Source organism: Entelurus aequoreus, linkage group LG14 (genome assembly GCF_033978785.1).
Source record: "Entelurus aequoreus isolate RoL-2023_Sb linkage group LG14, RoL_Eaeq_v1.1, whole genome shotgun sequence".
Classification (NCBI taxonomy): domain Eukaryota; kingdom Metazoa; phylum Chordata; class Actinopteri; order Syngnathiformes; family Syngnathidae; genus Entelurus; species Entelurus aequoreus.
The window spans coordinates 35,035,916-35,173,624 of NC_084744.1; the positions used below are offsets into that span (position 1 = coordinate 35,035,916).

Genomic DNA, 137,709 nt, shown 5'->3' on the forward strand with positions numbered 1-137,709 from the left:
CTAAGTATTCATTAAGTACCACCATCATGACAACATTAAATACAGTAGTGTAGTAGACCTAAGTATTCATTAAGTACCACCATCATGACAACATTAAATACAGTAGTGTAGTAGACCTAAGTATTCATTAAGTACCACCATCATGACAACATTAAATACAGTAGTGTAGTAGACCTAAGTATTCATTAAGTACCACCATCATGACAACATTAAATACAGTAGTGTAGTAGACCTAAGTATTCATTAAGTACCACCATCATGACAACATTAAATACAGTAGTGTAGTAGACCTAAGTATTCATTAAGTACCATCATGACAACATTAAATACAGTAGTGTAGTAGACCTAAGTATTCATTAAGTACCACCATCATGACAACATTAAATACAGTAGTGTAGTAGACCTAAGTATTCATTAAGTACCAACATGATGACAACATTAAATACAGTAGTGTAGTAGACCTAAGTATTCATTAAGTACCACCATCATGACAACATTAAATACAGTAGTGTAGTAGACCTAAGTATTCATTAAGTACCACCATCATGACAACATTAAATACAGTAATGTAGTAGACCTAAGTATTCATTAAGTACCACCATAATGGCATTAAATACAGTAGTGTAGTAGACCTAAGTATTCATTAAGTACCACCATGACAACATTAAATACAGTAGTGTAGTAGACCTAAGTATTCATTAAGTACCATCATGACAACATTAAATACAGTAGTGTAGTAGACCTAAGTATTCATTAAGTACCACCATGACAACATTAAATACAGTAGTGTAGTAGACCTAAGTATTCATTAAGTACCACCATAATGACCACATTAAATACAGTAGTGTAGTAGACCTAAGTATTCATTAAGTACCACCATGACAACATTAAATACAGTAGTGTAGTAGACCTAAGTATGCATTAAGTACCACCATGACAACATTAAATACAGTAGTGTAGTAGACCTAAGTATTCATTAAGTACCACCATAATGACAACATTAAATACAGTAGTGTAGTAGACCTAAGTATTCATTAAGTACCACCATAATGACAACATTAAATACAGTAGTGTAGTAGACCTAAGTATTCATTAAGTACCACCATCATGACCACATTAAATACAGTAGTGTAGTAGACCTAAGTATTCATTAAGTACCACCATAATGACCACATTAAATACAGTAGTGTAGTAGACCTAAGTATTCATTAAGTACCACCATAATGACCACATTAAATACAGTAGTGTAGTAGACCTAAGTATTCATTAAGTACCACCATAATGACATGAAATACAGTAGTGTAGTAGACCTAAGTATTCATTAAGTACCACCATGACAACATTAAATACAGTAGTGTAGTAGACCTAAGTATTCATTAAGTACCACCATGACAACATTAAATACAGTAGTGTAGTAGACCTAAGTATGCATTAAGTACCACCATGACAACATTAAATACAGTAGTGTAGTAGACCTAAGTATTCATTAAGTACCACCATAATGACAACATTAAATACAGTAGTGTAGTAGACCTAAGTATTCATTAAGTACCACCATGACAACATTAAATACAGTAGTGTAGTAGACCTAAGTATTCATTAAGTACCACCATGACAACATTAAATACAGTAGTGTAGTAGACCTAAGTATTCATTAAGTACCACCATAATGACATGAAATACAGTAGTGTAGTAGACCTAAGTATTCATTAAGTACCACCATGACAACATTAAATACAGTAGTGTAGTAGACCTAAGTATTCATTAAGTACCACCATAATGACAACATTAAATACAGTAGTGTAGTAGACCTAAGTATTCATTAAGTACCACCATAATGACAACATTAAATACAGTAGTGTAGTAGACCTAAGTATTCATTAAGTACCACCATCATGACCACATTAAATACAGTAGTGTAGTAGACCTAAGTATTCATTAAGTACCACCATAATGACCACATTAAATACAGTAGTGTAGTAGACCTAAGTATTCATTAAGTACCACCATAATGACCACATTAAATACAGTAGTGTAGTAGACCTAAGTATTCATTAAGTACCACCATAATGACATGAAATACAGTAGTGTAGTAGACCTAAGTATTCATTAAGTACCACCATGACAACATTAAATACAGTAGTGTAGTAGACCTAAGTATTCATTAAGTACCACCATGACAACATTAAATACAGTAGTGTAGTAGACCTAAGTATGCATTAAGTACCACCATGACAACATTAAATACAGTAGTGTAGTAGACCTAAGTATTCATTAAGTACCACCATAATGACAACATTAAATACAGTAGTGTAGTAGACCTAAGTATTCATTAAGTACCACCATGACAACATTAAATACAGTAGTGTAGTAGACCTAAGTATTCATTAAGTACCACCATGACAACATTAAATACAGTAGTGTAGTAGACCTAAGTATTCATTAAGTACCACCATAATGACATGAAATACAGTAGTGTAGTAGACCTAAGTATTCATTAAGTACCACCATGACAACATTAAATACAGTAGTGTAGTAGACCTAAGTATTCATTAAGTACCACCATAATGACATGAAATACAGTAGTGTAGTAGACCTAAGTATTCATTAAGTACCACCATGACAACATTAAATACAGTAGTGTAGTAGACCTAAGTATTCATTAAGTACCACCATAATGACATTAAATACAATAGTGTAGTAGACCTAAGTATTCATTAAGTACCACCATAATGACAACATTAAAATACAGTAGTGTAGTAGACCTAAGTATTCATTAAGTACCACCATGACAACATTAAATACAGTAGTGCAGTAGACCTAAGTATTCATTAAGTACCACCATAATGACATTAAATACAATAGTGTAGTAGACCTAAGTATTCATTAAGTACCACCATAATGACAACATTAAATACAGTAGTGTAGTAGACCTAAGTATTCATTAAGTACCACCATAATGACATTAAATACAGTAGTGTAGTAGACCTAAGTATTCATTAAGTACCACCATCATGACAACATTAAATACAGTAGTGTAGTAGACCTAAGTATTCATTAAGTACCACCATGACAACATTAAATACAGTAGTGTAGTAGACTTAAGTATTCATTAAGTACCACCATAATGACAACATTAAATACAGTAGTGTAGTAGACCTAAGTATTCATTAAGTACCACCATGATGACATTAAATACAGTAGTGTAGTAGACCTAAGTATTCATTAAGTACCACCATCATGACAACATTAAATACAGTAGTGTAGTAGACCTAAGTATTCATTAAGTACCACCATGACAACATTAAATACAGTAGTGTAGTAGACTTAAGTATTCATTAAGTACCACCATAATGACAACATTAAATACAGTAGTGTAGTAGACCTAAGTATTCACTAAGTACCACCATGATGACATTAAATACAGTAGTGTAGTAGACCTAAGTATTCATTAAGTACCACCATGACAACATTAAATACAGTAGTGTAGTAGACCTAAGTATTCATTAAGTACCACCATAATGACATTAAATACAGTAGTGTAGTAGACCTAAGTATTCATTAAGTACCACCATAATGAAAACATTAAATACAGTAGTGTAGTAGACCTAAGTATTCATTAAGTACCACCATAATGACAACATTAAATACAGTAGTGTAGTAGACCTAAGTATTCATTAAGTACCACCATGATGACATTAAATACAGTAGTGTAGTAGACCTAAGTATTCATTAAGTACCACCATGACAACATTAAATACAGTAGTGTAGTAGACCTAAGTATTCATTAAGTACCACCATAATGACAACATTAAATACAGTAGTGTAGTAGACTTAAGTATTCATTAAGTACCACCATAATGACATTAAATACAGTAGTGTAGTAGACCTAAGTATTCATTAAGTACCACCATAATGACAACATTAAATACAGTAGTGTAGTAGACTTAAGTATTCATTAAGTACCACCATGACAACATTAAATACAGTAGTGTAGTAGACCTAAGTATTCATTAAGTACCACCATAATGACAACATTAAATACAGTAGCGTAGTAGACCTAAGTATTCATTAAGTACCACCATAATGACAACATTAAATACAGTAGTGTAGTAGACCTAAGTATTCATTAAGTACCACCATAATGACAACATTAAATACAGTAGCGTAGTAGACCTAAGTATTCATTAAGTACCACCATAATGACAACATTAAATACAGTAGTGTAGTGGACCTAAGTATTCATTAAGTACCACCATAATGACAACATTAAATACAGTAGTGTAGTAGACCTAAGTATTCATTAAGTACCACCATAATGACAACATTAAATACAGTAGTGTAGTAGACCTAAGTATTCATTAAGTACCACCATAATGACAACATTAAATACAGTAGTGTAGTAGACCTAAGTATTCATTAAGTACCACCATCATGACATTAAATACAGTAGTGTAGTAGACCTAAGTATTCATTAAGTACCACCATGACAACATTAAATACAGTAATGTAGTAGACCTAAGTATTCATTAAGTACCACCATAATGACAACATTAAATACAGTAGTGTAGTAGACCTAAGTATTCATTAAGTACCACCATAATGACATTAAATACAGTAGTGTAGTAGACCTAAGTATTCATTAAGTACCACCATGACAACATTAAATACAGTAATGTAGTAGACCTAAGTATTCATTAAGTACCACCATAATGACAACATTAAATACAGTAGTGTAGTAGACCTAAGTATTCATTAAGTACCACCATAATGACAACATTAAATACAGTAGTGTAGTAGACCTAAGTATTCATTAAGTACCACCATCATGACATTAAATACAGTAGTGTAGTAGACCTAAGTATTCATTAAGTACCACCATGACAACATTAAATACAGTAATGTAGTAGACCTAAGTATTCATTAAGTACCACCATAATGACAACATTAAATACAGTAGTGTAGTAGACCTAAGTATTCATTAAGTACCACCATAATGACAACATTAAATACAGTAGTGTAGTAGACCTAAGTATTCATTAAGTACCACCATAATGACATTAAATACAGTAGTGTAGTAGACCTAAGTATGCATTAAGTACCACCATAATGACATTAAATACAGTAGTGTAGTAGACCTAAGTATTCATTAAGTACCACCATGACAACATTAAATACAGTAGTGTAGTAGACCTAAGTATGCATTAAGTACCACCATGACAACATTAAATACAGTAATGTAGTAGACCTAAGTATTCATTAAGTACCACCATAATGACAACATTAAATACAGTAGTGTAGTAGACCTAAGTATTCATTAAGTACCACCATAATGACATTAAATACAGTAGTGTAGTAGACCTAAGTATTCATTAAGTACCACCATGACAACATTAAATACAGTAGTGTAGTAGACTTAAGTATTCATTAAGTACCACCATGACAACATTAAATACAGTAGTGTAGTAGACCTAAGTATTCATTAAGTACCACCATAATGACATTAAATACAGTAGTGTAGTAGACCTAAGTATTCATTAAGTACCACCATAATGACATTAAATACAGTAGTGTAGTAGACCTAAGTATTCATTAAGTACCACCATAATGACAACATTAAATACAGTAGTGTAGTAGACTTAAGTATTCATTAAGTACCACCATAATGACATTAAATACAGTAGTGTAGTAGACCTAAGTATTCATTAAGTACCACCATAATGACAACATTAAATACAGTAGTGTAGTAGACCTAAGTATTCATTAAGTACCACCATGACAACATTAAATACAGTAACGTAGTAGACCTAAGTATTCATTAAGTACCACCATAATGACAACATTAAATACAGTAGTGTAGTAGACCTAAGTATTCATTAAGTACCACCATAATGACAACATTAAATACAGTAGTGTAGTAGACCTAAGTATTCATTAAGTACCACCATAATGACATTAAATACAGTAGTGTAGTAGACCTAAGTATTCATTAAGTACCACCATGACAACATTAAATACAGTAGTGTAGTAGACCTAAGTATTCATTAAGTACCACCATAATGACATTAAATACAGTAGTGTAGTAGACCTAAGTATTCATTAAGTACCACCATAATGACAACATTAAATACAGTAGTGTAGTAGACCTAAGTATTCATTAAGTACCACCATGATGACAACATTAAATACAGTAGTGTAGTAGACCTAAGTATTCATTAAGTACCACCATAATGACATTAAATACAGTAGTGTAGTAGACCTAAGTATTCATTAAGTACCACCATAATGACAACATTAAATACAGTAGTGTAGTAGACCTAAGTATTCATTAAGTACCACCATCATGACAACATTAAATACAGTAGTGTAGTAGACCTAAGTATTCATTAAGTACCACCATCATGACAACATTAAATACAGTAGTGTAGTAGACCTAAGTATTCATTAAGTACCACCATAATGACAACATTAAATACAGTAGTGTAGTAAACCTAAGTATTCATTAAGTACCATCATGACAACATTAAATACAGTAGTGTAGTAGACCTAAGTATTCATTAAGTACCACCATCATGACATTTAATACAGTAGTGTAGTAGACCTAAGTATTCATTAAGTACCACCATAATGACATTAAATACAGTAGTGTAGTAGACCTAAGTATTCATTAAGTACCACCATAATGACATTAAATACAGTAGTGTAGTAGACCTAAGTATTCATTAAGTACCACCATCATGACAACATTAAATACAGTAGTGTAGTAGACCTAAGTATTCATTAAGTACCACCATAATGACAACATTAAATACAGTAGTGTAGTAAACCTAAGTATTCATTAAGTACCATCATGACAACATTAAATACAGTAGTGTAGTAGACCTAAGTATTCATTAAGTACCACCATCATGACATTTAATACAGTAGTGTAGTAGACCTAAGTATTCATTAAGTACCACCATAATGACATTAAATACAGTAGTGTAGTAGACCTAAGTATTCATTAAGTACCACCATAATGACATTAAATACAGTAGTGTAGTAGACCTAAGTATTCATTAAGTACCACCATGACAACATTAAATACAGTAGTGTAGTAGACCTAAGTTTTCATTAAGTACCACCATAATGACATTAAATACAGTAGTGTAGTAGACCTAAGTATTCATTAAGTACCACCATGACAACATTAAATACAGTAGTGTAGTAGACCTAAGTATTCATTAAGTACCACCATCATGACAACATTAAATACAGTAGTGTAGTAGACCTAAGTATTCATTAAGTACCATCATGACAACATTAAATACAGTAGTGTAGTAGACCTAAGTATTCATTAAGTACCACCATAACATTAAAATACAGTAGTGTAGTAGACCTAAGTATTCATTAAGTACCACCATAATGACAACATTAAATACAGTAGTGTAGTAGACCTAAGTATTCATTAAGTACCACCATAATGACATGAAATACAGTAGTGTAGTAGACCTAAGTATTCATTAAGTACCACCATAATGACAACATTAAATACAGTAGTGTAGTAGACCTAAGTATTCATTAAGTACCACCATAATGACATGAAATACAGTAGTGTAGTAGACCTAAGTATTCATTAAGTACCACCATGACAACATTAAATACAGTAGTGTAGTAGACCTAAGTATTCATTAAGTACCACCATGACAACATGAAATACAGTAGTGTAGTAGACCTAAGTATTCATTAAGTACCACCATAATGACAACATTAAATACAGTAGTGTAGTAGACCTAAGTATTCATTAAGTACCACCATCATGACAACATTAAATACAGTAGTGTAGTAGACCTAAGTATTCATTAAGTACCACTGTAACATTAAATACAGTAGTGTAGTAGACCTAAGTATTCATTAAGTACCACCATGATGACATTAAATACAATAGTGTAGTAGACCTAAGTATTCATTAAGTACCACCATAATGACAACATTAAATACAGTAGTGTAGTAGACCTAAGTATTCATTAAGTACCACCATCATGACAACATTAAATACAGTAGTGTAGTAGACCTAAGTATTCATTAAGTACCACCATCATGACAACATTAAATACAGTAGTGTAGTAGACCTAAGTATTCATTAAGTATCACCATAATGACATTAAATACAGTAGTGTAGTAGACCTAAGTATTCATTAAGTACCACCATAATGACATTAAATACAGTAGTGTAGTAGACCTAAGTATTCATTAAGTACCACCATAATGACATTAAATACAGTAGTGTAGTAGACCTAAGTATTCATTAAGTACCACCATCATGACAACATTAAATACAGTAGTGTAGTAAACCTAAGTATTCATTAAGTACCACCATAATGACATTAAATTCAGTAGTGTAGTAGACCTAAGTATTCATTAAGTACCACCATAATGACATTAAATACAGTAGTGTAGTAGACCTAAGTATTCATTAAGTACCACCATCATGACAACATTAAATACAGTAGTGTAGTAGACCTAAGTATTCATTAAGTACCACCATAATGACATTAAATACAGTAGTGTAGTAGACCTAAGTATTCATTAAGTACCATCATGACAACATTAAATACAGTAGTGTAGTAGACCTAAGTATTCATTAAGTACCACCATAACATTAAAATACAGTAGTGTAGTAGACCTAAGTATTCATTAAGTACCACCATAATGACAACATTAAATACAGTAGTGTAGTAGACCTAAGTATTCATTAAGTACCACTATAACATTAAATACAGTAGTGTAGTAGACCTAAGTATTCATTAAGTACCACCATGACAACATTAAATACAGTAGTGTAGTAGACCTAAGTATTCATTAAGTACCATCATGACAACATTAAATACAGTAGTGTAGTAGACCTAAGTATTTATTAAGTACCACCATGACAACATTAAATACAGTAGTGTAGTAGACCTAAGTATTCATTAAGTACCACCATAATGACAACATTAAATACAGTAGTGTAGTAGACCTAAGTATTCATTAAGTACCACCATGACAACATTAAATACAGTAGTGTAGTAGAACTAAGTATTCATTAAGTACCACCATAATGACAACATTAAATACAGTAGTGTAGTAGACCTAAGTATTCATTAAGTACCACCATAATGACAACATTAAATACAGTAGTGTAGTACACCTAAGTATTCATTAAAACAAGGTGTTATTGAACAGGTATATACAACACTACACACAGTTTGAACAGTAACACTGTGTTTGAATATTTAAGCAGGTGATTCTACGGCGCACCACTAGGTGGAGACCTTACTTCCCTGTGCTGTGATTGGTGTGCAGGTACCTGACTGCCATCTACCTGGGTGTGCGCAGCCGTCAGAGCGGTGAGACGCAGCGTTGGCGTTACCACTGGAGGATGATCTACCAGTTTGCTGACGTCAGCATGCTGCACCTGCTGGCCACCTTCCTGGAGAGTGCTCCGCAACTGGTGCTGCAGTTGTGCATCGTCATCCAGACCCAGGAGCTGCTGGCCGTGCAAGGTACTGCACGCACACCCCGCGCATGGGAAGACATTTGACACTAGTCTAAGACTAGATGTGACCAGTCTAAGACTAGATGTGACCAATCTAAGTCTAAGACAAGATGTGACCAATCTAAGTCTAAGACTAGATGTGACCAATCTAAGTCTAAGACTAGATGTGACCAATCTAAGTCTAAGACTAGATGTGACCAATCTAAGTCTGAGACTAGACGTGACCAATCTAAGTCTAAGACTAGATGTGACCAATCTAAGTCTAAGACTAGATGTGACCAATCTAAGTCTGAGACTAGATGTGACCGATCTAAGTCTAAGACTAGATGTGACCGATCTAAGTCGAAGACTAGATGTGACCGATCTAAGTCGAAGACTAGATGTGACAGATCTAAGTCGAAGACTAGATGTGACCGATCTAAGTCGAAGACTAGATGTGACCGATCTAAGTCGAAGACTAGATGTGACCGATCTAAGTCGAAGACTAGATGTGACCGATCTAAGTCGAAGACTAGATGTGACCGATCTAAGTCGAAGACTAGATGTGACCGATCTAAGTCGAAGACTAGATGTGACCGATCTAAGTCGAAGACTAGATGTGACCGATCTAAGTCGAAGACTAGATGTGACCGATCTAAGTCTAAGACTAGATGTGACCGATCTATGTCTAAGACTAGATGTGACCGATCTAAGTCGAAGACTAGATGTGACCGATCTAAGTCGAAGACTAGATGTGACCGATCTAAGTCGAAGACTAGATGTGACCGATCTAAGTCTAAGACTAGATGTGACCGATCTAAGTCTAACACTAGATGTGACCGATCTAAGTCTAAGACTAGATGTGACCGATCTAAGTCTAAGACTAGATGTGACCGATCTAAGTCTGAGACTAGATGTGACCGATCTAAGTCGAAGACTAGATGTGACCGATCTAAGTCGAAGACTAGATGTGACCGATCTAAGTCGAAGACTACATGTCACCAATCTAAGTCTAAGACTAGATGTGACCAATCTATGTCTGAGACTAGACGTGACCAATCTAAGTCTGAGACTAGACGTGACCAATCTAAGTCTGAGACTAGATGTGACCAATCTATGTCTGAGACTAGACGTGACCAATCTAAGTCTGAGACTAGACGTGACCAATCTAAGTCTGAGACTAGACGTGACCGATCTAAGTCTGAGACTAGACGTGACCGATCTAAGTCGTAGACTAGACGTGACCGATCTAAGTCTGAGACTAGATGTGACCGATCTAAGTCTGAGACTAGATGTGACCGATCTAAGTCTGAGACTAGATGTGACCGATCTAAGTCGAAGACTAGATGTGACCGATCTAAGTCGAAGACTAGATGTGACCGATCTAAGTCGAAGACTAGATGTGACCGATCTAAGTCGAAGACTATATGTGACCGATCTAAGTCTAAGACTAGATGTGACCGATCTAAGTCGAAGACTAGATGTGACCGATCTAAGTCGAAGACTAGATGTGACCAATCTAAGTCGAAGACTAGATGTGACCAATCTAAGTCGAAGACTAGATGTGACCGATCTAAGTCTAAGACTAGATGTGACCGATCTAAGTCTAAGACTAGATGTGACCGATCTAAGTCGAAGACTAGATGTGACCGATCTAAGTAGAAGACTAGATGTGACCGATCTATGTCTAAGACTAGATGTGACCGATCTAAGTCTAAGACTAGATGTGACCGATCTAAGTCTAAGACTAGATGTGACCGATCTAAGTCGAAGACTAGATGTGACCGATCTAAGTCTAAGCCTAGATGTGACCGATCTAAGTCTAAGCCTAGATGTGACCGATCTAAGTCGAAGACTAGATGTGACCGATCTAAGTCTAAGACTAGATGTGACCAATCTAAGTCTAAGACTAGATGTGACCGATCTAAGTCGAAGACTAGATGTGACCAATCTAAGTCTAACACTAGATGTGACCGATCTAAGTCTAAGACTAGATGTGACCAATCTAAGTCTGAGACTAGATGTGACCGATCTAAGTCTGAGACTAGATGTGACCGATCTAAGTCGAAGACTACATGTGACCGATCTAAGTCGAAGACTACATGTGACCAATCTAAGTCGAAGACTACATGTGACCAATCTAAGTCGAAGACTACATGTGACCAATCTAAGTCGAAGACTAGATGTGACCAATCTAAGTCGAAGACTAGATGTGACCAATCTAAGTCTAAGACTAGATGTGACCAATCTAAGTCTAAGACTAGATGTGACCAATCTAAGTCTAAGACTAGATGTGACCGATCTAAGTCTAAGACTAGATGTGACCAATCTAAGTCTAAGACTAGATGTGACCGATCTAAGTCGAACACTAGATGTGACCAATCTAAGTCTAAGACTAGATGTGACCGATCTAAGTCTAAGACTAGATGTGACCAATCTAAGTCTGAGACTAGATGTGACCAATCTAAGACTAATCTAAGTCTATATATGAGCTAAGTCTACAGTTGATCCAGTATCTATATGATTATATCATTGTGTGTTGCAGGCATGACGGCGGGCGCCTCCCTGGTGTCTCTGGCCTGGGCCCTGTCGTCGTACCAGAAGGCGCTGAGAGAGTCCCGCGACGACAAGAAGTCCATGGGCTACCTGGCCGTGGTGGTCCAGTTCTGCTGGCACTTCTTCACCATCGCGGCCAGAGTGGTGACCTTCGCCCTGTTTGCGTCCGTCTTCCAACTCTACTTTGGCATCTTCATCGTGCTGCACTGGTGCGTCATGACCTTCTGGATCGTGCACTGTGAGACCCACTTCTGTGTCAGCAAGTGGGAGGAGATCGTCTTCGACATGGTGGTGGGCATCATCTACATCTTCTCCTGGTTCAACGTCAAGGAGGGACGCACCAGGTAACTGGCCTTTTACACCTCAGTGTAGGGGGTAGGACCTAAATGCAGAGGGTAGACTCTCAATGCAGAGGGTAGACTCTCAATGCCGAGGGTAGACTCTCAATGCCGAGGGTAGACTCTCAATGCAGAGGGTAGACTCTCAATGCAGAGGGTAGACTCTCAATGCCGAGTGTAGACTCTCAATGCCGAGGGTAGACGCTCAATGCCGAGGGTAGACTCTCAATGCCGAGTGTAGACTCTCAATGCCGAGGGTAGACTCTCAATGCCGAGGGTAGACTCTCAATGCCGAGGGTAGACTCTCAATGCAGAGTGTAGACTCTCAATGCAGAGGGTAGACTCTCAATGCAGAGGGTAGACTCTCAATGCAGAGGGTAGACTCTCAATGCCGAGTGTAGACTCTCAATGCCGAGGGTAGACTCTCAATGCCGAGTGTAGACTCTCAATGCCGAGTGTAGACTCTCAATGCCGAGGGTAGACTCTCAATGCCGAGGGTAGACTCTCAATGCCGAGGGTAGACTCTCAATGCCGAGGGTAGACTCTCAATGCCGAGGGTAGACTCTCAATGCCGAGGGTAGACTCTCAATGCCGAGTGTAGACTCTCAATGCCGAGTGTAGACTCTCAATGCAGAGGGTAGACTCTCAATGCCGAGGGTGGACTCTCAATGCCGAGGGTGGACTCTCAATGCCGAGGGTGGACTCTCAATGCCGAGGGTGAACTCTCAATGCCGAGGGTGGTCTCTCAATGCCGAGGGTAGACTCTCAATGCCGAGGGTAGACTCTCAATGCCGAGTGTAGACTCTCAATGCAGAGGGTAGACTCTCAATGCAGAGGGTAGACTCTCAATGCAGAGGGTAGACTCTCAATGCCGAGGGTAGACTCTCAATGCCGAGGGTAGACTCTCAATGCCGAGGGTAGACTCTCAATGCAGAGTGTAGACTCTCAATGCCGAGGGTAGACTCTCAATGCAGAGTGTAGACTCTCAATGCCGAGGGTAGACTCTCAATGCCGAGGGTAGACTCTCAATGCCGAGGGTAGACTCTCAAAGCCGAGGGTAGACTCTCAATGCCGAGGGTAGACTCTCAATGCAGAGGTAAGACTCTCAATGCCGAGGGTAGACTCTCAATGCCGAGGGTAGACTCTCAATGCCGAGGGTAGACTCTCAATGCCGAGGGTAGACTCTCAATGCCGAGGGTAGACTCTCAATGCAGAGGGTAGGACCTAAATGCAGAGGGTAGACTCTCAATGCCGAGGGTAGACTCTCAATGCCAAGGGTAGACTCTCAATGCAGAGGGTAGACTCTCAATGCCGAGGGTAGACTCTCAATGCCGAGTGTAGACTCTCAATGCCGAGTGTAGACTCTCAATGCAGAGGGTAGACTCTCAATGCAGAGGGTAGGACCTAAATGCAGAGGGTAGGACCTAAATGCAGAGGGTAGACTCTCAATGCCGAGGGTAGACTCTCAATGCCGAGGGTAGACTCTCAATGCCGAGGGTAGACTCTCAATGCCGAGTGTAGACTCTCAATGCCGAGGGTAGACTCTCAATGCCGAGGGTAGACTCTCAATGCCGAGGGTAGACTCTCAATGCAGAGGGTAGACTCTCAATGCCGAGGGTAGACTCTCAATGCCGAGGGTAGACTCTCAATGCCGAGGGTAGACTCTCAATGCCGAGGGTAGACTCCCAATGCAGAGGGTAGACTCCCAATGCAGAGGGTAGACTCCCAATGCCGAGGGTAGACTCCCAATGCCGAGGGTAGACTCCCAATGCCGAGGGTAGACTCCCAATGCCGAGGGTAGACTCCCAATGCCGAGGGTAGACTCTCAATGCCGAGGGTAGACTCTCAATGCCGAGGGTAGACTCTCAATGCCGAGGGTAGACTCTCAATGCAGAGGGTAGAACCTTAATGTAGAAGGTACATTCCGGTGTCCGCTCCTTCCCCACCACAGAAACAGCTCTCATCAGAGTCACCAATGATCTGCTTTTGGCCTCTGACTCGGGGTCCTCCACCCTCATCCTTCTTCTCGACCTCTCTGCTGCGTTTGACACTATTGACCACAAGATCTTCCCCCACCGTCTCCAGTACTTCATCCGGCTCTCTGAGATTGCCCGTCACTGGTTCCACTCCTACCTCACTGACAGGATGCTAAGTCTCGCCCCCACACTGTCACCCGTGGGGTCCCCCGGGGCTCTGTGCTCAGTCCAACCCTCTTCACCATCTACAGAAACAGATGGGGTCGGTGAGGTCTTTCTTCGACAACGAGGACTCCTCTTGAGGGTTGGTTTTGTGGGATGTTCAGGAGATGAGACGGGGGAGTGAGGCATCTCCTATGGATGATTGCATGGCGAGTTGATCGATCGAGTTGGTTCCGATCCGGTAACCACCCTGCTCTCCGAAGGTGGCTTCATCTGACGGGAAAGGGTGAAGACGACAAGAATTTGCCGAAAACCTCTGGCGACGGTGCCCAGCGCTGATGTAAGAGCGATATCATCGGAACTTGGCAACTCTTTTGGTGAACTTCAGAACCTCCCAATAGCAATCTCATGCTTCTGAGGGTCATCCTGAGGCGACTCAGGTGACAAACAAACAAACACCATCTACATGCTTCCCCTCGGGTGTGTCGCCAGCAGACTATGCTGACGACACACAACTCCACCTTGGTCCCCCCCTCTGGGTCCACCTCTGCCACTGTTGCCCGTCTCAGCTCCTGCCAGGGGGAGATAAACGTATGGAGCCATCCAAACCGGTATCCCTCAACAACTCCGTTCTTCCCCACGTAACCTTGATTTCATTTTTTTGGCCTCAACTTTCCCGTCTCTCCCTCCGTTACCAACCTTGGGGTCAGGTTTGTGTCACCCACATCTTCAAAACTTCTCCAAACTCTGTCCCTTCCAGCTGCAGAGAAGCTCGTCCGTGCCTTTGTCTCCTCCAGGTTGGATTACTGTAACGCACTCCCCATCCGGATCCCTGGCAGGAGCCTCCGAAAGCAGCAGTATGTTCAGGACAGCGCTGCCAGGGTCCTGATGAGGGTGTGGAAATACGAGCCCATCACCCCCATCCACTGCACCATTCACCGGCTCACTATCTTCGCCCGCATTGAGTACAAGGTCTTCCGGCACACCTACCACTGTCTGTCCCCACTTACTTCACTGACCTCCTCACCCACCCAGGACACGGCTCAAGACCATGGGGGGACAGAGCTTTTGAAGCTGCCGCTCCCCGGTGGATGAAAAAAGGGGCTAAAAACATACCTTTTTAGAAAAGCTTAGTTCATTTTTATATTTTTGACTGTCTTGTTTTAATGCTTTTATTGTTTGTCTGTTGCAGGTGTCGTCTGTTCATTTACTACTCTGTGATCCTGGGGGAGAACGCCGCCCTCAGTGCATTGTGGTACGTTTACCGCGCTCCCGCCGCCACCGACTCCTTGGCGGTGCCGGCGCTGTGCGTCATCTTCAGCAGTTTCCTGACGGGGGTGCTGTTCCTGCTCATGTACTACGCCTTCTTTCACCCCAACGGCCCGCGCTTCCCGCACTCGCCCAGCCGCCAGCGCCTGGACCCGGACGCCGCCGCCCACTTCTCCGCGCTGCCGTCCGAGGGCGCCGCCGACTCCCTGCGCTCCAACCCGGGCACCGCCGCCACCACGCTGGAGCGTGACGCCAAGCACTCGGAAAGGGACGGCTGCGTGCCGGTGTTCCAGGTGCGACGCGCCGTGCCGTCCACGACGTTGTCTCGCGCTCCTCGCCTTGAGGAGACGGTCATCAAGATCGACCTGTGCAGGAACCGCTACCCGGCCTGGGAGCGCCACGTCCTGGACCGGGGCATACGCAAAGCCATCCTGGCCATCGACTGCTCCGTGACGCCGCGCCTGCAGTATAAGGATGACGCTCTGGTCCAGGAGAGGTTGGAGTACGAAACCACGTTGTAGTGAGCAGCAACGACGACTCTAGCAATAAAAGGTTCCTACTGGTCTGAAAGAAGATGGTGGACCTGCTCTCTGCTCTCAGGAGAGGAGAATATTTTTTTTTTTTACCGAGTCTCATCAGGGAAGTCCTGTGGGATACAAGCCAAAACCTGAGACCATGTGTTGATCCAGGTTGGTCGGGGTCAGCACATCCAGGATAAGTTGTTGGATTCAGACCCTGAGAGAACACTTTGACCTAGGTTGGTTGGGGTCAACACCTCCAGGATAAGTTGTTGTTGGATTCAGACCCTGAGTGGATATTTTGATTGAGGTTAGTCGACTCGGGATCAGCACATCCAGGATAAGTTGCTGTTGGATTCAGACCCTGAGAAGATATATTGATCCAGGTTGGTCGACTCGGGATCAGCACATCTAGGATAAGTTGCTTTTGGATTCAGACCCCATGCGGATATGTGGTTCCAGATTGGTTGACTCGGGATCAACACATCCAGGATAAGTTGCTGTTGGATTCAGACCCTGAGAAGATATATTGATCCAGGTTGGTCGACTCGGGATCAGCACATCTAGGATAAGTTGCTCTTGGATTCAGACCCTGAGAGGATATTTTGATCGAGGTTAGTCGACTCGGGATCAACACATCCAAGATAAGTTGCTGTTGGATTCAGACCCCGAGAGGATATGTTGATCCAGATTGGTCGACTCAGGGTCGACACATCCAGGATAAGTTGCTGTTGGATTCAGACTCTGAAAGGATATGTTGATCCAGGTTGGTTGGGATCACCACATCCAGGATAATTTGTTGGATTCTGTTCCTGCTCTCAGTGCCAAAAAACCTTCTGCTGGTTTTCCCACAAGTGTCGACTTTTTAAGATCCTGAACCAGAAGAAAAAACTCCAACATCTTGAAAGAACTACAGTATCTCATTTTAACTCATAAGAATCCACTTTACAGGTCTTCAACTGGAGGTGCGGGACCCGCGTTCGTGCTCATAGACTTAGATTGGTCACATCTAGTCTTAGACTTGGATTGGTCACATCTAGTCTTAGACTTAGATTGGTCACATCTAGTCTTAGACTTAGATTGGTCACATCTAGTCTTAGACTTAGATTGGTCACATCTAGTCTTAGACTTAGATTGGTCACATCTAGTCTTAGACTTAGATTGGTCACATCTAGTGTTAGACTTAGATCGGTCACATCTAGTCTTAGACTTAGATTGGTCACATCTAGTCTTAGACTTAGATCGGTCACATCTAGTCTTAGACTTAGATTGGTCACATCTAGTCTTTGACTTAGATTGGTTACATCAAGTCTTAGACTTAGATTGGTCACATCTAGTCTTAGACTTAGATTGTTACATCTAGTCTTAGACTTAGATTGGTCACATCTAGTCTTAGACTTAGATTGGTCACATCTAGTGTTAGACTTAGATCGGTCACATCTAGTCTTAGACTTAGATTGGTCACATCTAGTCTTAGACTTAGATCGGTCACATCTAGTCTTAGACTTAGATTGGTCACATCTAGTCTTTGACTTAGATTGGTTACATCAAGTCTTAGACTTAGATTGGTCACATCTAGTCTTAGACTTAGATTGTTACATCTAGTCTTAGACTTAGATTGGTCACATCTAGTCTTAGACTTAGATTTTTTCGCCATACACCTCAGTCATATAAGTTGGTACGTGACATATGCTAAGTGTTAGCATCCAAACGTTAGCGTGTTAGCATGCTATAAGTGACATATGCTAACTGTTAGCATCCAAACATTAGCCTGTTAGCATGCTATACGTGACATATGCTAACTCTTAGCATCCAAACATTAGCGTGTTAGCATGCTGTAAGTGACATATGCTAACTGTTAGCATCCAAACATTAGCCTGCTAGCATGCTATAAGTGACATATGCTAAGTGTTAGCATCCAAACATTAGTGTGTTAGCATGCTATAAGTGACATATATTAACTGTTAGCATCCAAACATTAGCGTGTTAGCATGCTGTAAGTGACATATGCTAACTGTTAGCATCCAAACATTAGCCTGTTAGCATGCTATAAGTGACATATGCTAACTGTTAGCATCCAAACATTAGCCTGTTAGCATGCTATACGTGACATATGCTAGCTGTTAGCATCCAAACATTAGCGTGTTAGCATGCTATATAAGTGACATATGTTAACTGTTAGCATCCAAACATTAGTGTGTTAGCATGCTATAAGTGACATACATTAACTGTTAGCATCCAAACATTAGCATGTTAGCATGCTGTAAGTGACATATGCTAACTTTTAGCATCCAAACATTAGCCTGTTAGCATGCTATAAGTGACATATGCTAACTGTTAGCATCCAAACATTAGTGTTAGCATGCTATAAGTGACATATGCTAACTGTTAGCATCCAAACATTGGCAAGTTAGCATGCTATAAGTGACATATGCTAACTGTTAGCATCCAAACATTAGCATGTTAGCATGCTAACTTTTTAAGACAATTTTGCCGCCGTACACCTGAGTCATATAAGTTGGTACGTGATATGCTAACTGTTAGCATGCTAACTTTTTTGCCAATTTTTCCACCATGCACCTCAGTCATATAAGTCTGTACGTGACATATGCTAACTGTTAGCATTTTAACGTTGCCATGCTAACTTTTTGGCCAATTTTGCTGCCGTACAGCTCAGTCATATAAGTTGGTGCGTGACGCATGCTAACCGTTAGCATGCTAACGTTAGCATTATTCGATTGACAGTACATTTGTGCGACACTAAAAGGTGTCATGAACACAAAAACATGGCTAATGTGTTCTGTGTCTTGAAAAAGTGGATTCTTATGGGCTAGAAGATGGAGAATAGGCTTGTGGAGGCGGACATGGATCTACTTGGTCCTGTCTTTCTACGGAGCGCCAAGCACAGAAAGTGAGGAGACTAGACTGGGAAGGAAAGAGGAAAGGAGTCAAGGAAGCGAGGAGGATGTACAGTACTGTGAACATGCTAACTTTTTCTAGTACTTTATCGGTACCGACCCAACGCCGACTCACCTAAAATCAAACGGTGCCACATTTTGATACCTTTTTGTTGTCATTTTCCATGCCTGATGGAATGAGGCGGTGCTAGCTCCATGCTAATTTACATGGGATACACCCTAGACATGCTACCGATTAGCATTAGCAATTTTACATGGCGATTTTTTTTTTTAAAATGATGAATGGAATTAGAATGAGGGTGAGTCAGAACGGACTGGTATGTGCAATACTTGCAGTACAAACACTTTGTGGGGCGCAACAAGAGGCAAGGTAATGGCAAAGACTACTTCCTGGAAGAAAACAAGTATGAAAGTAGCAAATATTGAAGTACTGTGACGGCTCCTATGAGGGGTGGGGGAGGGGCAGCTCCACCCCGCCAAAATAAGAGTGTGTGTGTGTGTGTGTGTGTGTGTGTGTGTGTGTGTGTGTGTGTGTGTGTGTGTGTGTGTGTGTGTGTGTGTGTGTGTGTGTGTGTGTGTGTGTGTGTGTGTGTGTGTGTGTGTGTGTGTGTGTGTGTGTGTGTGTGTGTGTCCTGTGCAACCATGGTTCCCTCCTGGACTTTGTTCCACCAAATAGTGTGTTTCCATTGGAATTGGACCAAATAGTTCCTGGAAGTACCATCACGACCACAAGCAAGTGTGATCCCCTTTGCGTTGCCATGGTAACTGCTACTCACCCCTTTGTGTTGCCGTGGTAACTGCTACTCACCCCTCTGTGTTGCCGTGGTAACTGCTACTCACCCCTTTGCGTTGCCGTGGTAACTGCTACTCACTCCTTTGCGTTGCCGTGGTAACTGCTACTCACCCCTCTGTGTTGCCGTGGTAACTGCTACTCACCCCTTTGCGTTGCCGTGGTAACTGCTACTCACCCCTTTGCGTTGCCATGGTAACTGCTACTCACCCCTTTGCGTTGCCGTGGTAACTGCTACTCACCCCTTTGTGTTGCCATGGTAACTGCTACTCACCCTAACGTCACCAACTTCCTGCTCGCATCGTTAAGTTGCAACTTTGTTAAGCAGAAAATTCTGACTTCTGAGGGCCCACGGTACAACCTTGGTACTACCCTGGTACCACCTTGGTACCAAGGTAGTACCAATGTGGTACCAAGGTAGTATCAAGGTGGTAGCAAGTTAATATCAAGGTAGTACCAAAGTAGTATCAAGGTAGTACCAAGGTAGTATCAAGATGGTACCAAGGTAGTATCAAGGTGGTACCAAGGTAGTACCAAGGTGGTATCAAGGAAGTACCAAGGTAGTACCAAGGTGTTACCAAGGTATTACCAATTTGGCACCAAGGTAGTATCAAGGTTGTACCAAGGTGGTACCAAGGTAGTATCAAGGTGTTACCAAGGTAGTACCAAGGTGGTACCAAGGTAGTATCAAGGTGGTAGCAAGTTAATATCAAGGTGGTAGCAAGTTGATATCAAGGTGGTACCAAGGTAGTACCAAGGTGGTACCAAGGTAGTACCAAGGTGGTACCAAGGTAGTATCAAGGTGGTAGCAAGTTAATATCAAGGTGGTACCAAGGTAGTATCAAGGTAGTACAAATGTGGTATCAAGGTAGTACACGTGGTATCAAGGTAGTATCAAGGTGGTACCAAGGTAGTATCAAGGTGGTACCAAGGTAGTACCAAGGTGGTACCAAGGTAGTACCAAGGTAGTATCAAGGTGGTAGCAAGTTAATATCAAGGTGGTACCAAGGTAGTATCAAGGTGGTACCAAGGTGGTACCAAGGTAGTATCAAGGTGGTACCAAGGTGGTATCAAGGAAGTACCAATGTGGTACCAAGGTAGTACCAAGGTGTTACCAAGGTATTACCAATTTGGTACCAAGGTAGTATGAAGGTTGTACCAAGGTAGTATCAAGGTGTTACCAAGGTAGTACCAATATGGTACCAAGGTAGTATCAAGGTGTTACCAAGGTAGTACCAAGGTAGTATCAAGGTGGTAGCAAGTTAATATCAAGGTCGTACCAAGGTAGTACCAAGGTGGTACCAAGGTAGTATCAAGGTGGTAGCAAGTTAATATCAAGGTGGTACCACCAAGGTAGTATCAAGGTAGTACAAATGTGGTATCAAGGTAGTACCAAGGTGGTATCAAGGTAGTATCAAGGTGGTACCAAGGTAGTATCAAGGTGGTACCAAGGTAGTACCAATGTGGTACCAAGGTAGTATCAAGGTGTTACCAAGGTGGTACCAAGGTAGTACCAATGTGGTACCAATGTAGTATCAAGGTGGTAGCAAGTTAATATCAAGGTGGTACCAAGGTAGTACCAAGGTAGTACAAATGTGGTATCAAGGTAGTACCAAGGTAGTATCAAGGTGGTACCAAGGTAGTATCAAGGTGGTACCAAGGTAGTATCAAGGTGGTACCAAGGTGGTAGCAAGGTAATATCAAGGTAGTACAAATGTGGTATCAAGGTAGTACCAAGGTGGTATCAAGGTAGTACCAAGGTAGTACAAATGTGGTATCAAGGTAGTACAAATCTGGTATCAAGGTAGTACCAAGGTAGTATCAAGATGGTACCAAGGTGGTATCAAGGTACTATCAAGGTGGTAGCAAGGTAATATCAAGGTAGTACCAAGGTAGTACAAATGTGGTATCAAGGTAGTATCAAGGTAGTACCAAGGTAGTATCAAGATGGTACCAAGGTAGTACCAAGGTACTATCAAGGTGGTAGCAAGGTAATATCAAGCTAGTACAAATGTGGTATCAAGGTAGTATCAAGGTAGTACCAAGGTAGTATCAAGATGGTACCAAGGTAGTACCAAGGTGGTATCAAGGTACTATCAAGGTGGTAGCAAGGTAATATCAAGCTAGTACAAATGTGGTATCAAGGTAGTACCAATGTGGTACCAAGGTAGTATCAAGGTAGTACCAAGGTAGTATCAAGGTGGTACCAATGTGGTACCAAGGTAGTATCAAGGTAGTACCAAGGTGGTCACACAAAATGTGGTGTCTCAAAAAGTAGTCCGTCTTTGGTATCCAGGTGGGCGCTTTGAAGTACCAAAGTGGTCCCTTAAAGGGTGCTCCCTTGGTGGTACCAAGTTAGGTACAAAGTTGGTCCCTCAAAGTGTGGTCCCTTGGTGGTACCAAGTTAGGTACAAAGTTGGTCCCTCAAAGTGTGGTCCCTTGGTGGTACCAAGTTAAGTACAAAGTTGGTCCCTCAAAGTGTGGTTCCTTGGTGGTACCAAGTTAGGTACAAAGTTGGTCCCTCAAAGTGTGGTCCCTTGGTGGTACCAAGTTAGGTACAAAGTTGGTCCGTCAAAGTGTGGTCCCTTGGTTGTACCAAGGTGGTCCCACAAGAGGTGGTCTGTTCTTGGTGCCAAGTTAGTCCCTTTTTGGAACAAAGATGGTCCCTCAAAGTGTGGCCCCTTGGTCGTTAAAAGGTGGTCCCTTTGTGGTACCAAGATTTATTCTTTTGGTACCAAGATGGACCCACAAAAGGTGGTGCTTTGGTGGTACCAGGCTAGTCCTTCTGTGGTATCAAGGTGGGCGCTTTGTAGTACCAGGATGGTCCCACAAAAGGTGGTTCCTTTGTGGTACAAAATTAGTCCCTTTTTGGTACCAAGGTGGCCTCTTTTGGGGTACTAAGTTGGTCCCTTTTGGGTGCCAAGGTAGTCTCAAAATAGATGGCCACTTTGTGGTACCAAGGTGGTCCCTCAAAGGGTGGTCTCTTTGTGGGACCAATATTTCTTCTTTTGGTACAAAGGTGGACCCACAAAAGATGGTCCCTTTTGTGGTACCAAGTCAGTCCCTTTTTGGTACAAAGATTTGTAGGACAAAGCTAGTCCCACTGGTATCAGGGTGGGTGCTTTGTAGTATCAAGGTGGTCCCACAAAATGAGCTTCGTGGTACACAATTAGTTCCTTTTGGGTACCAAAGTGGTCCCACAAAGGTGGTCTCTTTGTGGTACAAGATTAGTCCCTTTTGGGTACCAAAGTGGTCCCACAAAGGTGGTCTCTTTGTGGTACAAGATTAGTCCCTTTTGGGTACCAAAGTGGTCCCACAAAGGTGGTCTCTTTGTGGTACAAGATTAGTCCCTTTTGGGTACCAAAGTGGTCCCACAAAGGTGGTCTCTTTGTGGTACAAGATTAGTCCCTTTTGGGTACCAAAGTGGTCCCACAAAGGTGGTCTCTTTGTGGTACAAGATTAGTCCCTTTTGGGTACCAAGGTGGTCCCACAAAGGTGGTCTCTTTGTGGTACAAGATTAGTCCCTTTTGGGTACCAAAGTGGTCCCACAAAGGTGTTCTCTTTGTGGTATAAGATTAATCCCTTTTGGGTACCAAAGTGGTCCCACAAAGGTGTTCTCTTTGTGGTACAAGATTAGTCCCTTTTGGGTACCAAAGTGGTCCCACAAAGGTGGTCTCTTTGTGGTACAAGATTAGTCCCTTTTGGGTACCAAAGTGGTCCCACAAAGGTGTTCTCTTTGTGGTACAAGATTAGTCCCTTTTGGGTACCAAGGTGGTCCCACAAAGGTGGTCTCTTTGTGGTACAAGATTAGTCCCTTTTGGGTACCAAAGTGGTCCCACAAAGGTGTTCTCTTTGTGGTACAAGATTAGTCCCTTTTGGGTACCAAAGTGGTCCCACAAAGGTGGTCTCTTTGTGGTACAAGATTAGTCCCTTTTGGGTACCAAAGTGGTCCCACAAAGGTGTTCTCTTTGTGGTATAAGATTAGTCCCTTTTTGGTACCAAAGTGGTCCCACAAAGGTGTTCTCTTTGTGGTATAAGATTAGTCCCTTTTGGGTACCAAAGTGGTCCCACAAAGGTGTTCTCTTTGTGGTATAAGATTAGTCCCTTTTGGGTACCAAAGTGGTCCCACAAAGGTGGTCTCTTTGTGGTACAAGATTAGTCCCTTTTGGGTACCAAAGTGGTCCCACAAAAAGTGGTCTGTTCTTGGTACCAAGTAGGTCCCTTTTTGGTACAAAGATGGTCCCTCAAAGTGTGGCCCTTTGTAGTACCAATGTGGTCCCACAAAAGGTGGCCTCTTCGTCATACAAAATTAGTCCCTTTTGGTACCAAGGTGGTCCCACAAAAGGTGGCCTCTTTTGGGGTACCAAGTTGGTTCCTTTTGGGGTACCAAGGTGGTTTCAAAATAGATGGCCACTTTGTGGTACCAAGGTGGTCCCTCAAAAGATGGCCTTTTCGTGGTACCAAGTTAGTCCCTTTTTGGTACAAAGATGGTCCCTCAAAGTGTGTACCAAGATTAGTCCCTTTTGGGTACCAAAGTGGTGCCACAAAGGTGGTCTGTTCTTGGTACCAAGTCGGTCCCTTTTTGGTACAAAGATGGTCCCTCAAAGTGTGTACCAAGATTAGTCCCTTTTGGGTACCAAAGTGGTGCCACAAAGGTGGTCTCTTTGTTGTACAAAATTAGTCCATTTTGGGTACCAAAGTGGTCCCACAAAGGTGGTCTGTTCTTGGTACCAAGTCGGTCCCTTTTTGGTACAAAGATGGTCCCTCAAAGTGTGGCCCTTGGTCGTAACAAGGTGGTCCTACAAAGAGTGGTGTCTTTGTGGTACCAAAATTTCTTCTTTTGGTACCAAGGTGGTCCTTTTGTGGTACCAAGCTCATCCCTCTGGTTTCAAGGTGGGCGCTTTGTAGTACCATATGAGTCCCTTTTGGGTCCCACAAAAGGTGGTCCCTTTGTGGTACCAAGCTAGTCCCTCTGTGGTATCAAAGTGGCTGCTTTGTAGTACCAAGGTGGTCCCACAAAAGGTGGTCTGTACTTGGTACTAAGTTGGTTCCTTTTGGGGTACCAAGGCGGTTTCAAAATAGATGACCATTTGGTGGTACCAAGGTGGTCCCTTTGTGGTACGAAGCTGTAGTACCAAGGTGGTCCCACAAAGGGTGGTGTCTTCGTGGTACAAAATAAGTCCCGTTTGGGTAACAAAGTGGTCCCACAAAAAGTTGGTCCCTTTTAGGGTCCCAAGGTGGTCTTAAAATAGATGACCACTTTGTGGTACCAAGGTGGTCCCACATAAGGTGGTCTAAGTTGGTGCCTTTTGGGGTCCCAAGGTGGTCCCTCAAAAGATGGCCTTTTTGTGGTACCACGTTAGTCTCAGTTTGGTTTAAAAAAAAAAAAAGGTGGTCCCCCAAGGTGTGGTCCCTTTTGGGGTACCAAGGTGGTCTCAAAATAGTTGGCCACTTTTTGGTACCAAGGTGGTCCCTCAAGAGCTGGCCTTTTCGTGGTACCCTAACCCACTTTGGTTAAAAAAAAAAGGTGGTCCCACAAGGTGTGGTCCCTTGTTTGTAACATGGTGGTACCACAAAAGGTGGTCTCTTTGTGGTACGAGGTTGGTCCCTTTTGGGTACCAAGGTGGTCCCACAATAGGTGTTACCTTAGTGGTACCAAGGTCTACTCTTAATGGTATGAAGACCTGGTCCTGGTCCAGCGCACTTTGCATACATGAGACCATTATTACACAATCCTGTTTCCAGTTTATTTTGGGAAGAATTGATTCTTTCACTGGAACGACGCTTTGATATTAATTATGTTAATGAGGTGGTGTATCATTTTTATTGATTATGTTAATGAGGTGGTGGTGTATAATTTATGCAAATAATATGCGTGGATCTCGTTTGTGCCAAAATGACAACAAGAAGCCTTTGAGGAAATCCTTCAGGATGTGAAGAGACTAAATAGTTCATTCATGTGTGTACTTCCTGTTTGTGTGTACTTCCTGTTTGTGTGTACCTTGTCATCCTGTCTTTGGACTTGGAGTACTTTCAAGGTCTTTGTGAGAACACTCCTGGTTGGACCAAGGTCTTTGTAAGAACACTCCTGGTTTGGCTTTCTGTGTTGGTTTTTTTGCGCCATGAGTGGAAAGAGGTGGTCTGGATTGGGTCACATATAAAAATACTGCGCCGTGGTCATTGACTTGGTTTACTCACGTGGTCCACAAGATGGCGGCAGCTCTACTGTCAGATATTCAAATGAGGTTGGAGGCGGGGCTTAGGTTGTGTTACATTTTTATATGCCGGAGTAGAAACGTGTAAATAAGACGAACACACGGACAAATGTCCCAGTCATGTGCCATACCACTGGTTGTCTTACCGATCCGATACCAAGTCGAGTCCAGGCTGCTATTGGCGATACCGACGATACTTGGTGCAAATATTCAGTAACTAGAGTGTCCGCACACGTGTGAAAAGTGGTTTTCTATGTTCTCAAAACAGTCAAAATGGAAATTAATGATACAAAGCTGACATTTAAAAAGTAATAATAATAATAATAATAAAGTTAGTCAGTTATGTTTTTAAATGTTTATCATATTTCTTTATAGTTTTTTTTTTTAAATAGAAAAACATGAAAATCTTCCTGGTGGAAAAAGTTTAGTCGTGTAAAATATTAGAAGCTCTCAAAATAAAATATACTTCAAATGTTAACAAAGTTTGTTTAGTTCATGACAAAATAAAACATACTAACTTATGAATGAATGAAATAGTAAAATGACAACATAACATAATTATATTACTTCTTTTTTTTAAACAGATTTAGGGAAAAAAAAAAAGCTAATTTTTGTTGCATAAAGGGCGGCTTAAAAAAATTCATCCTAATAAAAATAAAAAATGTAACACATTTTTTTAAAATTATGAATCAAAAAAGAAGAGTCGGCAAGAATTGTTTAGTTCATGACAAAATAAAACATACTAACTTATGAATGAATGAAATAGTAAAATGACAACATAACATAACTTTTTTTTTTTAAACAGATTTTTTTTTTAAATGCACATTTTTGTTGCCTAAAGGGCGGCTTAAAAAAATGTATCTGTATAAAAAAATTTTTTTTTAAACATTTTTGAAAATGATGAATCAATGAAGAAGAGTGTTTAGTTCATTACAAAATAAAACATACTAACTTATGAATGAATGAATTAGTAAAATGACAACATCCATAAAAAAGTGTTAAATGTGTAATTTGAACATGAATATTTATATAAGGCAGAATTTATGTAACAGTGACACTATCTTATTATTATGATTATTATTATTATTGTTATTATTATTATTATCATTATTATTATTGCTACGATTATTGTTATTATCATTATTATTATCATTATTGTTATGATTATTATTATTGTTATTATTATTGGTATGATTATGATTATCATTATTATTGTTATGATTATTATTATCATTATTATTATTATTATCATTATTGTTATGATTATTATTATTGTTATTATTATTGGTATGATTATGATTATCATTATTATTGTTATGATTATTATTATCATTATTATTATTATTATCATTATTGTTATGATTATTATTATCATTATTATTATTGTTATTATTATTGGTATGATTATGATTATCATTATTATTGTTATGATTATTATTATTATTATGATTATTATTTTTGTTATGATTATGATTATTATGGGCTGCTTGCACGATGTCGACACCAACAAATTCTGCATTTTACTATTTCTTCTCACGCAGTCATGTGCTAGCTTCTTAACTGTTAGCGTGCTAGTTTAACTGTTAGCATGCTAACGTTAGCATTCAAGTGCTAACTTTTTTTTGTGCACATTTTACACTTTTTTCTCGAATTCCGCAGCCATGTTACTTGAAATGTGAGACATGCTAACTGTTAGCGTGCCATCGTTAGCACAAATGCTAAGCGTTGGCATTTTAATGTGCGCATGCTAATGTTTTAGGCTAGCTGTGTAGCTCATTTTGTAGCGTTACACCTAAAAGTCACGGCTTCGGAGACTCGGCACCATTAAAAAGCACAAAATATCAAAATGGCCGCCGCATGTTTTTGAATGTTTCCTGTCAGTATGGGGAGGAAAAAGTTTGGACACCCCTGAACTAAAGTATCAATACTTTGATTTGAGATCTGGTATCGGCGGTATCGCTAGTTCAGTATCGCCACGCATGTCGTCAAAACCGAAACAAAAAAAAACTCATTTTGATGAATTTGTTCCAGACAATAAGAGCACAATTTATTATCGAGGAGAAGGCACTGAAATAGAAACATCATCTGTAGATTTTATTCTGAAAAACTGCCAGCTGTCGCAAGAGTTAACAGTCAATAATGGTAGTACTTTTAGTTTGACAGTCAACTAATCGTAGTACTTTTAGTTTGACAGTCAACTAATCGTAGTACTTTTAGTTTAACAGTCAATAATGGTAGTACTTTTAGTTTGACAGTCAACTAATTGTAGTACTTTTAGTTTGACAGTCAACTAATCGTAGTACTTTTAGTTTGGCAGTCAACTAATTGTAGTACTTTTATTTTGACAGTCAATGAATGAGTGAGAAGGTGAGTGGAAGTGAGTGAAATGTTTGTAAGTTTGATGCTGCGTGTGAAATGTACATGATCAATGAAATATATCAATAAATATTTCAAATCACTCAACTTCTTTTTGGACTTTAATTATATGTGTATTTAGTTTTTTATTTAATTTTATTTGTCATTCATTTATTTTTTTATTTTATTCCTTTTTATTATTATTTTTTATTTATTAACTTTTTTATTTTCATTTTTTAATTATTTTATTTTTGGACTTTATTTTTTAAATTTCTTTATTTCTTATTTTCTTTTTGGACTTCAATAATTGTATTATTATTTAATTGTTTTCTTTTGTTTTTTATTCTTAAAAATATTGTATTGATGTTCTTTTTTAGACTTTATGATTTTGTTTTTTCCTTATTTTTAATGTATTTGATTTTATGTATTTTTATTTATTAACTTTATTATTATTTATTCGAACTTTTGGGCCTTTATTTAGTTTTTTCTTTTATTTTTAGACTTAAATTGTTTTATTTAGTTTTTTATTTGATTTTATTTGAATTTTTCATTCATTTCATTTTCTTTTTGGACTATTTTATTCATATTCGTAATTTATTTTATTGTATTTTTTTATTTTCATTTTTAAATTATTTTATTTTTGGACATTTAAAAAATGTTATTTCTTAATTTCTTTTTGTATGTCAATTATTTATTTTATCATTATTTGTTTTGTTATTCTTTAAATTGTATTTATGTTCTTTTTAGACTTTATTTGTTATTTAATTTGTTTTTCTTAGTTTTTATTATTATATTTTTTGACTTATTCATTTACCATAGTTATTTTAATTTTTTTTTCTTTTTGGACTTTATTTGTGCATTTAATTTTTTATTTGATTAGATTTTTTTATTCATTTTATTTTTGGACTTTACACATTTTTTTGGTTTGTTTTTTCTTTTCTTTTCTTTTATTTATTTTATTATTTTTTATTTTCATTTTTTTATTTTATTTTTGGACTTCAATTATTTTCTTTTTTCTTTTGTTTTTATTCTTAAATGTTGTATTTATGTTCTTTTTGGTTATTTAATTAGTTTTTTCCTATTTTTTATATATTAAATTTTTTTACTGTATTTATTTTAACTTTCTTTTTCGCGTTTTGGACTTAAACCCTGAAGAGGTTTAAAAAATAAAGTTCAAGATGTTTCATTAAGTGAACTTCCTGTAGATTGTCTTTACTATTTGACACTTCAAAATAAAGTTCTACTCAGACTATCCCTCCATCCATCCATTTTCTACCGCTTGTCAGTACTTTTCTGGGATCACAGTCCTCAGACTTCCCGGTTTGGTCTATCCAGGTGTACCGGAGAGGTGAGGTCTATTCAGGTGTACTGGAGAGGTGAGGTCTATTCAGGTGTACTGGAGTGGTGAGGTCTATTCAAGTGTACTGGAAAGGTAAGGTCTATTCAGGTGTACTGGAGAGGTGAGGTTTATTTAGGTGTACTGGAGAGGTAAGGTCTACTCAGGTGTACTGGAGAGGTGAGGTCTATTCAAGTGTACTGGAAAGGTAAGGTCTATTCAGGTGTACTGGAAAGGTAAGGTCTATTCAGGTGTACTGGAGAGGTAAGGTCTATTCAGGTGTACCGGAGAGGTAAGGTCTATTCAGGTGTACCGGAGAGGTAAGGTCTATTCAGGTGTACCGGAGAGGTAAGGTCTATTCAGGTGTACTGGAGAGGAGGCTACGCCGGATAGTCCAACCTCGGATTCAGGAGGAACAGTGTGGTTTTGGTCCTGGTCGTGGAACTGTGGACCAGCTCTATACTCTGGGCAGGGTCCTTGAGGGTGCATGGGAGTTTGCCCAACCAGTCTACATGTGCTTTGTGGACTTGGAGAAGGCATTGGACCGTGTCCCTCGGGAAGTCCTGTGGGGAGTGCTCAGAGAGTATGGGGTATCGGACTGTCTGATTGTGGCGGTCCACTCCCTGTATGATCAGTGTCAGAGCTTGGTCCGCATTGCCGGCAGTAAGTCGGACACGTTTCCAGTGAGGGTTGGACTCCGCCAAGGCTGCCCTTTGTCACCCATTCTGTTCTGAACTTTTATGGACAGAATTTCTAGGCGCATTCAAGGCGTTGAGGGGATCTGGTTTGGTGGTTGCAGGATTAGGTCTCTGCTTTTTGCAGATGATGTGGTCCTGATGGCTTCATCTGGCCAGGATCTTCAGCTCTCACTGGATCGGTTCGCAGCCGAGTGTGAAGCGACTGGGATGGGAATCAGCACCTCCAAGTCCGAGTCTATGGTTCTCGCCCGGAAAAGGGTGGCGTGCCATCTCCGGGTTTGGGAGGAGATCTTGCCCCAAGTGGAGGAGTTCAAGTACCTCGGAGTCTTGTTCACGAGTGAGGGAAGAGTGGATGGTGAGATCGACAGGCGGATGGATCGGTGCGGCGTCTTCAGTAATGCGGACGCTGTATCGATCCGTTGTGGTGAAGAAGGAGCTGAGCCGGAAGGCAAAGCTCTCAATTTACCGGTCGATCTACGTTCCCATCCTCACCTATGGTCATGAGCTTTGGGTTATGACTGAAAGGACAAGATCACGGGTACAAGCGGCCGAAATGAGTTTCCTCCGCCGGGTGGTGGGTCTCTCCCTTAGAGATAGGGGGAGAAGATCTGCCATCCGGGAGTAGATCAAAGTAAAGCCACTGTTCTTCCACATGGAGAGGAGCCAGATGAGGTGGTTCGGGCATCTGGTCAGGATGCCACCCGAACTAGGGAGGCGTTTAGGGCACGTCCGACCGGTAGGAGGCCACGGGGAAGACCCAGGACACGTTGGGGAGACTATGTCTCCCGGCTGGCCTGGGAACGCCTCGGGATCCCCCACATTGCTGCAAGTCCAGAGGCAGGGATTTGTTGTGTCCTGCCCTCGGATCTCGGAGTCATTCTCCCCATTCTCCTAGACTCCAGGGACAAACCGTGTCACCTGGTCCTCGGGGGCCAGGTTTCTGGAAACATATGGTTGTCTCAGGGCCTCCAGAGAGTCCACCTCTGGTCTCCGGTCGCCAATTTTGGATTTGTAGATCCAAGGTGTTTAAAGGTGGAGACAAGAACCGGGGTAACATGGAACTGGAAGGGTGGTGGGTCGGGACCGTCATCTATGTGCCAAAGTTCAGACTTCGCCCGGCTGACGTTAAGACTCCCTTGTCAAAGGTGCTGAGGGCGTCACCAGCAGGTGTGCAAGTGCCCAGTGGTACACCTAGGTCATCCTGGTCTTTAGGTGGTCAATGACGCAGTTGAATAGCTTGGAGGAAGGGGGGGGGGGGGGGGGGGCGATCCAACCTGACCAGACCTGACCCAGCCTTGTCTCACACCACTAATGCTGGGGAACTAGTCCGAGTCTCTTCGGTCCACACACAGTTCTCAGCACGATGATACAGCTGCCATAGAGGGGGGGGTTATTTTGGGAGGAGCTCCGGTTCCAGAGTGGTCCATGGTCCACCGTGTCAAAGGCAGCTTTAAGGTCGATGAATGCCACATAGAAGTACTTTTCCATGAGCCAGAGATGTGGTCTATGGTGGGTCTGTTAGGCATACAGGTTGTTCTCAGCAGCGCGGACTTATGGTGGCAGGCAGTACTGGAGAGTAGGGTGCGGGTATGGAGAGTCCTGTGGTTGCTACTGTAGTGGATTGTCCGAAGCTTAAGCAGGCAACAAAAGTAGTTTAGTACAACAAATTTATTTACCCATTATCAGAAGTGCAGGTTGAATTAAGTTGTCCGTGCAAGCAGACACAATGTACTCCAGAGCACACAAGACACACACCAGCCAAAATCACCCCCGAGTTCCGGTCTTCTGCCATTCATTTATATGTCTGTTGTGCGTCATCGTTCCTTATCAAATGCGTCAATGTCTTGTTTTGCTTTTCCTATCTGTTCCATAACAACTCGAATTCTGTAGACAGGTTGGCACGACTCAATATTCACTTTTGTCCCACAACTGGTCCATTCAACGGCACAAAATACAAGAGTATTGAAAATGAGCGGACATTCTTAAAAGACAAGAAACATAGGTCAAAAGGTCAGAAATTCTACTACATACCCGCCTTCCAGGGTCTTAAGACCCTGGACCAAAACAATTTCTGATATAGACCACTAACTTAAATCTCTACCGCAGATAGAGGCAAAAACCTCAATGTTTTTATACGAGGCAAAAATTCCGTCTATGACCCTCCTTCAGAGCGATCGCTGTTACCAGCCTGCAGTAAAACCATCTCACAGAACACAATTAGTGGCCTACCCTTTGATTTAGTAAAGGAAAAACAAATACTTTGATCATGAACATCATTGAACATAAATAGATGAATGTATATAGACTTATGACTGTAAGACATTTTCAAAAATATTTTTCCCGGCATTTGCAATGAATGTAGTTACCAATATTGTTAATTATCAATTGATTTTGAACACACAACTGAATTTCGTATGAGTCCATGTTCGATTAGTGCTCGTATAGATGGCTCGGTGGTGCCTCAGGCTGGTGGCCTGCCGACACCTCGTTGGGCTTTCGGCTGCCTTTGTGAAGAAAGAGATCCACTCCAACAGTCTGTCTCTCTTTGGGGTGTGGTTCAGTCCATTGGGCAGACTGTTCAGTGGCCGGTGCGTGCTGGCCGAAATTGGGGAAAACTCAGGTAGAGTTGGAGCTGTGGGGGCTTTGGGGAAGGCTGGGGCAGAGTATGGGGCGTGGGGCTTTGGTCCAGGCCCTCGGCTTGCTTCAGGCCTCCTCGCTGCTTCGGCACTCCCGACACTTCTTTCCACAGCTGCTGGAGTCCCGGTGGACATATTGGCTGGCAACCTTAGTTGTTCTCGTCATCGCTGGCAAGGTGTTGTCTCTCCTCTCGGTTCCTTCCAGTCAGGTATCGGGTGTTGGTCCTGGATCGGCTTTGACCGTGCCCCTCTTAGCGAGTGCAAGGGAATCTGGAGTGGCTGCTTTCATCCTCAAATCTGCACAGAGGAACTGGCACACAAATTCTACATTTTGCAAACTTACCATTTTGGTCTCATGGTCTTTCCACCTTCCTAGGAAGCTGCTGGTCCTGAGAAGTGCTGATCTTGTGACTGAAGAAGATTAACCTGTTTTCTTAAAATAGGTGCCGTTGTTTGACCTAATCTTTTTGGGGAAACCATGTCGGGATATTAGATCATTCACAAAACATTTAATTACTGAATTGGCACCCTCCTTTGAGGGTGGGGTTGCTTCTGCCAACCACTGCAATTGTCAATCTAAATCATTACGTTCCTTTATCCTTGTACCGGATTGATCATATCGATTAAATAAAACCTCAACACGCTCAAACTTGACCCAATCCAAACTCACCTCCCCCCTCTGTCCCTCTCACAGGGACAGTGTTAGTCGTAGTAATAGTAATAGTAGTAGTAGTATTAGTAGTTTCAGAAACATCCAAGAAAAAGAAAAGACAGCTGATAGTCAAGTGCAGCAAGAACAGAGGCGGAGGACAGGTCATGTTTGAGGTCACTGTTCGCTTTTGCAATAGTACTTTGATATTTCACAACACCTAGTGAATTATTGTGGCCTCAATAATTCACTAAATAGTTGTATTTAATTTAGTCTATCTATGATGGGACAATGCACAGAAACATTAAGTTCAGAAACAGATATGTTCTGTACCAGATTATATCTAAATAGCTACTTTCCATCTGTAGTCCCTGGCTACCTAAATTAAAGGGGATCCACAAATCAAGCAATAAAATTATGACACTAATTAATCATAATAAATATATACATTCATAATAATCAATAATTAATCAAAAATAATCATACTGTAGCATGTAATCAGATTAAGAGAAATCCTAAAATGCCCCTTCATGGACACATACTTAATATAAAATACAACCACACCTTATTGACATCATCACACAAAGACAATACATGCTCTTGTTCACATCTGTCATCATTCGTAACAACAACCAAGATTCTAACAGCCATACCTCACAATTTACAACAAAAATGCTCTCATGGATAAATATAATACTCATTAAATTGATGTGTCAACATAATGCCCCTCTTAGTGACCGTGTGAGCAGTCTTGATTACTCCAAAGCCACTTTTTTTTTAAATTTCAAATTTTCTATTCCTTTTGTTATAACGTGGAGAAGGCTAATTGGTCTGTACATGTTCTGGTCTTCTTTATTTCCTGCTTTATGGATTTAATCATAGTAGCAGTTTCTCCACGTGGTAGGGAAAGTGTTTTCCGTTATTGATTTATTTATCAATCGTTGTTATACGAGCAATAATACAATCCTTATATGTTTTTAGGAAGATAGTGTCCAACCCATATATATATCTCTAGATCGTGAGTCTGATAATGCAGTGAAGATTTTGTTTAACTTTGTTTCATTTGTTACTTCTAAAATGAGTCCATCCTGAATAAATGACAATTATTTGCACTGATTTTGAGGGATTTTTATTCAGGTTTGTACAGACTGGATGAAATGTTCATTAAAATTATTACTTATGTCCAGACTGTCTGCGATAGTAGCGCCATTGATATTTAATGTTATAGTGTTGTTTCTTGTTTGCTCTCTTTCCGTAAGTTTGTATCTGGTTTTCCATAACTTTCTAATGTTCCCTTTTGCAGCTTTGATTAATTCTAAATGAAAGTCAGCCTTAGACTTCCGCATAAACATTGTTACCTTGTTCTTCCAAACTTTTAAAACATACGATCTGTATTTAGACCTGTTATAATTGCTCTTTTGAGAGCTGAGTCCCGATGTCTTTATTAGAATCAAAATTGTTTTATTAATCCAATGGTATTTTTATTTTAGCACTCTTCTTTCTGATTTTGTATTAGTGTATTTACAGATGTTCTCTTTAATTTTTGTCATCCAATTGTAATTCTAGTAGGGCTGCTTATCCTTTGTATCATGTAGAAGCCGTTTATAATATCCTTAAGTTTCTTTCTACGCGTCTTATTTAACCAGTCCAGATTAACATCCCCCATGACGTTACTTCTTTCATACTATGCTGTTTGAGGATGTCTGAAAATGAATCAAGAAAAATGTCTTTAGCTGTGGTCGGTCGGTATACTACAATTACTTTGAAATACATTTCTGAGGAAAATGTGATTTTAATTTCAACATACTCAAATTGATCTACTTTTAATGTTTTCCCTTTCATAAATCATAATTCCTCCCCCCTTTGTCACTCGATCTGTCTTTTCTGTAATCTTGTACCCCGGGACATTAATTAGAACGTAAAGGTGTTGTGGGTTTTAACCATGTCTCTGATAGACAAGGTAATCCGGATTAGAGTCTGACAGTAACTGCTGTATTTGTTCAGTATGTTTCCTGTGGTAGAAAGTTTAATAATGCGGACACGTTTGTTACTGAATACTTTCTACAGACTTCTGTCTCTCTGCGACTTTGTGTATGTAATAAGCAACTATAATTTTTTGATATGCTTAAATTTTATTTTAGCTCAGCTGTTGTGTAGCTGCTAGCTCTTTGTAGCCTACAGCAGGAGTGTCCAAATTGCAGCCAATAGCTATGTTTTTAACAGACAACCGAAATAATTGAAAATGTGGTATTAGCGTATCGGTTCAATCAGCGGCAGCTACGCCCTGTTTTATCATTTAACCTACATTTTTGGTTTCGTAGGCAGGACAGAGGGAACAATGTGGGTCATTAGTTGTCCATCTTATACCATTCTAATTGTTGTAAGGATAGTTCACATGAGCGGCCATACCTTGAGTCCTACCATATATAAGAGTCAAAAGGCTCCTATTATGAGTCGTCTAATTGGTGATCATACACTTTGGCGGTTTGGTTGGCAGGGCACACGGACGCACCTCAGTCAGCCAGCGCTAGGACAGTTGGAGCAGTCCCCGTCTTCCATTCGTTCCTGGGAGGCGTCCCTATTAGTTGTCCGCTGATGTCGTGCTGTCAGGCAACATCAGGAAGTTCCTTCTGTGCAGTATTGAATTGTCAGGGCACAGTTCGTAAGTAGGTCATTACAAGGTGTGTGCAGGTTGACCACAAAGGAATGCTTCAAAGATTGTGTTGAACATTGTCCGTTGACACTTATGTCCAGCAGGGGTCTGTTTGTATCCTGCTGTTCGTCCTGCTGTCACACCTGTATTTTCTGTGAGCATGTTCTGGCTACAACTTTGGAGCTTGTCTTGTTCAGAGAAGTTGGCAGTCCCCCGGCTGCACATCCTTTCCACCCTCGCTTGACCTAGCACAACCGTGGCTACCACCCAAGTCCGTCTGAATGGTTTTACGTTTTGTTGAGGTTTTTTCCTCCAGAATTTGGAACTCAAAACATGTACACCCATCGTTTTCATATCCTCTCGGTTAGTTCAATTTTGCATATCACGTTTTTTTTTTTTTTAAATTACAGTCTTAACTATCCCATTAATTGCTAATCAATAACCTTAATTCAAAGATTATACGTACTACTTCATGTGTATTTAAGTACCCTTTTAATTCACTTAAAGATTATGTATAAGTTAATTTAAACTATCATTTGTCTATCAGTAGGCGCGAGCAAGCTGTCATGCTTGCACTCTGACCTCCCGCTGTGCGTGATACTCTCCAAAACAAAGGAATGTTTTTATTCACGTTTCTCCTTATCTTTCAGCTAAATCTTTTAATCTTTTAATCTTTTAACTTTTAACGTCCGCACTGTGTTTATTTTTATTGTCTGCATTTTAATTTTGCTTTTATTTTCTTTCATTTCACTTTGTTGCATGAAAAACGCCGCACAAACATATCCTTGCCTTGCCTGTCTCCGACTGGTTATCTAACCTATTCACAACAAACATACAAGGCCATGCTCTAGGCGCCAGCCCTAATCACACTTCTCCTCTTTTTTTTTTTTCTTTTTTTTTCTTTTTTTTTAACTTTACATATCGGCTCTTATTCTAATTATTAATGTAGGCTGTTATTTGTAATTATTATTCAACACTATTCACAGCAAACAGTTGTAAAGTTATAGTTATTCGCATTATACTCTCAAAATCTATAGCTAACTGAAAGCTGTTGAGATTTGGTTTGCCTCCTTCATCTCAGTGGCCTAGTGGTTAGACTGTCCGCCCTGAGATCGGCAGGTCGCAAGTTCAAAACCCCGGTCGAGTCACACCAAAGACTACAAAAAATTTGGGAGCCAAATCACCAAACATGATTCCCCCACCTCCCAGGGGCAATCACGGGGGATGGGCCAAATGCAGAGGACAAATTCCACCACACCCAGTGTGTGTGTGACAATCACTGGCACCCCAACTTTAATTCTAACTTTATTCTGTCATGCCATTATCCTCTTCTAGCTCAACATCCAGAAGTATGGTGTACTGTAATGTCTAAATAAAAATATAAATTACTCCAAACTAAAATGTCAGACTGCACTTCAAAGTTACTTTTATTAAATTAATTTCCAAACTAACCACCACCACAGCAGACATCTTCCTCAATCCTATCCCAATACTCCCATAAATTAGAAAGGTGTTTCACAACAGTGGTTAAGTAGTTATTTTAAGTAATAGATCTCAATATGTAGAAATTAATAAGACTAAATTTGCCCTAGTGTGTGAATGTTGTCTGTCTATCTATGTGTGTTGGCCCTGTGATGAGGTGGCGACCTGTCCAGGGTGCAAAGTCAAATTGTGAAACAAAAATTAAAGTTGAATCAAGTGGAAATTGACAGAGTATATGAACTACATTCTTGAGAATAATAATTGATCATTAATATGTTGGAAGCCACATATTGAACATATTAAAGAAAAATATCCAAATCCATTGCTATTCGGTATAAAGTAAAACACATGCTGAATAAGCAATGTCTGCACATGTTATTTTATTCATTTATTTTTCCATATGTAATATTGTTTTGAAGTTTGGGGAAATGTTTATAGAATAAATATAGACCCAATACTTAAACTTAAAAGGCTCATTTCAATATTACACAAAGCATTATTGTTATGATCATATCAATCCATTTTTTAAGTCATAATGTGTTAAATGTTCAGATAATTTAATTTTAAAACAATTGCAATTATGTTTCCGAGTAAAGAACAACAGCCTTCCAGTTTGTATTCTTAGCTTGTTTACATTATTAGGAGACACTGTCATTTACGGGGGGTATCGATTTTTGAAATAGGTCAAGTAAAATAAAATAAAAACACAAATGTATTTCAGTTTTAGGAGTTAAATGATGGACCATCCTCAGTGATGAGCTGAACACATGTAGTTTTTTGTTATGGTTTAAGAGACCCTTGAAAAGTAAAGTTTTTTAACATTATAAAATATAGTAACAATTACTTTCATCTTTTAACGTTGATCTTCCAGGTAATTTAATGTTCAGTAATTGTATATCATAGGCCAATATAAGCTTTGGCTTCCGCCTATTCTTTTTTCGGTCATTCTTTTTTCTTTTCTTTTCTGTGTGTAAATGTGTATGATTGTTAATATGTCTAATTTACTGTTAAACTGCTCACACAAATTGGTTGATGGTTGATTACATGACCAAAATAAACTTATTTCATCTATTCATTCATTATCTATCGCACTCATAGTTTTATTCCATTTTGCATGTAATTATTCCTATTGATTTCTTCCCATTTCACTCAAGCAACTAAACAAACAAATAAACAAACTTGCAGCTAACCACAATCAACAGCATACTATTTACGAATCCAAAATAATCAGTCTTATAAAATAATTTTAGCTTTAGATATGATTTAGGGCAGTGGTTTTTAACCTTTTTTTCCCAGTAAATTAAAGAAATAAAATACAGCATAATGTCATTATTTTCTGATTTATTAAATTGTATAACAGTGCACCATATTGCTCATTTGTTGTGGTCTTACTTGACTTATTTGGACAAACAAAAAATAAGAATAACTAAAACGTTTTAAAAATTAAATAGTGATTAAATTATAATAAAGATTTCTATACATATAATCAATCATCAACCTTCTTTGGATATTGCAATAGAGATCCATCTGGGCTCGTGAACTTAATTCTAAATATTTATTTTGTTGAAGAATTATTCTTCTATAATTATATTTATAAAGGATTTTGAATTGTCGCTATTTTAAAATATTTAAAATCTCAGGTACCCCTTGGCATACCTTCAAGTACCTCCCTTTTTTGTCCGAGCGGAAACACCATACCCTCCTTTGAGAACTACTGGTTTAGCCTATAAAAAATCCTTTGTCTCATACATCATTACACTGTACAATTCCTCTTTGGGGGGCTAGGATGACAGGGAATGCAAAACAATAACAGTGCAATACTTTTTTATATCATGGTCGTTAATGCCTAGTTTCTCTTTTAATAGAATCTATTTTGTTTCCATTTATACCCTTATTAGTTACTGTTTACTTTTTAGTTCTTCTTCCAAAGGGAACTCTCCTGAAGGAATCAATAACGTTTTATCTGTCTATCTATCTATCTATTACTAACCCGAGCACAATTCATGACGTCATGCTCATCTTGCAGACAGTTATTTCCATTTAGTTTTATTCTCTATTTGTAATTCTACATGCACCAATGTCACATAGAAATTTGCTTTCTTTGTTATTTATTTACATTATTATTTCTGGTTTACTTGCTGTCTGTTTACTTAAATTCTCATATTTTGGTCTGTCTTCCTTCTGATTAGAATTTGTTTAACGCTTCTCTACGTTTTGTTTTGACAATGGCGCTGAGTGGCTCTTATCTGTACTTCTTCAGACTCTATGTTTCACAGATGCCCTTAGATGTATTAGAATATACATTTACTTTTATTTTATTGTGTGTTTATTCCTAAAAAAAAATTAAAATGTCAATGTATAATCAATTTATCTTTCTCAAATTTAAATTCAATATTATTAATTTATTTGTTGTATAACTATTAATTCAAAGTTACAATGTGTTTGTGCGTGTGTGTTTGTCTCAACTTCCACACAGAAACTGGATGGATCAGATAAGCAACAAGGCTGTACCAAAAAAAAAATATACTAGACATATAAATGAATGATGAATTAAACAATGTTTCAATGTCCCACAATCCGTATTTATTGATTGATATTTAAACGTGTAATTTTCCATATATCTATTATTTTACTGGACTTAGCAAGCACCTACTACTAGCACACTCTACAGACCGAGAATAACTGTTCAACCACACTTAGTAATGCCAAGCTAGATGATAACTTAGCCTTACTATGCCTCAGTAAGCAAACTTTTGCTAACCTAGCCCAATGCTATGCTAACACAATGCTAACCTAGCTCAATGCTATCAGTGTCACTCCTCTTCGAACCAATGCCTCACGCAGCTGTCACTCACACAGCCTCGTCACACGCACACACTCTTATCTCAAAATGTCTCCCAGCTGAGACTATATGCGTCACACAGTCACTCACACACAGAGAATTTACCAGCACAGTTAAAAGTAAATGCAATAGACAACTACTTTTCTCATCCAGAAGCACAGCTGTATCATATCAGAACCTTAATAATAAGAACAACATTTATCATTCACTCTTAGATGGACAAATAGTCAAGTTTAAGGAGGGTATTCTGGGCTTCCCTGCTTAGGCTGCTGCCCCCGCGATCCAACCTCCGAGAGCGGAATAAGATAATTAAATGGATAGATCATACACTCATATGTTTTCTGTACATAAACTTTGTCTACTTTCTCACACGCACACACATTTTAGACAATTTCCAAACTTTTACAGATAGCGGGGCTGTGAGAAAAAGCGTGAAGGGGGGAGGTTGCGAGAGGGGGGGAGGAAAAGGAAGGGGGGGAATTAAACCAGATAAGAAACCAGGTGCTACACAAAAGTTATTAAAATACGCAGATATATATATATATAAATTTAAAAAACACACACATTTTTATCCCACAAACCACGCCCCCCTGGTCCGGACCAATATAAACAACTAATGCACGCGTGCTTTTGTGGAATCGGCCGTCTCATTAACAAACCCAGGTCCCATCATTACTCATACAACGGCGATTAACCCGTTCCAGCGGAGCAGCTCCTGGTTTTACTCCCTGACCAATACACGGCAACAGCATAAAAGCACCATAGAGTCACTGATAATCACCCAATGCTCTACAGTCATCATGTTTTGGTCAGTTCCATACAGTTTCACCAAAGCTTCACCAAAGCTCCACCAAAGCTCTACCATATGCAGCCCGATCAATATCCATCTATACTGCAGCCAATTAAACAGAACGTCGTGACAAATACAGCTCAGTTGATCTCCTTTACCGGAGTCACCAAACGGTCACCCAAAATGAGGCTTTTCCAACGCTGCAGTTTCCACATAGAGAGATATGTCGCACATTCATAGACTTCATAAATTTGTATGGGCCAAATGTGCCACCAGTTAGCAAAACCCTGCCTTAAATTTAGCTGTATCCAACTCTGGCTAATTCTGATGCACTTGCAGAAAGAAGCATCCTCTGCCAGCAACGACAGAGGATGAAGAGGTTAAGAGAAATTTTTCGTCTCACATAGTCTATGCTTCTACACTCCAAACCACCAAAATTCTATCAACAATCCCCTGATGTTAAAAACAAGAAATCACAAGTTTTCAACAAACACACAGACAAATGATCACATATAAAACAACTCAATCCAACCATAATTTACCCCAGTCCAGGTTGTTTTTGGAGAACCTGACTAAACCTATCTTTTATCAAAAATAGATTCAGCAATTAGTCTTATCGATCTGGCTCTCTCCAGGCAGAAAATGTTTACACTTTAAGCAAAACGCTTACCTTGTATTAGATGCGCGCGTGCAGCACACTGTCTGCCTGACAGAGAGAGCGAGAGCGGCTGTCGACCTGTAGCTTCTAAACCATCCCGTTCGTGACGCCAATTTGTGTAGTGGATTGTCCGAAGCTTAAGCAGGCAACAAAAGTAGTTTAGTACAACAAATTTATTTACCCATTATCAGAAGTGCAGGTTGAATTAAGTTGTCCGTGCAAGCAGACACAATGTACTCCAGAGCACACAAGACACACACCAGCCAAAATCACCCCCGAGTTCCGGTCTTCTGCCATTCATTTATATGTCTGTTGTGCGTCATCGTTCCTTATCAAATGCGTCAATGTCTTGTTTTGCTTTTCCTATCTGTTCCATAACAACTCGAATTCTGTAGACAGGTTGGCACGACTCAATATTCACTTTTGTCCCACAACTGGTCCATTCAACGGCACAAAATACAAGAGTATTGAAAATGAGCGGACATTCTTAAAAGACAAGAAACATAGGTCAAAAGGTCAGAAATTCTACTACACTACAAATAAGGTGGTCTTTTCCAGAAGGGCAGAATGATTCTCAGTCTTCAGAAGTCTCATGGACCCATACCTAAGTTATTTGTCTGGTGTTGTCCTCCCCGGACTTCGGCGTCCCAGCAGTGACCCCACATGTGCCAGGGTCTTTGCCGGTCTTCATCTTTGGAAGAGTGGCATTTTCCTCGGCTGGTTCCAGGGAGGTGGTGGGCGGTGGTTTTGAGTGTGGGGTCTTTAGGGTGCAAGGTTTAGAAGCCGGCTGAAGAGCTCCCTCCAGTGGTCAATGCGGTCTTTCTCATCTCAAAGGACTTAGTCTTTAACTACCAAACAGTGGTGCCTGGGACCAGACTTAGTTTGGCAAAGGACTTGCCGTAGATTGTTGTTCCAAGAAATCTTTGTCGGATCACTCCGGAATTTCTCTCGGTCACGTGGGATGGCCTGGTGACTTGTCCAGGGTGTACCCCGCCTTCCGCCCAGCGCCCCCCGCCACCCCAAAGGGAATAAGCGGTAGAAAATGGATGGATGGATGGACGTCGGATGGCCAGGTTAGGGCGGCAGTACTGGTCCATATCTGGGGGTGAAGATCTGATAAGAGTCTTTGGAGATCCAGGGCTTTGGACTCCCTGGACCACCTCAGTTTTCAAGAGATGCCAGTTGGTCAGAGACTCGTTAGCAAAGTGTGCTGAAGCGTTTAACGATGGCAGTTGTACGTCGCCCTTAAATCCCAGAGACGGCCCCGGCACCCGCTGGGCTTGGGACGTGTCCCCGGAACAAGCCCAGGACAGACCAGGCTGGAGGAGACAAGTCCACAAAGACGGGATCTTGGAGGTAAGCTAACTCTTCCTTCTCATGCTAACGGTTTATGCTAGCATTTTTGTGTACGTTTAAAACCTCCAAAATGATGGATTTCTTTACTTGGCACCATCTTGGAAGTGTTAGATTGTCTTGACTATTTGACCTTTCAAAATAAAGTTCTACTCAGACTAAAGTGAGTAAATAAGAGTCCGTACTTTCATAAATACTCCAGTTTTTTTTGGTCCGAGTCAATAAAAAAAGACTTTGTTCAAAAATAATAGTAAAATAACTCAAATGAGAAATAATTCCAAGGTTGAATAATTAAATCTTAAAATATTGAATCAAATTGTGAAATAATTAGAAATAAATCATGAACAAATTAAATGAGTAAAAAATTAAATTGTGAAATAATTCCTTTCATGGAGAAAAAGTAAATGATGAAGTACAAAATTAAGGAATAACAAAATAAATGAAGGAAAAACAATTAATTAAATGTCGAAATATTACAGCGAAACAATTATTTTAATTGTCAAATAAATTGTGAAATATTGACTAGAATTGTGAAATAATAATCAGGCTCAATCATGAACTCAGCAAATTGTTCAATAAAATACAAATTGTGGAATAAGGAATTCATTTGTCAAATAATTACATTGTGAAAAAGTTACTTTCAGTGTCAAATAATTCAATTGTCAAATAATATCTGGAAATATTGACTAGAATTGTGAAATAATCACATTCCATTAACTTTTTCATTTATTGTAGCATGTTAGCTTCCTTCTGGGACGCATGCTAACTGAGACACAAGGACTGATACTGTTGTCGATCAAACGATGCTGAAACACAAGGACTAATACTGTGTCGGTCAAACGATACTGAAACAAGGACTGATGCTGTTGTCGCTCAAACGATACTGAAACAAGGACTGATACGTTGGCAATCAAACGATACTGAAACACATGGACTGATACTGTGTCGACAAATGATACTGAAACACAAGGACTGATACAGTGTCGATCAAACGATACTGAAACACATGGACTGATACTGTGTCGATCAAACGATACTGAAACAAGGACTAATACTGTGTCGATCAAATGATACTGAAACACGTGGACTGATACGTTGGCAAACAAACGATACTGAAACACATGGACTGATACTGTGTCGATAAATCATATTGAAACAAGGACTGATACGGTTTCGATCAAACGATACTGAAACACATGGACTGATATTGTGTTGATCAAACGATACTGAAAAACAAGGATTGATACTATTGTCGATCAAACGATACTAAAACACATGGACTGATCTGTGTCGATCAAACGATACTGAAACACATGGACTGATACTGTTGTCGATCAAACGATACTGAAACACATGGACTGATACTGTGTCGATCAAACGATACTGAAACACATGGACTGATACGTGTCGATCAAACGATACTGAAATACAAGGACTGATACTGTGTCGATCAAACGATACTGAAACACGTGGACAGATACTGTGTCGATCAAACAATACTGAAACACATGGACTGATACTGTGTCGATCAAACGATACTGAAACACATGGACTGATACTGTGTCGATCAAACGATACTGAAACAAGGACTAATACTGTGTCGATCAAATGATACTAAAACACGTGGACTGATACTGTACCAATCAAACCATACTGAAACACATGGACTGATACTGTGTCGATAAATGATACTGAAACACAAGGACTATTACGGTGTCGATCAAACGATACTGAAACACATGGACTGATACTGTGTCGATCAAACGATACTGAAAAACAAGGATTGATACTATTGTCGATCAAACGATACTGAAACACATGGACTGATACTGTGTCGATCAAACGATCCTGAAACACGTGGACTGATACTGTAGCGATCAAACGATACTGAAACACATGGACTGATATTGTGTCGATCAAACGATACTGAAACACATGGACCGATACGTGTCCATCAAACGATATTGAAAGTCAAGGACTGATACTGTATCAATCAAACGATACTGAAACACATGTACTGATACTGTGTCGATCAAACGATACTGAAACACATGGAATGATACGTGTCGATCAAACGATACTGACACACATGGACTGATACGCTGTCGATTAAACGATACTGAAACACATGGACTGATACTGTTGTCGATCAAAGGATACTGAAACACAAGGACTGATACTGTTGTCGACAAAGGATACTGAAACACAAGGACGGATACTGTTGTCGATTAGACGATACTGAAACACAAAGACTGATACTGTGTTGGTCAATCTATACTGATTGATACTGTGTCGATCAAATGATACTGACTGATACTGTGTGGATCCACGGTACAAAAGAAGGAAGTCCAATGAAAGATGTTAAAAAAATAGTTTTATTCAAATCCCATTTGAGTGCAATATAAAGGCATGTGATAAAAAGTCACATGAAAAAAATATATATATAAATATAAATACACTAAAACTGCACTCAGTACTTCAACATTGATTTGAAAATCACTTTTATACAAAACCTTTAATAAGCTAACTTGATGCTAACTTGATGCTAACTGAGACTGATTGTTCTGCACCTTTAAGGAAGTACTACTTCATTATGTCTAGCAAACACACATGGGCAAGACTGTAGACCTGCACAAGACTGGGACACACCTGCACAAGACTGGAATAGACCTGCACAAGACTGGAATAGACCTGCACAGGACTGGAATAGACCTGCACAAGTCTATTTCAGACATGCACAGGACTGGGACAGATCTGCCCAGGACTGGAATAGACCTGCACAAGACTGGAATAAACCTGCACAAGACTGGAATAGACCCGCACAGGACTGGAATAGACCATGTTTGGCAAGCAACACCTCAATGATTCACACGGGATTACTACAACTACAAGAAACTATAATACAGTACTACTACTACTACAACAAACTACGGTAGACTACAACTACAAGAAACTGATACACTACTACAACTACCAAAACATGACAATACACTACAACTACAAAAAACTACAATATACTACAAAAATTACAATATACTACAACCATAATATATTACTACAACTACCAAAAGCTACAATACACTACTACAACTACAAAAACTACAATATACTACAACCACAAAACAATACTACAACTACAAAATATCAAAACTATATAACACAACTACAACTATTACAATTACAAGTGCACTACTAGTACAACTAAAAATACAATACTCTAAGTACCACAACTACAAAAAACTACAAGTAGTACAAATGTAATTCAACTACAAGTACACTACAACAACTAGAAGTACAAGAAACATGTGATGTAGTACTTGCCAACAATAAGTACTACATCACATGCTGTACTGGGAACAAATGAAGTACAAAGTACTTGCTAACAATTAGTCTCTGTTAGAATCAAGCTAGCATAAAAATGTATGAAGTTACACAATGATCAGGGTAATAAGTGCAGTACTACCAACTTACACAATGATCAGGGTAGTAAGTGCAGTACTACCAAGTTACACAATGATCAGGGTAGTAAGTGCAGTACTACCAAGTTACACAATGATCAGGGTAGTAGGTGCAGTACTACCAAGTTACACAATGATCAGGGTAATAAGTGCAGTACTACCAAGTTACACAATGATCAGGGTAGTAGGTGCAGTACTACCAAGTTACACAATGATCAGGGTAGTAAGCGCAGTACTACCAAGTTACACAATGATCAGGGTAGTAAGTGCAGTACTACCAAGTTACACAATGATCAGGGTAGTAAGTGCAGTACCACCAAGTTACACAATGATCAGGGTAGTAAGTGCAGTACTACCAACTTACACAATGATCAGGGTAGTAAGTGCAGTACTACCAAATTACACAATGATCAGGGTAGTAAGTGCAGTACTACCAAGTGACACAATGATCAGGGTAGTAAGTGCAGTACTACCAAGTTACACAATGATCAGGGTAGTAAGTGCAGTACTATCAAGTGACACAATGATCAGGGTAGTAAGTGCAGTACTACCAAGTTACACAATGATCAGGGTAGTAAGTGCAGTACTACCAAGTTACACAATGATCAGGGTAGTAAGTGCAGTACTACCAAGTTACACAATGATCAGGGTAGTAAGTGCAGTACTACCAAGTTACACAATGATCAGGGTAGTAAGTGCAGTACTATCAAGTGACACAATGATCAGGGTAGTAAGTGCAGTACTACCAAGTTACACAATTATCAGGGTAGTAAGTGCAGTACTACCAAGTTACACAATGATCAGGGTAGTAAGTGCAGTACTACCGAGTTATACAATGATCAGGGTAATACGTGTAGTACTACCGAGTTACACAATGATCAGGGTAATAAGTGCAGTACTACCAAGTTACACAATGATCAGGGTAGTAAGTGCAGTACTACCAACTTACACAATGATCAGGGTAGTAAGTGCAGTACTACCAAGTTACACAATGATCAGGGTAGTAAGTGCAGTACTACCAAGTTGCACAATGATCAGGGTAGTAAGTGCAGTACTACCAAGTTACACAATGATCAGGGTAGTAAGTGCAGTAGTACCTCAGTTTACATGTTTTTTGGATAGTGAAGCAGAAAGAGTAGGCTAAGGAGGTTCAAATATTATCCATGCATTTATCCATGAAAATTTTGGAGAAGTTGCTGATGGTGAAGCAACTTTAGAAATCCCCTCTCCAAGATAGATAGTGTGTAATACTACTATTGTAGTTTTATACAATATTGTATGTAAAAGATAGATAGTACTACTAATATTACTATTGTAGTTTTATACAATATTGGATGTAAATTAAATGGACTTTAATTGGTTCCAGTGCTGCTTTGAGATAAGAGTGTTTTGAGTTACAAGCTCCATTGAAGTGATGAGTTGAGGTACTACTGCAGTACTATGTCTCATCAAGTACAATGGGACTCCTTCACAATAAAAGCACTTCCACATGAGGGGAGTATTCAAGTGGCCTGGTTCTGGTTCTGGTTCCCCCGTGTCAGCAGAACTCAAGTCCAACTTCAACAACACCAACTAAACACACTGGATTCTTATTCATCGCAGTTATGGCTGCCCTCACAAGGCCACTTTAAATGATGTGGCAGACCACCTTAAATGATGTGGCATACCACTTTAAATGACGTGGCAGGCCATATTAAATGATGTGGCAGACTACATTAAATGATGTGACGGGCCATATTAAATGTTGTGGCAGACCACATTAATTGAAGCGGAAGACCACTAATTGAAGTGGCAGGCCACCACGTTAAATGAAGTGGCAGACCACATTAAATGTCACTTTAAATGATGTGGCGGGCCACTTTAAAGGAAGTGTCAGGCCACCTCACTAAATGATGTGACAGACCACTTTAAATGAAGTGGCAGGCCTCGTTAAATGATGTGGCAGGCCACCACGTTTAATGGTGTGACAGACCACACTAAATGATGTGACAGACCACCACCTTAAATGATGTGGCAGGCCACTTTAACGGAAGTGTCAGGCCACCACACTAAATGATGTGGCAGACCACACTAAATGATGTGACAGACCACACTAAATGAAGTGGCAGGCCTCATTAAATGATGTGGCAGGCCATATTCATTAAATAATGTGGCAGGACATGTTAAATGATGTGGCACGCCACTTTAAATGAAGTGGCAGGCCAATTTCAATGACATGGAAGACCACATTGAATGATGTGGCAGACCACACTAAATGAAGTGACAGACCACATTAAATGAAGTGGCAGGCCTCATAAAATGATGTGGCAGGCCATCTTCATTAAATAATGTGGCAGGACATGTTAAATGATGTGGCAGGCCACTTTAAATGATGTGGCAGGCCACTTTAAATGACATGGAAGACCACATTGCATGATGTGGCAGACCACATTAAATGATGTGGCAGACCACACTAAATGATGTGACAGACCACATTAAATGAAGTGGCAGGCCTGATTAAATAATGTGGCAGGCCACCACATTAAATGACTTGGCAGACAACACTAAATGATGCGGCAGACCACATTAAATGATGTGACAGACCACACTAAATGACATGGCAGGCCTCATTAAATGATGTGGCAGGCCATTTTCATTAAATAATGTGGCAGGACATGTTAAATGATGTGGCAGGCCACTTTAAATGACGTGGAAGACCACATTGAATGATGTGGCAGACCACATTAAATGATGTGGCAGACCACACTAAATGATGTGACAGACCACATTAAATGAAGTGGCAGGCCTGATTAAATAATGTGGCAGGCCACCACATTAAATGACTTGGCAGACAACACTAAATGATGTGACAGACCACATTAAATGATGTGACAGACCACATTAAATGATGTGGCAGACCACATTCATTAAATGATGTGGCAGGACATGTTAAATGATGTGGCAGGCCACATTAAATTATGTGGCAGGCCACTTTAAATGATGTGGCAGACCACATTACATGAGGTGGCAGGCCATTTTAAATGAGTGGCAGACTTGATGTGACAGACCACATTAAATTAAGTGGCAGGCCTCATTAAATGATGTGGCAGACCACATTCATTAAATTATGTGGCAGGACATATTAAATGATGTGGCAGGCTAACTTAAATAATGTGACGGGCCACGTTAAATGAGGTGGCAGGTCATTTTAAATGAGTTGCAGATCACATTAAATGAGTGGCAGACCACATTAAATGAAGTGGCAGACCACATTAAATGAGGTGGCAGGCCACATTAAATGACGTGGCAGGCCATTTTAAATGAGTGGCAGACCACATTAAATGAAGTGGCAGACCACATTAAATGAGGTGGCAGGCCATTTTAAATGAGTGGCAGACCACATTAAATGATGTGACTGGCCTTGAGTTTGACACGGGTGCTTTAAATGGAGGACTTCCAAGTCCACAGCAGGTCCCGTGCCTGAACAGTTCTTCTCTATTGACCTCAGACCTGCTGTGTGCTGCTCCTTCATTTCCCACCAAGACTGGGAAGGAGTTACTTGTCTTTGTACTTGCTGTGGAACCTCTCCAGAAGAGCTCTCAGGATGTTGCCTGGGATCTGCTGGTGCTTGTCTATCAGACCCTGGACAGACTGTTTCACCTGCACGACAAACACACCTGCAGTAAGTCCCCAGACTTGGACCAGGGATCATTGACCTGGAAAGGTTCTACAGCACCTGACTCAAGTCAACACAAGAACACATGTTCATCAATCTTAGCCGAATAAATGTAGACTTAGGGCTTCAGAACTCAACCCACGTCCGGGCAGGGAAGAACTCCAAAAGGCCCAGAAGAACCCTAGAAAAGGGACCACAGATGTAGGGACGCCCCCGTCCAAGATCGTCCAGATAGTCCCAGGGGATCTTCATCCAGGTAGCCACACAGAGAGGTCCACAGCTGTGCATGGAGGAGCGATCCATCCGGGGGGACAATTCCGGTCAGCTAGCACCTCATCTAGACTGGTACCTTTACAGCTCTCACTGGATCGGTTCGCAGCCGAGTGTGAAGTGACTGGGAAGAAAATCCGGAACCTCCCTGTCCGAGTCCATGGTTCTCGCCCGGAAAAGGGTGGAGTGCCATCTCTGGGTTGCAGACAAGATCCTGACCCAAGTGAAGGAGTACCTCGGCGTCTTGTTCACGAGTGAGGGAAGAAGATCGACAGGTGGATCGGTGCGGGGTCTTCAGTCATGCGGACCCTGTGTCGATCCGTTGTGGTGAAGAAGGAGCTGAGCCGTAAGGCAAAGCTCTCAATTTACCGGTTGATCTACGTTCCCATCCTCACCTATCATGACTTTTGGATTATGACGGAAAGGACGAGATCTACGTTCCCATCCTCACTATGGTCATGATCTTTGGTTCTGACTAATGGACAAGACCCCGGGTACAAGATCTATGTTCCCATCCTCACCTATGGTCATGATCTTTGGTTCTGACTAAAGGACAAAATCACGGGTACAAGATCTATGTTCCCATCCTCACTATGGTCATGATCTTTGGTTCTGACTAACGGATAAGATCACGGGTACAAGATCTATGTTCCCATTCTCACCTATGGTCATGGTCTTTGGTTCTGACTAAAGGACAAGATCACGGGTACAAGATCTATGTTCCCATCCTCACCTATGGTCATGGTCTTTGGTTCTGACTAACGGACAAGATCCCGGGTACAAGATCTATGTCCCCATCCTCACCTATGGTCATGGTCTTTGGTTCTGACTAAAGGACAAGATCACGGGTACAAGATCTATGTTCCCATCCTCACCTATGGTCATGGTCTTTGGTTCTGACTAATGGACAAGATCCCGGGTACAAGATCTATGTTCCCATCCTCACCTATGGTCATGATCTTTGGTTCTGACTAAAGGACAAGATCACGGGTACAAGATCTATGTTCCCATCCTCACCTATGGTCATGATCTTTGGTTCTGACTAAAGGACAAGATCACGGATACAAGATCTATGTTCCCATCCTCACCTATGGTCATGGCCTTTGGGTTATGACCTAAAAGACAAGATCACGGGTACAAGATCTCACCTATGGTCATGGTTTTTGGATTATGATGGAAAGGACAAGATCACGGGTCCAAGCAAATAAATGTTTTCTGTCGGGTGGCGGAGTTCTCCCTTAGAGATAGGGTGAGAAGTTCTGTCATCCAGGAGGAGATCAAAGTCAATCCGCTGCTCCTCCACATGGAGAGGAGCCAGATGAGGGGGTTCAGGCATCTGGTCAGGATTCCACACGGATGCCTCCCTGGGGAGGTGTTTACGGCACATCCGACCGGTTGGAGGCCACGGGAAAGACCCAGGACACATTGGGGGAAGCTGGCCTGGGAACATCTCAGGATCCTTCAGAGTGGCTGGGATTAAGCAAATCTGGGTTTCTCTGCTTCGGCTGCTGCTTTCGTGATCCGACCTCGGATAAGTGGAAGAAGACGGATGGATGAGAGTGTCTAGTCCACGATACGTTATAAAAAGAAAAAAACATTAGGTCCCATGCCTTGTTTCTTGCTATCCTGAGAGCCCCAATGGCTTCTTCTTGGAGCACAGGCTTGGTCTGAGCTGTACAGGTCTTGGCCCTTTCTTTGACAAAGAAAGGTGTATGATGGACGGTGTTGCCGATATGGTGTTCCCTCTAGAAGGTCCTCTTTGTGAACTGAGCCACCATGTTCAGAGACGTGTCAATACGGGTGGTTTGGCTCCTTCTACCTTCTTGGGTTGGACGCAACAGAATGGTCCGCATCACAGGAGCGTGTCATGAGGACGTTCTTCAATCAGGTGAAGATCAGGTCCAACAGGTCTCACCAGGAAACCTTGTGTGGAAGTATGGTCTTTATGATGGCACAGGTTGGTCAGTGTCTAGTCCACGATAAGTTATAAAAAGAAAAAACTATTAGGTCCCATGCCTTGTTTCTTGCTATCCTGAGAGCCCCAATGGCTTCTTCTTGGAGCACAGGCTTGGTCTGAGCTGTACAGGTCTTGGCTCTTTCTTTGACAAAGAAAGGTGTATGGTGGACGGTGTTGCCGATATGATGTTCCCTCTAGAAGGTCCTCTTTGTGAACTGAGCCACCATGTTCAGAGACTTGGTCACGGACGTGTCAATACGGGTGGTTTGGCTCCTTCCACCTTCTTGGGCTGGACGCAACAGAATGGTCCGCATCACAGGAGCGTGTCATGAGGACGTTCTTCAATCAGGTGAAGATCAGGTCTAACAGGTCTCACCAGGAAACCTTGTGTGGAAGTATGGTCTTTAGGATGGCACAGGTTGGTCAGTAAGCACTACTTTTAAAGTTCTAAGACTGCAAGTCCAGGAGACATGACTAGCATCAACTCATCATGATGAGTTTGGACCGTGAAGGATGGTTCGCCTCTGTACCCAACCTAGATCTGCTACACCTACCATTACAACATGTGCTAGAACGGAGCTTACTTTTTCTGCCAGCTCATTTGCAGTTATGTCCGGGTCATACGGGATCGGATCGCCAAGGAATGTCCGGAACTTCACTGGAAATCCACCATAGACGGGAGCGACAGGAAGACGAAACCTCTCGTACAACCAGCGGAAGAATCCTGTCCAAAAAGGTCAAACAGATCATAGAAAACCGAATAAGTATCTTTGGAACACATGTTCTCGTGGTGGTTCAGCTTTGGCAGAAACTGCTGAGCTTGCATGTCCAATAAGAGATGTACAAAGTTGAGGTACAAGGATCTAGTCATCAACACTTACTGAGTGTGCCCAGAGACCTAAAGCCTTCTCGCAGGTTTTGAGTAAACATGGGAATGATGGTCTGGAAGGGAGAAACAAAGAATGAGCCAAAATGCTAAAGTATATCTGGACCTAGGACGGTATACCAGGTCCAGAAAGACATTGATGGGTCGCCTCAGCAGGTTTTATTGATCAAGCGATTTCCAGTCATGGCTTTGCAGGGACTACACCAGGGGGTCCAACTCTCAAGACCTGCAAGAGCCTTCTTTTATGGCCTTTGTCCACGTGGGGAAAGTATTTTATACCCTTTGAACTTTTAAAGAATTTGGGGAAGGTTGGAGAGCTTTCTAAAAATCTATCTTCATCAACTATTGTGACCACGAGGTGTCACAAAAAAACAATAACTACTCCACTTCAACCTAAAGACAGCATAAGTCCATTCCAGACAGTTGATAAGAAAATTCCGGACTATAAGCCGCTGCTATTTTCCTACGCTTTGAACCCTTTGGCTTATAAAACGGTGCGGCTAATTTGTGTTTTGTTATTGTTTGTGCTGTGGTGCCATCTTCTGGACACGTTTGCTCACTGCAGGTGCTGCTGTGCTGCACTGCCTTCTGTTAGACTGAGCCTTCAACCGGAAGTAGAAGTCCTGTTCCGCCTCCTTACCGTCCATAGCGTTTCTACTTGAATGGATGCTTCATTCATCGCTCCAAGCAAGTTTGGTTAAAAGAAAGAAAAATGAGCAAAAAGCCAAAATTCCTGGTAATCAGGGACATTTTTTAACCTGCAAACATTTTCGGCTTGAATGTCCAAGGTGAGTGGACATTGCGGACGGTGGAACAGTTCGAATCAGATGAGAAATGCGGGATATGCAGGACTTTGTATATGTCCCATTCATTTTCAATGGGGAGAAATTCCTGGAATTCCTGGTAAAATTGAAAATTTTGGAAAAAACTTGCCATCAATGCTAGGCCAAGATGAACATTTAGATACTTGAACAGTCGAGTTTGGATGAAAACTGGGAGAAAAGAAGTCAATAGAAAAGTATATTGACCAAATTGTGGAGATATTCCTGGATTTCCTGGTAATCAGGGACATTTTTGCATCCAAGATAAGTGGAGTGTTTGGATGTTGGAACGGTACAAATCAAATGAATAATGTGGGATATGGAAACGTTTGTATATTGGCCAAATTGTGGAGATTTTCCTGGAATACCTGGATTTCCTGGTAATCAGGGAAATATTAGCATCCAGGATAAGTAGGGTGTGTGGATGTTGGAACGGTTGGAATTGGTTGAGAAATGTGGGATATCGAAAGGTTTATATACTTCCCAAATTGTGGAGATATTCCTGGATTTCCTGGTAATCAGGGAAATGTTTTCATCCAGTATAAGTGGAGTGTGTGGATGTTGGAACAGTTCGAATCGGTTGAGAAATGTGGAATATGGAAAGGTTTGTATATTGGTCAAATTGTGGAGATATTCCTGGATTTCCTGGTAATCAGGGAAATGTTTGCATCCAGGATAAGTGGAGTGTGTGAATGTTGGAACGGTTCGAATCGGTTGAGAAATGTGGGATATGGAAAGGTTTGCATATTGGCCAAATTGTGGAGATATTCCTGGATTTCCTGGTAATCAGGGACATTTTTACATCCATGATAAGTGGAGTGTGTGAATGTTGGAACAGTTTGAATCGGTTGAGTAATGTGGGATATGGAAAGGTTTGTAAATTGGCCAAATTGTGGTGATTTTCCTGGAATACCTGAATTTCCTGGTAATCTGGGACACTTTTGCATCCAAGATAAGTGGAGTGTGTGGATGTTGGAACAGTTCGAATCGGTTGAGTAATGTGGGATATGGAAATGTTTGTATATTGGCTAAATTGTGGAGATATTCCTGGATTTCCTGGTAATCAGGGAATGTTTGCATCCAGGATAAGTGGAGTGTGTGGATGTTGGAACGGTACAAATCAGACGAGAAATGTGGGATATGGAAAGGTTTGTATATTGGCCAAATTGTGGAGATTTTCCTGGAATTCCTGGATTTCCTGGTAATCAGGGACATTTTTGCATCCAAGATAAGTGGAGTGTGTGGATGTTGGAATGGTACGAATCGGTTGAGTAATGTGGGATATGGAAAGGTTTGTAAATTGGCCAAATTGTGGATATTTTCCTGGAATACCTGCATTTCCTGCTAATCTGGGACATTTTTGCATTCAGGATAAGTAGGGTGTGTGGATGTTGGAACGGTTGGAATTGGTTGAGAAATATGGGATATGAAAAGGTTTATATACTGCCCAAATTGTGGAGATATTCCTGGATTTCCTGGTAATCAGGGACATTTTTGCATCCAGGATAAGTGGAGTGTGTGGATGTTGGAAGAGTTCGAATCGGTTGAGTAATGTGGGATATGGAAAGGTTTGTATATTGGCCAAATTGTGGTGATATTCCTGGATTTCCTGGTAATCAGGGAATGTTTGCATCCAGGATAAGTGGAGTGTGTGGATGTTGGAACGGTTGGAATTGGTTGAGAAATGTGGGATATGAAAAGGTTTATATACTGCCCAAATTGTTGAGATATTCCTGGATTTCCTGGTAATCAGGGACATTTTTGCATCCAGGATAAGTGGAGTGTGTGGATGTTGGAACGGTTTGAATCGGTTGAGTAATGTGGGATATGTAAAGGTTTGTAAATTGGCCAAATTGTGGAGATATTCCTGGATTTCCTGGTAATCAGGGAATGTTTGCATTCAGGATAAGTGTAGTGTGTGGATGTTGGAACGGTACAAATCAGACGAGAAATGTGGGATATGGAAAGGTTTGTATATTGGCCAAATTGTGGAGATATTCTTGGAATACCTGCATTTCCTGGTAATCAGGGACATTTTTGCATCCAGGATAAGTGGAGTGTGTGGATGTTAGAACGGTTCGAATTGGTTGAGAAATGTGGGATATGGAAAGGTTTGTAAATTGGCCAAATTGTGGAGATTTTCCTGGAATACCTGGATTTCCTGGTAATCAGGGAAATATTAGCATCCAGGATAAGTAGGGTGTGTGGCTGTTGGAACGGTTGGAATTGGTTGAGAAATGTGAAATATGGAAAGGTTTGTATACTGTTCAAATTCTGGAGATATTCCTGGATTTCCTGGTAATCAGGGACATTTTTGCATCCAGGATAAGTGGAGTGTGTGGATGTTGGAACAGTTTGAATTGGTTGAGTAATGTGGGATATGGAAAGGTTTGTATATTGGCCAAATTGTGGAGATATTCCTGGATTTCCTGGTAATCAGGGAATGTTTGCATCCAGGATAAGTGGAGTGTGTGGATGTTGGAACGGTACAAATCAGACGAGAAATGTGGGATATGGAAAGGTTTGTATATTGGCCAAATTGTGGAGATATTCCTGGAATACCTGCATTTCCTGGTAATCAGGGAAATTTTTGCATCCAGGATAAGTGGAGTGTGTGGATGTTGGAACGGTTCGAATCGGTTGAGAAATGTGGGATATGGAAAGGTTTGTATATTGGCCAAATTGTGGAGATTTTCCTGGAATACCTAAATGTCCTGGTAATCAGGGAAATATTAGCATCCAGGATAAGTAGGGTGTGTGGATGTTGGAACGGTTGGAATTGGTGGAGAAATGTGGGATATGAAAAGGTTTATATACTGCCCAAATTGTGGAGATATTCCTGGATTTCCTGGTAATCAGGGACATTTTTGCATCCAGGATAAGTGGAGTGTGTGGATGTTGGAACAGTTCGAATCGGTTGAGTAATGTGGGATATGGAAAGGTTTGTATATTGGCCAAATTGTGGAGATATTCCTGGATTTCCTGGTAATCAGGGAATGTTTGCATCCAGGATAAGTGGAGTGTGTGGATGTTGGAACGGTACAAATCAGACGAGAAATGTGGGATATGGAAAGGTTTGTATATTGGCCAAATTGTGGAGATTTTCCTGGATTTCCTGGTAATCAGGGACATTTTTGCATGCAAGATAAGTGGAGTGTGTGGATGTTGGAATGGTACGAATCGGTTGAGAAATGTGGGATATGGAAAGGTTTGTATATTGCCCAAATTGTGGAGATATACCTGGATTTCCTGGTAATCAGAGAAATGTTTGCATCCAGGATAAGTGGAGTGTGTGGATGTTGGAACGGTTGGAATCGGTTGAGTAATGTGGGATATGGAAAGGTTTGTATATTGGCCAAATTGTGGAGCTATTCCTGGAATACGTGGATCTCCTGGTAATGTGGTATATTTGTAAAGGTGAAAGTTAGATGGGTGCTGTAACAAAAAGGTGACTCACCACCTGGGAGTCGATGGCCACCTGGGCAAAGCCCCTGCGTTTGCCCCAGAGAAGAGGGTAAGTCTCGTCACTGAACAGAGCCTCCCTCACACCTCCTGGTGAGATGCCCAGCAGGTGGCCATTCCTCAGGGCCTGCACGCACTCCTCCTGGGGGCCGTGCATCACACTGAACACCTCCAGCAGCAGCTTGAAACCTGCACCAGACACACCTTCTGGAACCTTCCATGTCAACATTCTTTCAGCACATTTTACTGAACATTTTCAAACTACATTTTAAAACTGAATTTGTGTTAAAAAAAAGCAGAATTTTAGAAGTGTGAAGTTCTCCACCAGGAGTGATGTTTCCCTCACCTCGCTGTCCACCCACCTGGTATTTTGAAGAGGAAGTGGTCGGCCACAGAGTGACAGGTGCGTCCTTTCTGGATGATGACATTGGCCAGGAAGTAGTAGTAGTCTATGGGGATGGCTCCATGGTAGTACACGATCAGTGCCGCTCCTTGGGCCGGGATCTTCTCCATGCCGTGGATCTCATAGCCTGTGGGAGTACAGTCTCTGGATGGTTATAGCCTGTGGGAGCACAGTCTCTCTCTGGATGGTTACGGTGCCAAGGAGAAGCCAGAGCTGGAAGACCCTCTTCCTCTACCGTGCCATATCGCTCCATGTCCGTCCCACAGCGTGGCCAGAGTCTTCCGAGCTCCGTCCCACAGGTTGTTGCAGTAGGCCTCCCGCAGCTGGTTCTTCCTCTGTTGCAACACGGCACACATCACTTTACAGCAACTAAAAATCACTTTACAGCAACTAACAATCACTTTACAGCAACTAGCAATCACTTTACAGCAACCAACAATCACTTTACAGCAACTAACAATCACTTTACAGCAACCAACAATCACTTTACAGCAACCAACAATCACTTTACAGCAACTAACAATCACTTTACAGCAACTAACAATCACTTTACAGCAACTAACAATCACTTTACAGAAACTAACAATCACTTTACAGCAACTAACAATCACTTTACAGAAACTAACAATCACTTTACAGAAACTAACAATCACTTTACAGCAACTAACAATCACTTTACAGCAACTAACAATCACTGTACAGCAACTAACAATCACTTTACAGCAACAAACAATCACATTACAGCAACTAACAATCACTTTACAGCAACTTACAATCACTTTACAGCAACAAACAATCACTTTACAGCAACTAACAATCACTTTACAGCAACTTACAATCACTTTACAGCAACACACAATCACTTTACAGCAACTAACAATCACTTTACAGCAACTAGCAATCACTTTACAGCAACAAACAACACTTTACAGCAACTAGCAATCACTTTACAGCAACTAACAATCACTTTACAGCAACTAGCAATCACTTCACAGCAACAAACAATCACTTTACAGCAACTAACAATCACTTTACAGCAACAAACAATCACATTACAGCAACTAACAATCACTTTACAGCAACTTACAATCACTTTACAGCAACAAACAATCACTTTACAGCAACTAACAATCACTTTACAGCAACTAACAATCACTTTACAGCAACTTACAATCACTTTACAGCAACACACAATCACTTTACAGCAACTAACAATCACTTTACAGCAACTAGCAATCACTTTACAGCAACAAACAACACTTTACAGCAACTAGCAATCACTTTACAGCAACTAACAATCACTTTACAGCAACTAGCAATCACTTTACAGCAACAAACAATCACTTTACAGCAACTAACAATCACTTTACAGCAACAAACAATCACTTTACAGCAACAATCACTTTACAGCAACAAACAATCACTTTACAGCAACTAACAATCACTTTACAGCAACAAACAATCACTTTACAGGAACTAGCAATCACTTTACAGCAACTAGCAATCACTTTACAGCAACTAGCAATCACTTTACAGCAACTAACAATCACTTTACAGCAACAAACAATCACTTTACAGCAACTAACAATCACTTTACAGCAACTAGCAATCACTTTACAGCAACAAACAATCACTTTACAGCGACTAACAATCACTTTACAGCGACTAACAATCACTTTACAGCAACAATCACTTTACAGCAACAAACAATCACTTTACAGCAACTAACAATCACTTTACAGCAACAAACAATCACTTTACAGCAACGAACAATCACTTTACAGCAACGAACAATCACTTTACAGCAACTAACAATCACTTTACAGCAACTTACAATCACTTTATAGCAACTAACAATCACTTTACAGCAACAGACAATCACTTTATAGCAACTGACAATCACTTTACAGCAACTTACAATGACTTTACAGCAACTAACAATCACTTTACAGCAACTAACAATCACTTTACAGCAACTTACAATTACTTTACAGCAACTTGCAATCACTTTACAGCAACTAGCAATCACTTTACAGCAACTAGCAATCACTTTACAGCAACTAGCAATCACTTTACAGCAACTAGCAATCACTTTACAGCAACTTAAAATCACTTTACAGCAACTAACAATCACTTTACAGCAACTTACAATCACTTTACAGCAACTAACAATCACTTTACAGCAACTAACAATCACTTTACAGCAACTAACAATCACTTTACAGCAACAATCACTTTACAGCAACAAACAATCACTTTACAGCAACTAACAATCACTTTACAGCAACAAACAATCACTTTACAGCAACTAACAATCACTTTACAGCAACTAACAATCACTTTACAGCAACTAACAATCACTTTAAACTAACAATCACTTTACAGCAACTAACAATCACTTTACAGCAACTAACAATCACTTTACAGCAACTAACAACCACTTTACAGCAACTAGCAATCACTTTACAGCAACAAACATTCACTTTACAGCAACTAACAATCACTTTACAGCGACTAACAATCACTTTACAGCAACAATCACTTTACAGCAACAAACAATCACTTTACAGCAACTAACAATCACTTTACAGCAACAAACAATCACTTTACAGCAACGAACAATCACTTTACAGCAACTAACAATCACTTTACAGCAACTTACAATCACTTTATAGCAACTAACAATCACTTTACAGCAACAGACAATCACTTTATAGCAACTGACAATCACTTTACAGCAACTTACAATGACTTTACAGCAACTAACAATCACTTTACAGCAACTAACAATCACTTTACAGCAACTTACAATTACTTTACAGCAACTTGCAATCACTTTACAGCAACTAGCAATCACTTTACAGCAACTAGCAATCACTTTACAGCAACTAGCAATCACTTTACAGCAACTAGCAATCACTTTACAGCAACTTAAAATCACTTTACAGCAACTAACAATCACTTTACAGCAACTTACAATCACTTTACAGCAACTAACAATCACTTTACAGCAACTAAAAATCACTTTACAGCAACTAACAATCACTTTACAGCAACTAACAATCACTTTACAGCAACTAACAATCACTTTACAGCAACAAACAATCACTTTACAGCAACTAGCTTTCACTTTACAGCAACAAACAATCACTTTACAGCAACTAACAATCACTTTACAGCAACTAACAATCACTTTACAGCAACTAACAATCACTTTACAGCAACTAACAATCACTTTACAGCAACAAACAATCACTTTACAGCAACTAACAATCACTTTACAGCAACTAACAATCACTTTACAGCAACTTACAGTCACTTTACAGCAACTAGCAATCACTTTACAGCAACTAGCAATCACTTTACAGCAACTAGCAATCACTTTACAGCAACGAACAATCACTTTACAGCAACTTACAATCACTTTACAGCAACTGACAATCACTTTACAGCAACTGACAATCACTTTACAGCAACTGACAATCACTTTACAGCAACTTACAATCACTTTACAGCAACTAACAATCACTTTACAGCAACTTACAATCACTTTACAGCAACTTGCAATCACTTTACAGCAACTAGCAATCACTTTACAGCAACTTACAATCACTTTACAGCAACTAGCAATCACTTTACAGCAACTAGCAATCACTTTACAGCAACTAGCAATCACTTTACAGCAACTAACAATCACTTTACAGCAACTAACAATCACTTTACAGCAACTAGCAATCACTTTACAGCAAATAACAATCACTTTACAGCAACTAACAATCACTTTACAGCAGGGGTGGGCAATTAATTTTCACCGGGGGCCGCATAAGCAACCCGAGCACTGCTGGAGGGCCACACGACAATATTTCAATTAAATTTTGCTCAATATTATTTTTGATATACTGTAAGATAAATAATAATGATGATAATAATAATAATAATGTAATTTAACCTAACTTTATACAAAAGCAGATTGCTTTTTAAGGTCACTTTATCCTGCATTATCCAACATTTTTCCCCATCAGATTTGGACAACCATCTGTTGTTAAAAATAGTTTTTAATCATATTTATTTTATATTGTTTTTTATATTTATTTTATATGTAATTGTTTTTTCTTTTTATTCAGTCATTGGTGGAGCTAAGGATAATATTTGAATACTGTTTTTAATATTGTTGTGCAGCACTTTGGAAACATTTTGTTGTTTAAATGTGCTATATAAATAAAGTGGATTGGATTGTCACACCTGCCAGCGTGTCCCAACACGCATTTACCTCTGTGAACAAGTCATTACCTGTGGTTGTCTCTTCAATTGACTGCATCAGAGCTCTCATCCAAAGTTAGCGAAAAACAGTCCATGTCTCCGGGCATTATCAGCGCAACAAAGTCCAATAAGCACTCCTTAATAAACTCTCCGTCAGAAAACGCCTTACTTTTTCTGGCGCTTTTGTGAGAAATGACGAAACTTGTCCTGACGACTGCATCTCTGGGGGTGTGAAATATGGCACAAAGTCCTTATTGGGTTTGCAGTTTTACCATCAACGCATCAGCCTCCCTTGCGCGCGCTTCATCAGACACATTCCGGTATTTTCCCTCGTGTTTCTTCGTGTAGTGGCGATTAAAATGATATTTAAACACAGCAACCTGTGTACCACACATTAAGCACACGGCTTTACCATTAATTTATGTAAAGAAATACTTGGCAGTCCATCTCTTGTTGGAAACACGCCATTCCTCATCAACTTTTCTTTTTTTAGCGTCTCATCACTTGTCTCTATGCACCTTCACTCACAGGTTCCCCCCGGACATACGGCATAAATAACACATCTCAAAATAAAAGCAGCACAGTTGTATTGCGGGCACGACATAGATGTTTTTTAAAGTTTATTTTGTAATTTGTAATTGCGCCGTTCAATTCACTCACAATCGCACACGCGCATACGTCCACACGGAAGTTATACAAATAACGCGTTTCAAAACAAAAGCAGCACCGTTGTATTGCACACTCGACATAGATACTTTTTGAAATTTATTTTGTAATTTATGATTGGCCTCACGCGGGCCGGACAGGGATGCGCAAAGGGCCGGATGCGGCCCGCGGGCCGTACAATGCCCAGGTCTGCTTTACAGCAACTTACAATCACTTTACAGCAACTAACAATCACTTTACAGCAACTTACAATCACTTTACAGCAACTAACAATCACTTTACAGCAACTAACAATCACTTTACAGCAACAAACAGCAACTAACAATCACTTTACAGCAACTAACAATCACGTTACAGCAACAAACAATCACTTTACAGCAACTAACAATCACTTTACAGCAACAAACAATCACTTTACAGCAACTAACAATCACTTTACAGCAACTAACAATCACTTTACAGCAACTAACAATCACTTTACAGCAACTAACAATCACTTTAAACTAACAATCACTTTACAGCAACTAACAATCACTTTACAGCAACTAACAATCACTTTACAGCAACTAACAACCACTTTACAGCAACTAACAATCACTTTACAGCAACTAACAATCACTTTACAGCAACAAACAATCACTTTACAGCAACAATCACTTTACAGCAACAAACAATCACTTTACAGCAACTAACAATCACTTTACAAAAACAAACAATCACTTTACAGCAACTAACAATCACTTTACAGCAACAAACAATCACTTTACAGCAACTAACAATCACTTTACAGCAACTAACAATCACTTTAAACTAACAATCACTTTACAGCAACAAACAATCACTTTACAGCAACTAACAATCACTTTACAGCAACTAACAATCACTTTACAGCAACTAACAATCACTTTACAGCAACAAACAATCACTTTACAGCAACTAACAATCACTTTACAGCACCAAACAATCACTTTACAGCAACTAACAATCACTTTACAGCAACTAACAATCACTTTACAGCAACTAACAATCACTTTACAGCAACTAACAATCACTTTAAACTAACAATCACTTTACAGCAACTAACAATCACTTTACAGCAACTAACAATCACTTTACAGCAACTGACAATCACTTTACAGCAACTTACAATGACTTTACAGCAACTAACAATCACTTTACAGCAACTAACAATCACTTTACAGCAACTTACAATCACTTTACAGCAACTTGCGATCACTTTACAGCAACTAGCAATCACTTTACAGCAACTAGCAATCACTTTACAGCAACTAGCAATCACTTTACAGCAAATAGCAATCACTTTACAGCAAATAGCAATCACTTTACAGCAACTAGCAATCACTTTACAGCAACTAGCAATCACTTTACAGCAACTAGCAATCACTTTACAGCAACTAACAATCACTTTACAGCAACTTACAATCACTTTACAGCAACTTACAATCACTTTACAGCAACTGACAATCACTTTACAGCAACTGACAATCACTCTACAGCAACTGACAATCACTTTACAGCAACTGACAATCACTTTACAGCAACTAGCAATCACTTTACAGCAACTAACAATCACTTTACAGCAACTAACAATCACTTTACAGCAACTTACAATCACTTTACAGCAACTAACAATCACTTTACAGCAAATAGCAATCACTTTACAGCAACTTGCAATCACTTTACAGAAACTAGCAATCACTTTACAGCAACTAGCAATCACTTTACAGCAACTAACAATCACTTTACAGCAACTAACAATCACTTCACAGCAACTAACAATCACTTTACAGCAACTTACAATCACTTTACAGCAACTAACAATCACGTTACAGCAACTTACAATCACTTTACAGCAACTAACAATCACTTTACAGCGACTAACAATCACTTTACAGCGACTAGCAATCACTTTACAGCGACTTGCAATCACTTTACAGCAACTTGCAATCACTTTACAGCAACTAGCAATCACTTTACAGCAACTAACAATCACTTTACAGCAACTTACAATCACTTTACAGCAACTAACAATCACTTTACAGCAAATAGCAATCACTTTACAGCAACTTGCAATCACTTTACAGAAACTTGCAATCACTTTACAGCAACTAACAATCACTTTACAGCAACTAGCAATCACTTTACAGCAACTAACAATCACTTTACAGCAACTAACAATCACTTCACAGCAACTAACAATCACTTCACAGCAACTAACAATCACTTTACAGCAACTTACAATCACTTTACAGCAACTAACAATCACTTTACAGCAACTTACAATCACTTTACAGCAACTAACAATCACTTCACAGCAACTAACAATCACTTTACAGCAACTTACAATCACTTTACAGCAACTAACAATCACTTTACAGCAACTAACAATCACTTTACAGCAACTAACAATCACTTTACAGCAACTAACAATCACTTTACAGCAACTTACAATCACTTTACAGCAACTAACAATCACTTTACAGCAACTTACAATCACTTTACAGCAACTAACAATCACTTTACAGCAACTTACAATCACTTTACAGTAACTTACAATCACTTTACAGTAACTAACAATCACTTTACAGCAACTAACAATCACTTTACACAAATGACATGATGTATATGACTATGTACATGATGATGTATATGACGATATACGTGATGATATACGATGATATGATGTATATGATGATGTACGGGATGATATACATAATGTATATGACGATGTATGTGATGATGTATATGACAATGTACGTGATGATATACATGATGTATATGACGATGTATGTGATGATATACATGATGTATATGAGGATGTACATGATGATATACATGATGATGTACGTGATGATATACATGATGTATATGACGATGTACGTGATGATATACATGAAGTATATGACAATGTACGTGATGATGTACATGATGATGTATATGACAATGTATGTGATGATATACATTATGTATATGACGATGTACGTGATGATGTACATGATGATGTATGTGATTATATACATGATGTATATGACGATGTATGTGATGATATACATGATGTATATGACGATGTAAGTGATGATGTACATAATGATGTATATGACGATATACGTGATGATATACATGATGTATATGACGATGTACGGGATGATATACATAATGTATATGACGATGTATGTGATGATGTACATAATGATGTATATGACGATGTATGTGATGATGTACATGATGTATATGACGATGTACGTGATGATATACATGATGTATATGACGATGTACGTAATGATATACATAATGTATATGACGATGTACGTGATGATGTACATGATGTATATGACGACGTATGTGATGATATACATAATGTATATGACGATGTACGTGATGATGTACATGATGTATATGACGATGTATGTGATGATGTACATGATGATGTATGTGATGATATACATGATGTATATGACGATGTACGTGGTGATATACATGATGTATATGACGATGTACGTGATGATATACATGATGTATATGACGATGTACGTGGTGATATACATGATGTATATGACGATGCACGTGATGATATACATGATGTATATGACGATGTACGTGGTGATATACATGATGTATATGACGATGTACGTGATGATATACATGATGTATATGACGATGTACGTGATTATGTACATGATGATGTATATGACGATGATGTACATGATGATGTACATGACGATGTACGTGATGATATACATGATGTATATGACGATGTACGTGATGATATACATGATGATGTATATGACGATGTACGTGATGATATACATGATGTATATGACGATGTACGGGATGATATACATAATGATGTATATGACTATGTACGTGATGATGTACATAATGATGTATGTGACGATGTACATGATGATGTACATGATGTATATGACGATGTACGTGATGATATACATGATGATGTATATGACGATGTACGTGATGATATACATAATGTATATGACGATGTACGTGATGATGTACATGATGTATATGACGATGTATGTGATGATATACATAATGTATATGACGATGTATGTGATGATGTACATGATGTATATGACGATGTACGTGATGATGTACATGATGATGTATGTGATGATATACATGATGTATATGACGATGTACATGGTGATATACATGATGTATATGACGATGTACGTGATGATATACATGATGTATATGACGATGTACGTGGTGATATACATGATGTATATGACGATGTAAATGATGATATACATGATGTATATGACGATGTACGTGATGATGTGCATGATGTATATGACGATGTAAATGATGATATACATGATGTATATGACGATGTACGTGGTGATATACATGATGTATATGACGATGTATGTGATGATATACATGATGTATATGACGATGTACGTGATGATATACATGATGTATATGACGATGTACGTGGTGATATACATGATGTATATGACGATGCACGTGATGATATACATGACGTATATGACGATGTATGTGATGATGTACATGATGATGTATATGACGATGTACGTGATGATATACATGATGTATATGATGATGTACGTGATGATATACATGATGTATATGACGATGTAAGGGGATTATATACATAATGATGTATATGACTATGTACGTGATGATGTACATAATGATGTATGTGACGATGTACGTGATGATGTACATGATGTATATGACGATGTACGTGATGATATACATGATGATGTATATGACGATGTACGTGATGATATACATAATGTATATGACGATGTACGTTATGATGTACATGATGTATATGACGATGTATGTGATGATATACATAATGTATATGACGATGTATGTGATGATGTACATGATGTATATGACGATGTACGTGATGATGTACATGATGATGTATGTGATGATATACATGATGTATATGACGATGCTACGTGGTGATATACATGATGTATATGACGATGTACGTGATGATATACATGATGTATATGACTATGTACGTGGTGATATACATGATGTATATGACGATGTACGTGGTGATATACATGATGTATATGACGATGTACGTGATGATATACATGATGTATATGACGATGTACGTGATTATGTACATGATGATGTATATGACGATGATGTACATGATGATGTACATGACGATGTACGTGATGATATACATGATGTATATGACGATGTACGTGATGATATACATGATGATGTATATGACGATGTACGTGATGATATACATGATGTATATGACGATGTACGGGATGATATACATAATGATGTATATGACTATGTACGTGATGATGTACATAATGATGTATGTGACGATGTATGTGATGATGTACATGATGTATATGACGATGTACGTGATGATATACATGATGATGTATATGACGATGTACGTGATGATATACATAATGTATATGACTATGTACGTTATGATGTACATGATGTATATGACGATGTATGTGATGATATACATAATGTATATGACGATGTATGTGATGATGTACATGATGTATATGACGATGTACGTGATGATGTACATGATGATGTATGTGATGATATACATGATGTATATGACGATGCTACGTGGTGATATACATGATGTATATGACGATGTACGTGATGATATACATGATGTATATGACTATGTACGTGGTGATATACATGATGTATATGACGATGTAAATGAGGATATACATGATGTATATGACGATGTATGTGATGATGTGCATGATGTATATGACGATGTAAATGATGATATACATGATGTATATGACGATGTACGTGGTGATATACATGATGTATATGACTATGTACGTGATGATATACATGATGTATATGACGATGTACATGATGATATACATGATGTATATGACGATGTACGTGATGATATACATGATGTATATGACGATGTACGTGGTGATATATGTGATGTATACGAGGATGTATGTGTACAAATGCAAGTGTATGCAAGTGAGGTTCTACTCCAGTAAATATAATGAAGTCTTACCTTGTAGACATGAAGGAAGAGTATGGAGAGGTAGAGGAGGATGACGATGAGGAAGGGCAGGATGAAGACCACTGCCAGAGGGGTGAAGACCCACAACAAATACTCCAACACACTCAGGTAGTCCTCTACCTGGCCTAGACCCGCCCACTCTTCACACGCATGAAGGACACACACCTGGGAGGACCACACACACACACACACACACACACACACACACACACACACAGCATGTTGTCATCTACAAATACTAGTCTTACTTACCCTAAATACACTTCACTAGGTTTAGACGGTTTAAATATATTTAAATATGAATAAATATACATACATATATACATACATATATGTATACATATACACATATATATGTGTATATGTATCCATACATACTGTATATACATACACGTATATGTACATATATACTTTTGGACACGCCTGCATCCCAGGTAAACAAGGAAGTGAGCCGTGGGGACACATCTTATTGGTTGGCCAGGTGACACATGCAAATGAGGAGCCATGTTGTAGAAAAGATGTCTCACCAGGAAGGAGATGGTGTCTTCTGCTCCCGCCAGACAGGACTGGTTCACAACTTCTGACATCCTTCCTGCTGCAGTGCTGCCAGGATCAGTGGAGGAGAAGAAGGAGAAGAAGAAGAAGGAGAAGAAGAAGAAAAAGAAGAAGAAGAAGAAGTCTCTTCAGGATCACACCAAACAAACTACATCAATGGATGACGTCATCACGGAGCGACACACTGACGTTTCACAACAATTGCCGTGAATCACAACATATTAAAATATCATTGAAATATCATTGAAGGTGCGAGCTCGTCATAATCTTATGAGAAATGACATACTAACGATAATATTAACAATAATTACAATAAAAACACAAAACGGTGAGGCAGTCAAATTATAGTAAAACAAGCACGAGTTGTCAACGTAAACAAGACTACTGATATAAAAAAAGACAAGTAATTACCTTAAATGTGGACTTTGCTTGTAGATACATGAATCTAAATCTAGGGTTTGTTTTCTTGCTTCGAACTTTCAGCTCACAGACACTCCATTGAAGAGTCCGCCGGGGCGCTTTCAGTGTGACACACTAGCACTTCCGGCCTACGTTGTCACCAGCAAAGCCACTTCCACTTAATAAAACGTAAATATCATTCTTGATTCGGTTGACCCGCGTTATATTATTTTATATTTCGTATAACCAAATATTTAAATCCTTAGTAAACAGAAACGAACAAAACAGCCCAAAAACGGATGTTTTATTTTTTCCCACCAAAAATATTGACCGGAAACGCAATTTTAAAGAGCGGACCAAGCTGGAAGTAGCGATTGTTATTATTGTTGTTTTGTACTGTAGAACTCAACACACAAACAGCAAGTATTGACAATATACAAACAAATCAAGGCACTGGTAAAATATTTGAACATTACAGACATTCTCAAGGTTGAGCAATCGATATATTTGCACAAACAAAAAGAGTGAAAAGTAAGAGGCAGTACAACAAGATTTTTTTAAAATATAAATAAATAAATACACAAAAACATGGTCTCATCTAAATCAACTTTTGAATTCCAAATGAAAGTGGTGATTTGAAATGACAGGAAGTATAGCAATCTAAAATATTAATTTTTGTGTAGGGCCCCAAAGACATTTTAGCCACCGCTTTTACTTTGAAAATGATCATTTCTGGTGTCAGGCTGTTGGGGAAAAAAAACATGTTTTCCGTTTCTGTTTACTAGGGATCATATTTTTTGTTATACAAATGTAAAATTAAAGATAAATAGTTTTTAGAAAAAAACAACGTTTTTCACTGGGTTTTTTTTTTTGTTTTTTTTTGTTTTTTTAGATTAAATTCTATGGAAACTGGTTTCCGCCACTAAATTAATTAGTAAATCTTAATTATGAGATTATAAAAGTCGAAATGATGACACAAAAAGTCATGATTATGATACGAAAGCCACTATGAAAGGGACAAGCGGTGGAAAAAATGGATGGATGGATGGAACTCGACATTTTGCGATAAAAAAAAAAGTCCATCCATTTTCGACCGCTTGTCCCTTTTTTAGGTCGCCCTTTTCCCCTAAATCTCATAATTATGACTTACTATAAGGATATATTTTAGTGACGGAAAAGAGCTGCTATAAAATTTGATAAAACTAGCCGTTTTTGTTTTTCAATTGCCCTTCAAGAAAAAAAGAAAAAAAAAGAAAAAAACTCAATATTTTATATTTATTTATTTACTTATTTATTTACAGACAGACATAGTTTTGTATTGCATTATTGTTTATTTTGTTAATATCAGAGTCCATTCTGCAAAAAGTTCATCCCTAGAAGCACACAGTTTATAGAATAGAAGAATAAAATGGACTTTATTGTCATTATATTTGCATATAACGAGATTAAGGACTCCAATTTAAGGTGCGGTAGTGGAAACAAATATGGAATAAAAATAAATCACATAAGTAATAAAGATAAAAAATAAGAATTGAAATAAACAGACTAATATCCAATAAAAACAATACACAATCATGTACAATATATAAAAACTGTACAACATACAGAACAAAACAAGAGTACTGGAGTAATAAAGTAATGAATGAACAGTTAAAATATACATCATCATATAATATACAAAATACAATACAATACAATACATTTCAGAATCTACCCAGCAAATACACTTTTACAATTTCATTTATAAATAAAAAAGGGATATTTAAATCCACCAAATCAGTCTCAATATCCTATTATTCAAATGTAATTAAAAGGTTGCATCTTGAATATCCGTCATACATACAGAGGTCAAGACCAAAATGATGCGACTAATGTGAATTCCTCAACCATGAGGGGTGTGCTAAAAGTACCAAGCATAACGTCGCAATACATTTAGCTTAAAACGCTTTTCCAAAACATTTAAATAATTTTATTATTTTATAGAGCTATCAATCTCATACGAATACATTTTTTTTTTTAAATAATTTGCTACAGCCGAGCATCATTCAAACAAGGGATTTAAATAAACCAATTTAAAAAGAAAAAAAAGAAATGTTTTTATTGTGAAAATCCATTTCTGGAAACCTCCGTGTTCCCCTCGCAATGCGGAAGTGAAGTCTGCGCATGCGGTCGCGATGTTGAACTAATTCGACACAGTACGTACAAACTACGACCTATTGACTTTTCATTGAGATGACTAATTACATATTACTGTTGTTATTTATACATTGAGGCACAATGATGCTGGACATGAGTCGTGTGACTGTCGTGGCGGACATTTTATTCAGTAGAAAACATTCATCAGAAGCAGGAATCCACTGCTGCTGCTCCAGAGTCTTTGTGCAGTAAGTATACCTAATAATCATCTTTTTTTTAATCAAACTATTGTACATTTATGACTGTTAAATGTGTTCTTCCTTCCAGGGACAGAGAACTGTATCGTTCGGACAAAAGACTCTTTTCATTTGACCAACCGGAAACTTCATTTCGAGGTAAATTCAGATATTAATTTTTTTTATTTTTGCTTTTCCAGCATTTATCAATCACACTTTACTTTGTTGCTTATGAGTAACTTTTATAAAATATTCCATCCTGGTTTTGTCGACTTTGGCGCACTTCCGCTCAGTGGGTAAGGGCGGACCTACGTCACTTCCGCCTACCAATCCCCTAGCAACCGGGAATTCGTTGAAAACAAACCAGCTCACAGCGAACACAGCATTGACAGAAAAAGCATTTAACGAGCGTTGTGGCTTGGAAGTCGGCGTTAAATCCTTCATTTACGCATTTTTACTTATTCGCATATCGTGTGAAAAAACGAAAATGTATTATTTGCGTCAGACTCGTCTCAGTGAACTTTAAAGCTTCTCAGGCTTAGCTTAGCTTGCTAGTTAGCTTAGCCTGCACGCTACTAAGAAAGAGACGCGGAAGTTATCAAGAACAAGATCAAGTGTTAGTGTATAAAACATTGAGAGATTTGAGGGCTACATGTATTGAATGGCAACATGAACATTATAGGGTTTATTGGTTTTTAAAAAACCAACTGTTAAGTGCAAATTTAAACGAAACCGGTTTTCGAAAATAGCTAGCTAGGCTATAGACTATATAGTATATTACTTACTTAACTTAATCCTCTTCTTCCCGGATGGGAAATAAGGCTTCGACGACTCGACGCCATTCATCTCGCTGCTGTGCTCGTCTCTGTGCCTTGCCCCATGTAAGCTTCATCTCTTTCAGCTCCCCTTCAACTGTTCTTTGCCAGGTGTTCTTTGGCCGCCCTGGCTTACGTTTTCCCGGTGGTGTCCATCTTAACGCTGCCTTTGGTATCCTCTCGTTGTCCGGTTTTCGAAAATAGCTAGCTAGGCTATAGACCAGGGGTCACCAACCTTTTTGAAACCAAGGGCTACTTCTTGGGTACTGATTACTGCGAAGGGCTACCAGTTAGATACACACTTAAATAAATTGCCAGAAGTAGCCAATTTGCTCAATTTACCTTTAACTCTGTTATTATTAATAATTAATGATATTTATCTTTGTGGAAACACTGATCATCTTAATGATTTCTCACAATAAATATATATAGAAACAGATAAATATCAATATGCAACACTTTATTTTTATATTTTCTCTAAGTGCACATTTTTCAAATTGAACATTTTCAAATGATCACTTCTAAGACAGTCTTGTGAAATCACAATATCCCATTTTAACTAGCTAGCCACTAACATTTTTTTAACAAATCATGAATTACTTTGCACCATGTTTGTACAAATAATAACTCATGTAAAATACAAAAGTCAACTCTCCAATTTTTAAATCATGTCACACTTTGAACTGGACACCAAATCTGTTATCTGTTTCTTTGTCAGTTAGTGGGAAGCCTGGCATTGCATGCTGTTAACTAGTGTGTTGTACTCTGGTGTGTAACTTGACACTGCAACTCTGAGTGAGTCTTGCACATGTGCATCAGTGAGGCGTGTTCTGTGTTTGTTTTGATGAAGTTCATGTCAGAAAAGGCTGATTCACAAAGATAAGATTTTTCCTCATTGTTTGCGGAACCTTCTTAATCTTTTGGACATATTTTCACAGCAATCTGGCCTTAAGCTTAATTATGATAAATGTCAAATGTTAAGGATCGGAAATCTAAAGGGAACGTCCTTTCGAATGGAATGCAAAGTGCCTGTTTTGTGGACAGATGGACCAGTTAACATACTTGGTGTTGTTGTCCCAGAAAATCTGGAAGATCTAGGCTCAGTAAATTATGATAATCGACTAAGAAAGCTGGACAAAATTATGCAATTATGGAAAGGGAAATCCCTAACCTTGTATGGTAAAATGTGTCATGTCTGTGTTAATCATGTTTTTGTTTTGCTTGGGTTTTGGGCTCTTTTTTTAGTTCCTGGTTGCACTTCCTTGTTTGGTTTGGTTTCCATGGTCACCCATTAGTTTTCACCTGTCTTGTCACGCACCTGTTTCACATCCTCATGTCACGCACCTGTCTCACGTTTTCACTAATCATGTCACCAGTATTTAAGTCCATTGTTGCCAGGCAGTCGGCCTGGCGACATCACTCTGTTCCCCTCTGCGCACTTCATGCCTTATCAAGTAAGTTTTTTCTATTCATGCCACAGTTAGCGACTTTTGTTCATGTCCTTAGTTTTTTGCCCACGTGCAAGTTTTTGTTTCATAGTCAAGTTTGTACCTCCGCCTTGTGCGCGCCTTTAGTTTGTTCCTTTTGTTATAGTAAAAAATAAATATGTCCTCACCTGCACGCCACGTTTGGTCCAATTCCTTTGCACCACGGGAGAACAAACCACGCCATAGACCAAGTCTTGACAGATGTCGCCAGCAGAAGAGTTCTCCCGCAAAATTGGACGAGGGAGCGTGGGAAGTCCTGCACGCTATGGAGGCAGAAACACTGCGCTTTTCCCCCAGGGAGCGCAGGGGGATGATGTGGGGGCCCGGAGGCAAGCTGCTGCCGATCGGCGCGTTGCTCCCGTCCCGGAAACGTCGCCAAGGAAGAGGAAAGACTTCCTTGAGTGGACAGGATGCGTCACTCCTGCGGGCTCCTCCCCCTCCGGGCGGAAATGGAAGTCAGCCAGCCTGGCAGCTCAAGGAGCACTCCACAGACCTGGAGATTTTTTTTCCAAATTCTTTACCGGTTCAATCCAAGCCACCCAAATTCCATGCCCCGCCCCCCTGGACTCAAGCCACGCCCAAGTCACAAATTTTTTTTTCACCCACAAAAGCCCAGGTGGGGGGGGAAAGAAAGACTTTTTGGACAGTTTGGAGGTGAGGATTCTGCCCCCCTCCTGACCACCCTCCACCCACCCAAAGAAACGATTCCAGACCGCAGGGCGCGCGTCTGGTATCCGCTCCTTGAGGGGGGGGCTAGGGCTGGGAATTGTTCAGGTGGGGTGGCTCAGCATCTTCACGCTAAGCCACAGCCTCCAGCACGACCACCACCACCAGTCTTTCATCACGCCAAGCCACAGCCACCAGCTCGGCCACCACCACCTGTCTTTCGACCTGCCAAGCCACAGCCACCAGCACGGCCGCCACCACCAGTCTTTCGACCTGCCAAGCCACAGCCTCCAGCTAGGCCACCTCCACCAGCTCCACGCCAAGCTCCACCACGCCAAGCGCCACCAGTCGCAGCTCCACGACGCCAAGTGCCGCCAGTCGCAGCTCCACGACGCCAAGTGCCGCCAGTCGCAGCTCCACGACGCCAAGTGCCGCCAGTCGCAGCTCCACGACGCCCAGTGCCGCCAGTCGCAGCTCCACGCCAAAACCAAGACACACCATGCCAAGACCAAGACACACCATGCCAAGACCAAGTCCAAGACCCCCCATGCCAAGACACACCATGCCAAGACCAAGTCCAAGACCCCCCATGCCAAGACACACCATGCCAAGACCAAGTCCAAGACCCCCCATGCCAAGTCCAAGACCAACCATGCCAAGACCCATACCAAGACCAACCATGCCAAGACCAACCATGCCAAGACCAAGTCCAAGACCAACCATGCCAAGACCAAGTCCAAGACCAACCATGCCAAATCCAAGACCAAGTCCAAGACCAACCATGCCAAGACCAACCATGCCAAGACCAAGTCCAAGACCAACCATGCCAAGACCAAGTCCAAGACCAACCATGCCAAGACCAACCATGCCAAGACCAACCATGGCCACGACAAGCTTCGCCACGCCAAGCTTCGCCGCCTGCTTCATCTGCTGCTTCTACGCCTGCCATGAAGACGACGCCGCACCTGTCTTCTCGTCGGCCACGGATATGGCCGCTGCCTGGTCGTCCGCCACGCCAAGTGTGCCCACGTCATTGTCTGCCACGGATGTGGCCCTTCCCGGGTCGCCCACCTCGCCTGTGGCGGCGCCGTTCCACTCGCCGCCGCCACATGACTATGCCTCGGTGGATTCGGGGCCACTTGGCCTGGCGACCCACCGCCATGTCCCCCTCCCGCCCCCCCATGACTCTTGTTAATTTTTTTGTGTTGGGACATCTGGGATCTGTCCGTAAGGGGGGGGGCTCTGTCATGTCTGTGTTAATCATGTTTTTGTTTTGCTTGGGTTTTGGGCTCTTTTTTTAGTTCCTGGTTGCACTTCCTTGTTTGGTTTGGTTTCCATGGTCACCCATTAGTTTTCACCTGTCTTGTCACGCACCTGTTTCACATCCTCATGTCACGCACCTGTCTCACGTTTTCACTAATCATGTCACCAGTATTTAAGGCCATTGTTGCCAGGCAGTCGGCCTGGCGACATCACTCTGTTCCCCTCTGCGCACTTCATGCCTTATCAAGTAAGTTTTTTCTATTTATGCCACAGTTAGCGACTTTTGTTCATGTCCTTAGTTTTTTGCCCACGTGCAAGTTTTTGTTTCATAGTCAAGTTTGTACCTCCGCCTTGTGCGCGCCTTTAGTTTGTTCCTTTTGTTATAGTAAAAAATAAATATGTCCTCACCTGCACGCCACGTTTGGTCCAATTCCTTTGCACCACGGGAGAACAAACCACGCCATAGACCAAGTCTTGACAAAATGTCTATTGCCAACTCGTTAATTATTCCTCAATTTATTTATTTGTTTTTGTCATTACCAGCTCCATCACAAAACTTTTTTAAGATTTATGAGCGGAGGGTCTTCGATTTTGTCTGGAACGGCAAACCAGAAAAGATTAAAAGAAAGGTTTTGTACAAAGAGTATGAATATGGGGGCCTGAAACTTCTCAACCTTGAAGCTATGTGTCTGTCTTTAAAAGCATCAATTGTTCCAAAGATGTATTTAAACATTGAGTGGTACACAAATGTCCTGTTGGACAAAAAACATGTACTGTATCAAAAGAAATGGTATCCTTTTTTACAAGTGATCCCCTCCCAGAGAGTCTGCTGGGAAACATGGCGGGGTTCATAAAGGAAACAATCCACTCATAGTGGTGTTTTCAATTTGATGTGCCAGAAAAAAGAGACGATATTTTGCAGCAGATAATATGGATGAACTCTAATATTGTAATAGATGGAAAGCCTTTCTTTTGGAAAAATATGTTTGAAAGAGGAATCATTTTTTTCAATGATATTATCAATGAGAATGGTAAAATTATGAAGTATGATGAATTTAGAGCTATGTATGGTGATGCTTGCTCAAGCTTTTCATTTTATCAACTAACTGGAGTAATTGGGAAAAGATGGAAACAAATAATTAATTATGGAACTACTAAATTATTAGTTTGTAAACCTCTAATAAGAAATTCTAGTTGGCAAAAAGGAACTAAAATAAATAGAAAAATATATAATTTTTATTTAATAAAGAAATCTTTGAAGGCTGCCTCATACAACACAAATGGAAAATGGGAGGCCTTTTTTGACTGCCCGTTGCCATGGGATGCCATATTCAAACTAATGTATAAAACCACTATCGATGTGCAAAATCGTTATTTTCAAATTAAAATTATTTATAACTTCTTACCCACAGGGAAAATGTTAAAATTATGGAATATGACAGAGTCAGATGATTGCCGATTTTGTTGTCAGGAGCCTGAATCCACCCTGCATTTGTTTTGGTATTGCCATATTGTGTCTTTGTTTTGGGTGGAAGTTGAAAAAATGTGTTTAAGGATTGGTTTGTTTATGAAGCTTAATGTGGTTTCTGTTATTTTAGGAGAGTTCATTGACAATCATGATTTAGTCAATTTAATTATAGTACTTGGTAAAATGTTTATTTTTAAGGCCAAAAACAGATATTCACTTAGTATTACTTTCTTTAAAACATTTATTCAGTATTTTCTAACTTTAGAAAGTTACATGGTTGAAAACGATAATGATGCCAAAAAACATAAAAAAAAAGATGAGAAGTCCTCAAAGGCTTATTTTGAAAGTATAATTATATTTATAGATTATATGATATCTGTTGTTGTGTTCCCTAATTTGAGTGACCTGGACATAATCTGGACTGTACATAAATGCTTATTTTGAAAATGTAATTTTGTTTATAAATGATATGCAATCTGTTGTGTTCCCTAATTTTTTTCTGTGTACATGAATGAAGGTGTGTGTTGCTGAGTCCGACTTGGACATTATCTGGACTGGGCCTGGTTTAAAAAACCCTTTAAACAAATCTAATTTCATTGACAACCTGGTCTGTTGAAGATAAGGCCCTTTTTTTAAAAATAAAATAAAATAAGATGAATAAATAAAAAACATTTTCTTGGATAAAAAAGAAAGTAAAACAATATAAAAATAATTACATAAAAAATAGTAATTAATGAAAATGTTAGTGGACCAGCAGCCTATACAATCATGTGTGCTTCAGGGACTGTGTCCCTTGCAGATGTGTTGTCTATGTTGTGGGAACCAGAATATTGGTAGCAGAAAGAAATAACCCCTTTTGTGTGAGTGGGTGTGGATGAGTGTGCATGGGGGAGGTTGTTTGAGTTGATGCACTGATTGAAAGTGTATCTTGTGTTTTTTCTATGTAGATTTATTTTTAAAAAAAAATATATATATATATATATTTTTTTTTAAATAAAAAAAATTTTTTTTTTTTAGAACAGGCCCGCGGGCGACTCATCTGGTCCTTACGGGCGACCTGGTGCCCGCGGGCACCGCGTTGGTGACCCCTGCTATAGACTATATAGTATATACCGCATGTTATTTTTGTACAACAACAACTTCAGCTGTCGAACGTTATAAGGTACAAATTCAACAAGTACAACATTAGCACGGACGGTATAGCCAAGTTGTGATTAAGAAGGTGGATTTTTGTTCGTTATATTTACCAGAAACGAAGTGATCCGAACACACGACCCGGGACTTTGGGGGACTCCAGTGAGAACCGTCCTCGTTTTCCCGGTGTAAAGCTGCGAGCCATTTGTCTCGTCTCTGTGGGCTTTTATCACGCTTTGGCAGAACAAAATACAACCTTTGTTTTCCCTGTTTCCAGTTGTGGTTAGCACAACCAAAAACAACACCGTTTTTCGGCATTTTGGAGGCAGAATGACTGGTTTAACCAGCGTAGGTCGACAGGTTAAAGAGTAATGGCAACGGTTTGTTTTCAACGCCAGTCTGGTTGCTATGGCTCGAAGAACCCGTATGTAGCTCAGTTGCCCGGATGTCGGCCCTCACCCATTCCAGCATTTATCAATCACACTTTACTTTGTTGCTTATGAGTAACTTTTATGAAATATTCCGTCCCGGTTTTGTCGACTTTGGCGCACTTCCGCTCAGTACTCGGATGTTGTTGTGACTTCCGCTCAGTACCCGGATGTTGTTGTGACGGTCACGTGACACTAAGTGTGGCCTGCAGCACATTCTGACCAACACAAAACGTTAAAAAGTGGAATAAAAGAGCCAAAATGAAAAAATGTAGCCAGAAAAATGTGTAACGTCGACTCTGATAACACACAAATGCTGACAGAATGTAGGAAGAATAGTTTCAATGCTGTGTTTGAATTTCCAGGAAAACTGGAATAAATTCATTTTTGTCCTCAAAATTCCACACACAATACCCGTGATGACAATAAATACGTTTTTTTAGAGCTTTTTGCAAGTAAGAAAGACTGGACATTACTGAAGCCTTGTTTGGGACTACTAATTCCATGGGAGTGTTTACATCATGACTTGGTCCACAGAAGGCCACCAAGAAGAAGAAGAAGAAGAAGAAGAATTAGATGAAGAAGAAGAAGAAGAATTAGATGAAGAGGCTCAGCTGATGTCTAGCATGGGTCTTCCTCTTGCCTTTGCCAGCTCTTCTAGACGGCACAAAGTGGTATTTCTATCTTCCTGACATGACTAGTTAGTACATGACCAGCAGTATTACATGTTCCTGACATGACTAGTTAGTACAAGACCGGCAGTATTACATGTTCCTGACATGACTAGTTAGTGCAAGACCAGCAGTATTACATGTTCCTGACATGACTAGTTAGTGCAAGACCAGCAGTATTACATGTTCCTGACATGACTAGTTAGTACAAGACCGGCAGTATTACATGTTCCTGACATGACTAGTTAGTACAAGACCTGCGGTATTACATGTTCCTGACATGACTAGTTAGTGCAAGACCAGCAGTATTACATGTCCCTGACATGACTAGTTAGTACAAGACCGGCAGTATTACATGTTCCTGACATGACTAGTTAGTACAAGACCGGCAGTATTACATGTCCCTGACATGACTAGTTAGTACAAGACCAGCAGTATTACATGTTCCTGACATGACTAGTTAGTACAAGACCGGCAGTATTACATGTTCCTGACATGACTAGTTCGTACAAGACCGGCAGTATTACATGTCCCTGACATGACTAGTTAGTACAAGACCAGCAGTATTACATGTTCCTGACATGACTAGTTAGTACAAGACCGGCATTATTACATGTTCCTGACATGACTAGTTAGTACAAGACCAGCAGTATTACATGTCCCTGACATGACTAGTTAGTACAAGACCGGCAGTATTACATGTTCCTGTCATGACTAGTTAGTACAAGACCGGCAGTATTACATGTTCCTGGCATGACTAGTTAGTACAAGACCGGCAGTATTACATGTTCCTGACATGACTAGTTAGTACAAGACCAGCAGTATTACATGTTCCTGACATGACTAGTTAGTACAAGACCGGCAGTATTACATGTCCCTGACATGACTAGTTAGTACAAGACCGGCAGTATTACATGTCCCTGACATGACTAGTTAGTACAAGACCGGCAGTATTACATGTACCTGACATGACTAGTTAGTACAAGACCAGCAGTATTACATGTACCTGACATGACTAGTTAGTACAAGACTAGCAGTATTACATGTACCTGACATGACCAGTTAGTACAAGACCGGCAGTATTACATGTTCATGACATGACTAGTTAGTACATGACCGGCAGTATTACATGTCCCTGACATGACTAGTTAGTACAAGACTAGCAGTATTACATGTACCTGACATGACTAGTTAGTACAAGACCAGCAGTATTACATGTTCCTGACATGACTAGTTAGTACAAGACCAGCAGTATTACATGTTCCTGGCATGACTAGTTAGTACAAGACCAGCAGTATTACATGTCCCTGACATGACTAGTTAGTACAAGACCAGCAGTATTACATGTTCCTGACATGACTAGTTAGTACAAGACCAGCAGTATTACATGTCCCTGACATGACTAGTTAGTACAAGACCAGCAGTATTACATGTTCCTGACATGACTAGTTAGTACAAGACTAGCAGTATTTCTATCTTCCTGACATGACTAGTTAGTACAAGACCAGCAGTATTACATGTTCCTGACATGACTAGTTAGTACATGACCAGCAGTATTACATGTCCCTGACATGACTAGTTAGTACAAGACCAGCAGTATTACATGTTCCTGACATGACTAGTTAGTACAAGACCAGCAGTATTACATGTTCCTGACATGACTAGTTAGTACAAGACTAGCAGTATTTATATCTTCCTGACATGACTAGTTAGTACAAGACCAGCAGTATTACATGTTCCTGACATGACTAGTTAGTACAAGACCAGCAGTATTACATGTTCCTGGCATGACTAGTTAGTACAAGACCAGCAGTATTACATGTCCCTGACATGACTAGTTAGTACAAGACCAGCAGTATTACATGTTCCTGACATGACTAGTTAGTACAAGACCAGCAGTATTACATGTTCCTGACATGACTAGTTAGTACATGACCAGCAGTATTACATGTCCCTGACATGACTAGTTAGTACAAGACCAGCAGTATTACATGTTCCTGACATGACTAGTTAGTACAAGACCAGCAGTATTACATGTTCCTGACATGACTAGTTAGTACAAGACTAGCAGTATTTATATCTTCCTGACATGACTAGTTAGTACAAGACCAGCAGTATTACATGTTCCTGACATGACTAGTTAGTACAAGACCAGCAGTATTACATGTTCCTGGCATGACTAGTTAGTACAAGACCAGCAGTATTACATGTCCCTGACATGACTAGTTAGTACAAGACCAGCAGTATTACATGTTCCTGACATGACTAGTTAGTACAAGACCACCAGTATTACATGTCCCTGACATGACTAGTTAGTACAAGACCAGCAGTATTACATGTTCCTGACATGACTAGTTAGTACAAGACTAGCAGTATTTCTATCTTCCTGACATGACTAGTTAGTACAAGACCAGCAGTATTACATGTTCCTGACATGACTAGTTAGTACAAGACCAGCAGTATTACATGTTCCTGACATGACTAGTTAGTACATGACCAGCAGTATTACATGTCCCTGACATGACTAGTTAGTACAAGACCGGCAGTATTACATGTTTCTGACATGACTAGTTAGTACAAGACCGGCAGTATTACATGTCCCTGACATGACTAGTTAGTACAAGACTAGCAGTATTTCTATCTTCCTGACATGACTAGTTAGTACAAGACCAGCAGTATTACATGTTCCTGACATGACTAGTTAGTACATGACCAGCAGTATTACATGTCCCTGACATGACTAGTTAGTACAAGACCAGCAGTATTACATGTTCCTGACATGACTAGTTAGTTAGTACAAGTTGTGTTGCTGTGACAGGAGAAAGGCTGCAAGAAAAAGTCAGCTTCATACCCGACTAAGCCTCTCCAAGACCAGCAGGAAGACACCACCAACCAAGGTCAGAACAATATTTCATAACATTGATTTTAATTCACTATTATTCTTTTAACTATGATAGTTATAAAAAAAAAAGATTACACTAAAGGTCTTGGGGACCCAAAAGGGTCCCACTCATTAAAGTGTTAAAAATAGGTGGGTTTTTTTTCTGGAATATTTGAATTGGAGACAAAAAAATCAATAACTCATAACTATGATTTAGAATTATTTTTTGATTTTTTTTTTAGCAATGACAGTTTAAAACAAAATACACTAAAGCAGTGGTCCCCAACCTTTTTGTAGCTGCTTGAAAATTTGTCCCACGGACCGGTGGGGGGTGGGGGGGTGTATTTAAAAAATAAAAATATTATTTTTTTATTTTTTTTTTTTACATAAATAAATACAATCATGTGTGCTTACGGACGGTATCCCTGCAGACTGTATTGATCTATATTGATATATAATGTATACATTGTGTTTTTTATGTTGATTTCATAAAATAAATTATTTCATTAAATTTTTTATTTTTTTATTTTTTATTTTTTTTAAATTTCTTGTGCGGCCTGATACCAAATCCGGTGGTTGGGGACCACTGCACTAAAGGTATTGGGGACCCGAAATGGTCCCACTCATCAAAGTATTATTTGTTTACTCTCAACACATAAATCTCAACATCAACTTCAGATCTATCTGTCAATTAGAATTTTTTTTTTAAAAATTTCATGTTTTTTTGTTGGTGTTGTGCCCTTTTTGTCAAATAAAATGTTAGTGTTGAAATGGCAAACACACAAAATATGCAATATTTCCCCCCAAAATGGGGAATATTTCATGTGAAGTAATTGGAGCCTTTTATATGTCAATAATTAATAACATTGATTTTGTTAAAAAATAAAAAAGACACTCAAATTTCCAGGGATCCGAAAGGGTCCCACTCATAAAAGTGTTCAAAAATAAGTCTTTTTTTTTTTTTTTTTTTCAAGGCTTTCTTTTCAATCTCTACATCAACTTCAGGTCTATCTGTCAATTATCTGTTTTTGTTGCATTATTATTAGGGATGTCCGATAATATTGGCCTGCCAATATTATCGGCCGATAAATGCGTTAAAATGTAATATCGGAAATTATCGGTATCGTTTTTTTTATTATCTGTATCGTTTTTTTTTGTTTGTTTTTTAAAAAAAATTAAATCAACATAAAAAACACAAGATACACTTACAATTAGTGCACCAACCCAAAAAACCTCCCTCCCCCCATTTCTTTCTGTTATCAATATTCTGCTTCCTACATTATATATCAATATATATCAATACAGTCTGCAAGGGATACAGTCGGTAAGCACACATGATTGTGCGTGCTGCTGCTCCACTAATAGTACTAACCTTTAACAGTTAATTTTACTCATTTTCATTAATTACTAGTTTCTATGTAACTGTTTTCATATTGTTTTACTTTCTTTTTTATTCAAGAAAATGTTTTTAATTTAGTTATCTTATTATTATTTTTTTTAAAAAAAGGACCTTATCTTCACCATACCTGGTTGTCCAAATTAGGCATAATAATGTGTTAATTCCACGACTGCATATATCGGTTGATATCGGTATCGGTTGATATCGGTATCGGTAATTAAAGAGTTGGACAATATCGGATATCGGCAAAAAGCCATTATCGGACATCCCTAATTATTATGATTTGTTTTATGCCCCTGCTGTCAAACATAACTATGTTTTAATATGGCAAACACACAAAATATGCAATATTTCCCCCAAAAAATATGTCAAAGTGTAATATTTGATGTGAAATAATTGGAGCCTTGAAAATGTCAATAATTCATAACAACATTGATTTTGGTTCATTATTATTTGTTGACAGTTTAAGAACAAAAATGACACTTAAGGTCTTGAGGACCCAAAATGGTCCCCCTTATAAGCGTGTAAGTATGATCCCACTTTCTAGCTGTGTTTCACAACTAAGCGATCCTCGCCTCCATGGCAGCAAATCAAGTAAGTTGCAGTTGTAAATATCCACATAAACAGCAGCATTGTGCAGTCTATGTGAACATGAAGCAGGAGTTACACCAGCAGCATTGTGCAGTCTATGTGAACATGAAGCAGGAGTTACACCAGCAGCATTGTGCAGTCTATGTGAACATGAAGCAGGAGTTACACCAGCAGCATTGTGCAGTCTATGTGAACATGAAGCAGGAGTTACACCAGCAGCATTGTGCAGTCTATGTGAACATGAAGCAGGAGTTACTCCAAGTGAATAAAAAGTGATTTGATTGCTTGCACAGACGACAGGAACGGTGTGGAGGAAGAACTGGAGACGGAGACCCTGGGGGAACATTTGGAGACCCTGTGTGATCACCATGAAGGCTGGCAGGCCTACTGGGGTAAAATATAGCACAAAACCACACAACTATGTAACAAACTATTAATAGTATTAAAATGATGTATAAAAATAGATATTTTTTGAAATATTGTTTTTTATATATATTAATACTTTGTCCAATAAAAAGTTTTATTATATCATATATTTGTGTGTGTGATGAAAACTGTTTTGTTTTTTTCAGTTTTAATTTAAACATATATTTATATATATATATATATATATATTTTTATATATATTGAAAAATAATAAATATTACGAAAAATAATATTTAAAAAAAAAACAACATATATTTTAGAATGTTATTAATTTAAAAAAATCAGATTTTATTTATATATATATAAAATAAAATCAGAATTTTTTTAATTAATAAAATAATATTAAAAAAAAAATATACATATATTTTAAAATGTTAATTTAAAAAAATTAGATTTTATATATATATATAAAATAAAATCAGATTTTTTAAAATTAGTAACATTTTAAAATATATTTATGGATATATTTTTTAAATATTTGTATTATATATATATACATATATAAAATAAAATCAGATTTTTTAAAAATTAATAACATTTTAAAATATATGTATATATATTTTTGATATTATTTTTCATAATTATTATTTTTCCATATATATAAATATACATATATAAATATATATACATGTTGCAGTTTATAAATAAAGGTTTATTAAAAAAAAAAAAAAGGTTGTGTTTTTTTTTTAAATTTTTATTTAAAAAAAGCTTCTGCGCATGCGCATAGCATAGATCCAACGAATCGATGACTAAATTAATCGGCAACTATTTTTATAATCGATTTTAATCGATTTAATCGATTAGTTGTTGCAGCCCTAATGTATATATATACATATAAAAAATAAAACACATTTTTTAAAATTTTTTATCATTTAAATATATTTACAATAATAAAAAATAAAAACAGTTTTTAATTGAAAATAATAACTACAAAATAATGTTTGCAAATATATATAATATAATTGATATACATATCAAATAAAAATAAATATATATTTTAATATTGTTTTTTAAATTATTTTTTATTTAAAGAAATCTGATTTTATATATACATAACATATTTTTTTGTATAATATATTTACAATGATAAAAAATATAGACTTTTAATTGAAAAAGTAATATTTAAAAAAAAATATGTATATATATATATATATATATATATATATATATATATATATATATATATATATATATTGAAGAGGACAATAAAATGAGCTGTTGTCTTGTGTGCTGCAGCCCAACAGGGTGAAGGTCTGCTGTGGAGCAGCTGGCAGGACAAGCATGGGTCTTCAGAAGGTTCCCAAGTGGCTCCTTGGGACCATCCCAGCACCAAGACCACCTGGGACCAGCACGCCACAGACACCTACTACCTGTACTGGGAGCAGTACTCCTACTGGGCAGCACAGGGATGGACCTGTGAGGCAACGTCAGAGAAAGACTTCAACCTTCTTCTAGAACACAACTGCTCTTTACACTCACCTGACTCTCAAACAAGATGGCCTCAAGTTGCTACCCACGTCCTTCCACACCAGCCCAGGTCTGATCAGCCCTGTGATGCAGGAGATTGTGGCAAGAAGTCGGATGTTTCCTCTCAGCAGGAAGCTACCCAGCCTACAGGTCAGTGACTTACACATACCATTACCATTATTAGTAGTAGTAGTCCTTGAGCCATATTTATGACTCCCACTGTACGATATTAGCACAGTATTAAGGCCACGGTACGATATTACCACGGTATTAAGACCACGGTATGATATTACCACGGTATTAAGGCCACGGTATGATATTACCACGGTATTAAGGCCACGGTATGATATTACCACGGTATTAAGGACACGGTACGATATTACCACGGTATTAAGACCACGGTATGATATTACCACGGTATTAAGGCCACGGTATGATATTACCACGGTATTAAGGCCACGGTATGATATTACCACGGTATTAAGGCCACGGTATGATATTACCACGGTATTAAGTCCACGGTATGATATTACCACGGTATTAAGGCCTCGGTACGATATTACCACGGTATTAAGGCCACGGTATGATATTACCACGGTATTAAGGCCACGGTACGATATTACCACGGTATTAAGGCCACAGTATGATATTACCATGGTATTAAGGCCACGGTATGATATTACCACGGTATTAAGGCCACGGTATGATATTACCACGGTATTAAGGACACGGTACGATATTACCACGGTATGATATTACCACGGTATTAAGGCCACGGTATGATATTACCACGGTATGATATTACCACGGTATTAAGGCCACGGTATGATATTACCACGGTATTAAGTCCACGGTATGATATTACCACGGTATTAAGGCCTCTGTACGATATTACCACGGTATTAAGGCCACGGTATGATATTACCACGGTATTAAGGCCACGGTATGATATTACCACGGTATTAAGGCCACGGTACGATATTACCACGGTATTAAGGCCACTGTATGATATTACCACGGTATTAAGGCCACGGTATGATATTACCACGGTATTAAGGCCACAGTATGATATTACCACGGTATTAAGGCCACGGTACGATATTACCACGGTTAAGGCCACAGTATGATATTACCATGGTATTTAGACCACGGTACGATATTACCACGGTATTAAGGCCACAGTATGATATTACCACGGTATTAAGGCCACAGTACGATATTACCACGGTATTAAGGCCCACAATATGATATTACCACGGTATTAAGGCCACAGTATGATATTACCACGGTATTAAGGCCACGGTATGATATTACCACGGTATTAAGGCCACGGTATGATATTACCACTGTATTAAGGCCACAATATGATATTACCACGGTATTAAGGCCACGGTATGATATTACCATGGTATTAAGGCCACGGTATGATATTACCACGGTATTAAGGCCACGGTACGATATTACCACGGTATTAAGGCCACAGTATGATATTACCACGGTATTAAGGCCACGGTATGGTATTACCACGGTATTAAGGCCATGGTACCAGCCAAGTGAACATGATGTTCGATGTACTTCAGACTCCCGACTAGCTGCTGGCAGCACCAGCCAAGTCAACTTCATGTTTGATGTACTTCAGACTCCCGACTAGCTGCTGGCAGCACCAGCCAAGTCAACTTGATGTTTGATGTACTTCAGACTCCCGACTAGCTGCTGGCAGCACCAGCCAAGTCAACTTCATGTTTGATGTACTTCAGACTCCCGACTAGCTGCTGGCAGCACCAGCCAAGTCAACTTGATGTTTGATGTACTTTAGACTCCCGACTAGTTGCTGGCAGCACCAGCCAAGTCAACTTGATGTTTGATGTACTTCAGACTCCCGACTAGCTGCTGGCAGCACCAGCCAAGTCAACTTGATGTTTGATGTACTTCAGACTCCCGACTAGCTGCTGGCAGCACCAGCCAAGTCAACTTCATGTTTGATGTACTTCAGACTCCCGACTAGCTGCTGGCAGCACCAGCCGAGTCCACTTGATGTTTGATGTACTTCAGACTCCCGACTAGCTGCTGGCAGCACCAGCCAAGTCAACTTGATGTTTGATGTACTTCAGACTCCTGACTAGCTGCTGGCAGCACCAGCCAAGTCAACTTGATGTTTGATGTACTTCAGACTCCCGACTAGCGGCTGGCAGCACCAGCCAAGTCAACTTGATGTTTGATGTACTTCAGACTCCCGACTAGCGGCTGGCAGCACCAGCCAAACAGTGACTTCCAGAATGTTCAATGGTGACCATGAGGATGATGGTGGAGATGAAGGTCCCTCAAGAGGACATGCCAAGGTCAAACGCAGGTGACTTCAACACATCACCTTATCCACCACATACACACATCACCTTATCCACCACATACACACATCATCTTATCCAGCACATACACACATCATCTTATCCAGCACATACACACATCATCTTATCCACCACATACACACATCATCTTATCCACCACATACACACATCATCTTATCCACCACATACACACATCATCTTATCCAGCACATACACACATCATCTTATCCAGCACATACACACATCATCTTATCCAGCACATACACACATCATCTTATCCACCACATACACACATCATCTTATCCACCACATACACACATAATCTTATCCAGCACATACACACATCATCTTATCCAGCACATACACACATCATCTTATCCACCACATACACACATAATCTTATCCACCACATACACACATCATCTTATCCAGCACATACACACATCATCTTATCCACCACATACACACATCATCTTATCCACCACATACACACATCATCTTATCCAGCACATACACACATCATCTTATCCACCACATACACACATCATCTTATCCACCACATACACACATCACCTTATCCACCACATACACACATCATCTTATCCAGCACATACACACATCATCTTATCCAGCACATACACACATCATCTTATCCACCACATACACACATCATCTTATCCACCACATACACACATCTTATCCAGCACATACACACATCATCTTATCCAGCACATACACACATCATCTTATCCACCACATACACACATCATCTTATCCAGCACATACACACATCATCTTATCCACCACATACACACATCATCTTATCCACCACATACACACATCACCTTATCCACCACATACACACATCATCTTATCCAGCACATACACACATCATCTTATCCAGCACATACACACATCATCTTATCCAGCACATACACACATCATCTTATCCAGCACATACACACATCATCTTATCCACCACATAGACACATCATCTTATCCACCACATACACACATCACCTTATCCACCACATACACAGATCATCTTATCCACCACATACACACATCACCTTATCCACCACATACACACATCACCTTATCCACCACATACACACATCACCTTATCCACCACATACACACATCATCTTATCCAGCACATACACACATCACCTTGTCCAGCACATACACACATCATCTTATCCACCACATACACACATCATCTTATCCAGCACATACACACATCACCTTGTCCAGCACATACACACATCACCTTATCCAGCACATACACACATCATCTTATCCAGCACATACACACATCATCTTATCCACCACATACACACATCATCTTATCAACCACATACACACATCACTTTATCCAGCACATACACACATCACTTTATCCACCACATACACACATCATCTTATCCAGCACATACACACATCATCTTATCCAGCACACATCATCTTATCCACCACATACACACATCACCTTATCCAGCACATACACACATCATCTTATCCAGCACATACACACATCATCTTATCCAGCACATACACACATCATCTTATCCAGCACATACACACATCATCTTATCCACCACATACACACATCATCTTATCCACCACATACACACATCATCTTATCCACCACATACACACATCATCTTATCCACCACATACACACATCATCTTATCCAGCACATACACACATCATCTTATCCAGCACATACACACATCATCTTATCCACCACATACACACATCATCTTATCCACCACATACACACATCATCTTATCCACCACATACACACATCATCTTATCCACCACATACACACATCATCTTATCCACCACATACACACATCATCTTATCCAGCACATACACACATCATCTTATCCAGCACATACACACATCATCTTATCCAGCACATACACACATCACCTTATCCAGCACATACACACATCATCGTATCCACCACATACACCCATCACCTTATCCACCACATACACACATCATCTTATCCAGCACATACACACATCATCTTATCCAGCACATACACACATCATCTTATCCACCACATACACACATCACCTTATCCACCACATACACACATCATCTTATCCAGCACATACACACATCATCTTATCCAGCACATACACACATCATCTTATCCACCACATACACACATCATCTTATCCACCACATACACACATCATCTTATCCACCACATACACACATCACCTTATCCACCACATACACACATCACCTTATCCACCACATACACACATCACCTTATCCACCACATACACAGATCATCTTATACACCACATACACACATCACCTTATCCACCACATACACACATCACCTTTTCCACCACATACACACATCACCTTATCCACCACATACACACATCATCTTATCCAGCACATACACACATCTTATCCAGCACATACACACATCACCTTGTCCAGCACATACACACATCATCTTATCCACCACATACACACATCATCTTATCCAGCACATACACACATCATCTTATCCAGCACATACACACATCACCTTATCCAGCACATACACACATCATCTTATCCAGCACATACACACATCATCTTATCCACCACATACACACATCATCTTATCCAGCACATACACACATCACTTTATCCACCACATACACACATCATCTTATCCAGCACATACACACATCATCTTATCCAGCACACATCATCTTATCCACCACATACACACATCACCTTGTCCAGCACATACACACATCACCTTATCCAGCACATACACACATCATCTTATCCACCACATACACACATCATCTTATCCAGCACATACACACATCATCTTATCCAGCACATACACACATCATCTTATCCAGCACATACACACATCATCTTATCCACCACATACATACATCATCTTATCCAGCACATACACACATCATCTTATCCAGCACATACACACATCATCTTATCCACCACATACACACATCATCTTATCAAGCACATACACACATCTTCTTATCCAGCACATACACACATCATCTTATCCACCACATACACACATCATCTTATCCACCACATACACACATCATCTTATCCAGCACATACACACATCATCTTATCCAGCACATACACACATCATCTTATCCAGCACATACACACATCATCTTATCCAGCACATACACACATCATCTTATCCACCACATACACACATTATCTTATCCACCACATACATACATCATCTTATCCAGCACATACACACATCATCTTATCCGCCACATACACACATCACCTTATCCGCCACATACACACATCACATTATCCACCACATACACACATCACCTTATCCACCACATACACACATAATCTTATCCAGCACATACACACATCATCTTATCCAGCACATACACACATCACCTTGTCCAGCACATACACACATCATCTTATCCACCACATACACACATCATCTTATCCAGCACATACACACATCACCTTGTCCAGCACATACACACATCACCTTATCCAGCACATACACACATCATCTTATCCAGCACATACACACATCATCTTATCCACCACATACACACATCATCTTATCCACCACATACACACATCATCTTATCCAGCACATACACACATCACTTTATCCACCACATACACACATCATCTTATCCAGCACATACACACATCATCTTATCCAGCACACATCATCTTATCCACCACATACACACATCACCTTATCCAGCACATACACACATCATCTTATCCAGCACATACACACATCATCTTATCCAGCACATACACACATCATCTTATCCAGCACATACACACATCATCTTATCCACCACATACACACATCATCTTATCCACCACATACATACATCATCTTATCCAGCACATACACACATCATCTTATCCAGCACATACACACATCATCCTATCCACCACATACACACATCATCTTATCAAGCACATACACACATCATCTTATCCAGCACATACACACATCATCTTATCCACCACATACACACATCATCTTATCCACCACATACACACATCATCTTATCCAGCACATACACACATCATCTTATCCAGCACATACACACATCATCTTATCCACCACATACACACATCTTCTTATCCAGCACATACACACATCATCTTATCCAGCACATACACACATCATCTTATCCACCACATACACACATCATCTTATCCACCACATACACACATCATCTTATCCAGCACATACACACATCACCTTATCCAGCACATACACACATCATCTTATCCAGCACAAACACACATCACCTTATCCAGCACATACACACTTCATGAATGTATAATCTCCTGTTGTCTTGCAGTCATGAACTTGATGCCGAAGAGACGCCTCATCTGTCACGTGATGAAGCCTGGAAGAAACTTGGACTCAAACACAATCCACAATCTATGTGAGTCTGAGCAGTCTCCTCCATTCCAGTCCATCACTTAGAATCCACAATTCTAACCCTAACCCAGTCCATCACTTAGAATCCACAATTCCAACCCTAACCCAGTCCATCACTTAGAATCCACAAATCCACGGTCCCAACCCTGACCGAGTCCATCACTTAGAATCCACAATTCCACGGTTCCAACCCTAACCCAGTCCATCACTTAGAATTCCACGGTTCCAACCCTAACCCAGTCCGTCACTTAGAATCCACAAATCCACGGTTCCAACCCTGACCCAGTCTATCACTTAGAATCCACAATTCCACGGTTCCAACCCTGACCCAGTCCATCACTTAAACTCCACAAATCCACGGTTCCAACCCTGACCCAGTCTATCACTTAGAATCCACAATCCCACGGTTCCAACCCTGACCCAGTCTATCACTTAGACTCCACAATTCCACGGTTCCAACCCTGACCCAGTCCATCACTTAGACTCCACAAATCCACAGTTCCAACCCTGACCCAGTCCATCACTTAGACTCCACAAAGCCACGGTTCCAACCCCAACCCAGTCCATCACTTAGAATCCACAAATCCACGGTTCCAACCCTGACCCAGTCTATCACTTAGACTCCACAATTCCACGGTTCCAACCGTGACCCAGTCTATCACTTAGAATCCACGGTTCCAACCCTGACCCAGTCCATCACTTAGACTCCACAAATCCACAGTTCCAACCCTGACCCAGTCCATCACTTAGACTCCACAAAGCCACGGTTCCAACCCTAACCCAGTCCATCACTTAGAATCCACAAATCCATGGTTCCAACCCTGACCCAGTCTATCACTTAGAATCTACAATTCTAACCCTAACCCAGTCCATCACTTACAATCCACAATTCTAACCCTAACCCAGTCCATCACTTAGAATCCACAAATCCACGGTTCCAACCCTGACCCAGTCTATCACTTAGAATCCACAATTCCACGGTTCCAACCCTAACCCAGTCTATCACTTAGAATCCACGGTTCCAACCCTGACCCAGTCCATCACTTAGAATCCACAATTCCACGGTTCCAACCCTGACCCAGTCTATCACTTAGAATCCACAATTCCACGGTTCTAACCCTGACCCAGTCCATCACTTAGACTCCACAAAGCCACGGTTCCAACCCTAACCCAGTCCATCACTTAGAATCCACAAATCCACGGTTTCAACCCTGACCCAGTCTATCACTTAGAATCCACAATTCTAACCCTAACCCAGTCCATCACTTACAATCCACAATTCTAACCCTAACCCAGTCCATCACTTAGAATCCACAAATCCACGGTTCCAACCCTGACCCAGTCTATCACTTAGAATCCACAATTCCACGGTTCCAACCCTAACCCAGTCTATCACTTAGAATCCACGGTTCCAACCCTGACCCAGTCCATCACTTAGAATCCACAATTCCACGGTTCCAACCCTGACCCAGTCTATCACTTAGAATCCACAATTCCACAGTTCTAACCCTGACCCAGTCCATCACTTAGAATCCACAAATCCACGGTTCCAACCCTAACCCAGTCTATCACTTAGAATCCACAAATCCACGGTTCCAACCCTGACCCAGTCTATCACTTAGAATCCACAATTCCACGGTTCCAACCCTAACCCAGTCTATCACTTAGAATCCACGGTTCCAACCCTGACCCAATCCATCACTTAGAATCCACAATTCCACGGTTCCAACCCTGACCCAGTCTATCACTTAGAATCCACAATTCCACGGTTCTAACCCTGACCCAGTCTATCACTTAGAATCCACAAATCCACGGTTCTAACCCTAACCCAGTCTATCACTTAGAATCCACAATTCCACGGTTCCAACCCTGACCCAGTCTATCACTTAGAATCCACAATTCCACGGTTCCAACCCTGACCCAGTCTATCACTTAGAATCCACAATTTCACGGTTCTAACCCTGACACAGTCCATCACTTAGAATCCACAAATCCACAGTTCCAACCCTGACACAGTCTATCACTTAGAATCCACAATTCCACGGTTCCAACCCTAACCCAGTCTATCACTTAGAATCCACAAATCCACGGTTCCAACCCTAACCCAGTCTATCACTTAGAATCCACAAATCCACGGTTCCAACCCTGACCCAGTCTATCACTTAGAATCCACAAATCCACGGTTCCAACCCTAACCCAGTCTATCACTTAGAATCCACAAATCCACGGTTCCAACCCTAACCCAGTCTATGACTTAGAATCCACAATTTCACGGTTCCAACCCTAACCCAGTCCATCTCTTAGAATCCACAATTCCACGGTTCTAACCCTGACCCAGTCCATCACTTAGACTCCACAAATCCCCAGTTCTAGTCCATCACTTAGAATCCTCTCCTTGTGTCTCAGGTTTGACAATGTGTTCGACTTCAAAGACGTTCCAGGCCAGAAGCGATGGAGGCGATGGTGCTCCAAGAAAGGCGGCAACAGCATCAACCAACACATCAGGTTCACAGAGGACCAGGAGGACCAGGAGGACCTGACACAGCCACAGTGCTGCAGCACCCTTCACAAGGTAAGACCGGGGAAGTGACCGCCTTACAAATATAGTCGATGATCAATACAAGTGATTGGAATCAGAGTCCAAACTAGCCTTTAACCTCTCTTAGGTCTTTGAAGCAGCTAGTGGTGTTACGTAACTATGTTGCTTTTCTCCATAGTCCACACTGCTTGGCTCTTGTTCTAGTAACAACATGGTCCCCCAGGCCTAAGGGTTATAAGGGTTCTTGTCCCTGAAATAGTCTTACAGAGTGTCTATGGATGTTCGCATTCCTCCAGGTCTTGGTATTCCCTGTTCATACTCCTGGACTTCTAATCTAGTCTTAGACTTAGATTGGTCACTTCTAGTCTTAGACTTAGATTGGTCACATCTAGTCCTAGACTTAGATTGGTCACATCTAGTGTTAGACTTAGATTGGTCACATCTAGTGTTAGACTTAGATCGGTCACATCTAGTCTTAGACTTAGATTGATCACATCTAGTCTTAGACTTAGATTGGTCATAGCTAGTCTTAGTCTTAGATTGATCATATCTCGTCTTAGACTTAGATCGGTCACATCTAGTCTTAGACTTAGATTGATCACATCTAGTGTTAGACTTAGATTGGTCACATCTAGTCTTAGACTTAGATTGGTCACATCTAGTGTTAGACTTAGATTGGTCACATCTAGTCTTAGACTTAGATTGGTCACATCTAGTCTTAGACTTAGATTGGTCACATCTAGTCTTAGACTTAGATTGGTCACATCTAGTCTTAGACTTAGATCGGTCACATCTAGTCTTAGACTTAGATTGATCACATCTAGTCTTAGACTTAGATCGGTCACATCTAGTCTTAGACTTAGATTGGTCACATCTAGTGTTAGACTTAGATTGGTCACATCTAGTGTTAGACTTAGATCGGTCACATCTAGTCTTAGACTTAGATTGATCACATCTAGTCTTAGACTTAGATTGGTCATAGCTAGTCTTAGTCTTAGATTGATCATATCTCGTCTTAGACTTAGATCGGTCACATCTAGTCTTAGACTTAGATTGATCACATCTAGTCTTAGACTTAGTTGGTCACATCTAGTCTTAGACTTAGATTGGTCACATCTAGTCTTAGACTTAGATTGGTCACATCTAGTGTTAGACTTAGATTGGTCACATCTAGTCTTAGACTTAGATTGGTCACATCCAGTGTTAGATGTGACCAATCTAAATCTAAGACTACATTATTCTGGAGTCTAAGACTAGATGTGACCAATCTAAGACTAAGACTAGATGTGCAGACAAACCAGACAGTTGAATGCCCTGACAATACCAAGACCATGTCTGGGTGGTTGTGTTGTCAGGATGCAGAAGGACAGGAAGTAGCAGAAGTCTTAAATCCAGACAACATAAAAAGTTAGTACTTAGCACATAGCCTAACAAAGGACAGAAGGACCAGAAGCAGCAGAACATACAAAGTTAGTACTTAGCACATAGCCTAACAAAGGTCAAGTGTTGTGTAGAGCCAACATAGGACAGAGCAGGTACATACAAAGGGGCTAGATTAGTGGCAGCAGCAGGTGGTGAAACTAATGAAGGCAAAACTGCACTTTTTTGGGATTTTGCCTAAGGTTGACAATCATTCTGAGACAATCATACATTATTATTATTATTATTATTATTATTATTATTAGTATTATTATTATTATTATTATAATTTGACTTTGAATGTAATGCCAACATGTTTCTAACTTGAGAGAATGTAGTTTGCAGAAGTAAACAAACATCTTTTCACAGGTGCGTGACTTCCTTGAGAACATAGAGCATGAAGATCAGAGCTCGTCACGTGAGGAGATGAAGGTGTCACACTCTGATGTGTCCCCACAAGACCAGGAGATGAAGGTGTCACACTCTGATGTGTCCCCACAAGACCAGGAGAGGAAGGTGTCACACTCTGATGTGTCCGCACAAGACCAGGAGAGGAAGGTGTCACACTCTGATGTGTCCCCACAAGACCAGGAGATGAATGTGTCACACTCTGATGTGTCCCCACAAGACCAGGAGATGAAGGTGTCGCACTCTGATGTGTCCCCACATGACCAGGAGAGGAAGGTGTCACACTCTGATGTGTCCCCACAAGACCAGGAGAGGAAGGTGTCACACTCTGATGTGTCCCCACAAGACCAGGAGAGAAGTAGCAGCTCCTTGGACCCTGAGGAGTGTGAAGGAAAAAGTGTCCTTCCTCCTCTTCTTGATGAAAAAAGTGTCCTTCCTCCTCTTCTTGATGAAGGAACATCTCATCCACACTTAGAAGCTGTGCAGATACCCCACACACCTGCTGTCAATGGTGGTGAGTAATAATCATCACAACAATAATCTTCAAAATGACAATAGTAATCACAATAATAACCACAATAGTTATTATAATAACAACAATAATAATCATAATAGTAATCATAATAATAACAATCATAATTACAATAACAATAGTAATAATAATAATAAAAATAGTAATCACAATAGTAATCATAATAACGATCATAATTATAATAATAACAACAATAGTAATAATAATAACAACAATATTAATCATAATAATAAAATCATAATTATAATAACAGTAGTAATCATAATAACAACAATAGTAGTCATAATAATAATAATCATAATAACAATAATAATCATGATAATAACAATAGTAATCATAATAATAACAATAGTAATCATAATAATTATAATAATAATAATCATAATAATAACAATAGTATTCATAGTAATAATAATAATCATAATAACAATAATAATCATGATAATAACAATAATAGTAATCATAATAATAACAATAATAGTAATCATAATAATAACATAATAATCATAACAATAATAACAACAATAATAATAATAGTAATAATAATAATAACAATAGTATTCATAATAATAATAATAACAATGATAATCATAACAACAATAATCATAACAATAACAATAGTAATATAATAACAATAGTAATCATAATAATAACAATAGTCATAATGATAACAACAATATCATAATAACAATAATAATCACGATAACAATAATAATCATAACAGCAATAGTAATCATGTTAATAATAACATTAATAATCATAATAACAAAAACAATATTAATCATAAAAATACAAATAGTAATTATAATAATAACAATAATAATCATAATGATAACAACATTAATAATCATAATAGAAACAACAATAATAATTATAATAATAATAATAATCATAACAACAATAATAATCATAATAACAACAATAATAATCATAATAATAAAAATAATAGTTCTCATAAAAATACAAATAGTAATTATAATAATAACAATAATAATCATACTAACAACATTAATAATCATAATAACAACAACATTAATAATCATAATAATAACAACAATAATAATCATAATATTAACAACAATAATAATCATAATAATAACAATTATATTTATGATAATAATAACAACAATAATAATCATGATAGTAACAACAGTAATAATCATGATACTAACAACAATAATAATCATAACAATAACAACAATAATAATCATGATAATAATGAGACTGATATCGCTGCAGTTGTACGTATCGCAGCTGGGTTTAAAAGTTGAACAGTGAAGGTTGTGACAGTTGTGCTGTAGTATGGTGACAGAGTGAATGTGTTGATAGTTGTGCTGTGGTATGGTGACAGAGTGAATGTGTTGACAGTTGTGCTGTAGTATGGTGACAGAGTGAATGTGTTGACAGTTGTGCTGTTGTATGGTGACAGAGTGAATGTGTTGACAGTTGTGCTGTAGTATGGTGACAGTGTGACGGTTTTGACAGTTGGGCTGTAGTATGGTGACGGAGTGAAAGTGTTGACAGTTGTGCTGTAGTATGGTGACAGAGTGAATGTGTTGACAGTTGTGCTGTAGTATGGTGACGGAGTGAATGTGTTGACAGTCGTGCTGTAGTATGGTGACAGAGTGAATGTGTTGACAGTTGTGCTGTAGTATGGTGACAGAGTGAATGTGTTGACTGTTGTGCTGTAGTATGGTGACAGAGTGAATGTGTTGACAGTTGTGCTGTAGTATGGTGACAGAGTGAATGTGTTGATAGTTGTGCTGTAGTATGGTGACAGAGTGAATGTGTTGACAGTTGTGCTGTAGTATGGTGACAGAGTGAATGTGTTGATAGTTGTGCTGTAGTATGGGGACAGAGTGAATGTGTTGACAGTTGTGCTGTAGTATGGTGACAGAGTGAATGTGTTGATGTTGTGCTGTGGTATGGTGACAGAGTGAATGTGTTGACTGTTGTGCTGTAATATGGTGACAGAGTGAATGTGTTGACAGTTGTGCTGTAGTATGGTGACAGAGTGAATGTGTTGATAGTTGTGCTGTAGTATGGTGAGAGAGTGAATGTGTTGATAGTTGTGCTGTAGTATGGTGACAGAGTGAAGGTTGTGACAGTTGTGCTGTAGTATGGTGACAGAGTGAATGTGTTGACAGTTGTGCTGTAGTATGGTGACAGAGTGAATGTATTGACAGTTGTGCTGTAGTATGGTGACAGAGTGAATGTGTTGACAGTTGTGCTGTAGTATGGTGACAGAGTGAATGTGTTGACTGTTGTGCTGTAGTATGGTGACAGAGTGAATGTGTTGACAGTTGTGCTGTAGTATGGTGACAGAGTGAATGTGTTGATAGTTGTGCTGTAGTATGGTGACAGAGTGAATGTGTTGATAGTTGTGCTGTAGTATGGTGACAGAGTGAATGTGTTGATGTTGTGCTGTGGTATGGTGACAGAGTGAATGTGTTGACTGTTGTGCTGTAGTATGGTGACAGAGTGAATGTGTTGACAGTTGTGCTGTAGTATGGTGACAGAGTGAATGTGTTGATAGTTGTGCTGTAGTATGGTGAGAGAGTGAATGTGTTGATAGTTGTGCTGTAGTATGGTGACAGAGTGAAGGTTGTGACAGTTGTGCTGTAGTATGGTGACAGAGTGAATGTGTTGACAGTTGTGCTGTAGTATGGTGACAGAGTGAATGTGTTGACAGTTGTGTTGTAGTATGGTGACAGAGTGAATGTGTTGACAGTTGTGCTGTAGTATGGTGACAGAGTGAATGTGTTGAAGGTGGCAGGAAGTGTAAGAAGAAGAAGAAGAGGAAGTGGGCCAATAAGCAGCAGCAGGTCCCAGCAGACATGGCATCAGAACCAGGTCTGGCCAAGTACTGGGCTCAGCGCTACAGACTCTTCTCCCGCTTCGACCAAGGAATCCGACTAGACCGAGGTCAGTGTTAGAGGAATGTAAACCTGACTAGACCGAGGTCAGTGTTAGAGGAATGTAAACCTGACTAGACCGAGGTCAGTGTTAGAGGAATGTTAACCTGACTAGACCCAGGTCAGTGTTAGAGGAATGTAAACCTGACTAGACCGAGGTCAGTATTAGAGGAATGTTAACCTGACTAGACCGAGGTCAGTGTTAGAGGAATGTTAACCTGACTAGACCGAGGTCAGTGTTAGAGGAATGTTAACCTGACTAGACCGAGGTCAGTTAGAGGAATGTTAACTTGACTAGACCGAGGTCAGTGTTAGAGGAATGTTAACCTGACTAGACCGAGATCAGTGTTAGAGGAATGTTAACCTGACTAGACCGAGGTCAGTGTTAGAGGAATGTTAACCTGACTAGGCCCAGGTCAGTGTTAGAGGAATGTTAACCTGACTAGACCGAGGTCAGTGTTAGAGGAATGTTATCCTGACTAGACCGAGGTCAGTGTTAGAGGAATGTAAACCTGACTAGACCGAGGTCAGTGTTAGAGGAATGTTAACCTGACTAGACCGAGGTCAATGTTAGAGGAATGTAAACCTGACTAGACCGAGGTCAGTGTTAGAGGAATGTTAACCTGACTAGACTGAGGTCAATGTTAGAGGAATGTAAACCTGACTAGACCGAGGTCAGTGTTAGAGGAATGTTAACCTGACTAGACCGAGGTCAATGTTAGAGGAATGTAAACCTGACTAGACCGAGGTCAATGTTAGAGGAATGTTTTCATCCTTTAAACATAATCCAAGGTAACATTCAGTGTGGATGTGCACACAAGCATGTAGTGAAGTGGTGCTAATACTAGTGAAGTGGTGCTAATACTAGTGAAGTGGTGCTAGTGAAGTGGTGCTAATACTAGTGAAGTGGTGCTAGTGAAGTGGTGCTGATACTAGTGAAGTGGTGCTGATACTAGTGAAGTGGTGCTAATACTAGTGACGTGGTGCTAATACTAGTGAAGTGGTGCTAGTGAAGTGGTGCTGATACTAGTGAAATGGTGCTGATACTAGTGAAGTGGTGCTAATACTAGTGAAGTGGTGCTAATACTAGTGAAGTGGTGCTGATACTAGTGAAGTGGTGCTGATACTAGTGAAGTGGTGCTAATACTAGTGAAGTGGTGCTGATACTAGTGAAGTGGTGCTAATACTAGTGAAGTGGTGCTAATACTAGTGAAGTGGTGCTGATACTAGTGAAGTGGTGCTAATACTAGTGAAGTGGTGCTAATACTGTATGTGCTGCAGAGGGTTGGTTCTCCGTCACGCCAGAGAAGATCGCAGAGCACATCGCCCTGAGAGTGGCTTGCAACTTCTCGCACGCTCAGCTGGTCATCGATGCCTTCTGTGGCGTGGGAGGAAACGCCATCCAGTTTGCACTCGCTGGCAAGAGAGGTGAGTACTCTTTTCACAACAGTTATGTCACAGCCCTGTCATACCCACCTCCTTTCACATGACCTGTCACCTCCTTTCATGTGCGCCACCACCTCCTTTTACGTGCGCCACCACCTCCTTTCACGTGCGCCACCACCTCCTTTCACATGGCCTGTCACCTCCTTTCACGTGCGCCGCCACCTCCTTTCATGTGCGCCACCACCTCCTTTCATGTGCACCGCCACCTCCTTTCATGTGCACCGCCACCTCCTTTCACATGGCCTGTCACCTCCTTTCACGTGCGCCGCCACCTCCTTTCATATGGCCTGTCACCTCCTTTCGCGTGCGCCACCACCTCCTTTCACATGGCCTGTCATCTCCTTTCATGTGCCCCACCACCTCCTTTCATGTGCGCCGCCACCTCCTTTCATGTGCCCCACCACCTCCTTTCACATTGCCTGTCACCTCCTTTCACATGGCCTGTCACCTCCTTTCATGTGCGCCGCCACCTCCTTTCACATGGCCTGTCACCTCCTTTCATGTGCGCCGCCACCTCCTTTCACATGGCCTGTCACCTCCTTTCAGATGGCCTGTCACCTCCTTTCATGTGCGCCGCCACCTCCTTTCACGTGCGCCTGTCACCTCCTTTCACGTGCGCCGCCACCTCCTTTCATGTGCGCCGCCACCTCCTTTCATGTGCGCCGCCACCTCCTTTCATGTGCGCCAACACCTCCTTTCAAATGGCCCGTCACCTCCTTTCATGTGCGCCGCCACCTCCTTTCATGTGCGCCAACACCTCCTTTCAAATGGCCCGTCACCTCCTTTCATGTGCGCCGCCACCTCCTTTCATGTGCGCCGCCACCTCCTTTCATGTGCGCCGCCACCTCCTTTCACATGGCCTGTCACCTCCTTTCATGTGCGCCGCCACCTCCTTTCATGTGCGCCGCCACCTCCTTTCATGTGCGCCGCCACCTCCTTTCATGTGCGCCGCCACCTCCTTTCACGTGCGCCGCCACCTCCTTTTACGTGCGCCGCCACCTCCTTTTATGTGCGCCGCCACCTCCTTTCATGTGCGCCACCACCTCATTTAAATTGGCCCGCCACGACGTTGAATGTGGTTTGCTGCGTCATATGACGTGGACGGTTACATTGTTTAAAGTGGCCCACAACGTCATTTAAGGTGGCTCGCCACCTCCTTTCATGTGCACCACCACATCCTTTTACATGGCCTGTCACCTCCTTTCATGTGCGCCACCACCTCCTTTCACATGGCCTTTCACCTCCTTTCATGTGCGCCGCCACCTCCTTTCACATGGCCTGTCACCTCCTTTCATGTGCGCCGCCACCTCCTTTCATGTGCGCTGCCACCTCCTTTCATGTGCCCCACCACCTCCTTTCATGTGCGCCGCCACCTCCTTTCAGATGGCCTGTCACCTCCTTTCACGTGCGCCTGTCACCTCCTTTCATGTGCGCCACCACCTCCTTTCATGTGCGCCGCCACCTCCTTTCATGTGCGCCGCCACCTCCTTTCATGTGCGCCGCCACCTCCTTTCACATGGCCCGTCACCTCCTTTCACGTGCGCCACCACCTCCTTTCATGTTCCCCACCACATCCTTTCATGTGCGCCGCCACATTCTTTCACATGGCCTGTCACCTCCTTTCATGTGCACCGCCACCTCCTTTCATGTGCGCCTGTCACCTCCTTTCATGTGCGCCGCCACCTCCTTTCATGTGCGCCGCCACCTCTTTTCACATGGCCTGTCACCTCCTTTCATGTGCCCCGCCACCTCCTTACATGTGCCCCGCCACCTCCTTACATGTGCCCCGCCACCTCCTTTCATGTGCCCCGCCACCTCCTTTCATGTGCCCCGCCACCTCCTTTCATGTGCGCCGCCACCTCCTTTCATGTGCGCCGCCACCTCCTTTCACGTGCGCCGCCACCTCCTTTCACGTGCGCCGTCACCTCCTTTCACGTGCGCCTGTCACCTCCTTTCACGTGCGCCGCCACCTCCTTTCACGTGCGCCGCCACCTCCTTTCACGTGCGCCGCCACCTCCTTTCACATGGCCGTCACCTCCTTTCACGTGCGCCGCCACCTCCTTTCACGTGCGCCTGTCACCTCCTTTCACGTGCGCCTGTCACCTCCTTTCACGTGCGCCGCCACCTCCTTTCACGTGCCCCACCACCTCCTTTCACGTGCGCCAACACCTTTCAAATGGCCCGTCACCTCCTTTCATGTGCACCGCCACCTCCTTTCATGTGCGCCACCACCTCCTTTCATGTGCGCCGCCACCTCCTTTCATGTGCGCCGCCACCTCCTTTCACATGGCCTGTCACCTCCTTTCAGATGGCCTGTCACCTCCTTTCATGTGCGCCACCACCTCCTTTCATGTGCGCCGCCACCTCCTTTCATGTGCGCCGCCACCTCCTTTCACATGGCCTGTCACCTCCTTTCATATGGCCTGTCACCTCCTTTCATGTGCGCCACCACCTCCTTTCATGTGCGCCACCACCTCCTTTTATGTGCGCCGCCACCTCCTTTCATGTGCGCCACCACCTCCTTTCATGTGCACCAACACCTCATTTAAATTGGCCCGCCACGACGTTGAATGTGGTTTGCTGCGTCATATGACGTGGACGGTTACATTGTTTAAATTGGCCCACAACGTCATTTAAGGTGGCTTGCCACCTCCTTTCATGTGCACCACCACATCCTTTCATGTGCACCACCACCTCCTTTCATGTGCACCACCACCTCCTTTCATGTGCACCGCCACCTCCTTTCATGTGCACCGCCACATCCTTTTATATGCACTGCCACCTCGTTTAAATTGGCCTGCCACGACATTGAATGTGGGTTACCGCGTCATATAAGGTGGCCAATTACATTGTTTAAAGTGGCCCACAATGTCATTTATGTTGGCTCGCCACCTCATTTCATGTGCACCGCCACCTTGTTTCATGTGCACCGCCACCTCATTTGATGTGCACCGCCACATCGTTTAAATTGGCCCGCCACCTCATTTGATGTGCACCACCACCTTGTTTGAATTGGCCCGCCACCTCATTTGATGTGCACCGCCACTTCGTTTAAATTGGCCCGCTACCTCGTTTGATGTGCACCACCACCTTGTTTGAATTGGCCCGCCACCTCATTTGATGTGCACCGCCACCTCGTTTAATTTGGCCCGCCACCTCATTTGATGTGCACCGCCACCTTGTTTGAATTGGCCCGCCACCTCATTTGATGTGCACCGCCACCTTGTTTGAATTGGCCCGCCACCTCATTTGATGTGCACCGCCACCTCGTTTAAATTGGCCCGCTACCTCGTTTGATGTGTACGACCACCTTGTTTGAATTGGCCCGCCACCTCATTTGATGTGCACCACCACCTTGTTTGAATTGGCCCGCCACCTCATTTGATGTGCACCGCCACCTCGTTTAAATTGGCCCGCTACCTCGTTTGATGTGTACCACCACCTTGTTTGAATTGGCCCGCCACCTTGTTTAATTTGGCCCGCCACCTCATTTGATGTGCACTGCCACATCGTTTTAATTGGCCTGCCACAACATTGAATGTGGGTTACCGCGTCATATAAGGTGGCCAATTACATTGTTTAAATTGGCCCGCAATGTCATTTATGTTGGCTCGCCACCTCCTTTCATGTGCACCGCCACCTTGTTTCATGTGCACCGCCACCTCATTTGATGTGCACCGCCACATCATTTAAATTGGCCCGCTACCTCGTTTGATGTGTACCACCACCTTGTTTGAATTGGCCCGCCACCTTGTTTAATTTGGCCCGCCACCTCATTTGATGTGCACTGCCACATCGTTTAAATTGGCCTGCCACGACATTGAATGTGGGTTACCGTGTCATATAATGTGGCCAATTACATTGTTTAATTTGGCCCGCAATGTCATTTATGTTGGCTCGCCACCTCCTTTCATGTGCACCACCACCTTGTTTCATGTGCACCGCCACCTCATTTGATGTGCACCGCCACATCATTTAAATTGGCCCGCTACCTCGTTTGATGTGTACCACCACCTTGTTTGAATTGGCCCGCCACCTTGTTTAATTTGGCCCGCCACCTCATTTGATGTGCACTGCCACTTCGTTTAAATTGGCCTGCCACGACATTGAATGTGGGTTACCGCGTCATATAAGGTGGCCAATTACATTGTTTAAATTGGCCCGCAATGTCATTTATGTTGGCTCGCCACCTCCTTTCATGTGCACCGCCACTTTGTTTCATGTGCACCGCCACCTCATTTGATGTGCACCGCCACATCGTTTAAATTGGCCCGCCACCTCATTTGATGTGCACCACCACCTTGTTTGAATTGCCCCGCACCTCATTTGATGTGCACCGCCACCTCGTTTAAATTGGCCCGCTACCTCGTTTGATGTGTACCACCACCTTGTTTGAATTGGCCCACCACCTTGTTTAATTTGGCCCGCCACCTCATTTGATGTGCACCACCACCTTGTTTGAATTGGCCCGTCACCTCATTTGATGTGCACCGCCACATCGTTTGAATTGGCCCGCTACCTCGTTTGATGTGCACCGCCACCTTGTTTGAATTGGCCCGCTACCTCGTTTGATGTGCACCGCCACCTTGTTTGAATTGGCCCATCACCTCATTTGATGTGCACCGCCACCTTGTTTGAATTGGCCCGCTACCTCGTTTGATGTGCACCACCACCTTGTTTGAATTGGCCCGCTACCTCGTTTGATGTGTACTACCACCTTGTTTGAATTGGCCCGCCACCTTGTTTAATTTGGCCCGCCACCTCATTTGATGTGCACCACCACCTTGTTTGAATTGGCCCGTCACCTCGTTTGATGTGCACCGCCACCTTGTTTGAAGTGGCCCGCTACCTCGTTTGATGTGCACCGCCACCTTGTTTGAATTAGCCCGCTACCTCGTTTGATGTGCACCGCCACCTCGTTTGAATTGACCCGCTACCTCGTTTGATGTGCACCACCACCTTGTTTGAATTGGCCCGCTACCTCGTTTGATGTGTACTACCACCTTGTTTGAATTGGCCCACAACGTCATTTAATGTGCCCCGCCACGTCGTTTAATGTGGTTTTCCGCGTCGTATAATGTGGCCTGCCACAATGTTTAAAGTCGCTTGCCACAATGTTTTAAAGTGGCCCTCCACGTTGTGTAATGTGGCATACCATATTGTTTAACGTGGCCCCCCACGTCATTTAAGTTGGCCCGCCATATCATTTAAGGTGTTCCGCCATGTCGTTAAAAGTGGTTTGCTGCGTCGTATAAGGTGGCCTGCCACAATGTTTAAAGTCGCTTGCCACAATGTTTTAAAGTGGCCCTCCACGTTGTGTAATGTGGCATACCATATTGTTTAAAGTGGCCCCCCACGTCATTTAAGTTGGCCCGACATATCATTTAAGGTGTCCCGCCATGTCGTTAAAAGTGGTTTGCTGCGTCGTATAAGGTGGCCTGCCACAATGTTTAAAGTCGCTTGCCACAATGTTTTAAAGTGGCCCTCCATGTTGTGTAATGTGGCATACCATATTGTTTAAAGTAGCCCCCCACGTCATTTAAGTTGGCCCGCCATATCATTTAAGGTGTCCCGCCATGTCGTTAAAAGTGGTTTGCTGCGTCGTATAAGGTGGCCTGCCACAATGTTTAAAGTCGCTTGCCACAATGTTTTAAAGTGGCCCTCCACGTTGTGTAATGTGGCATACCATATTGTTTAAAGTGGCCCCCCACGTCATTTAAGTTGGCCCGCCATATCATTTAAGGTGTCCCGCCATGTCGTTAAAAGTGGTTTGCTGCGTCGTATAAGGTGGCCTGCCACAATGTTTAAAGTCGCTTGCCACAATGTTTTAAAGTGGCCCTCCACGTTGTGTAATGTGGCATACCATATTGTTTAAATTGGCCCCCCACGTCATTTAAGTTGGCCCGCCATATCATTTAAGGTGTCTTGCCATGTCGTTAAAAGTGGTTTGCTGCGTCGTATAAGGTGGCCTGCCACAATGTTTAGAGTGGCCCTCCACGTTGTGTAATGTGGCATACCATATTGTTTAAAGTGGCCCCCCACGTCATTTAAGTTGGCCCGCCATATCATTTAAGGTGTCTTGCCATGTCGTTAAAAGTGGTTTGCTGCGTCGTATAAGGTGGCCTGCCACAATGTTTAAAGTCGCTTGCCACAATGTTTAATGTGGCCCTCCACGTAGTGTAATGTGGCATACCTCATTGTTTAAGGTGGCCCCCCACGTCATTTAAAAATGTAAGAATAGTTTCATGTTGACATCAACCCTCAATGACTTATCCATTATCCTCTCACTAAATAATGTCATATGTTACATATTTTCTACCGTTTGTCCCCTTCAGGGTGGCGGGGGGTGCTGGAGCCTATCACAGCTGCATTCTAGTCCTCAGTTAACAGAACGAAATAGACCTTTTTCATTTATAACCATTAAAAATATGAAAACACATGTATTTATGTACCGCAGTTTCATGTAAATCTGTTATTGTATACAACACTCAGCTGTAATGCACTATTCCACCACTTGTGGCAGTAATGACATCATCAAACAAACAGAAGAAGTCAGTTTCTCAAGCGCCAAACTGATGACTAAAGTGGTGAACTTGCACTTATATTTAATGGCTTAAAAACATATTTATTATTATGATTGGAGTGCTGCTACACCACAGCTAAGCACGCAGTAGCACACATAGGTGACACTGTAAAGATATATCATTATTTACACATAGAAAAGTCGCCAGTACCAAACGTGTCCGCATCCTTGCTCCTCCTGGGACCAAAGACTCTGTGCGTGTGCCCTCAGTGCTGGCGGTGGACATCGACCCGCTGCGTCTGGACTTGGCGCGCCACAACGCCGCCGTCTATGGCGTGGAGCGCCACATCGACTTCGTGCAGGGAGACTTCCTCCAGCTAGCACCTCGTCTGCGCGGTGACGTGGTCTTCCTGTCTCCCCCCTGGGGGGGTCCAGACTACCTGACTGCCCAAGTCTTTGATCTCAGGACCATGATGGAGCCCGATGGATATCCTTTGTAGTTTTATCCTCCTTGAAAGTACTCACTTTTACACATCTTTGACAGTACTTACCAAGTATTATTATCCTTGACAGTACTCACTTTTACACATCTTTGACAGTACTTACCAAGTATTATTATCCTCCTTGACAGTACTCACTTTTACACATCGTTGACAGTACTTACCAAGTATTATTATCCTCCTTGACAGTACTCACTTTTACACATCTTTGACAGTACTTACCAAGTATTATTATCCTTGACAGTACTCACTTTTACACATCTTTGACAGTACTTACCAAGTATTATTATCCTCCTTGACAGTACTCACTTTTACACATCGTTGACAGTACTTACCAAGTATTATTATCCTCCTTGACAGTACTCACTTTTACACATCTTTGACAGTACTTACCAAGTATTATTATCCTTGACAGTACTCACTTTTACACATCTTTGACAGTACTTACCAAGTATTATTATCCTCCTTGACAGTACTCACTTTTACACATCTTTGACAGTACTTACCAAGTATTATTATCCTTGACAGTACTCACTTTTACACATCTTTGACAGTACTTACCAAGTATTATTATTCTCCTTGACAGTACTCACTTTTACACATCTTTGACAGTACTTACCAAGTATTATTATCCTTGACAGTACTCACGTTTACACATCTTTGACAGTACTTACCAAGTATTATTATCCTTCTTGACAGTACTCACTTTTACACATCTTTGACAGTACTTACCAAGTATTATTATCCTTGACAGTACTCACTTTTACACATCGTTGACAGTACTTACCAAGTATTATTATCCTCCTTGACAGTACTCACTTTTACACATCTTTGACAGTACTTACCAAGTATTATTATCCTTGACAGTACTCACTTTTACACATCTTTGACAGTACTTACCAAGTATTATTATCCTCCTTGACAGTACTCACTTTTACACATCTTTGACAGTACTTACCAAGTATTATTATCCTCCTTGACAGTACTCACTTTTACACATCTTTGACAGTACTTACCAAGTATTATTATCCTCCTTGACAGTACTCACTTTTACACATCTTTGACAGTACTTACCAAGTATTATTATCCTCCTTGACAGTACTCACTTTTACACATCTTTGACAGTACTTACCAAGTATTATTATCCTCCTTGACAGTACTCACTTTTACACATCTTTGACAGTACTTACCAAGTATTATTATCCTCCTTGACAGTACTCACTTTTACACATCTTTGACAGTACTTACCAAGTATTATTATCCTTGACAGTACTCACTTTTACACATCTTTGACAGTACTTACCAAGTATTATTATCCTCCTTGACAGTACTCACTTTTACACATCGTTGACAGTACTTACCAAGTATTATTATCCTCCTTGACAGTACTCACTTTTACACATCTTTGACAGTACTTACCAAGTATTATTATCCTTGACAGTACTCACTTTTACACATCTTTGACAGTACTTACCAAGTATTATTATCCTCCTTGACAGTACTCACTTTTACACATCGTTGACAGTACTTACCAAGTATTATTATCCTCCTTGACAGTACTCACTTTTACACATCTTTGACAGTACTTACCAAGTATTATTATCCTTGACAGTACTCACTTTTACACATCTTTGACAGTACTTACCAAGTATTATTATCCTCATTGACAGTACTCACTTTTACACATCTTTGACAGTACTTACAAAGTATTATTATCCTTGACAGTACTCACTTTTACACATCTTTGACAGTACTTACCAAGTATTATTATTCTCCTTGACAGTACTCACTTTTACACATCTTTGACAGTACTTACCAAGTATTATTATCCTTGACAGTACTCACGTTTACACATCTTTGACAGTACTTACCAAGTATTATTATCCTCCTTGACAGTACTCACTTTTACACATCTTTGACAGTACTTACCAAGTATTATTATCCTTGACAGTACTCACTTTTACACATCTTTGACAGTACTTACCAAGTATTATTATCCTCCTTGACAGTACTCACTTTTACACATCGTTGACAGTACTTACCAAGTATTATTATCCTCCTTGACAGTACTCACTTTTACACATCTTTGACAGTACTTACCAAGTATTATTATCCTTGACAGTACTCACTTTTACACATCGTTGACAGTACTTACCAAGTATTATTATCCTCCTTGACAGTACTCACTTTTACACATCTTTGACAGTACTTACCAAGTATTATTATCCTTGACAGTACTCACTTTTACACATCTTTGACAGTACTTACCAAGTATTATTATCCTCCTTGACAGTACTCACTTTTACACATCTTTGACAGTACTTACCAAGTATTATTATCCTCCTTGACAGTACTCACTTTTACACATCTTTGACAGTACTTACCAAGTATTATTATCCTCCTTGACAGTACTCACTTTTACACATCTTTGACAGTACTTACCAAGTATTATTATCCTCCTTGACAGTACTCACTTTTACACATCTTTGACAGTACTTACCAAGTATTATTATCCTCCTTGACAGTACTCACTTTTACACATCTTTGACAGTACTTACCAAGTATTATTATCCTCCTTGACAGTACTCACTTTTACACATCTTTGACAGTACTTACCAAGTATTATTATCCTTGACAGTACTCACTTTTACACATCTTTGACAGTACTTACCAAGTATTATTATCCTCCTTGACAGTACTCACTTTTACACATCTTTGACAGTACTTACCAAGTATTATTATCCTCCTTGACAGTACTCACTTTTACACATCTTTGACAGTACTTACCAAGTATTATTATCCTTGACAGTACTCACTTTTACACATCTTTGACAGTACTTACCAAGTATTATTATCCTCCTTGACAGTACTCACTTTTACACATCGTTGACAGTACTTACCAAGTATTATTATCCTCCTTGACAGTACTCACTTTTACACATCTTTGACAGTACTTACCAAGTATTATTATCCTTGACAGTACTCACTTTTACACATCTTTGACAGTACTTACCAAGTATTATTATCCTCATTGACAGTACTCACTTTTACACATCTTTGACAGTACTTACAAAGTATTATTATCCTTGACAGTACTCACTTTTACACATCTTTGACAGTACTTACCAAGTATTATTATTCTCCTTGACAGTACTCACTTTTACACATCTTTGACAGTACTTACCAAGTATTATTATCCTTGACAGTACTCACGTTTATACATCTTTGACAGTACTTACCAAGTATTATTATCCTCCTTGACAGTACTCACTTTTACACATCTTTGACAGTACTTACCAAGTATTATTATCCTTGACAGTACTCACTTTTACACATCGTTGACAGTACTTACCAAGTATTATTATCCTCCTTGACAGTACTCACTTTTACACATCTTTGACAGTACTTACCAAGTATTATTATCCTTGACAGTACTCACTTTTACACATCTTTGACAGTACTTACCAAGTATTATTATCCTCCTTGACAGTACTCACTTTTACACATCTTTGACAGTACTTACCAAGTATTATTATCCTTGACAGTACTCACTTTTACACATCTTTGACAGTACTTACCAAGTATTATTATCCTCCTTGACAGTACTCACTTTTACACATCTTTGACAGTACTTACCAAGTATTATTATCTTCCTTGACAGTACTCACTTTTACACATCTTTGACAGTACTTACCAAGTATTATTATCCTCCTTGACAGTACTCACTTTTACACATCTTTGACAGTACTTACCAAGTATTATTATCCTCCTTGACAGTACTCACTTTTACACATCTTTGACAGTACTTACCAAGTATTATTATCCTTGACAGTACTCACTTTTACACATCTTTGACAGTACTTACCAAGTATTATTATCCTCCTTGACAGTACTCACTTTTACACATCTTTGACAGTACTTACCAAGTATTATTATCCTCCTTGACAGTACTCACTTTTACACATCTTTGACAGTACTTACCAAGTATTATTATCCTCCTTGACAGTACTCACTTTTACACATCTTTGACAGTACTTAGCAAGTATTATTATCCTCCTTGACAGTACTCACTTTTACACATCTTTGACAGTACTTAGCAAGTATTATTATCCTCCTTGACAGTACTCACTTTTACACATCTTTGAAAGTACTTAGCAAGTATTATTATCCTCCTTGACAGTACTCACTTTTACACATCTTTGACAGTACTTAGCAAGTATTATTATCCTCCTTGACAGTACTCACTTTTACACATCTTTGACAGTACTTACCAAGTATTATTATCCTCCTTGACAGTACTCACTTTTCACATCTTTGACAGTACTTAGCAAGTATTATTATCCTCCTTGACAGTACTCACTTTTACACATCTTTGACAGTACTTACCAAGTATTATTATCCTCATGGACAGTACTCACTTTTACACATCTTTGACAGTACTTACCAAGTATTATTATCCTCCTTGACAGTACTCACTTTTACACATCTTTGACAGTACTTACCAAGTATTATTATCCTCCTTGACAGTACTCACTTTTACACATCTTTGACAGTACTTACCAAGTATTATTATCCTCCTTGACAGTACTCACTTTTACACATCTTTGACAGTACTTACCAAGTATTATTATCCTCCTTGACAGTACTCACTTTTACACATCTTTGACAGTACTTACCAAGTATTATTATCCTCCTTGACAGTACTCACTTTTCACATCTTCCATGTGGCCAATCAGATCACAGACAACATCGTCTACTTCCTGCCTCGCAACGCTGACATGGACCAGGTCACTTCTACTATGTCTTTATTACATATTCATGTCATATTCACTTATTCACTCACACATCTAACTCCCATATATTCATGTCATATTCACTTATTCACTCACACATCTAACTCCCATATATTCATGTCGTATTCACTTATTCACTCACACATCTAACTCCCATATATTCATGTCATATTCACTTATTCACTCACACATCTAACTCCCCATATATTCATGTCATATTCACTTATTCACTCACACATCTAACTCCCCATATATTCATGTCATATTCACTTATTCACTCACACATCTAACTCCCCATATATTCATGTCATATTCACTTATTCACTCACACATCTAACTCCCATATATTCATGTCATATTCACTTATTCACTCACACATCTAACTCCCCATATATTCATGTCATATTCACTTATTCACTCACACATCTAACTCCCCATATATTCATGTCATATTCACTTATTCACTCACACATCTAACTCCCCATATATTCATGTCATATTCACTTATTCACTCACACATCTAACTCCCCATATATTCATGTCATATTCACTTATTCACTCACATCTAACTCCCATATATTCATGTCATATGTACTTATTCACTCACACATCTAACTCCCCATATATTCATGTCATATGTACTTATTCACTCACACATCTAACTCCCCATATATTCATGTCATATTCACTTATTCACTCACACATCTAACGCCCCATATATTCATGTCATATTCACTTATTCACTCACACATCTAACACCATATATTCATGTCATATTTACTTATTCACTCACACATCTAACTCCCCATATATTGATGTCATATTCACTTATTCACTCACACATCTAACTCCCCATATATTCATGTCATATTCACTTATTCACTCACACATCTAACTCACATATATTCATGTCATATGTACTTATTCACTCACACATCTAACTCACCATATATTCATGTCATATTCACTTATTCACTCACACATCTAACTCACCATATATTCATGTCATATTCACTTATTCACTCACACATCTAACTCCCATATATTCATGTCATATTCACTTATTCACTCACACATCTAACTCCCATATATTCATGTCATATTCACTTATTCACTCACACATCTAACTCACATATATTCATGTCATATGTACTTATTCACTCACACATCTAACTCCCCATATATTCATGTCATATTCACTTATTCACTCACACATCTAACTCCCCATATATTCATGTCATATTCACTTATTCACTCACACATCTAACTCCCATATATTCATGTCATATTCACTTATTCACTCACACATCTAACTCACCATATATTCATGTCATATTCACTTATTCACTCACACATCTAACTCCCATATATTCATGTCATATGTACTTATTCACTCACACATCTAACTCCCATATATTCATGTCATATTCACTTATTCACTCACACATCTAACTCCCATATATTCACGTCATATGTACTTATTCACTCACACATCTAACTCACCATATATTCATGTCATATGTACTTATTCACTCACACATCTAACTCCCATATATTCATGTCATATTCACTTATTCACTCACACATCTAACTCCCATATATTCATGTCATATGTACTTATTCACTCACACATCTAACTCCCATATATTCGTGTCGTATTCACTTATTCACTCACACATCTAACTCCCCATATATTCATGTCATATTCACTTATTCACTCACACATCTAACTCCCATATATTCATGTCATATTCACTTATTCACTCACACATCTAACTCACCATATATTCATGTCATGTTCACTTATTCACTCACACATCTAACTCCCATATATTCATGTCATATTCACTTATTCACTCACACATCTAACTCCCATATATTCATGTCTTATGTACTTATTCACTCACACATCTAACTCCCATATATTCATGTCATATGTACTTATTCACTCACACATCTAACTCCCATATATTCATGTCATATTCACTTATTCACTCACACATCTAACTCCCATATATTCATGTCATATGTACTTATTCACTCACACATCTAACTCCCATATATTCATGTCATATTCACTTATTCACTCACACATCTAACTCACATATATTCATGTCATATTCACTTATTCACTCACACATCTAACTCCCATATATTCATGTCATATTCACTTATTCACTCACACATCTAACTCACATATATTCATGTCATATTCACTTATTCACTCACACTAACTCCCCATATATTCATGTCATATGTACTTATTCACTCACACATCTAACTCCCATATATTAATGTCATATTCACTTATTCACTCACACATCTAACTCCCCATATATTCATGTCATATTCACTTATTCACTCACACATCTAACTCCCCATATATTCATGTCATATTTACTTATTCACTCACACATCTAACTCACATATATTCATGTCATATTCACTTATTCACTCACACATCTAACTCCCCATATATTCCTGTCATATTTACTTATTCACTCACACATCTAACTCACATATATTCATTCATGTCATATTCACTTATTCACTCACACATCTAACTCACCATATATTCATGTCATATTCACTTATTCACTCACACATCTAACTCCCCATATATTCATGTCATATGTACTTATTCACTCACACATCTAACTCCCCATATATTCATGTCATATGTACTTATTCACTCACACATCTAACTCACATATATTCATGTCATATTCACTTATTCACTCACACATCTAACTCACCATATATTCATGTCATATTCACTTATTCACTCACACATCTAACTCCCCATATATTCATGTCATATTTACTTATTCACTCACACATCTAACTCACATATATTCATGTCATATTCACTTATTCACTCACACATCTAACTCACCATATATTCATGTCATATTCACTTATTCATTCACACATCTGACTCCTATATATTCATGTCATATGTACTTATTCACTCACACATCTAACTCCCATATATTCATGTCATATGTACATATTCACTCACACATCTAACTCCCATATAGTCATGTCATATTTACTTATTCACTCACACATCTAACTCCCCATATATTCATGTCATATGTACTTATTCACTCACACATCTAACTCCCATATATTAATGTCATATGTACTTATTCACTCACACATCTAACTCTCATATATTCATGTCATATTCACTTATTCACTCACACATCTAACTCCCCATATATTCATGTCATATTCACTTATTCACTCACACATCTAACTCCCATATATTCATGTCATGTTTACTTATTCACTCACACATCTAACTCCCATATATTCATGTCATATTCACTTATTCACTCACACATCTAACTCACATATATTCATGTCATATGTACTTATTCACTCACACATCTAACTCTCCATATATTCATGTCATATTCACTTATTCACTCACACATCTAACTCACATATATTCATGTCATATGTACTTATTCACTCACACATCTAACTCCCATATATTCATGTCATATGTACTTATTCACTCACACATCTAACTCACATATATTCATGTCATATTCACTTATTCACTCACACATCTAACTCCCATGTATTCATGTCATATGTACTTATTCACTCACATATCTAACTCCCCATATATTCATGTCATATTTACTTATTCACTCATACATCTAACTCACATATATTCATGTCATATTCACTTATTCACTCACACATCTAACTCACCATATATTCATGTCATATTCACTCACACATCTAACTCCCATATATTCATGTCATATGTACTTATTCACTCACACATCTAACTCCCATATATTCATGTCATATGTACATATTCACTCACACATCTAACTCCCATATATTCATGTCATATTCACTTATTCACTCACACATCTAACTCCCCATATATTCATGTCATATTCACTTATTCACTCACACATCTAACTCCCCATATATTCATGTCATATGTACTTATTCACTCACACATCTAACTCACATATATTCATGTCATATGTACTTATTCACTCACACATCTAACTCCCCATATATTCATGTCATATTCACTTATTCACTCACACATCTAACTCACATATATTCATGTCATATGTACTTATTCACTCACACATCTAACTCCCATATATTCATGTCATATGTACTTATTCACTCACACATCTAACTCACATATATTCATGTCATATTCACTTATTCACTCACACATCTAACTCCCATGTATTCATGTCATATGTACTTATTCACTCACACATCTAACTCCCCATATATTCATGTCATATGTACTTATTCACTCACACATCTAACTCCCCATATATTCATGTCATATTTACTTATTCACTCACACATCTAACTCCCCATATATTCATGTCATATGTACTTATTCACTCACACATCTAACTCCCCATATATTCATGTCATATTCACTTATTCACTCACACATCTAACTCCCCATATATTCATGTCATATTCACTTATTCACTCACACATCTAACTCCCATGTATTCATGTCATATGTACTTATTCACTCACACATCTAACTCCCCATATATTCATGTCATATGTACTTATTCACTCACACATCTAACTCCCCATATATTCATGTCATATTCACTTATTCACTCACACATCTAACTCCCCATATATTCATGTCATATTCACTTATTCACTCACACATCTAACTCCCCATATATTCATGTCATATTCACTTATTCACTCACACATCTAACTCCCCATATATTCATGTCATATTCACTTATTCACTCACACATCTAGCTCCCCATATATTCATGTCATATTCACTTATTCACTCACACATCTAACTCCCCATATATTCATGTCATATTCACTTATTTACTCACACATCTAACTCCCATATATTCATGTCATATTCACTTATTCACTCACACATCTAACTCCCCATATATTCATGTCATATTCACTTATTCACTCACACATCTAACTCCCCATATATTCATGTCATATTCACTTATTCACTCACATATATTCCTGATAGTACATTACTAACTCCCATCCAGAATCAAGTCATGTATTGGAATTTTCATTTAATAATAATAATAATGTATGTTATGAATATTCATGTAATATCGTATGCATTATGAATATTCATGTGATCATTTCTGTGTTGTGAATATTCATGTAGTAGTAATAATAATGTGTTCATAGGTTGTCTCCCTGGCGGGTGCAGGAGGAAAAGTGGAAGTGGAACAAAACTTACTCAACAACAAACTGAAGACCATCACTGCGTACTTTGGTAGTACTTTGATCCATTCACACTCCTGAAAACTCTCATCATCATGTACTACGTGTTCATGTACTAAATGTTTATGTACTTCATCATCATGTACTACATGTTCATGTACTACATGATCATGTACTAAATGTTCATGTACTACATGTTTATGTACTTCATCATCATGTACTACATGTTCATGTACTAAATGTTTATGTACTTCATCATCATGTAGTACGTGTTCATGTACTACATGATCATGTACTAAATGTTCATGTACTACTTAATCATGTACTAAATGTTCATGTACTACATGATCATGTACTAAATGTCCATGTACTACTTAATTATGTACTAAATGTTCATGTAGTACATGATCATGTACTAAATGTTCATGTACTACATGATCATGTACTAAATGTTCATGTACTACTTAATCATGTACTAAATGTTCATGTACTACATGATCATGTACTAAATGTTCATGTACTACATGATCATGTACTAAATGTTCATGTACTACATAATCATGTAATAAATGTTCATGTACTACATGATTATGTACTAAATGTGCTTAAACTATAGTATGTACTAAATGTTCATGTACTACAGAATTATGTACTAAATGTTCATGTACTACATGATCATGTACTAAATGTTCATGTACTACATGATCATGTACTAAATGATCATGTACTACATACACTAGATGTGTCCCAATGGTGGAAAAGCCTCCCAGCAGTGTCACCTAGCCTCACTTAGGTATGCGGTCAGGTGCAAGCCTGGCTCAGGGAGGAGGACGCCCCTGCCATGCAGAGTCCCCAGGGATTGTACCAACTAGTCCTTTCAACAAATTAAATAAATAAAAAATTATAATGTACTACATAATCATGTACTAAATGTTCATGTACTACATAATCATGTACTAAATGTTCATGTACTACATGATCATGTACTAAATGTTCATGTACTACATAATCATGTACTAAATGTTCATGTACTACATGATCATGTACTAAATGTTCATGTCCTACATGATCATGTACTAAATGTTCATGTGCTACATGATCATGTACTAAATGTTCATGTACTACATGATGTACTAAATGTTCATGTACTACATGATCATGTACTACATGATGTACTAAATGTTCATGTACTACATGATCATGTACTAAATGTTAATGTAGTACATGATTATGTACTAAACGTGCTTGTACTACATGATCATGTACTAAATGTTCATGTACTACATAATGATGTACTAAATGTTTATATACTACATGATTATGTACTAAATGTTCATGTACTACATGATTATGTACTAAATGTTCTTAAACTATATTATGTACTAAATGTTCATGTACTACATAATCATGTACTAAATGTTCATGTACTACATGATCATGTACTAAATGTTCATGTACTACATGATTATGTACTAAATGTTCATGTACTACATGATTATGTACTAAATGTTCTTAAACTATATTATGTACTAAATGTTCATGTATTACATGATCATGTACTAAATGTTCATGTACTACATGATCATGTACTAAATGTTAATGTAGTACATGATTATGTACTAAACGTGCTTGTACTACAGGATCATGTACTAAATGTTCATGTACTACATAATTATGTACTAAATGTTCATGTACTACATAATTATGTACTAAATGTTCATGTACTACATGATTATGTAGTAAATGTTCATGCACTACATAATTATGTACTAAATGTTCATGTACTACATGATTATGTACTAAATGTTAAACTATATTATGTACTAAATGTTCATGTACTACATAATCATGTACTAAATGTTCATGTACTACATGATCATGTACTAAATGTTCATGTACTACATAATCATGTACTAAATGTTCATGTACTACATGATCATGTATTACAGGTGGTACTTGTGATCAGCGACTACATGTAGTACTTCATAGTACCATGTTTTTCTACTTTTTAAATCATTGAAGGCTTGTTTTGTTTTGTTTGTTTCATTGTAACTTTTTAAGTACTACTACTTTAATTCATGTTTTTTTTACTGCGCATCTTTTAAAGGTTACCATGTTACTAGTCAAATGTGCTACTTATTAAACATTTACATTTCAATTGTGTTCCATGGACTTATACACAACATCACAGGCCTCAGACTTCATGGTAAGGTCTATCCAGGTGTGCCGGAGAGGTAAGGTGTATTCAGGTGTACCGGAGAGGTAAGGTCTATCCAGGTGTACCGGAGAGGTAAGGTCTATCCAGGTGTACTGGAGAGGTGAGGTCTATACTGGTGTACCGGAGAGGTAAGGTCTATTCAGGTGTACCGGAAAGGGTAAGGTCTATTTAGGTGTACCGGAGAGGTAAGGTCTATCCAGGTGTACCGGAGAGGTAAGGTCTATCCAGGTGTACCGGAGAGGTAAGGTGTATTCAGGTGTACCGGAGAGGTAAGGTCTACCCAGGTGTACCGGAGAGGTAAGGTCTATCCAGGTGTACTGGAGAGGTGAGGTCTATTCAGGTGTACCGGAGAGGTAAGGTCTATCCAGGTGTACTGGAGAGGTGAGGTCTATTCAGGTGTACCGGAGAGGTAAGGTCTATCCAGGTGTACTGTAGAGGTAAGGTCTATCCAGGTGTACCGGAGAGGTAAGGTCTATTCAGGTGTACCGCAGAGGTAAGGTCTATCCGGGTGTACTGGAGAGGTGAGGTCTATTCAGGTGTACCGGAGAGGTAAGGTCTATTCAGGTGTACCGGAGAGGTAAGGTCTATTCAGGTGTACCGGAGAGGTAAGGTCTATCCAGGTGTACCGGAGAGTACCAGCCTAATAAGTACCACTACAACATAATTAATGAAGTAAAAGCATAGTTTAATATGTACAGGTATATATTATAAATAGAAAAGTGTATATATGTGTTTGCAAAATACTTGTTTACAGTAAAGTCAGAATATTGTATTGTTTATCCCACTGTGAATATTAAAATAGGACAATTCATGTGCACTGTATCATATCTACATGTAGAAGTTTGTATTAAATATATCTACATGTAGAAGTTTGATCCTGCCACTAGATGGAGATGTTGCCCGCTTCAAGATGGCGGACCCGTACAAGATGTCTATGCGCCACTGCAGCTATTCATGCATGACGTCACCACTAAACACACAGCTATTCATGCATGACGTCATGTGGAGACACCACTAAACACACATCTATTCATGCATTACGTCATGTGGAGACACACCGGGCACTAGCTTTAGCCTCGTTTGAGCTTTAGCTTGAAAAGACCGACTTCCGGCCTCCCAACCGCCATTAAACGGAAAGAATGAGAATCTACTTCCGTTGGTGTTTGAGAGCTACTTCCGGTGCAGCTCAACCAAGACCGCGACAAAGCAGGTAAGAAACACAAACTATGTTTTATTCTGAGAATGTAAGTTAAATCTAATATCTTGTTCGGGTTTAACTGGTGATTGTAATAATGACATGGTTACATTCATGAATTATTTGTTAGCATTTAAGCTACGACATTATCTTGAATGGAGTATTTAAACATCAAAGTTTGCTCGCTGTTAAAATGTCACTATTCGTAATATTATTATTATCAATATTACTTATTATAAACAATATTACTTATTATTAGTAATATTTCACTGAGGAATAAACGCCGAGGCAGTATTTAGTCAAATAAACGACTTATAAAACCAAAACACATCAGCGCTGCCATCTGGTGGTCGTTATGAGGAACAGCGTCATTAAAATATTTTTCTTTTGAATTATTATTATGTGGGTTAGGGTTAGGGTTAACACTAACCTTAACCCTAAGGTTAAGGTTAGTGTTAATAGTAGCAGTGTTACTGGTCATGTCAGTACACCAGCAAGTCATTCAGCAATCTTGACGTCGAAAAGTGGTTTTTAATATCCATATGTCTACATGTATGAAATATTTTAATTGTTACAAAATGTCCCATGCATTTGAGTATATATATATATATATATATATATATATATATATATATATATATATATATATATATATATATATATATATATACAGTATATACTCAAATGCATGGGACATTTTGTAACAATGAAAAATGACGATTAATTTATAAATATTTCATATATATATATATATATATATATATATGAAATATTTATAAATTATAATTTCATATATATATATATATATATATATATATGAAATATTTATAAATTAATCGTCATTTTTCATTGTTACAAAATGTCCCATGCATTTGAGTATATACTGTATATATATATATATATATATATATATATATATATATATATATATATATATATATATATATATATATATATCTCAGAGTAAAAAATAAAATATATATAAATAAACATTTTTTATATATATATTTTTTTTATATACATATATATATTTAAAAAAAATGTTTACTCTGATTTTGTGGTAAAAAAACAAACAAACTGGCAGCTCAGTTAGTTACTGTACAATTATCTGCAGTTTGTACAGTATATTACTGTAAATGACAACAGTACTGCTGTTTTTTACAGTAAAAACATGGAAGCTCAATTTTACTGTAAAATATACAGTGTTTTTTTTCTTACTTTAAACAGAAAAGTGCTCTTTTACAGTAAAATTAATGGCGACTGTGCTGCCATGAAGCGCCAGACGCAGTAATTAAATGATGCGGACACGTTTGTTACTGGATACTTTCTAATCTGCCTTGGAGACGTTGTGCGTGTGAGAGTATTGTGCACCATAATTGTTTATATTGTTGAATGATTATTACTATGTCTGGCTTGTGTGCTTAGCTGTTGTGTAGCTGCAAGCTCCTATTGTTGTTGTTGTTGTTTGTCAGCATGTTTGGAGCAGCAGTGTTGGGTGTGGGCACAGCGGGGCGGGTGAGGATCAGAGACATGTTGGCTCCGCTGCAAGGCAGTCCTGCTGAACGACTCACTCTCAAAGGCTTCGTCTCCAGGTAACACACACACACACACACACACACACACACACTCTTTGCTGACGTGTTTGTCAACAGGAGAAGACTGGAGAGCGAACAAGGAGTGTGTCAGCTGTCAGAAGAAGAAGTTGTGAAGAGAGACGACATCCATGTTGTCTTCATCTGCACTGAGAATGCCTCACACCAAGACTACGTCAGGTACTTCAACACCTGTACTGTACCTTTAAGAAAACACTAGTACTTCAACACCTGTACTGTACCTTTAAGAAAATACTAGTACTTAAACACTGTACTGTACCTTTAAGAAAACACTAGTACTTCAACACCTGTACTGTACCTTTAAGAAAACACTAGTACTTCAACACACCTTTTCAGTGTATATGTAAAAGGAAAAGTATTTGTTGAATACGCAGAAGAAAAATGCACAAATTAGCCGCACCTTTTTCCAAGCCGCAGGGTTCAAAGCGTAGGGACGCTGTGCTTGATACTTGCAGGAAGTTCCTGCAGGCAGGGAAGCACGTGTGTGTGGAATACCCCATTACCCTCACCTCCCACGCTGCTGCCCACCTCTGGGACTTGGCTGAGGACAAAGGTGAGCTGTTCCGAGGACTCACACCTTTCCATAAAGTCTGGACTATATAGCGGTACTAGTATAGTACCACAGTACTCATGAATCAACAACGCTACTACACTCTGTTTGAAAAGCCTGAAGAGTCTAGTCCCTAGTCTCAAACCAACACTAGGTGGCAGACATAAGCCTGAAGAGTCTAGTCCCTAGTCTCAAACCAACACTAGGTGGCAGACATAAGCCTGAAGAGTCTAGTCCCTAGTCTCAAACCAACACTAGGTGGCAGACATAAGCCTGAAGAGTCTAGTCCCTAGTCTCAAACCAACACTAGGTGGCAGACATAAGCCTGAAGAGTCTAGTCCCTAGTCTCAAACCAACACTAGGTGGCAGACATAAACCTGAAGAGTCTAGTCCCTAGTCTCAAACCAACACTAGGTGGCAGACATAAGCCTGAAGAGTCTAGTCCCTAGTCTCAAACCAACACTAGGTGGCAGACATAAGCCTGAAGAGTCTAGTCCCTAGTCTCAAACCAACACTAGGTGGCAGACATAAACCTGAAGAGTCTAGTCCCTAGTCTCAAACCAACACTAGGTGGCAGACATAAGCCTGAAGAGTCTAGTCCCTAGTCTCAAACCAACACTAGGTGGCAGACATAAACCTGAAGAGTCTAGTCCCTAGTCTCAAACCAACACTAGGTGGCAGACATAAGCCTGAAGAGTCTAGTCCCTAGTCTCAAACCAACACTAGGTGGCAGACATAAGCCTGAAGAGTCTAGTCCCTAGTCTCAAACCAACACTAGGTGGCAGACATAAACCTGAAGAATCCAGTCCCTAGTCTCAAACCAACACTAGGTGGCAGACATAAGCCTGAAGAGTCTAGTCCCTAGTCTCAAACCAACACTAGGTGGCAGACATAAACCTGAAGAGTCTAGTCCCTAGTCTCAAACCAACACTGTAGGTGGCAGACATAAACCTGAAGAGTCTAGTCCCTAGTCTCAAACCAACACTAGGTGGCAGACTTAAACCTGAAGAGTCTAGTCCCTAGTCTCAAACCAACACTAGGTGGCAGACATAAGCCTGAAGAGTCTAGTCCCTAGTCTCAAACCAACACTAGGTGGCAGACATAAGCCTGAAGAGTCTAGTCCCTAGTCTCAAACCAACACTAGGTGGCAGACATAAACCTGAAGAGTCTAGTCCCTAGTCTCAAAGCAACACTAGGTGGCAGACATAAGCCTGAAGAGTCTAGTCCCTAGTCTCAAACCAACACTAGGTGGCAGACATAAGCCTGAAGAGTCTAGTCCCTAGTCTCAAACCAACACTAGGTGGCAGACATAAGCCTGAAGAGTCTAGTCCCTAGTCTCAAACCAACACTAGGTGGCAGACATTAACCTGAAGAGTCTAGTCCCTAGTCTTAAACCAACACTAGGTGGCAGACATAAGCCTGAAGAGTCTAGTCCCTAGTCTCAAACCAACACTAGGTGGCAGACATAAGCCTGAAGAGTCTAGTCCCTAGTCTCAAACCAACACTGGGTGGCAGACATAAACCTGAAGAGTCTAGTCCCTAGTCTCAAACCAACACTAGGTGGCAGACATAAACCTGAAGAGTCTAGTCCCTAGTCTCAAACCAACACTAGGTGGCAGACATAAGCCTGAAGAGTCTAGTCCCTAGTCTCAAACCAACACTAGGTGGCAGACATAAGCCTGAAGAGTCTAGTCCCTAGTCTCAAACCAACACTAGGTGGCAGACATAAGTCTGAAGAGTCTAGTCCCTAGTCTCAAACCAACACTAGGTGGCAGACATAAACCTGAAGAGTCTAGTCCCTAGTCTCAAACCAACACTAGGTGGCAGACATAAACCTGAAGAGTCCAGTCCCTAGTCTCAAACCAACACTAGGTGGCAGACATAAACCTGACGAGTCTAGTCCCTGGTCTCAAACCAACCCTAGGTGGCAGACATAAACCTGAAGAGTCTAGTCCCTAGTCTCAAACCAACACTAGGTGGCATACATAAACCTGAAGAGTCTAGTCCCTAGTCTCAAACCAACACTAGGTGGCAGACATAAGCCTGAAGAGTCTAGTCCCTAGTCTCAAACCAACACTAGGTGGCAGACATAAGCCTGAAGAGTCTAGTCCCTAGTCTCAAACCAACACTAGGTGGCAGACATAAGCCTGAAGAGTCTAGTCCCTAGTCTCAAACCAACACTGTAGGTGGCAGACATAAGCCTGAAGAGTCTAGTCCCTAGTCTCAAACCAACACTAGGTGGCAGACATAAACCTGAAGAGTCTAGTGCCTAGTCTCAAACCAACACTAGGTGGCAGACATAAACCTGAAGAGTCTAGTCCCTAGTCTCAAACCAACACTAGGTGGCAGACATAAGCCTGAAGAGTCTAGTCCCTAGTCTCAAACCAACACTAGGTGGCAGACATAAACCAGAAGAGTGTAGTCCCTAGTCTCAAACCAACACTAGGTGGCAGACATAAGCCTGAAGAGTCTAGTGCCTAGTCTCAAACCAACACTAGGTGGCAGACATAAACCTGAAGAGTCTAGTCCCTAGTCTCAAACCAACACTAGGTGGCAGACATAAGCCTGAAGAGTCTAGTTCCTAGTCTCAAACCAACACTAGGTGGCAGACATAAACCTGAAGAGTGTAGTCCCTAGTCTCAAACCAACACTAGGTGGCAGACATAAGCCTGAAGAGTCTAGTCCCTAGTCTCAAACCAACCCTAGGTGGCAGACATAAGCCTGAAGAGTCTAGTCCCTAGTCTCAAACCAACACTAGGTGGCAGACATAAACCTGAAGAGTCTAGTCCCTAGTCTCAAACCAACACTAGGTGGCAGACATAAGCCTGAAGAGTCTAGTCCCTAGTCTCAAACCAACACTAGGTGGCAGACATAAGCCTGAAGAATCTAGTCCCTAGTCTCAAACAAACACTAGGTGGCAGACATAAGCCTGAAGAGTCTAGTCCCTAGTCCAAACCAACACTAGGTGGCAGACATAAGCCTGAAGAGTCTAGTCCCTAGTCTCAAACCAACACTAGGTGGCAGACATAAGCCTGAAGAGTCTAGTCCCTAGTCTCAAACCAACACTAGGTGGCAGACATAAGCCTGAAGAGTCTAGTCCCTAGTCTCAAACCAACACTAGGTGGCAGACATAAGCCTGAAGAGTCTAGTTCCTAGTCTCAAACCAACACTAGGTGGCAGACATAAACCTGAAGAGTGTAGTCCCTAGTCTCAAACCAACACTAGGTGGCAGACATAAGCCTGAAGAGTCTAGTCCCTAGTCTCAAACCAACCCTAGGTGGCAGACATAAGCCTGAAGAGTCTAGTCCCTAGTCTCAAACCAACACTAGGTGGCAGACATAAACCTGAAGAGTCTAGTCCCTAGTCTCAAACCAACACTAGGTGGCAGACATAAGCCTGAAGAGTCTAGTCCCTAGTCTCAAACCAACACTAGGTGGCAGACATAAGCCTGAAGAGTCTAGTCCCTAGTCTCAAACCAACACTAGGTGGCAGACATAAGCCTGAAGAGTCTAGTCCCTAGTCCAAACCAACACTAGGTGGCAGACATAAGCCTGAAGAGTCTAGTCCCTAGTCTCAAACCAACACTAGGTGGCAGACATAAGCCTGAAGAGTCTAGTCCCTAGTCTCAAACCAACACTAGGTGGCAGACATAAGCCTGAAGAGTCGCTTGTCCCTTGACTTTGTTGCTCTCGCTGAGTATTTTCGTGATAACACAGTCCAACAGAAGTAACAAACTACAAGAGTGTGTCCAATAAAGACGGAGAAGGAATTTGGAGCTCTGGATCAGTCTCCTAGCAACGACCTTGCAAAACCGTCCCAAGGGGAAGAAGAAGAAATCTAGATGAAAATGTTTGTGTTTGAACAAATTTACCTTCGCCTTGCAGACTAGACAGCTTCTCCAAGTTGATGTCCAGTTTGTTAAGAAATGACAAAAGCCCGAGTGTCCACAGCTCTGCCCACCCTTCACTCATGTGTGGCAGCTTTGGGGACCTAGAACTGCTGGATAGACCAAGGCAAGGCCCGCTCCAGTCAGCACATGTCCTGGTACCACGGTCTTGGATAGGTGGTCCTCCACGGACACAATCACCAGACACACCACCCAAGAGTCCAGCAAATAATGTTCTGGCAGGACACACCTGGTCTTGTCCACAAGATCTTGACTCTGTGTGTGTGTGTGTGTGTGTGTGTGTGTGTGTGTGTGTGTGTGTGTGTGTGTGTGTGTGTGTGTGTGTGTGTGTGTGTGTGTGTGTGTGTGTGTGTGTGTGTGTGCAGGTGTGGTTCTTCACGAGGAACACATCGAGCTGATGTCAGCAGACTTCCAAGCCCTGCAGAAAGAAGTCCAAGGAAAGATCCTGCTGGAAGGAAGTCTTCATTTTACAGGCGAGTCTTTCTACAGTTTTTAAACTCCAGTCCGAGACCATGGACACATAGACCTGTATAGGGATGGAGACCATGGACACATAGACCTGTATAGGGATGGAGACCATGGACACATAGATCTGTATAGGGATGGAGACCATGGACACATAGACCTGTATAGGGATGGAGACCATGGACACATAGACCTGTATAGGGATGGAGACCATGGACACATAGACCTGTATAGGGATGGAGACCATGGACACATAGACCTGTATAGGGATGGAAACCATGGACACATAGACCTGTATAGGGATAGAGACCATGGACACATAGACCTGTATAGGGATGGAGACCATGGACACATAGACCTGTATAGAGATGGAGACCATGGACACATAGACCTGTATAGGGATGGAGACCATGGACACATAGACCTGTATAGGGATGGAGACCATGGACACATAGACCTGTATAGGGATGGAGACCATGGACACATAGACCTGTATAGGGATGGAGACCATGGACACATAGACCTGTATAGGGATGGAGACCATGGACACATAGACCTGTATAGGGATGGGGACCATGGACACATAGACCTGTATAGGGATGGAGACCATGGACCCATAGTCCTGTATAGGGATGGAGACCATGGACCCATAGACCTGTATAGGGATGGAGACCATGGACACATAGACCTGTATAGGGATGGAGACCATGGACACATAGACCTGTATAGGGATGGAGACCATGGACACATAGACCTGTATAGGACACATAGACCTGTATAGGGATGGAGACCATGGACACATAGACCTGTATAGGGATGGAGACCATGGACACATAGACCTGTATAGGGATGGAGACCATGGACACATAGACCTGTATAGGGATGGAGACCATGGACACATAGACCTGTATAGGACACATAGACCTGTATAGGGATGGAGACCATGGACACATAGACCTGTATAGGGATGAAGACCATGGACACATAGACCTGAATAGGGATGGAGACCATGGACACATAGACCTGTATAGGGATGGAGACCATGGACACATAGACCTGTATAGGACACATAGACCTGATTAGGGATAGAGACCATGGACACATAGACCTGTATAGGACACATAGACCTGATTAGGGATAGAGACCATGGACACATAGACCTGATTAGGGATAGAGACCATGGACACATAGACCTGTATAGGACACATAGACCTGATTAGGGCTAGAGACCATGGACACATAGACCTGTATAGGACACATAGACCTGATTAGGGATAGAGACCATGGACACATAGACCTGTATAGGACACATAGACCTGATTAGGGATAGAGACCATGGACACATAGACCTGTATAGGACACATAGACCTGTATAGGACACATAGACCTGATAGGACACATAGACCTGATTAGGGGTGATATATTTATGTACCAATTTGTGTCAAACACAAAATGGACCACTAAGGCGTCCTCGCTAACGAGTTAGTCCTGACTCACTGAGACTCGGACTCACTAATCCTGGTGGCCAACAGAATGTGTCCATGGTCTGGTCACCTTCAGCTTGTGTTGCGTCCACCGAGTGGACCTGGTTCTGAACCAGCTAAAACCTTGGAAAAGCCCACAAGTCTGATCCAAGACCTGCTGTCCACAGGTGGCGCTCTGAAGGCCAGTTCTGGGTTCATGGCCTTCAGTGGCATCGCTCGCCTCACCTGGTTAGTTCAACTCTTTGGTCAGCTTTCTGTTGCCGCGGCAACCATGGAGGAGGAGCCTGTGAGGAACTACAGCAAGATGACGGCCACGCTCCACACTGTGGATAACAAGTCAGTCCAAACTAACACTTATTCTACAAATATACTTCTTTTAATCCAGAAAGCAAGATTTATTATTCTAAAAAAACTTTTTTTTTTTTTTTTTTCCAGAAAACAAGATTTATAATTCTGGAAATAAATATTTTTTCCATTTCAGAAAGCAAGATTTTTTTTACTCCATAGATAAATAGTTATTGTTCTAAAAGACAATATTTTTTTTATTCCAGAAAACAGGATTTATTATTCCAGAAAACAAGATTTTTTGTTCTACAAAGAAATTTTTTTTTTTCCAGAAAGCACAATTTATAATTCTGGAAATAAATATTTTTCCATTTCAGAAAGCAAGATTTTTTTTTTATTCCAGAAAACAAGATTTACTGTTCTAGAAATCAACTTTTTTAATTCCAGAAAACAAGATTTATAATTCTGGAAATAAACATGTTTCCATTTCAGAAAGCAAGATTTTTTTTTTCCAGAGAGAAACATTTATAATTCTAAAAGACAAGATTTTTTTAATTCCAGAAAACAAGATTTTTTGTTTTACAAATAAATATTTTTTTATTCCAGAAAGCAAAATTTATAATTCTGGAAATAAATATTTTTCCATTTAAGAAAGCAAGATTTTTTTTTATTCCAGAATACAAGATTTATTATTCTTGGAAGCAATATTTTTTAGAATCCAATTTTTATTTTTATTTCCAGGAAGCAAGATTTTTTATTCTAAAAATCAACTTTTTTTAAATCCAGAAAGCAAGATTTTTTTTTACTCCAGAGAGAAAGATTTATTGTTTTAAAAGACAATTTTTTTTAAAATTCCAGAAAACAATATTTATTATTCCAAAAAATAATATTTTTTTTGTTCCACAAAGAAATATTTTTTTTATTCCAAAAATCATATTTTTCCATTTGAGAAAGCAAGATTTTTTTATTTATTCCAGAAAACAAGATGTATTATTCTTAAAAGCAATATTTTTTAAATTCCAGGAAGCAAGATTTATTGTTCTAGAAATCAACTTTTTTTAAATCCGGAAAGCAAGATTTTTTTTTTACTCCAGAGAGAAAGATTTATTGTTCTAAAGTACCTTTCTTTTTTAACTCCAGAAAACAAGATTTATTACTCCAGAAAACAAGATTTTTTTGTTTCACAAATAAATATTTTTTTTATTTCAAAAAGCATATTTGATTTATAATACTAAAAAAACTATATATTTTTTTGTTCCAGAAAACAAGATTTTTTGTTTTACAAATAAATATTTTTTTATTCCAGAAAGCAAAATTTATAATTCTGGAAATAAATATTTTTCCATTTAAGAAAGCAAGATTTTTTTTTATTCCAGAATACAAGATTTATTATTCTTGAAAGCAATATTTTTTAGATTCCAATTTTTAAAATGTATTATTCTAAAAAACAATACTTTTTTTTAATTCCAGGAAAAACAAGATAGTCTTCTAGAAATTATATTTTTTTAATTCCAGAAAGCAAGATTTATTATTGAAGAAAAAAAAAAAAAAATTATTCCAGAAAAAAAGATTTATTGTTCTAGAAATTATATATTTTTTATTTCCAGGAAGCAAGATTTATTATTCTAGAAATCAACTTTTTTTAAATCCAGAAAGCAAGATTTTTTTTACTCCAGAGAGAAAGATTCATTGTTCTAAAAAACAATTTTTTTTTTAATTCCAGAAAATAATTTTTTTTTTGTTCCACAAAGAAATATTTTTTTTATTCCAAAAATCATATTTTTCCATTTGAGAAAGCAAGATTTTTTTTTTTATTCCAGAAAACAAGATGTATTATTCTTGAAAGCAATATTTTTTAAATTCCAGGAAGCAATATTTATTGTTCTAGAAATCAACTTTTTTAATTCCAGACAGCAAGATTTATTGTTCTAAAATACCTTTCTTTTTAATTCCAGAAAACAAGATGTATTATTCCAGAAAACAAGATTTTTTTGTTTCACAAATAAAAAAAATTTTTATTTCAAAAAGCATAATTGATTTATAATACTAAAAAAACTATATATTTTTTTGTTCCAGAAAACAAGATTTATTGTTCTAGAAATTATATATTTTTTAATTCCAGAAAGCAAGATTTATAATTTTAGAAATCAACTTCTTTTATTCCAGAAAACAAGATTTATAATTCTGGAAATAAATATTTTTTCCATTTCAGAAAGCAAGATTTTTTTTACTCCACAGATAAATAGTTATTGTTCTAAAATACTTTTTTTTTTATTCCAGAAAACAAGATTTATAATTCTGGAAATAAACATGTTTCCATTTCAGAGAGCAAGATTTTTTTTATTCCAGAGAGAAAGATTTATAATTCTAAAAGACAAGATTTTTTTTATTCCAGAAAACAAGATTTTTTGTTTTACAAATATTATTTTTTAATTCCAGAAAGCAAAATTTATAATTCTGGAAATAAATATTTTTCCATTTAAGAAAGCAATATTTTTTTTAATTCCAGAAAACAAGATTTATTATTCTTGAAAGCAATATTTTTTAGATTCCAATTTTTAAAATGTATTATTCTAAAAAACAATACTTTTTCTTAATTCCAGGAAAAACAAGATATAGTCTTCTAGAAATTATATTTTTTTAATTCCAGAAAGCAAGATTTATTATTCTAGAAAAAAAAATTGTTTTTTTATTCCAGGAAAAAATATTTATTGTTCTAGAAATTATATATTTTTTATTTCCAGGAAGCAAAATGTATTATTCTAGAAATCAAACTTTTTTCAAATCCAGAAAGCAAGATTTATTATTCTAAAAAAACATTTTTATTTATTTTTTCCAGAAAACAAGATTTATAATTCTGGAAATAGATATTTTTTCCATTTCAGAAAGCAAGATTTTTTTACTCCACATATAAATAGTTATTGTTCTAAAAGACAATTTTTTTTTTATTCCAGAAAACAGGATTTATTATTCCAGAAAACAAGATTTTTTGTTCTACAAAGAACAATTTTTTTTTTTCAAGAAAGCACAATTTATAATTCTGGAAATAAATATTTTTCCATTTCAGAAAGCAAGATTTCTTTTTTTATTACAGAAAACAAGATTTACTGTTCTAGAAATCAACTTTTTTAATTCCAGAAAACAAGATTTATAATTCTGGAAATAAGCAAGATTTTTTTTTCCAGAGAGAAAGATTTATAATTCTAAAAGACAATTTTTTTTTTCTTCCAGAAAACAAGATTTTTTGTTTTACAAATAAATATTTTTTTATTCCAGAAAGCAACATTTATAATTCTGGAAATAAATATTTTTCCATTTAAGAAAGCAAGATTTTTTTTTTTTCCAGAAAACAAGATTTATTATTCTTGAAAGCAATATTTTTTACATTCCAATTTTTAAAATGTATTTTTCTAAAAAACAATACTTTTTTTTAATTCCAGGAAAAACAAGATATAGTCTTCTAGAAATTATTTTTAATTCCAGAAAGCAAGATTTATTATTCTAGGAAAAAAAATAGTTTTTTTATTCCAGAAAAAAAGATTTATTGTTCTAGAAATTATATATTTTTTATTTCCAGGAAGCAAGATTTATTATTCTAGAAATCAACTTTTTTTAAATCCAGAAAGCAAGATTTTTTTTTACTCCAGAGAGAAAGATTTATTGTTCTAAAATACTTTTTTTTTTTTAATTCCAGAAAATTTTTTTTTTTTGTTCCACAAAGAAATATTTTTTTTATTCCAAAAATCATATTTTTCCATTTGAGAAAGCAAGATTTTTTTTTTATTCCAGAAAACAAGATGTATTATTCTTGAAAGCAATATTTTTTAAATTCCAGGAAGCAATATTTATTGTTCTAGAAATAAACTTTTTTAATTCCAGAAAGCAAGATTTATTGTTCTAAAATACCTTTCTTTTTTAATTCCAGAAAACAAGATGTATTATTCCAGAAAACAAGATTTTTTTGTTTCACAAAGAAATATTTTTTTTATTTCAAAAAGCATATTTGATTTATAATACTAAAAAAACTATATATTTTTTTGTTCCAGAAAACAAGATTTATTGTTCTAGAAATTATATATTTTTTAATTCCAGAAAGCAAGATTTATAATTTTAGAAATCAACTTCTTTTATTCCAGAAAGCAAGATTTATTATTCTGGAAATAAGCAAGATTTTTTTTTATTCCAGAGAGAAAGATTTATAATTCTAAAAGACAAAAAAAATTTATTGCAGAAAACAGCATTTATTATTCCAGAAATCTATTTTTTGTTCTACAAATATTTTTATTTTTATTCCAGAAAGCAAAATTTATAATTCTGGAAATAAATATTTTTCCATTTCAGAAAGCAAGATATTTTTTTTATTCCAGAAAACAAGATTTTGTGTTCTAGAAATCAACTTTTTTAATTCCAGAAAACAAGATTTATTATTCTGAAAATAAATACGTTTCCATTTCAGAAAGCAATAATTTTTTTTTAATTCCAGAGAGAAAGATTTATAATTCTAAAAGACAAGATTTTTTTTATTCCAGAAAACAAGATTTATTATTCTTGAAAGCTTTTTTTTTTAGATTCCAATTTTTTTTTTTATTCTAAGAAAACAATTATTTTTTTTATTCCAGAAAACAAGATTTAGTGTTCTAGAAATTCTATTTTTTTAATTCCAGAAAGCAAGATTTATTTAAAAAAAAAAAAAAAAGTATTTTTAAATTCCAGAAAACAAGACTTATTATTCTTGAAAGCTTTTTTTTTTAGATTCCAATTTTTTTTTTTATTCTAAGAAAACAATTATTTTTTTTATTCCAGAAAACAAGATTTAGTGTTCTAGAAATTCTATTTTTTTTATTCCAGAAAACGAGATTTATAATTCTGGAAATAAATATGTTTATAAGTTATTTTTATGAAGTAAGATTTATTCTTTTTTTTTTAATTCCAGAAAGAAAGATGTATAATTCTCGAAAGCATTATTTTTTATTCCAGAAAGTTATTCTGGAAAACAAACATTATTATTCAAGAATGTAAGAATTATTTTTCTAGAGAGCAATATTTTTAATTTAGAAAGTTAAAAAAAATGTTTTTATTCCAGAAAGCAACATTTTTTTGTTGGAGAAAGCAATATTTATCATTCTAAAAAGCAATATTTATCATTCTAAAAAGTAATATTTATCATTCTAAAAAGTAATAACTATCATTCTAAAAAGTAATATTTATACCTCTAAAAATCAATATATATAATTCTAAAAATCAATATTTATCATTT

At 39.3% G+C, this 137,709-nt stretch overlaps 4 protein-coding genes across 9 annotated transcripts in view; 3 read left to right on the forward strand and 1 right to left on the reverse strand.

The window, feature by feature from the left end:
* Positions 1 to 17,503, forward strand: part of LOC133664279 (XK-related protein 4-like) — a 30,136-nt gene extending 12,633 nt beyond the window's left edge. The window contains exons 2-4 of the mRNA XM_062068791.1: positions 9,325 to 9,524; positions 12,042 to 12,396; positions 15,721 to 17,503. Of these exons, the coding sequence (XP_061924775.1) occupies positions 9,325 to 9,524; positions 12,042 to 12,396; positions 15,721 to 16,318 (1,153 nt within the window). The 3' untranslated portion in view covers positions 16,319 to 17,503. The remainder of the gene's footprint in view (positions 1 to 9,324; positions 9,525 to 12,041; positions 12,397 to 15,720) is intronic.
* Positions 17,504 to 47,858: 30,355 nt separating this feature from the next.
* On the reverse strand, positions 47,859 to 70,694 carry LOC133665353 (monoacylglycerol/Diacylglycerol O-acyltransferase-like). Of its 4 annotated transcripts, XR_009828734.1 has the most exons (10): positions 70,565 to 70,694; positions 70,126 to 70,201; positions 69,590 to 69,763; positions 58,838 to 58,937; positions 58,562 to 58,729; positions 58,195 to 58,406; positions 53,912 to 53,972; positions 53,615 to 53,754; positions 50,461 to 50,787; positions 47,859 to 50,217 (listed from the first exon to the last, which is right to left on the reverse strand). XR_009828734.1 is itself a non-coding variant. In XM_062070631.1 (9 exons), exons 2-9 carry the CDS (start codon positions 70,183 to 70,185, stop codon positions 50,683 to 50,685), a joined length of 1,002 nt encoding a protein of 333 aa, XP_061926615.1. In that variant the 5' UTR covers positions 70,186 to 70,201; positions 70,565 to 70,694; the 3' UTR covers positions 47,859 to 50,682. The 4 variants fall into 4 exon arrangements, 3 of the variants coding, with proteins under 3 accessions (XP_061926615.1, XP_061926618.1, XP_061926616.1); XM_062070631.1 differs by having other exon boundaries at positions 47,859 to 50,787; positions 58,195 to 58,388; XM_062070634.1 differs by having other exon boundaries at positions 47,859 to 50,787; positions 58,195 to 58,403.
* Positions 70,695 to 72,684: 1,990 nt separating this feature from the next.
* Positions 72,685 to 121,543, forward strand: LOC133664810 (trimethylguanosine synthase-like). 2 transcript variants are annotated; one of them, XM_062069730.1, is made up of 16 exons: positions 72,685 to 72,747; positions 72,825 to 72,936; positions 73,016 to 73,083; positions 80,723 to 80,859; positions 83,675 to 83,753; positions 86,021 to 86,119; positions 87,390 to 87,770; positions 89,850 to 89,970; positions 94,343 to 94,429; positions 96,832 to 96,997; positions 98,753 to 99,305; positions 102,093 to 102,248; positions 103,520 to 103,666; positions 110,478 to 110,694; positions 115,416 to 115,494; positions 120,700 to 121,543. In XM_062069730.1, the coding sequence occupies exons 2-16, from the start codon at positions 72,830 to 72,832 to the stop codon at positions 120,814 to 120,816; spliced, it is 2,514 nt and encodes an 837-aa protein (XP_061925714.1). In that variant the 5' UTR covers positions 72,685 to 72,747; positions 72,825 to 72,829; the 3' UTR covers positions 120,817 to 121,543. The 2 variants fall into 2 exon arrangements, with proteins under 2 accessions (XP_061925714.1, XP_061925716.1); XM_062069732.1 differs by having other exon boundaries at positions 72,707 to 72,936.
* Positions 121,544 to 124,027: 2,484 nt separating this feature from the next.
* Positions 124,028 to 137,709, forward strand: part of LOC133665354 (biliverdin reductase A-like) — a 14,675-nt gene continuing 993 nt past the window's right edge. Inside the window, exons 1-6 of one of the 2 annotated variants that reach the window (XM_062070636.1) lie at positions 124,028 to 124,163; positions 125,621 to 125,740; positions 125,801 to 125,920; positions 126,217 to 126,314; positions 130,584 to 130,691; positions 132,335 to 132,503. In XM_062070636.1, the coding sequence (XP_061926620.1) occupies positions 124,093 to 124,163; positions 125,621 to 125,740; positions 125,801 to 125,920; positions 126,217 to 126,314; positions 130,584 to 130,691; positions 132,335 to 132,503 (686 nt within the window). In that variant the 5' untranslated portion in view covers positions 124,028 to 124,092. The remainder of the gene's footprint in view (positions 124,164 to 125,620; positions 125,741 to 125,800; positions 125,921 to 126,216; positions 126,315 to 130,583; positions 130,692 to 132,334; positions 132,504 to 137,709) is intronic. The other variant, XM_062070635.1, reaches the window with a different exon arrangement.

Excerpts from the sequence above, each read along its gene's own strand:
- LOC133665353 (XM_062070632.1), bottom strand. The coding sequence starts at position 70,185 with ATGTCAGAAGTTGTGAACCAGTCCTGTCTGGCGGGAGCAGAAGACACC. Across the intron at positions 58,730-58,837 it reads ACATGGAGCGATATGGCACG|GCTATGAGATCCACGGCATG; the intron begins GTAGAGGAAGAG and ends GTACTCCCACAG. Across the intron at positions 53,973-58,194 it reads TGGCCATCGACTCCCAGGTG|ACCATCATTCCCATGTTTAC; the intron begins GTGAGTCACCTT and ends TCTCCCTTCCAG.
- LOC133664810 (XM_062069730.1), top strand. The coding sequence starts at position 72,830 with ATGATGCTGGACATGAGTCGTGTGACTGTCGTGGCGGACATTTTATTC. Across the intron at positions 73,084-80,722 it reads ACCGGAAACTTCATTTCGAG|AAGGCCACCAAGAAGAAGAA; the intron begins GTAAATTCAGAT and ends CTTGGTCCACAG. Across the intron at positions 80,860-83,674 it reads CTTCTAGACGGCACAAAGTG|GAGAAAGGCTGCAAGAAAAA; the intron begins GTATTTCTATCT and ends TTGCTGTGACAG.